Source organism: Glycine soja, chromosome 14 (assembly GCF_004193775.1).
Source record: "Glycine soja cultivar W05 chromosome 14, ASM419377v2, whole genome shotgun sequence".
Taxonomy (NCBI): Eukaryota; Viridiplantae; Streptophyta; class Magnoliopsida; order Fabales; family Fabaceae; genus Glycine; species Glycine soja.
This window is the reverse complement of record NC_041015.1, coordinates 46,916,350-47,035,315: the sequence shown is the minus strand read 5'-3', so window position 1 is coordinate 47,035,315 and position 118,966 is coordinate 46,916,350. Positions and strand designations below refer to the sequence as shown.

At 31.6% G+C, this 118,966-nt stretch overlaps 6 protein-coding genes and 1 long non-coding RNA gene across 16 annotated transcripts; 6 read left to right on the top strand and 1 right to left on the bottom strand.

The window, feature by feature from the left end:
• Window positions 1-51,502: 51,502 nt before the first annotated feature.
• On the top strand, window positions 51,503-58,709 carry LOC114385017 (serine/threonine-protein kinase CTR1-like). Of its 3 annotated transcripts, none has more exons than XM_028344944.1 (15): window positions 51,509-52,919; window positions 53,006-53,307; window positions 53,443-53,587; window positions 53,734-53,849; window positions 54,179-54,342; window positions 54,955-55,467; window positions 55,548-55,588; window positions 55,871-55,939; window positions 56,185-56,285; window positions 56,385-56,469; window positions 56,553-56,651; window positions 56,743-56,811; window positions 57,320-57,451; window positions 57,697-57,791; window positions 58,269-58,709. In XM_028344944.1, exons 1-15 carry the CDS (start codon window positions 52,110-52,112, stop codon window positions 58,369-58,371), a joined length of 2,844 nt encoding a protein of 947 aa, XP_028200745.1. In that variant the 5' UTR covers window positions 51,509-52,109; the 3' UTR covers window positions 58,372-58,709. The 3 variants fall into 3 exon arrangements, with proteins under 3 accessions (XP_028200746.1, XP_028200745.1, XP_028200744.1); XM_028344943.1 differs by having other exon boundaries at window positions 54,179-54,357; XM_028344945.1 differs by lacking the exons at window positions 57,697-57,791; window positions 58,269-58,709 and having other exon boundaries at window positions 51,503-52,919; window positions 54,179-54,357; window positions 57,254-57,388.
• Window positions 58,710-60,951: 2,242 nt separating this feature from the next.
• Window positions 60,952-61,927, top strand: LOC114383073 (putative adenylate cyclase 3). The gene has a single exon (XM_028342665.1). The coding sequence runs from the start codon at window positions 61,090-61,092 to the stop codon at window positions 61,753-61,755; it is 666 nt and encodes a 221-aa protein (XP_028198466.1). The 5' UTR covers window positions 60,952-61,089; the 3' UTR covers window positions 61,756-61,927.
• A 7,563-nt stretch (window positions 61,928-69,490) lies between these two features.
• Window positions 69,491-75,132, top strand: LOC114385180 (protein SICKLE-like). 7 transcript variants are annotated; one of them, XM_028345189.1, is made up of 6 exons: window positions 69,491-69,602; window positions 69,693-69,758; window positions 71,552-72,574; window positions 72,659-72,852; window positions 72,955-73,337; window positions 74,006-75,132. In XM_028345189.1, the coding sequence occupies exons 5-6, from the start codon at window positions 73,019-73,021 to the stop codon at window positions 74,725-74,727; spliced, it is 1,041 nt and encodes a 346-aa protein (XP_028200990.1). In that variant the 5' UTR covers window positions 69,491-69,602; window positions 69,693-69,758; window positions 71,552-72,574; window positions 72,659-72,852; window positions 72,955-73,018; the 3' UTR covers window positions 74,728-75,132. The 7 variants fall into 7 exon arrangements, with proteins under 7 accessions (XP_028200990.1, XP_028200992.1, XP_028200989.1 ...); XM_028345191.1 differs by having other exon boundaries at window positions 71,552-72,802; window positions 73,016-73,337; XM_028345188.1 differs by having other exon boundaries at window positions 71,552-72,852; window positions 73,016-73,337.
• Window positions 70,596-72,996, top strand: LOC114384153. The gene is made up of 6 exons (XM_028343815.1): window positions 70,596-70,611; window positions 71,334-71,451; window positions 71,552-72,491; window positions 72,695-72,731; window positions 72,842-72,852; window positions 72,955-72,996. Exons 1-6 carry the CDS (start codon window positions 70,596-70,598, stop codon window positions 72,994-72,996), a joined length of 1,164 nt encoding a protein of 387 aa, XP_028199616.1.
• Window positions 75,133-76,228: 1,096 nt separating the features above from the next.
• Window positions 76,229-81,354, bottom strand: LOC114383486 (VIN3-like protein 2). Its single transcript, XM_028343170.1, has 4 exons — window positions 81,086-81,354; window positions 79,028-79,679; window positions 78,479-78,798; window positions 76,229-77,349 (listed from the first exon to the last, which is right to left on the bottom strand). Exons 1-4 carry the CDS (start codon window positions 81,141-81,143, stop codon window positions 76,496-76,498), a joined length of 1,884 nt encoding a protein of 627 aa, XP_028198971.1. The 5' UTR covers window positions 81,144-81,354; the 3' UTR covers window positions 76,229-76,495.
• Window positions 81,355-88,674: 7,320 nt separating this feature from the next.
• LOC114383268 lies at window positions 88,675-89,209 on the top strand. The gene is made up of 2 exons (XR_003660446.1): window positions 88,675-88,812; window positions 88,991-89,209. It is a non-coding gene; the product is annotated as an uncharacterized LOC114383268 (long non-coding RNA).
• An 8,092-nt stretch (window positions 89,210-97,301) lies between these two features.
• Window positions 97,302-109,480, top strand: LOC114384507 (NADPH--cytochrome P450 reductase-like). 2 transcript variants are annotated; one of them, XM_028344176.1, is made up of 19 exons: window positions 97,724-97,865; window positions 98,086-98,285; window positions 99,430-99,489; window positions 99,699-99,775; window positions 99,891-99,948; window positions 100,061-100,147; window positions 100,225-100,261; window positions 100,931-101,000; window positions 101,123-101,317; window positions 101,404-101,496; window positions 101,997-102,222; window positions 102,379-102,462; window positions 102,562-102,713; window positions 102,803-102,899; window positions 103,057-103,206; window positions 104,906-104,983; window positions 105,058-105,180; window positions 105,258-105,371; window positions 109,020-109,406. In XM_028344176.1, exons 4-19 carry the CDS (start codon window positions 99,711-99,713, stop codon window positions 109,098-109,100), a joined length of 1,710 nt encoding a protein of 569 aa, XP_028199977.1. In that variant the 5' UTR covers window positions 97,724-97,865; window positions 98,086-98,285; window positions 99,430-99,489; window positions 99,699-99,710; the 3' UTR covers window positions 109,101-109,406. The 2 variants fall into 2 exon arrangements, with proteins under 2 accessions (XP_028199976.1, XP_028199977.1); XM_028344175.1 differs by lacking the exon at window positions 98,086-98,285 and having other exon boundaries at window positions 97,302-97,865; window positions 109,020-109,480.
• The last annotated feature ends 9,486 nt before the right edge of the window (window positions 109,481-118,966 follow it).

The window sequence follows — 118,966 nt, the reverse complement described above, 5'->3', positions numbered from 1 at the left end:
TTGAATTTCTGTAAACTAAAATCCATTGTTTGGATATTTTTTTTTTAAGAATTTAAAATTTTAGAATTTTAAAACAAAATTTTAAACAACTAAAAATTTGGAATTTCAATTTCCTTCTAAAAGGTGAGAAATTGAAATTTTCTTCTTACCATCTTCTTCAAGAAACACCATATGAGATTATGGAACATCGATCGAGTCTGAGTGTAGAGAAACACGTATAACTAGCACACCAATCATTTTTTTTTCATTCATTTTTTTCACCCTCGTAGTTTTAACTTTTTTTATCCAAACACAAAATTTTGAAAATAAAAGAATTTCAATTGTAGTATTTAAAATTCTTAGAATTTAAAATTTCTCCATCCAAACACACATATAAATCTATAATATTTACCTTACAACAACGATGGGTTTCGACAATTAGTAGTGTCTCTGATGAGGACAACAAACATAATGCCGAAGACATCTTGAGAATGGTGGCGGTGGAGGAAGTTCCATCAGAGGCAGTGAGGTCGTCGACATCAACAAGGGGTTCCTCCAACGATGGTGCACAACAAGAGAAGCACACACAAGGATTAGAGAAGATGAGATCTGTTGGAATATGGATCTGAAGGGGGCAAGTCTACGATAAAACTGTATACTCAGATTAATCTAATGGCTATAATTTCTTTTGCACAATGGACCACTTATGTTAGTTAGACATCGCCTTTTTAATATAATGTATCTATTAAAGTCTTAATGTAAGTTACCACATATACTAGATAAGAAACCAAATCTAAGTGAAAATGAGTTTAATTTTTTTTAAAAAATGAATTTTTATACTCGAATTTTGTTTATAAAAAATGTTGAAAAAAATTGTTATTATAAAGTTATGTTTGATTTTTTGTTTGAAGTGTTCCAAATTTAGTTTCAAGAGTAAACTAATTTCAAGATATGTTTAATTACCTTTATAAGTACATTTGCATATTAAATGGTTGTTTGGAAAACCATTGGAGTTGTGGCAAAATGTTTGGAATTTGTCCCCGCAAAATTTTTAGTAGTTTTTTTGTCCTCACAAAATTAAAATATGTTAAATTTGGTCTTGAGATCCAAACTACATGTTTGATGATTGTGCACATTCGTCAATTCATTAGCCAATTTGACATCGACATGTGTTAAAACTCTAACCCTCTATGGACGATTCAACCCTAAACACTGTTCCCCTTCCTCCCCATGATCCATCTCCACAAAACTTGCAACCTTCGTGATTATAAGCGACTCGCTAACAAGTTTGGTTGTGGAGGTCTAGTTGAGGAGCCTATGGCTGTCGTGGAGAGTACAACTGGCAACCAAGAAAGCGTTGAGGTCGATGGTGGATCCCATGAGAGTTGCTTGCACATGGAGCTCCATTTTAGAGTCTTGAGGTTTTTGGCTTGGAGCGAGTTTGGGTTGGAGTAAAATCGAGATTTGAAGAACGATTTTGGGGGTTTGTTCACCGGAATCAGTAAGTTGTTGTTTAGTTGTTTGTCAGAATTGTGAAGCCATCGAAGTCGTTGGTGGTGTCTTGTGTTGTTCTACCAATGAAGGTGGGGACCTTGCCATCAAAGGAGGATATCATCGAGGTTTCGATGGAGGGGAGAGGAACAAGCTTGTTGTTGTTGTTCAAATCCCTAATGTGTTTTTTATTTGGTGAAATTTCCTTCTTGCTTAACTTCTCTCTTAACTTGTAATATTTGAAATTTCCCCCAATACCACAACCTTTTTCTCCAAAGGGCTTTTCTAAGTTATTAACATTTGAAATTCTCATAATATCTCTTACGTGTGTTTGGATAAGGTAATTTAATTACGTAATGCATTTTTTACGGGGAATTAAATTTCTTCCTATTAAAATTAACTGTTTGGATATTTTACTAAAAGGAATTTAAAATTTAAGGATTTTAAGAAAGAATTTTAGTTAGCTAAAAAAATAGAATTTCAAATTCCATCTCAAGAGAAAGAATTTAGAAATTTTCACTCTTTATGAAGGGGAAGCTTCATGCTCTCGACGCGAGTCCTCACTCACTTGCTCTCGCACACAGAGCCTCACTCTTGATGCGATACCTCGCTCTCAAACTTCTCTCTCTGGTTCATCTTGCTCCATTTTTTGGTTGGTTTTTTTTATTGAGATTTGGTTCAAGGGTTTCATGGTTTTGATATTGTTCTTCTGTGATAATTGTTTTGTTTTATGCTCATCTTAATCTTAATCGCATTTTACTCCATTGAATTCCATGTAGGAAAAAAGGTGTTCACAAACACATATTGCGGAATAAAATGATCTATTTTGTATTTAAATTATATTATAAACAGATGACATATTAAAGAATGTACATGTTGATGAGCTCTTGAAGCATAAAAATTCTTCAATAGTGTAAAGACTCTATGTGTATCCACACCGAGACTGATCTCTATTCATCAACAACTTTGACAAGTGAAAAAATAAGAATAGAGAAGTGATATTGGGATTGTTTCAATGTGCAACCTAAGGCTCTGTTTATAGCACGCTAAGGATACCAATTTCTGATCAAATCAAAATCACTATTGATAGTATCCCTTTTTAAATTATATTATTTCTTGTTACCTTTTATTGCTAACCATTTAACAATTAAAATTGAAATAATAATTGACCAAGTCAAAATTGTATCTAGCCGCCTTTTCAACCCAAATTCCAAATACAAAATCATACATGTTTGTTTCTCTTCTTTCACCAAATCTCTTTCATATTAATTATATTTTCAGTGCTAGCAAAAATATAATAATATTCCACCTTTTTGAAATCAATTAATCATTTGATCATATTAAATTCTCTAATTTAATTAATCATCAAATATTAAAATAATTTCTTTAACAAAGATTAGAACACTTGTTTGTTTGTGACCCCGTATGTTCAATACTAAGCCGGTAATATATTAATCAAATTAATATACTAATCAAGGTAGGCGTTTAGCAACACTCGTTAACGTCGGGATAGCATGAAGTAGCATTTTGCTTTCAAGAACCATTAGAAGAGTAGTGTAATAATTTTTTCCTTCTTTACAACTCTGGGTTAACTCTAGAGTATGGTATTACTGTCAAACCCTTTTGAGTTAACTCATAATAACTTAAGAAACTTATTTCTTCTTTCTTTAATTTTCCTGGCCAGGATATAATTTTATTCATAGAGCTCAAACTCATTACCAAGAGTTGATGGATTCCTTCTTGATTAATCATTAATCCTATAGGTATTTAATCATATCCAATATCCGTTCAACAAATACTCTAAAGTATTAGGTGTTCGGAATCAAAATACACAAATAACCTGTTAATTACTATGACAATCTCAGGTCAAAGAAAACTATTATACCTCTTTTTGAGAATTTTCTATTGACAGTTTATGGTAAATTTTAACCATTAGAAAATTTCAATTGAGTCAGTTCAATGATCACATCAACATGTGACTCATTTATATATGAAAATTAATAAATGAGATCTATTAATATTTATCCAATAAATACTATCACATATATATTAATCTATCCAGATTATTGATATTCTATTTACAATAATCCTATGATCAAGAACGATTTAGATTTAAATTAGAACAAACTTGTTTCTCATTATCATAATATCCATTATAATAACAAGTCTTTAATTTTAATCAAGGACATTATCAAATGGACCATTTAATCAAATAGTGAAATATGAAAATGAAAATAAAATAATACTTTATTATTAAAATTAGAATTGATTACATGATGACTTGGATCGTGGGCATACAAATTTATTCCCAACATTCCAATCTAGGGTTCATGATAATTTTCCTCAATACTCCTTATTGCAGACCCGGTCCCCGGCCCTCAAACTTCTTTCTCCCTGGTTGGTCTTGCGCTATCATCTGCTAGGATTTTTTTTATTGAGATTTGGTTCTAGGGATTCATGATTTTGATGTTGTTATTCTTTGATGAATATTTCATCATTTTTTTTGTTTTACTCTCATCATAATCACATTTTACTCCATTGAATTTCAATCTTAGGGTTCATACACAAAACTAATCACCCGTTCCACTACTGTGGACAAAGCTAGCTGACTCCATTTTTTAAGCTTTTTCTTGTGCTATTACGACTACATCTCTTCCCCAGCAACTAATTAAGAAAAGTAAATGATATTTCATCAATAAAAAATCACAACTACATTTACTATAATAAAATCAAGCAATGAGGGAAAAGGGGACGGAAAATCATAAATCAAATTATGATATTAATATAAAGTATTGATAAGATTTTCTATCTAGTATTCTTGTTAGAGTAATGTTATGTCTTTTTAGATTATGAGAAAGCATTAAATAAAAACATAAATAAACTAATATCTATTGAAAGTTTAAAAGCATTTAATACTCTCTTTGTCTATACCCATAAGATATGGTCAACAATTTTTATTTTTTTTTTGCTTATTATAAGACTTTATTTTTTTATCTTTCTTGTACATTAATTATTTTTTGACTAAATATTTAGTTTATAAAATTAAAACTTATAATGAATATATAAATTATAAGTTAAAATAAATATGTTTTAGGTCCCTTATAAATTATCAAATTTTAATTCAAATCTGTGATAAAAAAATTATGTTAAATCCCTAATATATTAAAAAAATTATTCTAATTACCCATCATTAGTTAAATAATAATGTACAATTTCTGAAAGTCTGAAAACACTCACTATTTATTCCAAATTTTAAATTAGGAGAATAATGTTATGTCTTTTTACAAGTTATCTGCCAAATCTTTCTAATATTTTACGAAGAAAGCATTAAATAAAAAAATAGTTAATTAATACCCATGGAAAGTTTAAAAGCATTTAGAAAAGTAAATGATATTTCATCAAAGAAAAATCACAACTAATTTACTATAATAAAATCAAGCAATGACGGAATGGGGGTGGAAAATGTTTCTAACTTTTCTTTTGGGTAGAAAAATCTTTCTAATAACTATTATGCATTGCACATGATAAATATTTTTGTAAATATATAAATTATGGGTTAAAATATGTTTTAAATCCGTAATAAATTATCAAATTTTTATTTTTGATCCTTAATAAAAAAAATCATGTTAAATTATGATATATTCAAAATTTTATTTTAAGTTTCTAGTGTCAAGTGATAACATGATAATTAAAAATTTTGACATGCAATTTCTTATGATTTGAAAACCGCCACCAATATTTATTTCAAATTTTAAATTACGAGAGTAATGTTATGTCTTTTTACAAGTTCTCTACAAACTTTCTAATATTTGACAAAGAAAGCATTAAATAAAAAAATAAAAAATTAATATCTATGGAAAGTTTAAAAGTATTTAATACGCATTCATTTCTATTTATAACACATAGTCAATAATTTTTTTTGTCCCTTATTATAAGACTTCATTTTATATCTCTTATTATAAGATTAAATTATCCCAAATTATCTCTTTCTCTTAAGATTGTAGAATATGAATAAATTCTCAATAAATTAAGGATAAACTTAGAAAAAAATATTATAATTATAAACAAATTTAATGATAATAACTAAATTAATTAACATTATTAATAAGGGTAAATTAGTTAATTATGTCTTATAATTATGGATGAATGAAGTAGTTTTTTATATAATAAATTAATAAATTTTATTGTAAGATAATTTTGTATGATAATTTGAAATTATTCTTTCAATGTAGTGCTTATTCCATGTGATTCTTTGTTATCATTAATTAGGGAGGGATTTGCCTACATGAGACATTTGTATACGTTTTGTACAAATAAATGTGAGAACTTAAATGCACCAAACAAACACAAATTCTAACACCATCACAATTTAAAGCCAATAAAGCAAAATCAGAAAATGAACCAAAAAACAACTAATATTTTACCATTTTCGGTGATTCTAAGGAACACACTCCAAATAAAATTAATAATAAGAAACCAATCTTTCATACCATATCTCACGTCATCAAGGTGGCCAATGTCCCACATTTGAAGCTAATACCTCTTTTAACCTTTCATTCATCCCCATCAAAATACAAGTGAATCCTAAAAAGTTTCGGGGACATCAAAGGCACCAATTTCCACTTGAGGGCCTCCAAAGGAAGGGTCGCCAAGGGCACCAATTACAACTTCAAGGCCAAAGGAAGGGTCGCCAAGGGCACCAATTACAACTTCGAGGCCACCAAAGACACCAATTTCTGCATCAGGGCCACTAAAGACACAAATTACAACTTCAAGGACACCAAAGGTAGGGTTGCAAAGGGCACCAATTACAACTTCAAGACCACCAAAGGCATCAAGTTGGTGGTGATAGTAGCAATAGTTATGTTGGTAGCGACGACCATGGTCATGGCGACAATCATAGTAGTGGTAGTGGCGATGATGGTGATGCTTACGGTGGCAATCTTGATGCAAATTAAATCTTTAATATATTTTATTTTTTGTTTGATGAATCTTATAAAGACTTTATGATTAAATGTGATTTTAATTTGAATATAAAATATTTTAATCTCAGTCTTTCATTTTAACCTAACAATTGAGATTAGTCATTCTCATTCTCACATAACATGATCATTCACATAAAATGATGTAATGTAACTTGAACAATTATTACATCATTTTTATAACTTGGTATAAAATGTGATTTTTATTGATTTAACCGTTGAATTATATCTGTATATTATCAAGATTGCATATATTAAGTTTTGTTAAAATTAAACAACAATAAGAATGTAATCAAATGATTCATATTTTAGTATATTTTGAAGTGTTTATATTAAGTTGATTTTAATCTATATGAATGAGGTAGCAAATGATTTCTGATTAATGTAAAATTTTGCATATCTGATATATTTAAAAGAACTTTTAGTCCAACGGTGAGTTTTAAGAAAATATTATCTAATTAAAGGTTATAGAACGATATAATAGTTATCAAAGTTACATCGATGTAATTTTATATATATATATATATATATATATATATATATATATATATTTATATATATATTTGTTGATTTAAAATTTCTTAATTAAGAAAAAAAATGATAATTTAATTAGCTGTTAAATACAATGATAAAGAAAAAAAAATACAATGATAAAAACTTTGTAAATCTAACATGGATCCTAGTAGTATGTTGGGGTTGGAGAAACTATTTGCTGAAAATGCATGTGACAATTGTTAAAAAAATTCTTTGAATAGTTTTGATATATGTGTGTGTGTGAGAGAGACAAAACTTACCATAGATGTTGTTGGTGATCTCCAATTATAATTGTATTTTTATCTCAATATTTACGTAATAAAGGATTTCATTAAATGTTAATGTTGATGATTATCCAGGTGAAATTTTAATTTGATTAGAGGACTATATCAACTATATATGTAACACTGTATCTAAGTTTTGTCTAAATATATATAGTATATATATAGATTTGATTCCTTCCTCATCGTTCTCCTTAGTCCAAAAGAAATATACAATATTTCACAAATGGATCCATTAAAACACTGCAAGTAATCAATCCTTGGACATGAGTTTCACACATGAAAATGATTAGGTTGAAGAATTTGGTGATTTTTTTAATGAATGCCTAGACAAATCTTCAATTATTCTTTAATCATAACTGATCCAAAATGGCCCAACTAATTATGCCAAATAACAAACTTAGTTTGACTTGTAAATATAATTGAAGATAAGGAAGGGAAATAAGGATCTTACCTTAAGTGCGAGACAAATTTTCTAAGAAATGAGCTCTTATATATTCTTCACCAGCAAGTACTCCACTTTTTCATTTCTTTTCCTCCTTGTACGTATGAGTTGCAACTGTACGTCAAACCTCACATTTTCTTCCCCTTTCTGAATATTCCCCACGTTTTGAAGCTGCTGCCATGTAAAACTTATTATTGGATGAAATGAATTTCGTCAAAGTTTTGTTAAAGGGCTAGCTACAAAGTGTGGCTTAAATTATAATATATTATTTTTTGGTAACTTTGTAATATTTCCATCTTATATATCCATCTTTGTATGAGTGAAATTTCTCAAAATCTAAGCTATATATAAATTTAACAAAGGAAACAAACCTGATCGATCTGTTCTTCGAATTGGATGACCGTAAGTTTGATTTGTCTAAACTTGTCACTACTCCAAAACGTAAGCAATCAACTGAATGTGATGAATACATCAGCAAATGCTAATTAATTAAGGAAATATAGATGGTGGTGTACTAGTATATATTTCACTTTTCTTTTGAAAGAGTTGCACCAGGGTGGTGTGTGACCATTGGATCTGGATCGTCTTCAGCGGTATCTCTTCAGCTATATAGTATGAGCTGTGAGATTAATTTTAGGGTTTTGATAGAAGGAAAAAGAGTTAAAAAAAAAGGACATGCAAGGCAAGGCAATTTAATGAAAGTTTAGAGATTCCTTTGACATTCAGATTTTATCAATATCAATATCGAAAATGAAACTAATTAAGAGGCAGAGTAAAATTCTAAACCCAATAAAAAATAATTTAAGCAACTCTAAACTTAATGATAAAAGTATTTAAAATTAGAAATCTTCATCAAGTAATTATAGATAAAAATAATTGTGAACTGGTATAAATAAGAATAAATATCAAAAATTTAAAAATAAAACTTTAAAAAAATGAAAAACTGAAATTTTTAACTTCACTTATTTGAATTTTAAATATAATTTTCAAAATCAATTCAAACTAAATTATGTGTGCTTGTTATTACGGTAATTTATATTATTTTTTTAAAATATAAAAATCTTATTTCTCTTTTATTTTCCTCTAATTTATTTTAGAAACTGGAATGGAGGGAAAGCAGCGAGTTAAGGGAACTTGTAGTAGCAAGTTTTCGGTTAAGACCTATCATTTTTACAAGGTGATTATACTCTCAGCAATAATAATAGATCAAAGTCACCAAACATAGCCTTACAAGGTGATTATACATTTATACTCTCAGAATAAAGTCAACTTCTATAATTAAGACATTTATTAATTTCGCCTGACAGATCCAATATATATAACCAGACAGTATCAGCAATATTGAGATTTGTGTGTTGTACCTAATAATTGAATAAGAAATTAAATGATCTTTCATTACTGATCAATAAGCTTGCATTACTTATTAACTACAGTACATTTTAAACTCGTGTGTTCCCCGAATTTGGTTAAATTATATATTTTGATATTTTTATTTAATTTTTTAATATATATATATATATATATAAATAAATTTTAATTTATAATAGTATATTAAATACAAAAGTAGATCAAATAAATATGATTATTATGTTTGAGTGTTCATTTTTATATCAAGGATATTATTTATCATTTAATTAATTTTTGGTGTTTATAATTAATCAATTTAAATGTACTTATAGTAAAATTAAAATTTATTTTAAATATGTGAAAATTGTATGATTTTTTATCCTTTCAAACTTATTAATTTTAACTGTATTATTAAAATTTTGAGTTGTTTACTCATCGTGACATAAGTTATTATTATTATTATTGTTTCATTAATTGTTACTTTTTAAAGTTATGTATGTATAAGAATTATTGTATGTTTCAAATTTTATATCTCATAATTTATGATTATAATTCTTACTTATCTATAGAATTATTATTTATATGTGTTATTTCATGTTACTTTTTATGTTACTATTATTTTCTCATTCTTCTTTTGGTAGTAATGACTACAATTGTTTTATATTTATGATACTTTATGAGTATTTATTATACTTTCAAGTCTAAACTTAAACGAATTAAAAAAATCATATTGTCTTATAATTCACTATGATTTTTCTACCTTATTTGGACATTTGATTAATAATTCAAACATATATGAGCATCTTGAAGTTTAATACAATTAGGTAAACTAAATCTGATTAGTTTTAGTGAATAACTAATACAAAAATAAAATATTCAAATAGTAGCATATAAAGAATTAAGTAGTTGTTCTTAAAATATTAGTAAAATTTGAACATTTTTTTAGAAAAATATAAAGTCCAAAATAGAACCTTTGCACACCTTAAAGGAATGAAGAATGAAACTAATTATTCTGAAGGCTCAAATCATAGATGCAAACCACGAAAAGGAAGTCATTTCTCTTTTAAAACTAATAATATACTCATTTCCGACCTATGTTATCATAGAAGTAAAATAAAATACTCAAATTGTAGCATATGAGGAGGCAAGTGATATTGAACAAACCATGTTCATAGAAATTATGAGTACCATGAGCTTCGTGCCTCTCCAACATCACCCTAAACATCGCTTAGCCTTGCCTTTAACAAACTTGGTAAATTTCATACACAAATTAGAACAAAATTGATAAGGCACAATACTGAAGACTCAAATGAGGGCTAGAAATAAAAAGTCATTTTTATTTTAAAAAATATTCATTGATAAGGCACAATACATGTATGTTATGTTATCATAGAAGAAAACTAATAATTTATAGGAAAAATAGGGGGAAAGTAGTATTTAAAAATGACGTAATGTAGAAACAATGTTTACCATATACAAGAATACAGTTTTTGCTCACCTAAAAGTGACAGGAAACTCCAAACTTGCTTCAATTATATAGAAGATAGAAAGGTAGTAAAAAGATGCACCCAACAATTTTGCATCTCATAAAACTCGTCCAAAGACTCTTCAAATGAATTTTAAGTGGAACAATGTTATAAAAAACATTTTTATTAACATTAGAAAAATTTTACTTGCTCTTCCATAGCATTTGTTGAAATATCTACTTCTTTGCTCGAAGTAATCATTGTTTCTTGATCTTGATCACTCATGAGAGTATATATTGTTCACTTGTGATTAGAAGTAGTCATTGTTAGCATGTGTGAAAGAAGCTAATAGAAATAGTATGCAAAATGCAAGAAACTAATTTTCATGAATAACTTGTTCTTTGTATTTATAATGTTCATGTGAAATAAAAAAAAAATTATAAACATATGGCATAAAATAAACGTTACTGAAAAAATAATGGCCATGAAGCCACAAAATAGTAAAAGGAGAGTAAGCGTTCAGTTTTTTTTTTTTGTATTAAATTAGTTTTAAATCATTTAATGAGAGTAAAAACCTTGAAAGATATGTTAGTTTTAAATCTTTTTTAAAAACTTGGGCATTATTGGATGAATTGTCCTTTAATTACTATTAATGATAAATAATGATAATATTATGTAATTAGTTGATAAATTAACTAATAAATATTCAATTACGTAAAATAACATATTCAATATTTTTAATATTTGTCATCATGATTGTGTGAGACGTTTGCCTTTACCATATCATCAAACATTTTACTACATACCACCAAACCATAGAAAACGCTTTTTTTCATGGACCAAAGCAAATCCCGTGAACGGAAAAACAAAAAACGCACACATCGTATTGGAAAACGAAAAACACAATTGCGCAAAGTAGGCATCATCGATTTAATTGTGTGTAGGATTTAGTTAAAAAGGGTAATTCTTACTTCTACCGATTGAATCGATAAAATAAAAATTATGGAATGAAATAAATTAGTTCATATAATTTTAGGATAAACATGAATTAATAATTTAGCAAATAAATTAGTTCATATAATTTTAGGATAAACATGAATTAATAATTTAGCAAATAATTGTAAAGTTATATGATTCAAAAAATTTATAACCTTAAGAGACAATATAATGATGACAATTGATAAGTTAACTATTATGTAAGAATGTAAAATTATATACAAAAATTTTCTTCTGACATCAAACAAAAGAAGATAAGAGAATTTTTAATTTAAATAAAAAGATAAAATAAAATTTCAAATAAAATAATCAGAATAAAATTGAGAAAAAAAAAGAGCTAATAGCTTATCAGTTAGCTTATTTTTTTTCTCAAATTATTTTAAATAACTTATCAAAATAAACTATTTAAAAAAAATAAGCTACTCAAATAAACTTAACTTATGTATAAATCAAGTTTATTGGTCAAAGGAACTTATAAACTAATTAAAGAAGCCTATAAGCTTCTCAAAAGTCTCACCAAACATTTCATTTGTTATATAAAATTTTGTAAACTAATATTTTAGTATGGAATTTAAGTAAAATATTATTATATGTCTACCTATATTTGTATAATCAAATTTTAAAATTGATTATAAAATCAATGGGAGTAAAAAAATCTATTTGTTTTAAAATGTTTAATACTTTTTTAAGTTAAATTTCCGTTGAATGAAATGAATGGATTTGCATTGAATAAAATAAATGGTTGTTGTCAAAATAATCAAAACAAATCTAATGGTTATAAAATATATTTTAAAAAAAATTATAAACTGTCAAAACAATAGTGTGAAATTAGAATTTTGATCTATGATAATATTTAGTAGTAAAATTTATTTGTTATATTTTTTAAAATTAATATTTTAATATAAAAATTAAATAATAAATTATTATATATGTGTATATATATTTGTACAATCCATTTTTAAAATTGATTATAAAATCAACGGGAGTAAAAAAAATCTATTTATTCTAAAATATTTAATACTTTTAGGAAGTATATTCAATTAGAATTTTAAAAAAATTAAAATATTAAAAAAAAATCTTGAGGTATTCGATCAACACCCTCTAAATATTGAGAAAAAACTCTCATCTCTACATCATCTCATATTAATCAGACGCTATTCTTCTTCACTCACATGGATAATTCATTCTATCTCTTTCTTTATTGTTCCTTCAATCCTTCTCATTCACATCAATGTCGTGACCCATTCACAGTTTTTGCCCCCAACAACCATAACATGTACAATATTTTTCTTTTTGGCAATATTTTCAAATGCTATAATCTGAAGCAGCCCACATGTAAATCTGATGAAAAAATTATATCTTCCTCTGTTAGGTTTTCCTTAGTTGGTTCTTGAGGTTTGTGTTCATGGATTTTTTAAGGAAGTGAAGAAGGGTTTGTAGCATCTGTTGCACCAGGCATGCTCAGCTTTTTCATCCCTTGCCTTTGAGGTAGGGAACACCAAGCCACTCAATATTCTTGAACTCATATGATATATTTTCACATTTCCTTCTCCTTTGTCATATATCATCATAGTTGTAAAAATTTTTCGTAGTCCCCAATTGCCCACGATCCTATCCTTGTAAGGTAAAAAAAAATCATGTACTTCACATTTTCTGATAGAGTATATATAGTATTTTAAATCAAATGCAAATGGCAAGTCTAAATATGTCTCTATTCAAGGAACAAGAGAATGGTGAGAGTAGTGATGTAGGTTGAAATTTTAAAATTAAATAAAAAATGGACAGTTATAAATAGAAATAGTTTGGAATTTTAAAATTCAAAAAACTGACACTTTCTAAATAATAGTAGTTAATTTTAGAAAAATTTGACAGTTTTGAAATAACAGTAGTTTGGAATTTTAAAATTAAAAAAAAATCATTTTTTAAATAATATGTTTCACCTTATTTGTGTTTACATATGTGGAAAAAAAAACTACTTCTTTTCTAATCAAGTAATTAACAAGTATCAAGCAACTTGATATTTGTTATTGATACTTGTTAATTATTTGATTGGAAAAGAAGTAATTTTCTTTTTCACATATTTAAGGATAAATAACATTAAATATATTATTTATCTATAACTAATTTTTTGATTTTAAAAATTAAAAACAAAAAAACTTCGACTAAAAAAATCTGAAAAGAGTGCAGTGGGATGGAAAAATTGAAAATTTTGATCATTTTTAAAGAATAGGGTGAGTAGTGGTGTAATTTGAAATTTTAAGATTAAAAAATTCCAATTTTTTAAAATAATAATATTTTAGAATTTTTTAAAAAAATAGTCTCAAATATATTTTTAGTCCTTCAAATTGAGATAATTATTTTTTTCTCCTTCAAAAAACGAAAGTTAATTTTATTAGTCCCTCAAATTTGTGTATTGTGTTTTTAAAAAAATAATTTATGGTGATTCTAAATCACCAAAGTATTTGACTGGTGGATTGGTGGCCTTTTTTTTTTATAACTTTGGTGGTTTTAACGAAGAAAAATAAAAATATAAATGCTGAATTGTGATTTTTTTTTTTGCATACTGTGACGAATTTAAGTTGTCACAAATCATTTTAAAAAAAATTAAATTAAAAAAAATATGGTGGAATTAGTGCTAAGCAATAAAAATATTAAACGTAACTTTTCAAAAATTTAAAGGACTAATAAGAAAATCAAGGAATAAAATACTTAAATTTAAAGGACTAAAAACATCTCATAAAAATAAAATATACATTTTTTAAATAATACTGGTTTGTTTAAAAAAAAAGCAAGAGTCGAGTAATGAGTTTAAAATTACAAAAATGGCAATTTTTAAATAATAGTGATTTACGTCATTCATCCTTAAATTTTTTACAATATCAATTTTATAAAAAAAAATCGGTGGGTTCATTATTGTATGTTCTATTCTCCATGTATATTTAATAGATAAAAGCATAAAACATGGATAAATCATGAAAAAGAAATTATTATGAAACTAATTTCACGTCCATAAATAATAAAAGAAGAGTATATAAAATAAGACTTTAAAAATAAACAAAAAATATCATTACAAATTAAATATGATGAAATAAAGAAAAAACTAACAAGAGCGAAATGATATAAAAAAAAGTGACATAAAATATTTAATGTGATAAAAAATTTTGACAGAAAAATAATATATCGATAAACATGTATTTAGAAAAAAAAATATTAAACTAAAATTAATATACATTTCAATATATAATAAGATAAATTTATCATATATCAAATCATCAATATCTATATACTAAAACTGAAGTATGTGGAATATACTAAAATGCTCATGGCTGAGACTGTGACATGTGTCCCCCTCCAATTAACAGAATTGGAATTTTGGAAATTTTGTAGGATTGGCACGTGTAGTTTTATTTTTTTCCTATACGTTGTCCTTTCTCCTTCTTCAGTCCATCATTTTTTTTGTTGCCTTCGCCACATGTCGCTTCCTAATTGGCGGATTTAGGGGCTGATTTAATTGCGCTTAATACTCTTTCTTCTCTCTCCTGAGTTTTCTCCATACGTTCTCCTTCTTCACTCCATCATTTTTTTGTTGCCTTCGCCACATGTCGCTTGCTAATTGGCGGATTTAACGGCTGATTTGATTGCGCTTAATACTCGAAACTGTGCGTGTCTTTTCCATTACTCTTTCTTCTCTTTCCTGAGTTTTCTCCATTATTACGTTTTCGCTCTCTGTGTTTTCTCCCTGAATTTTCTCTTTCTCCATCTTTCTCTTCTGAATCTTCTTCTCTTTTCCTTTTATTCTTTTTGTTTCTTCCTTCATGCAAGCGATTCCGGCTCCATGCCCGCAAGTTGCTGAGGACGAGTGATAACTGCTAGATAATTGTGAATTAATAGAAGTTAAATAGTCAAATTTTGGCCTAAAAATTATTTATTTAGCAGTTATTTATAATTAAAAGTTGAAAAAGTAATTAAATTGAATTTCTGGTTGCAGATACGAAAAATGAGGTTACATTAAGCAAAAAGGGCAACAGAAATGAAGAGAAAGAAGGAATTCTGAAGCAGGCCCAGCCCAACAGTGGCGCTAAGCGAGCAACCAAATGCATGCACTAAGCGTGGCGTTAAGCACGAAGAAGCAGAAATCGTTACGCGCGCTAAGCCTGGCTAAGCGCCCAGCGCGCGATCCAATAGAAGCACAGGCTAAGCCTGCAGGGCGCGCGATCTGAACGCGCTAAGCGCGACTATGAAGGCCCAAAAGCCCACTTCAGCAACTATAAATAGAGAGCCGGTCCCAAGGAATCATCACCTCGTCTCAGAGCACTGTTCTCAACCCTTCAAGCCTGAGCTCTCCCTTCTTTCTTTATATTCTTTGTTTTTATTATTCCCATTATTTCTTTCACCCCCAGTTGTAAGCCCTCAATGGCCATGAGTGACTAATCCCCAAGCTAGGGCTTGGCAGGCCTAAAAAGCCAACGATGTACAGTGTGCTTCAAGAATTATCAATGCAAAGGGAATTTATTCCAGGTTTTTCTGTTCTAATTCTTTTCTTGTTATCTTGCATTTGTTCTTAAATTTCTTTTGAGTTTTATTCGCTCGGGAGAGGGTATTTCCTAATAAGGATTTAAGATTTAATGCATGCATTAGTTTTAGGGGTTATACACTTGGGAAAGGGTAACACCTAATAGAACATCTTAAGAAAAGAATTCTTGGGTTAGCATTGCTAGGCATAGAATGATAACTCACTGCCCATGCATTTAGCAACATCTAGAACTCAACCTTAATGCATTTTAATTATTGAATCTTCTCAGAGGCATTTGGGAGATAGGTAGTTAAAATAGGCTTGTCAACGTGAGGCATCAGGGACAAGTAAAGTTAACAGATGTGGGTAGAACTAATACCAGTGCATTGATAATGAATATCATATTTACATGCATCATAGGCCAATTGGGTTTGTTCGGTCTTGACATCCTTATTAATTGTCTTTCCTTTTAAACTATTTGATTTGGTAATAGCAACCTATTTCTGCACTTATTCCTGGTTTTATTATTTTACTCTTACTTACAAATTGAGAAGTATTCGATAAAGTGCAATAAAATTCCTGCGAAAACGATACTCGGACATCCGAGTTTTACTACTTAAGAGTGATTTGGTACACTTGCCAAAGTCTCAACAAGTTTTTGGTGCCGTTGCCGGGGACACCACGACAGAACCCCCTCTCCTAGGGGTTTCACTTACTCCCTTTCTTTCTTTCACCCCCTTCTCATTGTAAAGCCCTCAATGGCCATGAGTGGCTAAACCCTTAGTTAGGGTCTGACAGGCCTAGAAGACAATGTGATGTATGATGTACTCTTCACTATTTATCAATGCAATACCAGGTTTTTCTTTCCTATTTTCTTTTCTGTTTTTACCTTGTATACTCATCTTTATATTCTGTTAGGGGTTAGATGCTCGGGAGAGGGTAACTCCTAAATAAGATTTAAAGAAGATATGCATGCATTAGTTTTAGGGGTTAGACGCTCGGGAGAGGATAACTTCTTATAGAACAAGAAGAAAAGATATCATAATAAAATCATTGTTAGGCATAAAGTGATTGCATTATGCCCATGCATCAAAACAAACATCTAGAATTAGAACTTCATGCATTGTATCTATTGAGTCTTTGCAAAGGCATTTGGGGGATAGATAGGTAAAATAGGCTTGTCATCGTGAGGCAGCAGGGGCAAGTAAATGAATAGATGTGGGTGGGATAAAATCACCTGAATTGGTAAAGAAAAAATCATAAACTCATACATCCTAGGCAGGCTAGGCAAGTCAGTTCCCAACATTATCTTATCTTGAATTTATCTTCTTTTTTTTTTTTATCTAAATCTTTTATCTTTCTTATTTTTCACTTTTCTAATCTTCTACCTTTTTCTTTATCTTTTAATTTTATCTTATCTTTAATTCTTTTATCTTTTCCTTTATCTTCTAATTTTATCTTTTCTTATCTTCTATCTTTTTCTATTTTTTTATTTTAAATTTATTATCTCTTGCTTGTAAATTGAGTTTGCATTAGTCTAAGTACAAACAAAGTCCTTGTGGATTCAACACTCGGACTTCCGAGCACTTTACTACTTGTGACAATTTGGTACACTTGCCAACGAGTCAACAAGTTTTTGGCGCCGTTTTCGGAGATTTTATTTTCGCACTTAGTTACCATACTATATCAGTTTGTAAGCCCAACTCTTCTTTTCTTGGCTTATTTTATTAGTATTTTCTCTCTATACTTCTATTCTTTCTTTCTTCCATAATTGCACGGGTAGTGCCTTTTTGGTTTTATGCGACTTAGGACTGCATCTGGAGACGTTGTCCCTATCAACTTAGAAATTGAAGCTACTTGTCGGCGTAACAATGCTGCAAGAAGAAGAAGGGAACAAGACACAGACGGGAGCAGTTACACCTCACCTCCTCTTTCTCCACATCACGCTGAAATGGACGGGAACCGGCACGAAGAGTCACCCTAGAGGACTTCTCCAATACCGCCACTCCTCAGTTCTTCACGAGCATTGCAAGACCGGAGGTACAAGTCGCCAATATTTCCTACTCGCACTCCCTTATTCAGCTAATCCAAGGGAACCTCTTCCATGGTCTTCCAAGCGAAGATCCATATGCTCACCTCGCCTCGTACATAGAAATATGCAACACCGTAAAAATCGCTGGAGTCCCAGAAGATGCGGTACGCCTTAACCTCTTCTCCTTTTCTCTAGTAGGAGAGGCAAAACGATGGTTGCACTCTTTCAAAGGCAACAGCTTAACAACCTGGGAAGAAGTCGTGGAAAAGATCTTAAAGAAGTACTTCCCAGAGTCAAAGACCGCCGAAGAAGCGATGGAGCTCATCGAGAACATGGTGGCCAGTGATCAAGCAATCCTTCGTGATCGTAGCTATATGCCCACAAAAAGAAGCCTTTTGGAACTTGGCACGCAGGACGCGACATTGGCACAGAATAAGCTGTTGATGAGGCAGATAGAAGCCCTTACCGAAACCCTCAGCAAATTACCTCAACAAGTAAAAGCGGTAAGTTCTTCCCACTCATCTGTTTTGCAGGTAGAAGGATTCCCCACATGCGGAGGAACCCATGAGCCTGGACAATGTGTAAGCCAATAGGATACCTCTCGAGAAGTAAACTATATGGGCATACCAAATCGCGGATTCCAGGGTTACAACCAGGGGAACTCATCCGGATTCCTCCACCAAGGGGGAGCAGGATTCAATCATGGACCACCTGGATTCAATCAAGGAAGAAACTTCACGCAAGGTTCAGGGTGGAGGAATCAGGGAAACTAGTACAAGGAGCAAAGGAACCAAAAACCATACCAACCGCCATACCAGCATCCCAGCCAGGGTCCCAATCAGCAAGAAAAGCCCACCAATATAGAAGAACTGTTGCTGCAATTCATCCAGGAAACACGATCCCATCAAAAGAGCACGAATGCAGCCATTCGGAATTTGGAAGTTCAAATGGGCCAATTGGCACAAGACAAAGCCGAACGACCCACTAGAACTTTCGGGGCTAACACGGAGAAGAACCCAAAGGAAGAATGCAAGGCCGTGCTGACTCGAGGGCAGAAGAAAGCACAGGAGGAAGGTAAGGTTGAAGAAGAAGACCGGCCAGAGGAAGAAAGGACAGAGACACCAGAAGGAAGGATAGAAGAAGAAGAGAAGGTGGCATCACCACCTACCCTACCACACGAAGCCAGGAAAGAAGAACCACCAGCCCTACCACAAGATCTCCCATATCCTGTGGTACCCACCAAGAAGAACAAGGAACGCTACTTTAAACGTTTCTTGAAAATATTCAAAGGGCTGGAGATCACTATGCCATTCGGGGAAGCCTTACAGCAGATGCCCCTATACTCCAAATTTATGAAGGACATCCTCACCAAGAAGGGGAAGTACATTGACAATGAGAACATTCTCTTCAACCTTCTCTTCTTCTTCTATCCTTCTTTCTGGTGTCTCTGTCCTTTCTTCCTCTGGTCGATCTTCTTCTTCAACCTTACCTTCCTCCTGTGCTTTCTTCTGCCCTCGAGTCAGCACAGCCTTGCATTCTTCCTTTGGGTTCTTCTCCGTGTTAGCCCCGAAAGTTCTAGTGGGCCGTTCGGCTTTGTCTTGTGCCAATTGGCCCATTTGAACTTCCAAATTTCGAATGGCTGCATCTATGCTCTTTTGATGGGATCGTGTTTCCTGGATGAATTGCAGCAACAGTTCTTCTATATTGGTGGGCTTTTCTTGCTGATTGGGAACCTGGCTGGGATGCTGGTATGGCGGTTGGTATGGTTGTTGGTTCCTTTGCTTCTTGTACTGGTTTCCCTGATTCCTCCACCCTGAACCTTGCGTGAAGTTTCTTCCTTGATTGAATCCCAGTGGTCCGTGATTGAATCCTGCTCCCCTTAGTGGAATCCGGATGAGTTCCCCTGGTTGTACCCTGGAATCCGCGATTTGGTATGCCCATATAGTTTACTTCTCGAAAGGTATCCTGTTGGCTTACACATTGTCCAGGCTCATGGGTTCCTCCGCATGTGGGGCATCCTTCTACCTGCAAAACAGAAGAGTGGGAAGAACTTACCGCTTGTAATTGTTGAGGTAATTTGCTGAGGGTTTCGGTAAGGGCTTCTATCTGCCTCGTCAACAGCTTGTTTTGTGCCAATGTCGCGTCCTACGTGCCAAGTTCCAAAAGGCTTCTTTTTGTGGGCATATAGCTACGATCACGAAGGATTGCTTGATCATTGGCCGCCATGTTCTCGATGAGCTCCATCGCTTCTTCGGGAGTCTTCAGTTTTATTTTTCCCCCTGCGGATGTGTCTAGTAGCTGTTTCGATTGAGGCCGCAAGCCATCGATGGATATGTTCAGTTGTACCGGCTTGCTGTATCCGTGTGTCGGTGTCTTTCGTAACAGCCCGTGAAAACGGTCTAATGCTTCGCTAAGAGACTCATCCGGGAATTGATGGAAAGAAGAAATCTCCATTTTCCCTTCGGCGGTCTTTGACTCTGGGAAGTACTTCTTTAAGAACTTTTCCACTACTTCTTCCCAGGTTCTTAAGTTGTTGCCTTTGAAAGAGTGCAACCATCGTTTTGCCTCTCCTACTAGAGAAAAGGAGAAGAGGTTAAGGCATACCGCATCTTCTGGGACTCCAGCGATTTTTACGGTGTTGCATATTTCTATGTACGAGGCGAGGTGAGCATATGGATCTTCGCTTGGAAGACCATGGAAGAGGTTCCCTTGGATTAGCTGAATAAGGGAGTGCGGGTAGGAAATATTGGCAGCTTGTACCTCCGGTCTTGCAATGCTCGTGAAGAACTGAGGAGTGGCGGTATTGGAGAAGTCCTCTAGGGTGACTCTTCGTGCCGGTTCCCCGACCATTTCAGCGTGATGTGGAGAAAGAGGAGGTGAGGTGTAACTGCTCCCGTCTGTGTCTTGTTCCCTTCTTCTTCTTGCAGTGTTGTTACGTCGACAAGTAGCTTCAATTTCTAAGTTGATAGGAACAACGTCTCCAGATGCAGTCCTAAGTCGCAATAAACAAAAAGGCACTACCCGTGCAATTATGGAAGAAAGAAAGAATAGAAGTAAAGAGAGAAAATACTAATAGAATAAGCCAAGAAAAGAATACTTGGGCTTACAAACTGATATAGTATGGTAATTAAGTGCGAAAATAAAATCCCCGGCAACGGCGCCAAAAACTTGTTGACTCGTTCGCAAGTGTATCAAATTGTCACAAGTAGTAAAGTGCTGGGAAGTCCGAGTGTTGAATCCACAGGGACCTTGTTTGTACTTATACTAATGCAAACCCAATTTACAAGCAAGAGATAATAAATTTAAAATAGAAAAAGATAGAAGATAAGAAAAGATAAAATTAAAAGATAAAGGAAAAGATAAAAGAATTAAAGATAAGATAAAATTAAAAGATAAAGGAAAAGTGAAAGATAAGAAAGATAAAAGATTTAAATAAAAAAAAAGATAAATTCAAGATAAGATAATGTTGGGAACTGACTTGCCTAGCCTGCCTAGGATGTATGAGTTTATGATTTTATCTTTATCAATTCAGGTGATTTTATCTCACTCACATCTATTCATTTACTTACCCCTGATGCCTCACGATGACAAGTTTATTTTACCTATCTATCCCCAAATGTCTTTGCAAAGACTCAATAGATAAAATGCATGAAGTTCTAATTCTATATGTTTGCTTTTGATGCATGGGCATAATGCAATCACTCTATGCTTAGCAATGATTTTATTATGATATCTTTTCTTCTTGTTCTATTAGAAGTTATCCTCTCCCGAGCGTCTAACCCCTAAAACTAATGCATGCATATCTTCTTTAAATCTTATTTAGGAGTTACCCTCTCCTGAGCATCTAACCCCTAACAGAATATAAAGATGAGTATACAAGGTAAAAACAAAGAAAAAAATAGGAAAGAGAAACCTGGTATTGCATTGATAAATAGTGAAGAGTACATCATACATCACATTGGCTTTTAGGCCTGCCAGACCCTAACTAAGGGTTTAGCCACTCATGGCCATTGAGGGCTTTACAATGAGAAGGGGGTGAAAGAAAGAAAGGGAGTAAGTGAAACTCCTAGGAGAGGGGGTTCTGTCGTGGTGTCCCCGGCAACGACACCAAAAACTTGTTGAGACTTTGGCAAGTGTACCAAATCGCTCTTAAGTAGTAAAACTCGGAAGTCCGAGTATCGTTTCCGCAGGAATTTTATTGCACTTTATCGAATACTTCTCAATTTGTAAGTAAGAGTAAAATAATAAAACCAGGAATAAGTGCAGAAATAGGTTGCTATTACCAAATCAAATAGTTTAAGAGGAAAGACAATTAACAAGGATGCCAAGACCGGACAAACCCAATTGGCCTACGATGCATGTAAATATGATATTCATTATCAATGCACTGGTATTAGTTCTACCCACATCTGTTAATTTTACTTGTCCCTGATGCCTCACGTTGACAAGCCTATTTTAACTACCTATCTCCCAAATTCCTTTGAGAAGATTCAATAATTAAAATGCATTAAGGTTAAGTTCTAGATGTTGCTAAATGCATGGGCAGTGAGTTATCATTATATGCCTAGAAATGCTAACCCAAGAATTCTTTTCTTAAGATGTTCTATTAGGTGTTACCCTTTCCCAAGTGTATAACCCCTAAAATTAATGCATGCATTAAATCTTAAATCCTTATTAGGAAATGTCCTCTCCCGAGCGAATAAAACTCAAAAGAAATTTAAGAACAAATGCAAGATAACAAGAAAAGAATTAGAACAGAAAAACCTGGAATAAATTCCCTTTGCATTGATAATTCTTGAAGCACACCGTACATCGTTGGCTTTTTAGGCCTGCCAGGCCCTAGCTAGGGGATTAGTCACTCATGGCCATTGAGGGCTTACAACTGGGGGTGAAAGAAAGAATGGGGATAATAAAAACAAAGAATATAAAGAAAGAAGGGAGAGCTTAAGCTTGAAGTGCTGAGAACAGTGCTCTGAGACGAGGTGATGATTCCTTGGGACTGGCTCTCTATTTATAGTTGCTGAAGTGGGCTTTTGGGCCTTCATAGTCGCGCTCAGCGCGATAACGAGTTTTTACCACAACACATTGACCTCAGGTATTTCCTTCTTTTTTTCTTTTTTTCTTTCACAACAACTTGATATCTAATTTTTTCTAAGCTTCCTTTTCTCTACGAGTATTTTTTCGTTATGACCAAAGCATTTGTGAATGGCTTTGTTCATCAAAACGGCATCGCTGTCATAACCCACAATCTCCCCAAAGGTATTTTCTTCTTTCTTTTTCTTTTTCTTGCATTGCAACTTGGTATCTAATGTTTTTTTTTTGTGGTGTTGTTGATTTGTTGTTTAAATAAGAAAATCTTCCCATATTGCATATAGGAGGAGAATATCTGTTATTTTTTTTGTCTATACATGAATATGATGGGAAGGGAAACATCACTTCTCTCTCCTGAGTTTTCTCCATTATTGCGTTTTCTCCCTCAATTTTCTCTTTCTCCATCTTTCTCTTCTGAATCTTCTTCTCTTTTCCTTTTATTCATTTTGTTTCTTCCTTCATGCAGGGGATTCCGGCTCCATGCCCGCAAGTTGCTGAGGATGAGTTTTTACCGCAGCACATTGACCTCAGGTATTTCCTTTTTTTTCCTTTTTTTTCTTTCACGACAGCTTGATATCTAATTTTTTTTAAGCTTCCTTTTCTCTGCGAGTATTTTCCGCTATGGCCAAAGAATTTGTGAATGGCTTTGTTCATCAAAATGGCATCGATGTCATAACCCACAATCCCCCCAAAGGTAGTTTCTTCTTTCTTTTTCTTTTTCTTTCACTGCAGCTTGGTATCTAATGTTTTTTTTTGTGGTGTTGTTGATTTTTTGTTCAAATAAGAAAATCTTCCCATATTGCATATGGGAGGAGAATATATGTTATTTTGTTGTCTATGCATGAATATGATGGGAAGGGAAATATCACTTCTCTCCTGAGTTTTCTCCATTATTGTTTTTTCTCCCTTTGTGTTTTCTCCCTCAATTTTCTCTTTCTGCATCTTTCTCTTCTGAATATTCTTCTCTTTTCCTTTTATTCTCTTTGTTTCTTCCTTCATGCAGGCGATTCTGGCTCCATGCCCGCAAGTTGCTGAGGATGAGTTTTTACCGCAGCACATTGACCTCTGGTATTTCCTTTTGTTTCTTTCACGACAACTTGGTATCTAATTTTTTTTAACCTTCATTTTCTCTACGAGTATTTTCCGCGATGGCCAAAGAATTTGTAAATGGCTTTGTTCATCAAAACGACATCGTTGTTCAGATTCAAAATAGGAAGTAAATTAGGTGACTGATGAAATTTCCAAAATAGGTACTTGCATACACAGAAAATTGGTACTTCCATGAGGGTCACAGATGATTAAAGTTCAATTTCATTATTTAATCTCTTATTCTCTTTTAGGTATTATACTATACAATAGTGTTTTTTTTTTAAATAGGTTTTCTTTTGCATTATTCGACTGATTATTTGTAATAACCATGATCAATAATCAACAGGGAGATTCACCAGCATAGATACAGATTTAAATGTCTTAAAGAAGAGGATAGAGACACTGCATTTGTAATAACCTTGAGTTCTTTTGATAAAATTTATGTTCAAAAACCTTGGACGGGTTGCTTGGTGTTCTTTTTCCTATTACTTTATTCTTTGAAATTAATGTTACTATTATTCAATATTTGATGCTTGCCCTTATAATGCAAAATTTGTGTGTAACTGCAACACATCAGCCTATTAAAGAGATATTAGAAAAGAAAAAAAAGGTAAGCGAAACAATCCGTGTATATGCACGAGTAACTTTGATTAGTTTACAAATATGAACTTTAATACACAATATTTTTCTTAAGCGTAACAATCACTTAAATTTATATTTAATAAAAAAATATTAATCACTCTTAATTTGAAAAAACAAGAAAATCAATAAATGAGAAGATAAATGACATGATAATTTTATGAGTTAAAAAAAAAATAATTCCAAAATCCTCATAATTCTTTGGTCTCTTTTAATATCTCTTTTGGGATATAAAAAAAAATCAATGAGAACATAAATGGCCTGACAATTGTATTTTTTCCAAATTATGCGTGTGTACATGGGAAATATTTTGTTGAACAGCAGGAGAACATATTAAGGAAAAAGAAAGAGAGCAAATGTTAACCTTTGTAGTAGAAATGGAAAGAATTCAACTCCTTTTATTCATTAAAAAATAGTTTGAAAAAAAATACAAATAATTTTTAATACTTTTTTGAGTATTTTACTTTTTAATCTTAAAAAAAATAGTTGAACTAATCGAAACGATACGTTCTAAGTCCACTTATCTTGGTTTTTTATAAAATCATATCTTTGAAAAAAACAAACTTGGTTAGGCTATTATAGGGGTCTCATGCGCTGGGCTTAAAATCATATCAGAGTGTGGACAATATTCAATATTTAATCCATTTGATTTGATGTTACATTACATCAGTAGCTACTTTTGGTATCTTTAAAATTTCCTTTGTTATTTTGCTTTTCTTTTTTTTTATGCATATTTTGCATTGAGCAATTCTTACAGCAACACATTATTTATAAATGCAAACAATTAAGAGAGGGGTAAAATAATTATTTTAATATTATATAATTATATATTAAAAAAATATGCGTAGGTAAAAAAAATGTATTTCACAAATAAAAACTTCTATTTTGTAATATAATTTCATCAAATTTAATTCAGCCGAATAAAAATCATGAAATAAAATATTATATATAAATTCAATTAATAACATTAAAATCGTGAAAAATAACAATATATATATATATATATATATATTTATATAAATACTATACTAACACTAATAAAATTAACGAAGAAGAGGTGCGAGTGCAATAATAAGTCTTTTTTTTGTTAATAGTATCAATTACCTTTGGGGCAAGGGATACTAGGTGTTAGACATAGAAAACAATGGATTTTTTGTAAGATCGAATAACAGAAGAGTATCGGGTGCAATACTGTAATTTACTAAAAAAATATAGAGAATGTAAGTGTAATTTATTATTATTATTATTATTATTATTATTATTATTATTGGATTAGCTTGAATTAAAAAAAAAAAGGCCAACCATTAAATTAAAAAATCAAAACAAAGAAAACGATTTTGATCATTTTAAACTTAAAAAGTTCAATCATGTTTTGTTTGACATACATTTCTTTCCTCCACTAGACCAACAAACATGTGGCAAAGCAAGACATATATCCACAAATCATACTTGGACAGTTGAAATTTTCAAACAATGTTTTGTTAATTTAGTTGTTGAACAACTATTTAGTTATTAATATTTAGCTTTTTTGTTTTGTTAATTTTATGATTCTCACCATTATTTAGTTATTAATATTTAGCTTTTTATGTTTCAACACTTAATTGCATTTTATAGGTACATAGTTATTCGTATTTGCCCCATTCAAATTTGTACCTAAACCTTGATGATGATGTACCTAAATTGTACTTTGTTCATTAACGTTGTCGTGGTGGTAACTAAGGCTAAGTAATGTTTCTAACATTTATTATTGTGGTCCTTCGGTGCATAATTGATGTTTTCTATACCAACTTTAATGCTAAGATTCACACGGGAGACAAATCACGTGGGTAGTGCAATGAAAATTGAAAAGTTTCCCTACTTTCTCTTTTTGCATTTAATTAATTTATTTATTTATTTTGTTATTATTATTATTATTATTATTATTATTATTATTATTATTATTATTATTATTATTATTATTATTATTATTATGTGTTATTGATTTAACTTTAACAAGTGTGTTTATTTTTTATCTTATTAACTTTCCAACTTATTATATATCCGTTTTGTTTTTTAAATCAGACATACACAATGGTGAGTAATTATATAAAAAATTATCTATTTGTATGTAAATCCCATAATTGATGTTTCCTATATCAACTTTAATGCTGAGATTCACACGGGAGACAAATCATTGGTTGTGCAATGAAAATTGGAAAGTTTTCCTACTTTTTCTTTTTGTATTTAATTAATTAATTAATTAATTTTGTTTTTATTATTATTATTATTATGTGTTGTTGATTTAACTTTAGCAAGTGTATTTACTTTTTATCTTATTAACTCTCCAACTTATTATATATCCTTTTTGATGTTTTATTTTTTAAATCAGACATATACAATATGAGTATAATTGAACTAATCAAGCGACCCGTCACGTCGGTAGTGCAATGAAAATTAGAAATTTTCCTTACTTTCTCTTTTTGTATTTAATTAATTAATTAATTAATTTTGTTATTATTATTATTATGATTATTATTATTATTATTATGCGTTGTTGATTTAACTTTAGCAAATGTGTTTATTTTTTATCTTATTAACTTTTCAACTTATTATATATCCTTTTTTATGTTTTATTTTTTAAATCAGACATATACAATAACGAGTAATTATATAAAAAATTATTTATTTGACACTTTAAAAGAAAATAGTGTGGTCACTGTTGAGGTGCTTGAAATTCAAGTGTTTAAGTGTGAATTAACAATTGTTATGTGACCTGACAAATATAAATATGGAGTAATTTATATTATAATTAAGATGCTGTCATATATTTATAAAAAAAAAGTTTTTGACTTATTTGAAATTTCAATTCTCAATTTAATTACACTTTCTTTTTACTTTTTAACCCTTTTAGTTTTAAATATTTATTTTGTTTATTATGTTTGAGCCTTATGAGATTCATCTTAATATAATTTGTTAATTTTGTGATTTGAAACAATTATTTTGCATGAACATCAAATTTCCTTAATCAAGGTTTTAAGTTCGCATAAATATCAACCTTTGAAGTTCTTTAATCAAGTGACTCATACGTATGCACGGATTTCAAATTCACATGAACATCAACTTTTAAAATTTGGTTAATCAAGTGACTCGTGCGTATGCACAGATTACTGATTAATTTAACATAATAAAAATATAAAGATACAAGTGTAACAAGACCTATATTTCCACCCGTACTATATAGACATCATTTATATACTATCATGTGGAAAGTATAGAATATTACCCTAATTAAAATAGAGTCATGTAAATTAGTCTAACAAATTTGTGCACTCTATAGTTCTCATTCACTTCATCGTCTCTTACAAATAATAACTTTGCGTCAAAATCATTATAGATGATCACGATGAAAATTGAAATTTTTCTCAAGTATATCTTTCAAAGATTTCAAATTCCCAATTGAATATCCTATTAATTGAACTTTGCAATTGGGTCCTACTTGTGCACTTTTTCTCTGCACGGGTTCATATTATGGCCATGGCTTCAAGTAGGGGTGTGAAAAAAAAAATTGAATTAAATTAAATTGTGATTGAATTTAAATTAATTGATTTTTTTTAAATTACTTCAAGAAAAAAAGTATATATTATTTTATAAAATCAATTTGGATAATTGAATTATTTTTATAAAATTGATTCAGTTAATCGAATTAGTTTTTACGAATTTTTTTATTTGAAAAAAACAATTTGAAACAAGTTGGATACTTAGAGTCAAACTTAAAATTAATTAAAAATAATTTGATTCAAAACTAATTTTTTAAAACGAGTAACCAGTTAAAGTCAATGAGATTTGATTTTTTTTATCCAACTAATTTTTACACACTCTAGTTACAAGCCTATATGATCGATATCACAAGTACTTATGACTGACTCATGAAGCACCTATCAATTTTTTCTTCAGTACTTTTTTAATGTATATAAATCAATCAATCAACAAGTATTTAACATATTTTTAAGAACACATGTTAAAAAATATTAAAATATTATAATTTAATTTTAATTTGAGAAATCACTGAATTTTTATTTATTTATGTACAAATCCTTAATTAAGAGCAAAATGCAATTAAAATATGATTATATTTTTATAATTATTTGAAACTAAAAAGTGAAACTAGAAAATATTTTCTTAAACTAAATAGACCCTAAATTTTTTTTGTTAAAATAGATTCTTTCAATTATTTTTTTTTCCACAAAATTCAATTCAAACCTAATACCTTATTTAAAGATATTAAGTCCAATTTCATCGAATATGTTGATTTGATAGTTTAATTTTTATACATTATTAGAGAAAAAATATATCATTAATTAATAAAATCATGATTTATATAACTTGTAATTTTATAATTATTATAAAAATTCATAATCTTAATATACTTATAATTAGATGAGAATGTGTTAAAAACAACATTTTCCCCTATAACTCTATAAGTGCACACTCCATGGAACCTAATGTCAATGTAAGAAATCTTTACCATATCTTTAAAAAAACTAATAGTGGATGAATTGTTGAAGTCAGAATATTCAGCCAACAAATAGTGGTTAGACAACTGTACAATTAAATAATTAATTAAGCGAATGAAATAAACATTACTAAAGTTTATATGCTTTGGGCTTTGGGCTCCATAATGGGTCCTACAATGACAACATACGCCCGTGGTTGCAAAACCCCACAACTAGCGAGCGTAGCTATTACTGTCGTGGCCTTCGCTTATTTGCGTGGTTGGTGCTTTTAGGTTTCATAAACAAATGGAAAGTAACAAGAAAACCAAGTTAAAGGGTTTGATATTATGTGATTATATTCATATATACGTGAAGTTGAAGTTTGATCCCAAGATCATGTAGCTCCAAAACACTTAATGTGACTTGAGGCTTTTTGTTTGGATAGTTGAGACTCCCACCTCTCATCACGTGGAATCATATACTTTAAATGAAATCATCATTTTATACCCTCATTAATTTATTAACAAGAAAAGAAATTATCATTAGCTAAATAGAGTGCATATAAATTTAAAACATTCAACATGAGTTTATTCAACTGATGACAAGGACATTCACTTTCATAGTAATACATTTTATTTACGTTATCAATAATAATATACTCTTTTTAAAGTTCTTCCTCTATCTTATAAGATAACACATTTCTTTAAAAAAAATTGTTAGTTACGCAAATTATTATGATAAAATGGGACAATTTGATTTAAAATTATTATTTGTATTTTTAACTATAAAAATCTCATCTTATTTTTATTTTATTTCCTTTTTTCAAATTTTATATTAAAAATAGTGTAAAACAACTTTTTATTATTTTCTGTTTTTTTAATTCATTGTTTATAAAAAAATAGAAAATAGAAAACCATTTCTCAGACGAAATGGCTCTTAATTACCTTTCATAAAACTATCTTTATCAAAGAGTTAGAATGCAATTATAAAAGTCATTTAATTATATAAATTTTTAGATTACATCCTAATAAATGAAGATTTTATTGAAAAAGCTTACAACTTTCTTAATTATTCAATATAAATATTTTAAGACAAATTAAAATGCCTCTAAAAAAAGACAAATTAAAAGGTTCAGAAATATATATAACATGAGACTGAAGAAATTCTATGGAAACTTTGGAAACATATAATAAATAAGTAAATAAAAATTCCATTAAGATATTTGGTGTTTCAAACTAAAATAGAGACCATCATGCAAAAAAAAAAAAAAACCAAAATTAAGATCATATCACGAATCAAAATCTTTTAGCATATTAATTATGTCAACAAGTGTAGAATCTCATCTCTCTCTCTCTCTTTATATATATATATATAATTGCTCCTTTGAATTTTTAGTATCAGTGTTGATAGAAAATTTTAATTTTAATTAACTTAACCTTTTGATTTTGTATTGTATAAAAAAACCAGATTTCCAAACATAATTGCATGTGTCTTATTTAAAATCTATCTAAAAACTCATACAATATTTTATGAATCTGAATAAATACTTATACCAAAAATCTCATAATACGGCCATCGCATAATTAATTCTATCGAAAGTCTCTCCCTCCCTCTCTACTCTTATAGTTTTATTTTCTCTACTTATTCTAAATACATTTATTTCTATTAAAACATTAATATGGGCAAAAAAGAATCATAATATTTAGTTATATATGTATCCACGTTCGCATTCAAGAATAATCGAAATCGAATATATTTCGAACGAATTATATAGAAGAATTTATTGAATCAATCAATCAAATATCTGTGCAAATTGTTATTTTCTATTCACTTAAACTATTAGAGTATATTGTCACAATGATAATGCGGTTAATATATTTGTGAGCATGTTTGATTTTCAGTCAAATTTATTATGCATAAATTTTAAGACTAAATTCAATGCTCCACCGCAAAAAGAAAAGTGGAAATGCATTTGCAAATTTTATTTATCACCAACGTTCATTTGTAAGGAAGGGATGCCTAAACATGCATTGTATGGCTGAAAATGATATATTTTGATTATTGTCTATGCAGGTGATTCCCATAAATGAAAAAAGCAACATTATTGGTTTACATTTCCAAGAAAGTGGGTGCGATTAGAACAATTTTATATATACAAATATACTTGTCATTTGCTTTTGTTGAAAGAAAGGAACGGTGACGAAGATAGTTTACTCATTCATTCATTTTAAGTAATACATAAATATCCATAGATCATATTATATAATATATACGGCATTCTTTATATAGAAAATTATCTACCCATTGGGCATGTTCCTCCTGTCTCTAAAAGACAATCCCATCATGTGATAGTGGGAACTTTTCTATGAACTTAGGAACTCTCCACATTGGCCAGTTTATAAAGTCTATGGCCAAACAAAAACATACAATGCACTGATTAGAACAAATTAGAATTAGAATTTAATACAAATCCAAATATATCCCGTTGCCAATGAAGTCAATGCATTGTTGACGATTGACCAAACAAACCTACTATTTATGGTAATTGATTAAATTATCTAATTGTTAATTTGCATTAGCTTTATGCTGATTGGTGTTTGTTTCGGATTGGATGACCACTTTCCTCTTTAGATTAAATTATCTAATTGTTAATTTGTATTAGCTTTATGCTGATTGGTGTTTGTTTCGGATTGGATGACCACTTTCCTCTTTAGTTTAATGCCAAAAAGAAGAATACTCGGTTTGCAAAATTGCAAGTACATTGAATCAAGCACATTACATTAGACATGATTTCTCGTGAAGACCCCCTTATCTCTCAACGTACGCGTATATATTTTAGAATAAATCTTTGTATCAAAGATTACATCTACCACCATTTTAATTTCCAAGATTTGAAAAAAAAGTTATCAATATTTAATTTTATAAAGTATTTTTTATTTTAGTCTTTTTTTTAAAATATTAGTACAAAACTAGGATCTAACGGAAGACTTTAAGATTTTAAAGACTATAAAATGTCTAATTGATTGAGGGACGGGATCTAATTCAATTAGTTGAATAGGATCTATAAGTTATGGTAAAACTTTTAATACCTATTTTCAATTTTTAAGGATAAAAGTATCTTATTTATACAATTTTGATAATTATAGTTTACCGATGTATCATTTATAATATGTTCTAAGATAGTTATGCCAATTAGATTTGTGTATTTTGTATACGGTTAATTTTCAATTTATTAAAACATATATATTGTGGTGATTCATTCTACATACCACGCTATTAATCATATATTATTTTGGTGAAATACTAATCAAGTATATTATTTTAAAATACCCTTCATTTCTTATTATCTTTCACTTTAATAAACATGACTCGCTTACAAATATTTGACACTTTAAAAAGTTAAAAATATATTAATTTATCAACAATATTCTTATGTATTATATCTCACACATAAATGCTTAATTAATTTATAACTATACTTTTACTTTTAGAATAGATCACAAATATCATTTAATAAAAGTCATCTTACTTGAATAGAGTAGGATCATTGGTAATAGAGCTTTTTCATTTCAAATATTTAACATAATTATATATTCAAAATTTAAACTCAAAAGTATTGATTAACGTGCTAGATTGTATACTTTGATTCTTTTAATAAGGATATTTTAGTTAAAAAAATATATTTTATCATGATAATCGGTGTGTTAGCATTTTTCTTAAAATAATTATTTAACTAAATAAATGATTCCGGTAAGCATTTAATAAACCCAAATAATTTATAAATGGCCTAAGTTATTTACAATCCTGGTCCTCAACTCAAATATATAGAGGATAGGAAAAATTTGATTGACTCATATTGGGTCACATCAGCGATTTAGTTGGTTTTTAATTTGTTGCAAAATATTGTTCAATTGATTCATCATGGTCCACACCAACAATTTGGTTGAGATTTTGTTGCAAAATAATGGGCAATTTTCACTTTGTACGTAAAAGTATGTCACGGTTGCTTAGCATATTCCAAGCATTTGGACACAAGTCTTTGGTCACATGTTATCATATTTCTTTCATTAGGTTGGCATGGTCAGTATGACGTATTGACGTATAAATATAACATTCACAAACTTGTATGACTGTGTTTGACGTATTGACCTCCACAAACTTGTAAATATAAATCAAGAGGCTTTGCGATACTTTTGCTAATTAATGTTCACATCTCAGCATAATCCATTTGTTAATGTTCAAATTTGTAAAATTCGTAGGTCGATTAATTTGAAATAATATTATTACAGATTCGGATAATACCAAATCATATAATGACTCACCCAAACTCAAACATGAGATTGTTGCTAACATCAATAATAACAAAATTAATCTACACTAGAGAATAGGGGTGACAATGAATTGGACCAAGATAGATAAAAACTCAATTTGATAATTAGTTTCTTAAATTTGATTCATAAATCAAATGAGTTAAATTTGAGTTAAAGATTGAACTTGTTAAATAAATGAGCTGAATCTGAACTTGCATAGTTCAATTCGTTTGATTCATGAATCGACTCAATATATATATTAAATTTATACAATTACTTGAGTTTTCCATTATTTTATATATGCAGGGTGGGGTGAGATTGTTTTTATTTACACAAACTTTGGTTGTACTTATATTTTTTTCATACCTTGCGATCCTACAAAACTAATAGAATAAGTTTAGTTTTGCCTTTTAAAAAAATATTTAATCTAAAATCTACTAATAAATTGAAAAATTGAAATGTATAGGATTTAAAAACTTTGACTATTGGTTTATGTGATTCGAGTTAACGAGCTGAACTGAGCTATTCACGAGCTTAAACCAAGTCAAGTTTGAATTGAAAAAAAGTTCATGTTGAGTTCGAGTCGAACTTCGAGCTAAGCTAAATATTAACGAGCTGAATCGAGCTAAACCGAAATCGACTCAGGTCAACTCGTTTTCAATCCTACTTGTGAACAATCTAGTGTTATTTTACCATTTAGGGATATTTTTTTAAAAAATTACCAAATGGGAACACTTTTTGAATTAATTATCATTTAAGAGTAAGTCATAAAAATACTTATAACTTTGTAAATAGAACCCATAAGTCATTATATGACTCTAGCTACAAGGCCACATCTTCTAAAACTGAAGTTAGACAAAGATTTACAACTTTTATTACTTACCCCTAAATGGAAATTAATTCAAAAAATATCCCATTTGGTAATTTTGAAAAAAAATTACCCCCAAATGATAAAAAAAAACCAACAATATGAAACATATGTTGAAGAAAATTAAAATTACTCTACCCCTACATCAAAATAAGATATAATTGTCCATAAAAAGCCTTAGCCTTTGTATTAGGAAACCAATTCAAACGCCTATATATACCATGAATGTAATTGTAATAGGTAAATATTTAATGTATATTGTAATTTTGATAAAATTATTATTGACTTATATGATAAAATGTCTTTTGCATGTACTTACTCATTTTACCATAAAATCTCATTTATATTAAAATACTAGTTAACATTAAAAAAACTCTAAGAACTCTCGAGTTAACACTCATCAAGAATCTAGACTAACACCCGTTACCTATCTTGAGTAGGTCAATAGTTCATCTTAGACCTAGCCTCCACATCTCATAAAAATGAGATATATTCTTATAGTTCCTTCTTAGATGTATACCTAATGGAGATATCAAAACATAAATTTTCAATAAAAAATGGAAGAAACCAGTTCTAAAGGAAACTATCGATATCATTTTATATTCATGAAAACTTGCAAATATAATCAATATAAAATAACTGAGATATTGATTAATAATATTAATTATTCTTGTAACTAGATCACACCTAAGGTTTAACAGATTTAGCCCAAGAGCATTCAACTCTTCTTAGGGGTTCTTATTCATGCAGCCTCCCCTTTTGCCTAGTAACAGTTACCTTAGGCCTTAACTCTTCCACAAATCACTATTATGAACATCTTATAATAGCATTCTTCGGATAATCATTACCAGTTTAGGGGGATTATGAACGTGATTATCATTAATGGTATGGGATTAGTTGGTATTCGATCGTATAATTGGGGAGGTACACAGTTTCCTTTATCTTTTAACATATAGGTGTAAAGAGACTTGAAGTCATATCCCGGTTGACATACGATCGATGAGATATAAATACACTTTTGTAACAATTTGTGTATGCTTTATGTCGTAATAATAAATATTTTTTATAATAGAAATATGATTATTGAAGGAGATTATGAATTTTTTTTTACAAAACACACACATATATATATATATATATATATATATATATATATATATATGAAAGGGAAAATGAATAAATAAGTAGAAAAAAAACAAGATATATGTTAAAATACTTATAAACACCTTTATTTTACAAACATATCATTAACATTTATTATATTTCTTTTCTTATCAATTCATATTATATATTAGATTTTTATTTTTATTTTTATCTCCTTTTCTATTGGTGTATCAAATAATATGGAGTGGTCCATACAACATTTTTCTATACATGTTGGGATCAGGGTTTCTAATTTTAACAGTCAAACTTAACCCAAAGATACGACAACAATGCAAACTGTACAGATAGGGAAAGAAAATCTAAGCACGAGCAAGCACAGTTGTTTAACGAAAAAACAAGTAGAAAAGCTTTAGATTAGATTCAGAAGTGGATGGGTTCACGCAGACCAAGTGAACAATCAATAAAGGACTCGAAAGAAGAAAATCAATAAAAATTTAAAGTCAAAAATAGTAGCCGAAGTAGCCTTTACAGCTCATACACATACGATACATTGATCCAACCGTCAATATCATAGTCGTAGACTCATAGTCATAGCTCCCCTAAAGTGATCAGACTCGTCACATGCCGTTATTATACATGTGTACCCAAAAAAATGTTGAATAACAGTTAACGGAAAAAGGAAAAAAAAAAAACAACACTAAGAAAAAGCTAAAATATAATTATAGACTTTTATAATTCTTAATTGGCGTTTTTGACTCTCACTTTTTTTTTATAAATTTTATTTTTCTATTTTTTAAAATTCTCAATTTCGGTCCAATAGCAAGAAAGATCAAATCACAAAATTTTTAAAATAGAAAAACTAAAATCATGAGAAAAAAATAAAATAATCAAAATCCTATATTAAAAATTATTAATGGATCAAAATTAAAATTTAACTAAGAAAAAAGAAGAGGGATAAATGATGTGTTTAGTCTCCCTATGTATTCACCGATAATTTAATTCTTACATTTTTATGATCAAATTAATTTATAAATGTGTAAATGTTATAATAAATATTAGTTAAACCAGTAAATATACTAATAATTTAGTCCTTAGAGTATAATATTTAATGCTATTGGGAGAATTTTACCTAATATTTTGAGGGAACCAAAACAACAAGTAATATTCATTCATATACTATTATTATTAATATAAAAACGAGTATATAATACAATACAACTACTAGAATAGAAAAAGATTTAATTATTCATTTTATTTTTATAATTACAGAAAAAAAATTTAGTTCCTATACTTTAAAATATTCCTTTCAAACCTACACATACCTTTTTAATCCATTTTATTCCTCACCTTGGACTAAATGATATTAGAATGATATTTGTAGGAATTAAAAAAAATTAAAAGTGATATGAGTAAGATAAAATGAGATGTTTTTATGTATATGAATTAAATGATAATTTTTTTTGTCAAAAATAGATTTTTTTTTGTTTTTATTTTTTTTGTAATTATAAAATCAAAATAAGTAAAAAAAAAAATTATGTTGTACGTATATGTTGGCTTTTAGCTTTTCAAAAGAATTTAACCCATAAGGGGAACTTTGGTTTTCGGTCTTGGACACCATGCATATTAACACATATTAGCAAAACTATTTAGGAGTGTCTTTATCATATAAAGATTATATAGTTACATAATATCATAATATCATGTTAAAACATTATATAAAGATTATATAATTACATAATATCATGTTAGAACAGAAAAAAAGTTTAAGGGGAGAGGGACATACCTCCCCGCTCCTATATCCGCCGTCAGTCTATCATTGAATGTTAGAATAATCCTAAAATTATATTAATTACTAATTTAGTTCAGGATGAAGATTTTGATGATGCTAAAAGATTAAAACTATTCAACGTTGATTTAAGTCAAGATCAAGAAATCAAGAGAAATGATTTATAAATAATTCTTTATATGTTAAAAGAATCTCTTAAAAATATTACAAAGGTTTGACCTTAAAAGACTTAAGCTTTCAAATATTTTATAAAGTTTTTTAAGTAAATATTACATTTTGAAAAATATGTATTTCTCTCTACCAGAAGCAAAAATGGTTTTAACAGCTTTCATAAAAGTTTGAATTTGAAATTTAAAAAGTTGTAATCGATTACAGTAACGAAAAATTTTGAAATTAAAACTGAGAAGGCATAACTCTTCAAAATTAACTGTGTAATCAATTACCACATATCTGTAATCGATTACCAGTGAGAAAATTTTAAAGATAACTCTGAAAAATCACAACTCTTCACAAGTTTTTTGAAAGGCCACCAAAGACCTATAAATATGTGACTTGTATTCGAAATTCTTTAGAACATTCATTGTCCTATCTTCTCACAAGAAAACCTTTGGCCAATCACTTGCAAAATCATTAAGGATTATTACAAGTTCTTCAAGTTGTATCATTCATCTCTAAAAGAGAGAAAAACATTCTTCTGTACTTCAAAGCAAACTATTGTTAATCAAGAGACAATGAGTCTCTTGATTTATAAAGTTTTATGAACACAAGGGAAGGGTATTCCTGGGTGGTTCAGAAGTTGTAAAGGGATTTACAAGTTAGTGGAAATCTCAAGTGGATTACTTAAGGGTTGGACGTAGACACAGGACGTGGCCAAACCAATATAAAACTGAGTTTGCAATTCTCTCTTCCCTTAACTCTTTTACTTTATTGCAATTTAATTTTACTTTGCATATTTAAAGAAACATCAAGTAAATTGTTCATTACTTTTTTCTGCATATTCCTTTTAAAGAGAGAATTAAAATTTGTTAGGGAAATTTTTTTAAACTTAATTCACCCCCCCCCCCCCTCCTCTTAAGTCATTGAGGTCACTTGGTTAACAAGTGGTATCAGAGCTTAATTCTTGTACAAGGTTTAGAAACTTCAAGAATAGTCATGGCCTCATCAAACTTTTTATTTCCCGATAGGAACTATATAAATAGGCCTCTTATATTTAATGGTGTGAGTTATCATTACTGGAAAACTCGTATGCAAATTTTCATAGAGACTATAGATTTAAATATCGGAAAAGCCATAGAAATTGGTCCTTACATCCCTACTATGGTAGTAGGAAATAAGACCATAGAAAAACCTAGGGAACAATGGAATGAAGAGGAAAAGAAATGGTACAATATAATTTAAAAGCCAACAATATAATTACATCTGCATTAGGAATGAATGAATATTTTAAAGTATCAAATTGCAAGAATGCAAAAGAAATGTGAGATACCTTACAAGTAACCCATGAAGGAACAACAAATGTAAAAAGGTCTAAAATAAATACTCTAACCCATGAATATGAATTGTTTAGAATGAATCAAAATGAAACTATACAGGATATGCAAAAGAGATTCACACACATAGTAAACCATCTTGCATAATTAGGAAAGATATTTCTCAATGAGGATCTTATTAATAAAGTTCTAAGATGTTTAAGCAGGGAATGACAACTAAAGATAACAACTATTACAAAATCAAGAGATCTTACTAATATGTCTCTTGCAACTTTGTTTGGAAAGCTTCAGGAACCCAAAATGGAACTAATGAGACTGAATCAATATAAGGAGAATGATAAGAAAAAGAAAGGAATCACATTGAAAGCTTCATCTTCAATTCAAGAAGGAAGTGATAAAGAAGATTTGAATGAAATAGAGGAAGACGGTGATTTCAGTTTCTTCGTAAAGAGGTTCAATAAATTTCTAAGAAACAAAGGAAATCAAAGAAGATCAAATTTTAAACCAAAGAAAAGAGGAGAAGATTCATCCTCTCTTCCAAAATGTTATGAATGTAATCAACCAGGACATCTGAGAATTGATTGCCAGAGTTTCAAGAAAAGAATAGAAAGATCTGAAAAGAAAACCTTCAATGATAAGAAAGCAAAGAAGGCTTACATCACTTGGGAAGACAACAATATGGATTCATCCGAAGACTCAAAAAATGAAGTTGTGAATATGAGTCTGATGGTAAAAAATTATGAAAAACGATGAAGAGGTAACATCTTCTGACAATAACTTATCTATTTCCTTTGATGAATTGCAAGATGCATTCACTGATTTACATAAAGAATCAGTCAAACTTGCAAAATTAGTTTCATTTTCTAAAAAAACTATTTCAAACTTAGAAAGTGAAGTTTTAAATTTAAATGAAGAATTAGAAAATCTTAGAACTGAAGTCAAAACTTTAAAACGAATTGACACAAATCAATCTTCCACCATAAAAGTAATAAATGATAGTAAAGAAGCATCTAATTCATGTAATTGTTGTAGCAAGTTTATAGAAGAAATCAAGGATCTAAAAAATTCTCTTTCCAAATTTACTGTTGGCAAAAATAATCTAGATATTATATTAGGAAAACAAAGATGTGTGTTTGATAAGGCTGGATTAGGATATAGACCTGATAAACAACAAAAAATTATATAAAAATCTTTTTGCATACACTCAAAAGAATAATTCTCCTTTCTTAACTTGTTTTTACCGTGGAAAGAAATGACATGGTGCATCTACATGCTATTTTAGGAAAAATAGTAATAATATTAAAATGATATGGGTTCCAAAAGGTTCTTTTATCAAAACTGATACTCAAGGACCCAAGAAAGTTTGGGTACCTAAGTCATAAACATGATCATATAGGTTTCTTTGAAGAAGAGTTGGTACATAGATAGCAGATGCTCTAAACACATGATGAGAGATGCATCAAAGTTCACTCATATTTCTCCCAAGAATAATGGACATGTGACTTATGGCGACAACTGTTCGTGTATCGACAAGTGTATCGATTTGCAAAAGTAGTATATTAAAACGGTAAGACCGAGTATCGTATCCACAGGAAATTTTTTTCACTAAGAAATGTACATTCAGTGAGCAAACATTTGTATAAACTGAAAGCAAATAAATATCAAGTTGGGATTTTGTTCTAAAATCTAGTTAACTATAAACTAAATATCTAAAGATTGAGAAGTAAAACAGTCAAGTAAAAAGCATTGGGTTGTTCTATTGAATTTTTCTTGATGTTGTTATGTATTTTTCTCTATTTAATGTTATCCTAGTGTTCTTATGCTGAGAAATTACCCAAATCAAGATCCCTCGAGTGAATGGGCCTAACTCTCTTTAAACCTCATCCTTAATCCCTCAACAAACTCAGTCTAAAAGAGTTGCATTAAGTTTACAACATAATATGGACTAGATCGCTGCACTCCATTCCTAGACATACAATTTTCTAACTTGCTCTATCAAGTTCTAAGGCTTTAAAGCACTTCCCAATGCTAAAAATCCTAACTATACATACAAATGGGTGATCAAGCCATAAGCATGTAAAAATAAGCATAGATAAAAGCAATGAACACATAAAAATAACATTAAATAGATAGTGAAAGAATGTTACATCAAGAGTTCAGCAGAACTTCACAACCAAGAGATTTAGTCTTCCATTACAAGAAATAAGCTTACAATACAAGGAAGAACAGAGTTTGAGTGAAAGAAAATGGCAAATAAGGGTTGAGGATGTCTCCTTCAACCTCTAAAACCCAAATCTCACTCCTCTAACCTAAACTCTCTTGGTGGCTCTGTTTCTGTCACTCTAACTTCTCTCTTGACTTTGTTTTTCGACTCCTCCTTTTTTTAGTTTCCGCCAACTTCAGTGTTTTAAAGGCTAGTTAGACGTTTCAACTTCTGAAGGCTCGCTTAGCGAGAGTAAATGAATTTTGGCTTAATGAGCTGGGCGCGCTGAGGGCGAGAAGAAACAAACGACTCGTTGGGCAAGCTGGTGGCGCGCTGGGTGATCACATCTCTGACTGATCCTCTTCTAGGATTTCCCAGCATGCTAAGCGAGCTGCATGCCTCACTTAGCGGATGTCACTCACTAAGCGCATATGCCTCGCTTAGCGAGACATCAGCTACTTGAACCTTCTTTTTTTAAGTCTGAAATTGAAGTGGTTTCAACATTAATTCACAAAATGAGAGTATCTACTATATAAAATAAAACTAAACATGAAAATATGTATAATTCCTACAAAAAGAACCATAAATTGGAGGAAAGATGCTAATTTTATGTAACTATTCAATACAAAAGTTAGTCGTAAATAACGACTAATAACAACAATAAAGGTAGAATCCTTGGAGTCGAAAAAATAGGTACGAATTCATCTATCTCCATTGAAAATGTTCTACTTGTTGATGGTCTTAAGCACAGTTTACTAAATGTTAGTCAATTATGTGATAAAGACTATCTAGTATCATTTGACTCTTATAATTGTGTTATTGAAAACAAACATGATAGAAATATAAAACATATAGGCTATAGATCAAATAATGTTTACATGATAAATTTGGATAAAACTCCAAATCATGATCAATGTTTTCGTAGTAAAGATGATGATCTTTGGTTATGGCATAGAAGAATTGCCCATATAAACATGGAACATTTAAATAAACTAATTTCTAAAGATTTAGTTATTGGTTTACCAAAACTTAAATTTGAAAAAGATAGATTATGTGATGCTTGTCAAAAAGGAAAACAAGTAAGGGTTTCTTTCAAACCAAAGAATATTGTGTCTACAACTCAACCCTTACGACTTTTGCATATGGATCTTTTTGGCCCTTCTAGAACTATGAGTTTTGGAGGAAATTACTATGCTCTTGTTATAGTTGATGATTACTCCAAATTTACATGAACATTATTTCTCACTCATAAAAGAGATGCTTTTCATGCTTTCAAGAAACTTGCTAAAATTATTGAAAATAAGAAAAATCTCAAAATTGCATCTATTAGGAGTGATCATGGAGGAGAATTTGAAAATAAGGATTTTGAATCATTTTGTGATGAAAATGACATTGAACACAATTTTTCTACACCTAAAACCCCTCAATAAAATGGAGTTGTTGAGAGAAAAAATAGATCTTTAGAAGAGATAGTTAGAACTTTGCTTAATGATACAATTCTTCCTAAATATTTCTAGGCTGAAGCTGTAAATATTGCATGCTATATATTGAATAGAGCTTTAAATTAGACCAATCTTGAAGAAAACTCCATATGAATTGTATGACGGAAGAAAATCGAACATTTCTCATCTTCATGTGTTTGGATGTAAATGTTTTGTGCTAAACAACAACAAAGACAACTTAGGTAAGTTTAATGCAAAATCAGATGAAGGTATATTCCTTGGCTATTCCTTGTACAGTAAAGAATTTAGAATTTATAACAAAAGAACTATGATTATTGAAGAATCTATCCATGTTGCTTTTGATGAAACTAACCCAATTTTGCCAAGAAAGGATACTTTAGATGATATTTCAGATTCTTTAGAAGGTATGCATATTCATGGTGAAGAGCATAAAGGAAAAGGAAAGGGAAATGATGAAGACTTTCAAATTGATGAAACAAAAACAAGTGCAGATCTTCCAAGAGAGTGGAGAATTTCTAGATATCATCCTCTCGACAACATCATCGGTGATATATCTAAAGGGGTAACAACTAGACACTCTTTCAAAGATGTTTGCAACAACATGGATTTTGTTTCTTTGATTGAACCTAAAAATTTAAAAGAAGCCATAATTGATGAACACTGGATTATAGCTATGCAAGAAGAGTTAAATCAGTTTGAAAGAAATATAGTTTGGGAATTAGTTGAGAAGCCTAATAATCATCTAGTTATAGGAACAAAAGGGGTATTTAGAAACAAATTAGATGTGTAGAAGCAAAGCTTCATGGTGAATCAAAGGTGATTCAAAGGTATTTTGATGATAACAATGATGATGATAAAAGATGATGACAAAGGTGATGACAAAAAGCTCAAAGATCAATCAAAGAACAACTCAAGAGAATCCAAGATCAATCAAGAACAATTCAAGAGTTCAAGATAAGAATCAAGAAGAATTCAAGACTCAAGATTCAAGAATGAAGAGAAGACTCAATCAATATAAGTATTAAAAAGTTTTTCAAAACTTTGAATAGCACATGAGTTTTTGACAAAACCTTTTACCAAAGAGTTTTTACTCTCTGGTAATCGATTACCAAATTGTTGTAATCGATTACCAGTAGAAAAATTGTTTTGAAAAAGTTTTCAAATTGAATTTACAATGTTTCAATTATTTTCAAAAAGTTGTAATCGATTACAATGTTTTGGTAATCGATTACCAGTGCCTTTGAACGTTGAAATTCAAATTCAAATGTGAAGAGTCACATCCTTTCACACAAAATCTTTGTGTAATCGATTACACTAATTTGGTAATCGATTTCCAGTAACTGTTTCTGAATAAATCAAAAGATGTAACTCTTCAAAAGGTTTTTGACTTTTTCAAATTGGTTTTAAGTTTTTCTAAAAGTTATAAATCTTCTAAATGGTCTTCTTGACTAGACACGAAGAGTCTATAAAAGTAAGGCTTTGTTGTGCATTTTTCAATCAATTCATTCTTTCATACTTTACTTTTCCAATCAATCCTTTACAAGCCTTGAATCTATTTGAAACTTCTTCTTCTTCTTTGTACCAAAAGCTTTCTGAAGTTTTATGGTTTTCTAAACCTTGAAAACTTGTGCTATTCATCTTTTCATTCTCTTCTCCCTTTGCCAAAAAGAATTCCCCAAGGACTAACCGCCTGAATTCTTTTTGTGTCTCTCTTCTCCCTTTTCCAAAAGAACAAAGGACTAACCGCCTGAATTCTTTTGTGTCTCCCTTCTCCCTTGTCAAAGAATTCAAAACGACACAGTCTGAGAATTCTTTTGATTCTTCCCATTCCCTAATACAAAAGTGTTCAAAGGACTAACCGCCTGAGAATTCTTTTGTATCCCCATTCACAAAGTATCAAAGGTTTAACAGCCTGAGATCTTTGTCTCAACACATTGGAGGGTACATACTTTGTGGTACAAGTAGAGGGTACATCTACTTGGGTTTGACTGAGAATAAGAGAGGGTACATCTCTTGTGGATAAGTTCTAATGGAGGGTACATCCACTAGGTTCAAAGAGAACAAGGGAGGGTACATCCCTTGTGGATCTTTGCTTGTAAATGGATTTTTACAAGGTTGAAAGAAATCTCAAGGACCGCAGGTTGCTTGGGGACTAGATGTAGGCATGGGTTGTTGCCGAACCAGTATAAAAACTCTTGTGTGTTTGTTTTCTTCTTCCCTACTCTTTTACTTTCCGCTGTGCATTTAATTTCCGCTTTTACTTTCTGTTAAGTTTCTCTTCTACTCCTTATTCTCTTAACAATTTAGTAAAAGTCTTAAAAGAGTAATTTTTTAATTAGTAAAGGTTTAGGAATAATTAATTCAACCCCCCTTCTTAATTATTCTGAGGCCACTCGATCCAACAAGATGAACATGGAATAGTAATTAGAAATAAGGCTAGGCTAGTAGCCAAAGGATATAATCAGGAAGAAGGAATAGATTATGAGGAAACATATGCTCTAGTAGCCAGATTAGAAGCCATTAGAATGTTATTAGCCTTTGCATCCATAATGGACTTTAAACTCTATCAAATGGAAGTGAAAAATGCCTTTTTTAAATGGTTTTATCCAAGAAGAAGTATATGTGGATCAACCTCCTTGCTTTGAAAACTCAGAAAAGCCTAATCATGTCTTTAAACTGAAAAAAGCTTTATACGGTTTAAAACAAGCCCTTAGGACTTGGTATGAACGTCTGAGTAAATTCCTCTTAGACAAGGATTTTTCAAGAGGTAAGGTTGATACTACCCTTTTTATTAAAAGAAAATTAAATGATATACTCTTAGTACATATATATGTTGATGATATCATTTTTTGGTCAACTAATGATTCTTTTTGAAAAGATTTCTCTCAAGATATGCAAAATGAATTTGAAATGTCAATGATGGGTGAGTTAAACTTTTTTCTTGGACTACAAATCAAGCAAAAAAAGAAAGGAATATTTATCAGTCAATCAAAATATTGTAAAGGCCTGATTCACAGATTTGGGATGGAAAAAGCTAAACATATGGCTACTCCAATGAGTACTGCTTGCTATCTAGATAAAGATGAAATCGGTCAGTCAATAGACATAAAGAAATATAGAGGTATGATCAGATCTCTTCTTTATTTATCTGCAAGTAGACCTGATATAATGTTTAGTGTTTGTATGTGTGTACGATTTCAAGCAAATCCCAAAGAATCTCACCTTAGTGCAGTTAAGAAAATCATGAGATATCTATTAGGAACTATTAATCTAGGATTATGGTATCCTAAAAATTCCACTTGTAATCTAATAGGATACTCTGATTCTGATTTTGCCAGTTGCAAAACTGATAGAAAGAGCACTAGTGAAACCTATCATTTCATTGGCTCTACTCTAGTTTCATGGCATAGTAAGAAACATAATAATGTTGCTTTATCCACTGTTGAGGCGGAATATATTTCTGCTGGCAGTTGTTGTGCACAGATACCTTGGATGAAACAATAACTTTCTGACTATAGATTAATTCTTGATCATATTCCCATTCAATGTGATAACACGAGTGCAATAAACCTATCCAAAAATCATGTTCTGCACTCAAGAGCCAAGCATATTGAGATTAGACATCATTTCTTGAGAGATCATGTTCAAAAAGAGGATTATGTACTAGAATTCGTTGACACAAAGAATCAGTTAGCTGATATCTTTACAAAACCTCTCTCCAAAGAAACCTTCTTTGCTATTAGAAGAGAATTAGGACTCCTAGATATCAATGACTTATATAAATAGTTAATTTGTTTGTTTATTATGTTTTATGATGATTGTTAACTTTTGATTGTCCTCGATGATTGTGTTTGCTTTTGATAATTATTGATTAAGGTTTAATGATTATTTTTGCTTGAGTTTTTTATTGTCTTTTATGACTATGTTTTGATAGTTATGATGATTGTTGATTGTTGTTGATGATTGTTCTTGAAATTTTGTTGTCTTTGATATATGTGTTTGAGAGTTTTGATGCTTGTTTTGATTGTATATTTTGATTATTGATTGTTGTTGATGATTGTTATGTGTATGTTTTGAGAGTTTTGCTTTTGACAATCTTGAATACGTATGTTTTTAAGAGAAAAATAGTTAGACTTTATGAAAACTCTATGTTTTTAGGCTCTAGTAATCAATTACTACTCTCTGTAATCGATTACCACAGAGCAGGCCCTACAATCGATTACTAGAAGGCTTGGTCAGCTGCAGGATACTCCTGTAATCAATTACCATGAGCTGTAATCGATTATAGCTTGTCCCTGTCTATAAATACTGCATTTTTCTTACTCCTTGTGCAACCCTCTTCTCCCTCACTTTCCTTGACGGTGCCCTTCCCCTCAAAACTTCAAATCACCATAACTTTCTCGTTTTTTGTCCAAATCACTTTAAAAAAAGCTCAAATTTCTTCTTTTTCAATTCTATACAAAGCCCACTGATCAAAATTTGTAGAAACAAACTCAAATGGCAAAACCCTCAAAGAAAAGAAAGGGCTCCTCTTCCACCACCACCGCTGCAGGCCAACGCCGCCACAACACATCCGGTGACCCACCAACACCAAATCCTCCTTCTTTTTCATCTCCTAGGTCATTAACTCTATTTTCTTCCGATGACTAGCATCAAAGGTATTATTCCCAATTCTCCAATTGTGTCATTCTCGATCCTAAGTATTTAGATGTTGAATTCTTTGATGGTGAAACCTTTGATTGCTCTCAAGTGTTTCAAAATTCTGAATTAGTTGAGTTTATGTCTCTAAAATTGTCATATTATCCTGAATTAGTTCGAGTCTTTTATAATAATCTGAAAATTCAAGATGAAGTCATTTTTTTAGGTGCATCAAATACCTTTTGTTGTTGATCAATCTCTATTTTATTCTCTTTCTAAATTGAGCAGTCAGGGTGTTCCTTTTGAGGGAACTCTAGTTGATGACTGGAAGCATGTCTATTCTAGTCATGATACTCGTAAAATGGTCTACAATGACCATGTTGATATGACCGGCAGATTGCTTGCTGGGTCATTCACCTTTGAGTGTTGCATCATGCATTATGTCCTTTGTCGAGTTTTGCTTCCCAGGTCCACCAATCTTGCTCAGGCCTCTGAGGAGGATTTAATCTTGTTATGGGCTCTTCAAACCGGTTGTCAAATTGACTAGGCCCATCTTGTTAGGTATCAAATGCATAAGGCATTACGGGCCAATACACCTCTTTCGTATCCTCATCTTGTTACTTTGTTTCTTCAACATTTCAATGTTTCTTTAGAGGATGAACCTTTTGTTAAGGTTAAAAGATCTTTTACTATTGGTGCTGGTGTTGTTACTTCTTTCGGATACCGGAAGGATATGGATGGCCAATGGGTGCGTAAGCAAGACCTGCCACCTCCCATTCTCAATGAACGCACACCCTCTCCACCACCGCAACACGATACCTCATCTTCCTTATTGAATGACGTCCTCACTGAGCTATGGGATCTTCGAGCTTTTGTCAACGATCGCTTTGATGCAATGGACTCCCATATCACGCATCTTGAAGATGACATGAGCTTTATCCAACGTTGCTTTGATCCTCCTGCAGATTCTTAGACGTTTCTAGTATTATAAGTCCTTAATTTTCTAGACATTTTTAGTTATTTAGCATTTTGGTTAATTTTGTTTTTGCTTTGGATCTTTAGCATTTGGTTGGTTTATGCTTTGCTTTGGATATTTAGCATTTGGTTGGATTATGCTTTGCTTTGGATATTAAGTCTTTGTTTTGCAATGGATGATTAGTTTTTGTAATTGGTTGTGATGCTTGCTCTAGATATTTTGTGGCTTTGATATTTTCCCTGGTCTTTTCGGCTTTTTAATGTTGCCAAAGGGGGAGAGAAACTAAGGGTAGATCTTATCTAAAACTAGGCAATAAATTGCAAATTTAAGAGTGAGTAAGGGTGAGTGTGCATATTGGAAATCATATATCGTTTATCTTGTTTTCATATTGTTGTCATCATCAAAAAGGGAGAGATTGTAATTACATATGTTGTATGAAGATTTTGATGATGCCAAAAGGTTAAAGCTATTCAACGTTGATTCAAGTCAAGATCAAGAGAAACGATTTACAAATAGTTCTTTATATGTTAAAAGAATCTTTTAAAAAGGTTGCAAAGGTTTGGCCTTAAAAGACTTAAGCTTTCAAATATCTTATAAAGTTTTTTAAGTAAATATTACATTTTGAAAAATATGTATTTCTCTCTGATAATCGATTACCAGAAGCAAAAATGGTTTTAACAGCTTTCAGAAAAATTTGAATTTGAAATTTAAAAAACTGTAATCGATTACCAGTAACGGAAAATTTTGAAATTAAAACTGAAAAGGCATAACTCCTCAAAATTAACTGTGTAATTGATTAACACATATCTGTAATCGATTACCAGTGAGAAAATTTTAAAAATAACTCTGAAAAGTCACAACTCTTCACAAGCTTTTTGAAAGGTCACCAAAGGTCTATAAATATGTGGCTTGTATTCGAAATTCTTTGGAGTTTTTTAGAACATTCATTGTCTTATCCTCTCACAAGAAAACCTTTGGCCAATCACTTGCAAAATCATTAAGGATTCTTATAAGTTCTTCAAGTTGTATCATTCATCTCTAAAAGAGAGAAAAACATTATCCTGTACTTCAAAGTAAACTATTGTTAATCAAGAGACAGTGAGTCTCTTGATTTGTAAAGTTTTCTGAACACAAGAGAAGGGTATTCCTGGGTGTTTCAGAAGTTATAAAGGGATTTACAAATTAGTGGAAATCTCAAGTGAATTACTTGAGGGCTGAACGTAGACACAGGGCGTGGCCGAACCAGTATAAAACCGAGTTTACAATTCTCTCTTTCCTTAACTCTTTTACTTTATTGCAGTTTAATTTTACTTTGCATATTTAAAAAGTATCAAGTAAATTATTCATTATTTTTTTTTCTGCATATTCCTTTTAAAGAGAGAATTAAAATTGTTAGGAGAAATTTTTTAAACTTAATTCACCCTCCTCTTAAGTTATTAAAGTCACTTGGTTAATACATATATGATTTATAATATATAAATATATTAATTGTAAATTGAAGATTTTGAAAATATATAAATTAAATTGACAATAAATTCATAATTCAGGGATTAAATAAATTATTTATTTAAAGAAAGAAAGGAAGAGCCTAATTCCGTCATTTTAAATAGCCGTAAAGGCATTATCGTCATTGCACGCTACAAATGAGTATATCCCTTGTTTTTTTTTTTTAGTACAGAATGTATCCCTTGACTCGAGCAGCGCGACTATTTTTTTTTGTTTAATTTTATTATTAATATAATATTTTTTACATGCTTTTAATAACCCTATTTTTTATTTTACTTTTTGTGACATCAACTATTTTCTGCTTTTTATTTCTTTTTTACTTGCTACAGAAGAAAAACATTAAAAATTAAGACCATTTTATGGAAATTTTTAGTTTATCAATAATTATGAAAATGTTATTTTCATTTTTAAATATGTATGCAAAAAAGCATGATAAAAGTAGTAAAAAATATTATATTTGTAATTCTCATGTTACAGTTTTTTTTTATAACTATTAATTTAAACCAAACAAAACTTTATTTCACATGTTTATATCATCTAATTAAATATATCAATACAAAGCAAAGTTTTGAGTATAAATGAGAAAAATAACTAAAACAAACCTCCAATTAAATAGTGTGTGAAAGGTAATGTTGATAAGTAAGAGTGTAATGAAATCAAGTGAAACACTTGAAATATAGGTTTAATTTGTGAAAATGTTGATCATTTAAGTATGATTCATTTAATTAAATAAAATAAATTTAAATGTCTTGATTATTTTTTATATTAAATTTCTCTTTAAAACACTTTTAAAAATTATGAATATAGTATTTAACATACATTTTTATTAATCATATTATTAAACATGATCTAAGAATAAACATTAAAATTAATTTTGATTGTGGAAAATGGTGGAATATTTTTCAAGGTTTAAAGATTACTTATTTAAAATATAAATCTTAAAAATTAAAGCTCAGTAAATAATAGATATAAGAAAAAATAACTAAAACCATAATAACCTTAACAATTTATGTAGTATACACGTATAAAAAATATTCACAAATTATTAGTTTGACTCAATATATTTTTTAATAAGTATGATTAAATTAATTTTAAATTGAAATTTTTATTTAATTAAATAAAATTTGAATTGTACATTTAATGAATTAAACTAGAATGATTTAGGATAAAATATGTTTTGGACTTTGTACTTTTGATGAAACTTAGTTAGCTCATAAACTAAACTTTAACTTTTAGACTCTGTATTTTATAAAATATTGTAATTTTCGTCCTCCTTTCAGTGAAAAAAATTCTATAACAAGGAATGAAAATCATTTTTTTAAAAAAAAAAAATTAGTGACTAAATTTATCCAAATCAAAGTAACAGGACTAATACTAATTAATTCTGATCAAATTACAAAAGATTGAAAATATATTTATGCAGTACTCAATTTATTATGGGTCCATATATAAATAAGTGTGTATAAGTTGTACACAAGCTTTCAAAATAATTACCATTTTTATATATTTATAATTTTAAAAATAAAAATATAATAATTTAGATTAATACTACATAATAGTAATAATACAATTCTAACAAATATTTTCTTGTATATAAAATCCTAAGGATAATTATTTGGGAAGCAAAGTCACTATTCTTTGTCCTTAAAAAACCCGCGGCTCCTGACTGCTAAACCTTGCGCGCAGGTGCGCACTGTGTGCTCTCATGTTAACGTGTCGCGAACCCATTGGCCACTAATTTACGTGTCACCACATGACGAAGGGTGCGCACTATATCTTCAAGCGCACGTTAGTACTGCCTTCATCATCCATTGCAGCATTCCATGATCCCTCCTTCAACTAGCATGGCAACCCTTTCTTCTGCATAAAATACATTACAACGTCGTCACAACAGAACCAACCATACAATCACATACCTTTAACCTAATCTTACGCTTTCTCTCTCTTCAATCTCTCTCTCTCTAACACTTTCCACAGCCTCGGAAACTAAATTCCGGTGGGCTAGCTAGCTTCTCTTCTCTTTAAGCTTATATAAGTTCAACTAACTCACGTCGTGAGGGCTCAATCATTCGTCATCGAGTTTGGACGCACGTGCCAGATTTGAACGCAACTCTCGGTAGTACTACAGTAGTAGAGTGCAATATAGAAGAAGAAACGAAACGAAAAGAAACTCTATGGCGGTTAATAGTATTATTTGAGTTTTAGGTTGAGGAAGAAGAAAGACACGGCACGGCACGGCGACGGAGTCGGAGAATAGTGGTGGTTCTTCTTCGCACGTGCGAGCGTGCATCACCATCGTCTGTGGCTGCTGCAGGTGTAGATTCGTGTGAGTTGGTGGTTAAAAAAAAAAAGTAAGTGGTTGATATCACGGTTTTTGAGTGAGGAACAGTGAGATTTTTTTTTGAAAAATGCCTCACAGAGCGACTTACTTTTTCCCGAGGCAGTTTCCGGAAAGAGGCTTGGATGAATCTTCGAAGCAGAGATTAGATCAGGAAAAGAGAAAAATAGTCAACTCCATCAAATCACCGGATACGAATTTTGCAGCCTTCGAAAGCGATGCGCCGAAAAAGCAAACAACAACGCCACAGAGTCCCACACCTGATGTGAAAAACGACGTCGTTTTCTCGTCCACTAAGCAGAATGCGGTCTCCGATATATTCACCGGCGGCGACAAGTTCCGAACCAAGCAGAAGCAAATCGCCGCCTTCTGCGACTGGTTGATCGATAAAAAGAAGGATCGCAACCGACCTAGTCACCATTTCAAACCTTATCCTAACGAGGAGGAGGAAGAAGAGGAGGATGAACGTGAGCTTCTGCTTCGGCCGCCGCCACCGGATGCGGCGGCGCAGGTTGTGAAGGATGCCGTCGACCGGAGCTTCGACCGGCAGGTTTCGCTGCCGCGGCTGTCCAGCGGGAGCAGCTACGCCGGAAGCTTGTTCACGCTGGACGGCACCGCCACATTCTCCAGCGACGTCACCAAAGACGAAACGTCGTCGTTTCGTCAAGTCTTCACCGAAGAAGACGCAACACAAAAACAGCAAGAAGAGGAAGAGAAAGAGAAGCGCAACACAGCGCAGAAGTACAGAGAAAGCTACTACCTGCAACTCGCGTTTACGAAGAGGCTATCTTGCTTGGCAAGCCTCGGCTCCGAACCGGTTCTCACTCTTGACGCTGGCACTGAAACCTGGGATGCTGAATCCGTTTCGTATCGTCTATGGGTAATAACAACTAAGCAAACCAAAACGACACTTGCTATATCTGTAGTTTACCGATTAGTAATATTTTGTTTGGTTTTTTTTTTCAGGTGAGTGGGTGTTTGTCATACACGGATAAGATATCGGACGGTTTTTACAACATATTGGGGATGAATCCTTACCTGTGGGTGATGTGCAACGATGTGGAGGAAGAAGGGAAGCGTTTACCGACTCTGATGGCGCTTAAGGCGGCTGAACCTAGCGACACTTCCATAGAGGTGGTTCTTTTCGATCGGCACGAGGATTCTCGGCTTAAGGAGCTTCAGGATAAAGCTCAAGAGTTGTATTCTGCTTCGGAGAACGCGTTGGTGCTGGTGGAGAAGCTCGGGAAACTCGTTGCCATATGCATGGGGTAAGATAATAAGAATAAGATACTTCATACTTGTCCCTTTTTTTTACGTCCTTTGGATATTATTGTTTGTTTGTTTGTTTGTTTGTTTATTTATCTGGTCATTTGGTGTTGAATTTTGTGCGTTTGTGTGTGAAGGGGATCATTCCCGGTGGAGCAAGGAGATCTACACAAGAGGTGGAAGTTGGTGAGTAAGAGGTTGAGAAACTTTCACCAATGTGTTGTGCTTCCTGTAGGTAGCTTATCTAGTGGACTCTGTAGGCATCGCGCAATTCTCTTCAAGGTGAAGAATATGTTTCTTTGTTATTGTATCATTTGGATGCGTTTAGACGTTAGTGTTGCTGTTTTGCCCAGTTGGTTTTTGTAATCTCAGATTAGTTATTTACTTATTTGAAGTAATTTGATTTTATTTTGGTTTTGCGGATGCAGAGATTGGCGGATTACATAGGTTTGCCATGTCGAATTGCTCGAGGTTGTAGGTACTGTGTTTCAGATCATAGATCGTCTTGCCTTGTCAAGATTAAAGATGATAGACAGCTCTCAAGGTTAGCTCAATGGTCTTTTTTGCTTTATCCTTTCGAGTTTTGATAGAAATGTTAAACAAAATATGTCTCTGCCCACTTGCTTATACTTTGACGATAATCACAGTGGATTGGCTCAAAATCAATTTATGGATTGTTAAGTTGTATGAATTGTATCGTTGCACCTTTTGATTTAGATTGCTCATGTCAGAATTTTGGCATGCCACTGATGATTTATTGAGATTGTAGAGCATTCAGTTAATTGTTATAGTCTTCTGTTCAGCTTATCAAGAACCTGAGACTTGTTTCATATTTCCTCAGATTCCTTGATATATGCTTTTATATTTTAACAGGGAATATGTAGTTGATCTGGTTGGGGAACCAGGAAATATCCATGGGCCGGATTCCTCTATTAATGGAGCATATGTGTCTTCAATACCTTCCCCATTTCAAATTTCTCATTTGAAAGAATCCCAATCACCATATGTGGATGTTGCAGCATGTTCTCAATCTCTTGGTAACACTTCTTTAGGTGTGTTGTGCTTTATATATACCTGTAAATTTAGACTTCCTATTGTATTGAACTATTCCTATTTCAAGTTCCGAATCTATATAGCATTGAATCTTGACATATTCTTGGTCACCCAGTTGCATATCATTCAAATCTTATTTATAATGGGGCTAAAATAATTTTACCAGGTGGGTTCCTTTGGTGTGAGTACTCCTTAAAATTTGTTCATTAATTTTGCAAATGATGTAGATGCACACATACATCATGTATGCTTGTATTAATTTAACTATGAGCTATTTACATCATCAATCAAGTTTGAACCTCATCTTTCATTTTTCATTCCCTAAAAAAATTCAGTATGCCTAGTTCAAGGACTTTGATCTTTACTACATACTTTTCCTCTAGTCCAAGTCCTAATTTTTTTATAACAGATGCATTAAAAGATGCCTTGGAAATTTTCTTCCCTATTTTGTGGAACAAGGTTGGCTCTGAAAATTAAGATTGACACCCACTGAGGACATAAAATCCCCTGCATGCATAGTGCTGTTTTAACAAATCTTAATTTGCAGATCATTCCTATTCTGAAGTTTGACTTAGTTGTTACTCAATCTGTTGCAGGCTGTGTACAGGAAGATCAACAAGCTGAAGAAACTGATCTGCAGAAAAATAATAATGGCTCTATTTATCCTGCAATAGATCAAACTCGTGGAGGTGCAGAACCACCTCTAATTCCTTTTGGCTTGAAAGGGAATCACAAGGAATGTGCAATCCTTGGTTTATTAAATTTTCCTCCAGTATATGAAGGTGTTTCTGAGGATCTTCACCCAGCCACTGAACCATCGTTACATGAATACCCCAGGCTCAGTAAAGATTCAGTTGTAGTACTAGAAGCTTCCAACAAAGAGATAGAGATCATTGTAAAAGGAAGTTCTGGGGTAAAAAGTAACTATAAGCAATCTACAGTGAGCTTATCCAGCGAATCAAAACAGGAACAAGAACATGTAAAAAATAAAGTTGAAAATCAGGGTGCTGGTAATATTCCAAGATACTTGAATCTTGAACCATCACTTGCAATGGATTGGCTTGAGATACCATGGGATGATTTGCGAATCAAAGAGCGTGTTGGTGCCGGTAAATTTTCTGCTTCTTCTGTTTCCTTTTTAAAGAACATGACTGATATGCCAAATCTTAATACTCTTCGCTATGTGTAGGATCATTTGGGACTGTGTATCGTGCTGAATGGCATGGATCAGTAAGTTTTGAATTAGTTCTTCTTTGCTGAATTCTATGCATATACAAGTTCATGAATATTGCTTTGTATTGTCTTCATTGTCCCCAGTTTCTTAAGTCTGAATCTGCTTGACTGTGATTGGTTGAATGAATGACATTTAGCTGCCAAGATGACTTTACTATATTGAACCATGGACATATCTTGTATTGTCTCCTTGAATAAATATTTTTAATACAGACTATTATTTTTCTATTCTAATTTTCACTCATTATGGTGCATTTTACTGTTGTTTTAAACGTGCAGGATGTTGCTGTCAAAGTTTTAACAGTTCAGGATTTCCAAGATGATCAATTGAAAGAGTTTCTAAGAGAGGTTGGTCTTCTGAAAATGGATTAAGCAAATGTACTATGATGCCTATTTATTGCAATTCTTTAGGATCTGCATTGTTTTGATTTATTGGTGTCTGTGGTTCAGAGCTTAAAATTATATCCTTGTATGCATCCTTAGTTTGAGTATAATAATGTTGGGAATTCATTTTACAGAACTTGCTTCTTTCCCTCCTCTAAAGGGGCAAATGAAGCATGTTAAAATTCAAGTTGTTATTTTCATTGCTGTAGGTTGCAATAATGAAACGAGTACGTCATCCAAATGTGGTGTTGTTCATGGGTGCAGTTACTAAACGTCCCCATCTATCTATAGTAACAGAATATTTGCCTAGGTAAGCCATCCAGCTATTTTGGTTGTTAACTGTATTATTGAATTTTCTTTCATAAAGGCTTGAGTGTCTCACTGTTGTTTCCTGTTGCATTTATGACAGGGGCAGTTTATTTCGCCTAATACATAAGCCAGCATCTGGTGAGATTCTAGATCCAAGGAGAAGATTACGGATGGCTTTAGATGTGGTTTGTACCAGATATTATTACTTTTGTCTAATCAATAAATTAATTTGTAGATTATATATGATATATGATTCGTGTGATTGTAGGCTAAAGGGATCAATTATCTCCACTGTCTAAAGCCTCCAATTGTGCACTGGGATCTCAAAACCCCAAATCTGTTAGTGGACAGAAATTGGACCGTGAAGGTATAATGTACTGAAAGAGCACTAGAGTTTCTTGAAATTTTTTAAAATATTGTGCTCAATAAATGATTTATTTTTTTCATTTCTTGCTCAGGTCTGTGATTTTGGATTGTCCAGATTTAAGGCAAATACTTTCTTATCATCAAAATCCGTTGCTGGAACAGTAAGTTTCTCGTTCTCAGATTATGTGCATAAGCATGATGATAAGAAAATAATTATGCACGTTAGGATTGAAAATTATTTGAGTAGCAATTTCAGGTTTGAAGTAAAGAAGAGAGTTCAACTAATGTTGCTCTACATGAGTGCTCTTTGATTCAAATAGACAACAGTGCTGTTACTTCTTATTAACATTCCCTTTTTAAGTTGGTGCTAAGATCAATGATATAAGAATGATTTAGATAGATGATTGATACCAGTAAGGTTGGATGTATGGCTGTCAATTCTTTGATGACAGTTTGGGGTGGGGAGAATGTGCCTTTTCAGGAGTGTTTTAAGGGAGCAATTTTGTGTCCAGTAAATTATCTGGTTTAGTATGTTCTGCATGTTGTTGTACATAAAGGCAAATTTCTTTCAACAAGAGTGGTCATTCTATTAATATTTTGCAGGTTGAACTTTCACTTCATGGTGCCACATCTTCAATAAGTGTGTAACTCTCTTAATTTTATTTTCAGCCTGAGTGGATGGCTCCAGAATTTCTTCGAGGAGAACCTTCAAATGAGAAGTCTGATGTTTACAGTTTTGGGGTTATCCTGTGGGAACTTGTGACTCTGCAACAACCATGGAATGGACTTAGTCATGCCCAGGTAAATTTATTGAGCATCTAGGGTCTGAACTACTGATGCTTGAAGTTGATCATTTTTGCTTAATCTTTTCATTTATATGGTAACAAGGAGGATCACTACAAGAAATTACAAATTTAAAACTCAAAAGGAACTATAACGGAAAGAGCCATAAATGCAAACTTGCATATTTCAACCAGCAGTGTGGCAAAATGAAACCTGCAAAGTTAATTGGTGAAATTTGTACTCATCTTTATGTGTACGTTCAGGTGGTTGGAGCTGTCGCTTTCCAGAATAGGAGACTAGCTATCCCTCCAAACATCTCCCCAGCATTGGCCTCCCTCATGGAATCTTGTTGGGCCGAGTAAGTGTTATTTATGTTGTATTTTCTGGTAATGCACAATATGTAACAATAGTACTGGTCCTGGCGAAAAGGCAATAATTTAGGCCTCCATATATATCTTGATATTTCTAGTGGCTAAAGGTGGCCGGATCTATTGGAATTTCTGAACAACACATGCCTTGTTTACATGACGATTGTTAGGCTTTCATGTATATTTTCTAAGTAGTTGATTGGCCGAATTCCATTTTGGAATTGTTGATTATTGGATAGTAGTATAATTGAAGCCAAAAATTAAAAGTGGGCTAACTTCTAGTTTGTTATGCTTTGTTGCAACTCATTAAGAGTTAAGACCTTCTGATGTGTCTTTACTCTTAACAAATTCCACCTTCTATATAAAGAACTTCTAAATGATCATAATTGATGTTTTATTGCCTTGTTAACTGCATCCATTTTGTACCATTTTATTTCTTTCTGACACTTGCTAACATTTTTCTGCAGTAACCCTGCTGATCGTCCATCTTTTGGTAGCATAGTTGAGTCGCTAAAGAAGCTACTGAAGTCACCAGCGGATGCAATAAAAATGGGTGGGGCAATAACATAAGGAGTACTCTGCCCATGACTGGGGTTTTTGGTTGCTGAAATTTATTAATTAACCTAATTGATGGCATGAAGCCCTTTGGTTGTTGCAATTTGTATATCGATCGGTTGATTCATGCAAACCCATTTCGTAAGGGCACTTAAAGCAATCTTTGGATTCTTCTGCTAAAATGATGACCTCAAGCTCTTTTATCTATAGCTTTGAGATCAATAAAAATAGTGACTTGCTCCCTCCAAGCTATAATTATTTGGAGCTTGCTATTGTTTTTCAGATTGTATATATGTAATAAATTATTTGACAATATATATCTGATATCTCGTCTATAACCGTGTTCTTACGTCTCTGATTGTGGTGCAAGTTAGCCACTTCATTCTAAGAAGGCAATTGTGTGTCATGGAAATTTTGTTACTATTTTTTACGTACGCCAGCGCTTGAAATGACTTTGAGTTTATAAAATTAATTTTAGTTAGGAAAATTGAAACAAAGTGATGTATATGCTTAATTTTTGGTATCTTGCAATGTATTTTTTTTTATTTTTTTTTTATAGTTTGAAATGAAGCAAGGGTTTTTCAATTGGTGTGTGACCGATTATTTTCCTTCAAATTCTTCCAGATGCCTGTGGGGTTTTTGATCAAGAACTTTCTTATCTGACCTTACGGATAAACTTTGCGAGAAGTTAATATTAAAGTTTCTTTACTTCACATATAGTTAGATATAACTTAAATTAGTTATTATAAAGACGATAATATGAAAAAAAATTTGTACCGATAATGTAAATTTTTATAGCCAATCATGGATATATGGTATTATTGATCATCGAAATAATAATTTTTGGAAAATTATATTTGAAGTAACTATTAATTGATTATAGTATGTAAAATTTATGTTGACAATAAATTAAAATTAAACTTGGATTTTTATTATTATTACTATTTTTTAAATTGATTAATAGTGTGAACGATTCTACATAATATTCTAAAAAAACGAATTGTTATATAACCATATTAAAAACTATATTTATGATGATTTTTAATTGATTAATAATAGATTATTATTTTAATTTAATTTACATTAGAATATTTATGGTCTATTCAAAATAAAATTAAAATTTTTTATTCATGAAATAACACATAACTTATCATAACATTTTATGAGAAAATGTAGATGATATTATAACACTTTTCTATTGAGTAAAATAACAGGAAATGTATCTCAAAAGAAAAATGTTAATACATCAGAAAAAAAATTAAAAATACAGTACTGTATTTTTATTATAGCACATTTTTTTATGACTTCTGTTGTTAAAAATTACATTAATTGGCATTCCTTCATATTTTTTCTTCCAACTGTAAATACATTCTCATAGAAAGTTATAAATGCATATCATGGACTTTCAAGTTATTTTTTATTGTCTCCTCGAATTCAATTAACTGTTATTGACTTCTTGTTAATTCTACGTTAAATTAATTAAAATGTTACACAGACTAAACTATAAATGAATTTATAGTTTTCAATTGATCTTAAAAAAGGTAAACTCAATTCTTAATTATGCACTACCAAGTTATTGGTTTAGGTGATATTAAATTTGAGTTGTGTGAATGAAAATATAATTAGGAGGAAGGAATTTTAAAGGTGATTAGAGTCAATTTTTAATCATGGACAAAACATGATCAACAATCCGATCCAATAAGATACTTATAAAAATAATTGAGTAAATAGTCATTTTTATCCTTAAATATATAATACGCTAATAGATTTGTTTCAAGAAGATGAAAATTCAAATTTTAGTCTCCGAAAGGTGAAAATTTAAATTTTAGTCTTCGAAAATGAAAAAAGTACAATAAATTCATTCATTCATTAACTTTCGTTTGTTACCGTTAATCAGGAACAAAGATGTCACAAAGATGATAGTCAACATATAGATTGGACCAAAATGTCACTAAATTTTCAATGTACGAATTTGTCAATCCCAAAATTCATTTCATTTAAGGGAAATATAATTTAATCTCATTTTTTATGTCACAAGCATATCATTACAATAAACATAAGTTAGAATAAACATAATAATAAACATAGTATTGATTAATAAGCATAATTTGTTTGTTGTTCTGAAATTTCTAATATCACACTACCTTTTTCAAAATATGAGACTCAAAAATAAAAATGCATTGTCATTAAGTTAATCCCTATAAAAAATGAGATCCAACTTGATTTTGTGACTATTGTCACAATAAACATTTTTCAACACAAACATTCTACCATTGTACCAAAATAAACATTATAACAAAATATCAATTGCTACAATTTTTTCAATAAAGGGAAGAAACAAAGATTAAACTATATTTTATCCTTAAATAAAACGAAATTTAGGATCTAACACGTTAATCTAATGAAAACTTACTAACATTTTGATACAATAGAAACTTAGTAGTATTTTTGTCCAACCAAAACTTCTTGCTATTTTGGTCATATTTATTTAAGAAAAGGGGGAATTTTTTCATTTTTGTTTACTTCAACACATTTAAAAACAAAAATAATTATTTGTTGAAAAAAAAAAAACTATGTATTATCACTCTTAAAACAAAACTGGCAAACCAATCGAACACGGCCGCTACTGTGTTTGAAGTAAGAGACCTTACAATTGCAATCTCAAATTCTCAGTTTCATCTCGATCACCTTCCAGATCCATCGCAGAGCCCGATTCCAGATTGCGAAATTCCGATGGATAAAACGGTGAAAGACAACTCAGCGTGGAACGACATCGTTTTGCAGGGGGTCATGGTTCTGGTGATGGTCCTCTCCTACTTCTTCATGCACGACGTGCCCAAGAAGCTGTGGGCCAAGCTCCGTCTAAGCAACCGCGCCGACATCCAAGCCAAGCGCCACTTCGTCCAAGGGGCCCAGCTCCTGGCCCGGGCCCGCGCCTCCAAGTCCAAGGCCCTCGCCAAGGAGGCCCAGGCCCAGGCTCAGCGCGCCATCGCCCTCGACCCGAGCGACGCCGCGCCGCACCTCCTCAAGGCCCTCGCCTTAGACTTCCTGGGCCTCCGCTCCGCTGCGCTGGACTCGCTCGACGAGGCGCTCTCCCCCGCCGCCGCGAAGTCCCTCTCGGACTCGGAGCGCGGCGACGCGCTCCTCAAGCGCGCCGAGTTGAGACTCGGCACGAGCCAGCGCGGCCGAGTCGACTCGGCACTCGCGGACTTGACCGAGTCGGTGAGGCTCAGCCCGAATAACGCTAAGGCATTTTTCGCGCTGGGGGATTGCTACGAGCGGAAGAAGATGAACGATGATGCTATTAGGGCGTACGGGACGGCTCTTGAATTGGAACCCCAATTCCATGCTGCGGAACAAGCCCTAAACAGGTTGGATTCTTCGCCCATGAACAATTGAGATCTTAAAAAAGTGTTCTTGGTCTCAATTTGAAGCTGTTTTGATGTTAGTGTGTGTTGTACGTGTTTGGGTCACGGTTTCATCTATAAAAATAACACGTTTGGATCGAACTGGGGTTTACAAATTATAATCCACACATGCTAATTCATTGCTAGTTACTTGTTTGTGTGCATAAATTGTTGTCTTCGGAATTGAAAGAGTGCAATTAGGTTTAAGATTTGGTGATAAAAAAAATTCTCTGTTTCGGCTATGGTGATGTGGTTGAGTCTGAATTTGATGGTGGTGTGATTTATTGTTGCCATTTACGGATCCAATTAAAAAGGTAATGTGGAGTGGCTCTGCAGCCTCATGAGTTCTGACAAATCATAAATGGAAGATGGGGTTTAAGTTAACATTCATGGGATCGAGAGTTTAATTCGCTGTTCATATCGTATCACACTTAGGGGCGTTTGGAAGGAGAAATTTTTATTTTACCCGAGAAACATGATGATGCCAAAGTCGTTTTCTGAAAGAGTTTTGATTTTTTTTACACCCTTTCTATACCTAGTTGACAACTTTATTTTTTTCCTTGTCTCTTTTTATCAAATTATATCACCTGTTATATTTCTTTTTTTCTTCTTCTCTCTCAAGGTGTCACCTAGTATTTGTGTCAAAAAATCGTTTTTCTTTTGGAAACCTACATTGAAAAACCTGGGACTAGGAGTGTTTCGGAATAACAATTTTGAAAAAAAAAATAATGATGGTGAAGTTAGTAATAAGAAAAATGTCAATAAGCAACTACCTTAGAACAACTCCAACAAAATTAAAATTAAGGGTATTTCTAAGAAGTGCTCTTAGAACATTTGACTAAGAAATTAAAAAAAGGATAAAGTTTTTATATTGAAAAAAATATAAAGTTTTTATTAGAAATCAGTATATTAGAACATACTTAAAAATTATAGAGAAACGTATGTTTATGCATCTTAATAAAACTCTTTCTATTTTCATTTTCTCAACTAATTGTAGATACCCGATTTTGTCCACTTTTTTATTGTTATTTTCTTTGTTCCATGCTTGAACCTGTTGCTTTCCTTTTTTATGTTAATCTTTTTTTAGCCCCCTTCTTTTCTATTAGTTTTGCTGTTTAGGTTAGTTTAAACCCAATTGTCCAGAAAATTTTCTTTTGTTCAAGTTTGCATTGAGAATGCACAAATACAAAAAATGGAAAATAAGAAGAAGAAAAAAAAATAAGGTAAAGCTACACGACAAATCGAAGTTCCATGATGTGCTGTGTTGTTGCTCCTCGAGCTTTGGGTGCACCAGAAAACTAAAGCCTAAATTACACTCTTTGACCTTTGTTGTCCTGTCTGTGCACTGCCTCAACACAAAAAAAGAAGAACAGATCATGACAGCACAAGGTATAGTCGTGGGAGTCTCGGGCAACTCTGATCTTCATGCATACCCTCCCTGACCAAATTAAATAAACCAAGGAAATGAGACAAAACAAACCAAAGAAAGTAAACCTGGTTTCTGATTCTGAGTACTAGAAAATTTTGAATTTCATTAACAATAGAGGAGGTTCACAAGAGTTTTCTTTGAGAGCCTGTGAGGACTTTTGTGATTATAAATTTGGAGGATACATGCTAGAAGAGGGGGAACACAGTATCTACTACTTTAGGACACACCGTTTGGAGTGAGGCACAAAGGGTGAGCAATAGAGATTTGAGAGAGAGAGAGAAAGCTGGGTGAAGTGGAGGTTTCTTTTCCATTATTTCAGACCAACATCTTTGGACTTTTGTCTTTGTGTTTTGTTAACCGAGTCAGATATAACTCACACTGTCTTGTATGTTTAAGCTTCCTTGATTTTGTGGTGTTTTGATGTAGTTGTTTCTCAAGCATTCTCTTTTCTTCCATTTTGTTCATTCTGTCCTGTTTTTGTCAAATAGCAGAATACTAGTTAGAATGTTTAGTTGAGCAAATATGAAAACGGAGAAGAAAAGAAAACTTAATAAGCACACATTCAGACTTACCAAATGTCTCAAACCCTTTCCATGACTCATTGGTCTTGAGCCTTTCAACAAGCCAGCATCACATACCAGAACCAACAAAAAACTGAAGCAAGATACCTCAAACAGAACACCCTAAAACCCAAATCACCATCAGCCACGGCCAGCCATAACCACCCCCAAACACCGCGCGCATTGCCATACTCTTCGCCGAACAACTACCAATGATCTCTCTCTCTCTCTTTATTTTTTTCCCTCGGCTGTGTGTTGTTACAGTTTAGGGCTTTCAGTTCTTTTTTTTTTCTTTCTTCTTTTGTCTTTTTTTTTTGTGGGCTTGATATGGATTAGGCTAAGCAGGTGTTCTGGAGTCTTTGTGAATATGTGGCTGATTCTAAGTTTTTTTTATATATTTTATTTTATTATTATTTTGTATGTTTTTAAACTTAATTTCTGTTTATGTTTCCATATTACCTTTCCTTAATTAAATGGGTTTTCTTTTATAATTCTTCAATTGTGTTTTCATCCCTTTATCATTAATTTTGTTTTGATTTGGTAATGTAAATCACAAGTTGAGATTTAGATTTGTTTAGGATTAAAATATTTGGTTAGGCTTTTCTCTTCAAGTTGTAGACGTGTTTGAAATAATAATAATAATAATAAAGTTTCTCAATAGTCACTTTGAATGCACTTCTAATTTGATTATTGTGAAAGCTATTTAAAAGTTAATAGTAATCACTTTGAATGTATTTTAACTTGATTATCATTAAAACTTTTAAAATAAATTAAAAGGATAAGAAGTTTTTTGCAATAGCCACTTTGGATGCACTTCTAACTTGTTATTTGAAAGCTATTTAAAAATTAATGATAATCATTAATGGTAATCACTTTGTATGTATTTCTAATTTGATTATCATCAAAACTTAAAATAAAATAAATTAAAAAGATAAAAATTAACACACAAATATATTTTACAAAAGAATTACATAGAAGGAGAAAATCACTCTTGTCAAGCCAGAAAAAAAATTAATTGAAAAGATAAAAAAAATTAAGATAAGAATTTCTCTTTTACATGATGTCAAACTTCTTTTTTAATAAATAAATTTTCTCTTGTTAAAAATAACAATAAATAAAACTTCTAAAAATATACTTTTTTTCATTTTGAGGGGTAAAATAAATTATTTTATAAGTTATTTGAATTTGGACATTTAATTAGAGGTAACAATAAATAACAGTGTTAGTACAGACATTGACAGGTGCTAATACCTATTTTACGCATAATTGATTCTCGAATTCAAAATCTAGTTTCGAGACCATTTTATTTTAAAGGTTTTTTTTCCCGTAGTTTTCATTGATAAATTATGGTGGTGACTCTTCTAATTTTAATGTATTTTCACCGTCCTGTCGCAATCCCCACATTGGTATTGTTATGATATTGTTTAGCATTCGCCTAAAATTGATGATAGAAAAAAAAAAGATTGATATATTAAACGATTGACTTAGCGCAACTTTCCTTAGAGTTGGTTATGAAGTTAAAATTAGTAAGTAATAGAACAAAAGAAAAATGCAATAAGCAATAAGCTCAGAGCAACTCTAATTATTTTATGAAGTTTTTAACCATAAAAACCGAACCCAAGTCAAGTTCTCTATTGGAAATATGGAATCAAGTAAATCAACGGAAATTAGAAACAAAATTTAAGAGTAAAATGAACAAAATTGGCAAATTTAAAATCTACACTTGGAGTGGATCAAGTGCTTCAAGAATGAAAAGTTATAAACAAATTTTAACTGTTATTTTACATGGGCAAAATGAAAATCATTAGAAGTGTTCATTTCATTGAACCACAAGTCACAACAATTTATTTTGGTTTTAGAGATTGACTAAATCTAATAATTGTGAGTTGTAAAACTATTTTAATGATTTTACTAAATACAAATTATGAGTTTTGAAACAATGAAGTAATGAATACTTATTATTGGCATATAATAATTAAGAAACAACGAAGCAATACTGAATTGTTGATTTTGAGTATTTTTTTGTTGAGTTAAAGAAGTGATAATGTTTTTTTTTTAATTTATCAACCCAATGGCCTAATTGCAGAAAAACACAAGTAGTTTTGAATTGGGTTTCTTAGAAGAATTTGCAAACTTTTGTTCAAAAACCTTGTATTGTCTTATGAAAACAAGGTTAACTTTAGCAATTATGTGCATGACATGCTATATGAATAGAAACTTCATTTTTATCAAAACCTTTTTCAAAAAGTAACATGAGAGAGAAACATAACTCGGGGTTAGATAAAATAGTAGAAACAAAGAGAAAAATAAAAGATTTTATATTGATTTATTTGTCACTAAGACTATAACTAATCAAAGCTACAACTTACAAGTATTCTTTTTCAAAATCACTTTTAGCTCAACCTTAGTTTTACTCTAGGAGGAATGTTTTTATGCAACACTAAGTATCTAATAACTATCTTTGTAGCTTTAGAATGTTTCAATTTATGTTCTTATCTACTATTTGGATATACCTAGAAAGATGTACAGTCTAATTAGGCGCTCCTATAAAGTATTTACTCATGGGTGGGACAAGCTTTTCTATTTTGGTTCATGGTTTCTCTTGTCTATATGGTTCTTCTGGGGAGAGATCAAGCTTCAAGAAATAGTGAGCGGTTATAAGTGCCTCTTCAAGCCAACACCTAAGTATTCTTTGAATCAAAGTCTTTTTAAGCTTCAACAAATCGTACATATTTGTTTAAGGTCAAGGTGTACACTAACTCTATCATCTTATAGACGGATACAAGGTTTAAACTCAAATCTTTCACTCTCATGATATACAAATGATTTTGATAGCTTAGGAACTCAAAATATATTACAAAGTTTTGAATGCACAAATAATTTGTTTGCACAAAAGTTTCTCTAACTTGAGAACTTCAAATCTTTAGTTATTTACAGATTTCTCCTTCAAATAATCGTTGTGATTGTGAGACATTCACCTTTGTTTGTCAATGAGAAGTGTTCATTGAAACATTTAATGCATGTCATCAATGTGTCAAACTAATCTAATAAATCAACTTGCTTATCTCACTATTTTTGCACTTTTGTTAGTGGACATATATATACTTTTTCATATAGAAATACTTTTCATCTAGCTTTGATGCCTTTTGATTTAGTAGTTTTTTTATTTTGTTCTTTTCGATAGATCCTATGAAGAATATAACATTTTATTTTATGTGAGCATGATCAAAACATCAAAGTATTAAGTGTTCATTTTTTATTAGCAAATGTTAACGGTTAGTAGTGTTAGTTTTTATTAGTGGTGGGATTTAAGCTTACAACCTCTCTTTCCTTTCATTCTCCCTTCACCACTAGACCAATCTTATATCTCATGTGCAAACTTAACATTCATGGTTTATCACCAATCAAAATAGGCACAAACACCAAAAGGCTTTTGTCTTATAATTCTTCATACGCAAATTTCAAAACTTATCATTTGTTTGCATAAATCAAAACATTAGAGGATCTTGAGTTGTCTTATGACTTAATATTAACCCAACCAACCCAATTAAGGTTAGGTTGTGATGAGTTGAAAATTAGATTAAATTCAATCTAACTCAATCCACTTACACTTGTAGAAGAAAGAAGGTTAAAAAAATCTTCAATTGAGAGAATGAAGAGATTAAGAACTTTACTCTTCTAAGTCAGGTATTTTAATTTGTAATATGAGAGTAAATATGTTTAGATGATGAATTTCAAGAAATTTAATTTGTAAGAAATTTTAAATTTAAATTATTACATCTTAAAATAAGTTATTTGGATAAATAAATTAGATTACATCATTTATAAAGTGAGATAGTCTCTCCAAATTTTCTTAGTTTTTTCTCTTTCTAGATACATTTCATACTTTACCTCATAACTAGTAAAAAATATTAAACATCCTCTTATCTTTATTAAGTATCTATCACTTTTAATCTATTCTATCTTATCTTTATTTACAAATTAATTTTTAATATATCTTGTAAAGAATACAAATAATTAAAAATAATCTTATGACTTGCATCATAATTTAAATGCTTCATTATAAATCTTTAGAGAAATGCTATTTCATCCGAGAAAAGTAAAGGTCGAATGAGATTCCGAACCATAAAGAAGGGATACGTGTTTACTCATTTGACTTTAAAATATCCATTCATTTTAAAATTTTAAGATGTATCTCTTTCCACATTTATCCCCTCTCTCTCTCTTTCCACGTCTAAGCATGACCTTGCGGAGAATGTGACTACTCTTGCTTGTCGAAATACGGTTGAAGGCTATGAAAGGAAATTCTCCCAACCTGCATCTCGAACATCTGCAACTTGACCAGATTCCTCGTGAAAATTGCAAGGATATAAACAGTGTGCATTCTTTTAATCCCAATACAACATTCAATTTTCCCTTGTAGCTTTCAAATTTAGCACCTCCATACAACAAAATAAGCTCCACCATTTTAAGACTAACTCCCCAAATAATAACCATATAACCTGAAAAAACTGTTTGCTGCTGTTGTATTCTTTTAAGATAACCGTCACTGACCACCTATTCGATATTATGCCACTTTCCTTTTGAGCAAAATACATTGTATTCAACTTTTCATTCAAACCTCTCTTCCTCCAGCATAAGAACCTGAAAAAACTATTTTTTCTATTGTCCCTTTTCATATTCTTCTTATACTATTCTATCAAAATAACATGCAGTTTTAATAATTAACGGTGACATTTAATTTAAAAAATCATGAAAACTGTATGATATGATTTTAAAGGACAATATAAGTATAAAGACAACATAAGAATCCTTCCTTTAGATATCTCAAATCAATGTAAAGACTCTAATGCAACTTCCCAGTTCTTAACAATGTGATAAAATAGTGTTCCTACTTTTCTAACAATTTTTCAATTTACAATTGTAACATTAATATACTAATTGCTACTTTTCTAACAATTTTTCAATTTACAATTGTAACATTAATATACTAATTGCTAAATCAATTGGACTGATTGTAGAATATGCCAAATTGAATCACCGCAAGCCCCACTAAATTAAATGCAAGATGAAAGCCACTCACAAACTTTTCACATGACAATTCACCAACAAATGTCTCATATCGATAATAAAAATCAAATTTACATCTTTTTTAAGATATAAATTCATTCTTTAGCAACTACAGCAACCTTTGCACCAATCTTTGTCGGCATCTTATAGCCAAGTATGTGCGTGTGTCACAATAGAGGTATGATGGACTGGACCTTCTGAGAAATGAAAATTTTGGAAAGAAATTAAAATTATAGTGTTTAATTAAATAAATATTTCATTGGCAAGTATCATAATTTGAATGACTGGGAGGATATTTGGGAGTGGTCGGTTCGGATGATATAAGTATAACACTTCTCAAATGTATATATTGTATAAAAAAAAAATATATTTATTATAAATTTTAAATTAAATTATTCATTTGATTCTTATAATTTGATAATTTTTATTTTTTTAGTTATAGTCGGAAGGTGATATTTTTTTTTCTTATAATTTAATGATTTTTACTTTTTTTTAGTTTCATGTAATTTTTTAAATTAAAATATAAATTCTAAAAACTAAAAAAAATACTATAAAAATTATATAAAAATTAAAAAAAATTAGATTAAAAACTATGAAATTATACTGAAAAAATGAGTAGTTTAACCTAAATTTTGATTAATAATATACTAATTTGTTAATTAAAAAGCGTGGGTAACAAAGAAGCAATTCTGAAAATTCTCTCATCCCCGCTTCTGAACCTAGCCTTCCTCTGTCTCGAGCTCTATAATCCTCGACGGCCCCGTGTTAATGCTTTAATCTGTAACACTCTCTCCATTCAGAGGGTTACTCTTTCTCACACTCTTTTATTTTTTCTTTAACCTAACTTCATTCTTTTCCCGGTTTCTTCAGAACTCCATTCTCGGCTTTCTTCGAAGCGTTGAGCTAAAGGATTTGAGGACTCAAGACAGAATCACTGTGAGTTTCATTTTTAACGTTTGTTTATTACATCAAATTTTTCGCCGCGCAGCGGTATTTCTTGGAGTTTGTGTGTTACTTTAGGTTAGGAAGGAAAAAAAAAAGGGATGGGAAACTTAACCTTGAAAATTGCAATGTTACTTAATATTTGTCCTGTTCAACAGTTTTGCATCGTTTTATGTACTTAAAATTTGTTAGAATTTCAAGCATTTTAGTTTGAAAAGATTGTTTCTTATAGAATGGAGTCGAATGATTTGCCCTAAGTTAATTTGAATTCAGTTGGGGATTTTAGTCGCTAAATTGTGTTGTAGGAGATATTGTCAGTGGCCTGAACTTCTGTTAATGGCTTTTTTGAAAACCTATTCAGTTCACATTGTTTCTATTGGTCTAAATTTCCCATAGACTACACTGTGTATGATTGAATTAATTATTATTTTTAGGGAATCCCACTTTGTACTCTGTTAGGTCTGTATGAAGTATATTGGGGTTCAGCTTTGTACATAGCTGTTATTAGTTTATTATTATGTCAAAGTTAGATTACATGATTGTTTTGTTAGCATATAACCGTTATTAGGCTCATAAACAGAATTGAAGTAGCTGTTACAAGGTTTTTATTTTGTATTATTGGCTTTTGATGGAGGAGCCAAATAATAAAGCAACAATTACATTTTAGGTTTTAAGAAGGGGTCCCTTGCCTTGCCTATATAAAGCCTGTGATGCTCCATTGATTCACACACCTTAAAAAAGGCTAAGGCTAGAAGATCCCTCTATTCTCTTTCTCTGTTTTGTGAGTGTATTGAGAGTCTTAAGTTCTTGTTCCCTTTGCTTGTAATAACAATGGCTGGAAACGGGGGTATGCTTCCACTTTATACTCTTTAATTTTACGTCTAAGAGTTTACTTTATTCTTACTCTATATCGAGGACCAATGACAAAGTAATGAATATATTTTGATATTCATCATAAGAGGTCTAACATGTTTATATATGGTTAACTTAAGGTGAGAATGAAGTCCATGTACTTCTAGCATATTTGTACTACCTTAAAAAAAAAAAATATGAAACCACCTCGGAACACCAACACAAATAATTAATTTGTACTTCTAGCATATTTGTGAGTATTTCCAGGAGCCACGAGTGTGCGTCAACTTGAAGCTAGTCCTTGTTGCTTCTGCATTAATTACCTACTATGACATGAATTTTTCCAATTACTCACGTTCTGGACGCTGATCCAGACATGCACTCCATCTATCTGACTGTTGTGCAACACTTGGATGTTTGTCCAGTCTAACCCTCTCTCTTTCTCTCTGTCCATCAACTCCATGACTCATCCAATCGTCAACTTCATCACTTTTTGTAAAAGCTATCTTGCACCTGTTTCTTTCTCACATCAACACCTCTTCCATATTCTTCTACATCTAACTTCGTTAGGTCTGTTCTGTTTCTGTGGGTTTGTGAATCCTTGTGTCATTATGTTTGATGAAATGCCACAATCATCACATACTTTAGAATTTCTCTGAACTGTAATGTAGAAAGCTGTTTTGATTTTTAGAATTTCAAAGATTGAGCTTTCCACAGCTAGTTCTTCACTAACATGGAATGAAACCATATACATGTTCAGTGTTCATAGAAAACTCACCATTGCCATGATTACCTACACCGTTGTTCTTTTAAATGCCATTTTCCTATTCAGTTGGTGCCTAGCTTATATATACAGTTCAAGTGACAATTTATCTCTTCTTTAACAATGGTGAAATTGCTTCTTCATTCTCTCTTGTTTGGCTACAATGTTTCAGGCACCAAAGTAGCTGTTATGTGGATGCACTTGTTGCATGTCTAAGTAATAAGAGAAACTTTAGTAGTAATGCTTCTGAGCTGGTTATTAGAGAACCTAAGACCAATAGCTGTGGTTCAAATAACCCCTCTAGAAAATTGGGCTCACTTGGTGGTATGTTAAAATACACATCTGTTGAAACTTATTCAGTCCTTCAAGCAAGCTGCCTTCAACATTGGTTCAAAAACTGGCAAGCACTAAGGAGAAACAAATTGACAGCTAGCACTTTTGCTGCTGCTATAGGGTTTTGGCGTCGGCAAAGGGTCCAGCTGTGGTTAGAGAAGATTGGTGCTATCGAACCTTTCTCTGGAAACCTTGCCACCTGTTGGAGCAATATCAAAGAGGAGGATGCACTTGAAAGATACAAACTTATAACTGGAAATACCGTGTTGTTTCCTGAATTTCAGGTCTATGATGCACACCCAGAAGACAGCTGGCTAGCTGCTTCACCTGATGGTGTAATTGACAGTATGGTGCATGAGTTGCCTTCTTGTGGAGTACTGGAGATAAAGTGTCCATATTTTGATGGGGACATAAGTAAAGCTTTTCCTTGGTTTCGAATTCCAATTCACTATATTCCTCAAGCTCAGGGTTTAATGGAGATTCTAGAAAGGGATTGGATGGATTTTTATGTTTGGACTCCTAATGGTAGTAGTCTATTCAGGATATATCGCGATGCCGAGTATTGGGATTTAATGAAAATAGCACTATCTGATTTCTGGTGGAAGCATGTCCATCCAGCGAGAGAGTTATATAGTAGTAATGTTATAACACATCCCCTATTTCAATTAAGATCAATGAGGCCAGCTCCTAGACATGAATTATGCAGAGATATTGTTTATAAAAGCAAACACATTGCTGCTAATTCTAAGTTGTTGATGCGGGAGATACATGGAAAGCTGGTAAATTGATGCCTCCAGCTGTTAGAGAAGATTCATTAGAGTAGTAACAAACTCTATATCATAGATTACATGATATTTGAGTGGTGAGTGTGAATCAATATAGTTCATGAATAAAGTGATTTTGCCGAAGAAGAATGACATTATGAATTTGTTGTGTTGATTTGCAGATTTAAGTAGTTGATTGTTAGATGTGATTATTGCAGTTGGGGAGTGGAGACTGGAGTGAGACAGGCTTAAAAGGTTATAGAACTATACAAAATTGAGAAATCTGATATTGAGTAAGAGGAGAGAGTTTGACAACAAGTATACCTGTAATTCTCTTCAACCATTTTTTTTGTTTGATCTTACAGGCTATCTTCAGGTATTCATCAGTATATTAGATCTGTTGGATCTCTTTTCTATTAACAATAAATCATCTGAGAGCTAAATGTTCATAAGGGGATTTTTCATGCTTCTGTGACAGATTTGTGGTGACTGTTATCCATATTGTGACTTGTGGCTGTAATTGCTCTTTGGATTCTCAGGTTATGGAGGATTCAGAGCAAAGGAAGAAAAGGCTGAAAGAAATGCGCGTGCAAGCTGATCAAGCTGAAGTTTCTGGTGGTGTGGAAGGTTCTGTGGTGCCTGGTTTTCTCTCAAATCCCCTGATGGAAGCTCCTTCAACTATGCCATCACAGGATAAATCATATGCTGCTCCAAGGTTTGACTATTATACTGATCCAATGAGTGCCTTCTCTTCTAACAGAAGGAACATTGCCAGTATACAGGCTGCACCGGATAATTTCCCTCCTTCAAAATTTGGTGGTTCTCCTATGGCACAATATTCATCACCACATCCAGGTACTGGTATGTCTATCCATTATTGTTTATAACTGATGTTGGTCTTTAATTTGAGATTCGTAAGTAACTATACAATCAGAGTCTTGTAGATTCATGTAACGTAAAGATAGTAAACCTGAACCTGATTTACGCTGAATATTTCCTTATACCACATCCATGCATGTGGAATTAGGACTTCACAATCCCTCAACACCCCTTTCTCTCTGACACCTTTTTAGCAAGTAGACTGATATATTTTCCATTCAAATATTGAGTTTACATTGAATAAGTTCTCAGAAGATTATTTACATCAATTGACCACAATCTACTCTTTTAAAATTTGACTAAATTAAGAAGGAAGTCTAGTCTTCCAAAGATTATGTAAACCATATCAATTTATCCTGTCGAGTCCAATTTAGAAATTTATATAATTTTTGGATGATTTAAATGATGCAATCCCAATCTTTCAAGGACAAAAACTTCATGTTACTCCTTCATGTATGAGAAGTTTCTCTGGTTTATTTTTATTAAATAATTTTTTAATAAAGGTATGCAGCATTGCTTTTATGAGTAATTTTACTTTATGTCTTTAGTATTAACTACCTGGAATTTCTCTCGTGTGCTTGGATCACTATCTAGATTTACCTTTACCTTTTTGTCTCTGACAATTCTCATTGATTGATTGAAAATAACAGAATCAACAAATCCACAGAGGACTCCGCATCCCATTCAAGCTTCGCCAGCAGCATATAGGAAGCCAGTTTGGAGTGGACCTGGTGGCCCTGCTCACTATAACTTCCCAATACATCCATCAAGTGGTGGTACTTATCCAAGCCCTAGATTTGAACCATCGGGTGGTCCATTATATAACTCCGGACAGGGCATAGCTCACCCGCCCAGTTACAGTCCTAATCCTCCTTATCCAGGATATGGTGACAGTCCTAGGCCCAGTTACAATCCTAATCCCTCTCCAGGATATGGGAACAGTCCTAGGCCCAGTTACAGGCCCAATCCTTCTCCAGGATACAGGAACAGTCCTAGCCCTGGTCAAGGGCGAGGCAGGGGTTTCTGGCGCAACACTGGAAGCCCTGTTTCAGGACGGGGTAGTGGACAAGGACCGAATTTTCATGGTCATCGGTCCAACGAAAACACAGCTCGTGGTCCAGATCGATTTTACAATAGGTCCATGGTTGAAGATCCATGGGAGCATTTAGAACCTATAATATGGAAGGCAAATGATGGTTATTTAAACACTTCACGTATACCTCTGAATTCACAACCCTGGATTTCAAAAGCAACAAGTACAAAAGGGGAGGGATCATCTGCTGCTTCTGTCAAGTCCAGCTCTGAACCAAGCCTTGCTGAGTACTTGGCTTCTGCATTCAATGAAGCTGCCAATGATGCAGAAAATGTATGATGACAGCTGGTCGTTTCATGAAGGGCCCATCATGATGTTACAAAGGGAAAAGAATTTCCAACCAGTGAAAAAACTAATTTCAAGTCATTGGCATTGATGAATACCAAGGGGGTCAGTTGTTTCGTGTTACTGTTTGTACTAATACATCAAACATCATGAGAAAATTTTAGGGATGTGTTCAGGTTACTTGGCACGGTTTGATCAGTTGACCTCTAATTAATTTTGTACTATCTAAAATGCACTGTAAATGTACTAGTGCAGATAAAAAGTCCATTCATAATTTGGCTAAAGGAGAAACTGCAAAACTATAATCACATAGAGCGCAGCCGCGCAGGTATGTGGTGAAATCAGTCAGCATTTAATTGGCCGCTGGGTATAACATCGCATTTGCACGTTTGACATTTAGACCGTTAATCTTTTGTTTGTATCACTATTATAAAGAATTACTCCTTTTGACTCGTGTGTGTGTGTGTATATATATATATATATATATATATATATATATATATATAAAAGTAAAAATCATTTAATTTTATTATTCTCAAGTAAAATATAAGGTTATTTTTAAAATGTCCTTTATTGAAACTTGATATCATGAATAAAATAAAATCTTTTTGAAAATAGAGTTACAATTAAATGAAAAGTGTTTTTAGAATGATAATATTAAATATGAGAGAAATTAGTTAGATTTATTTATATTTTTAAGTAAAAAGAAATAACTTTTTTGCTTTATGAGTCAGAGAAAGTATTATTTGGGCAAAGCCAGAGATATATGACGAATAGAATCATAGAAGTTATTTAGCCAAGCCCAGGCTGCCATTGGATTAAATAGCAGAGCGGTTTTCAATAATTAAAATAGAGACTTTTCACGTGATAGCGTTTATATAGGCTTCAAAAACTCATTTTTCCATGTGTAACACCATTGTTTGGGAGGTTTTATAGGGGTAAATAATTCTACAATATGTTGTCTCCGTTTTGCTTCTAAATTGGCGTTCATTGTGTAGGTAGCTTGACTTATTATTTTGGAAAAAAGTGTTTTAGTATTTATATTCGAGAAAATGGATTATGCAATAATGTAAAAAAAATTACAGTCATCTAATTATAATTTATCACGTAGATAAATTTATTAGTTTTTAAAATAGTTATCTTAAAATAATTCAAATGATAATTTATGATAATTTATCATTCGTTCTTTCCTAATAATTTTTTTAAATGAGAACCTAATTGATCAATATAAAATACCCAGACCTGGACTACGTTTGATAATTTAGATTAAAAATAAGATTTTCCCTATTATTTACCATGAATTTCCTTAATTCTAAGTTTTTTCTAAGTATTTGTGCAACACAAATGATTTAATTTGTATTATAATATTTGAAATAACAGTCATCTCACTTTTTGCCATCCCAGGTAGTGTTTTTACATTTTAGAATTAGTTATACACCACTATCCAAATTGATAACTAAGAATAGAATATGAAAAGAAATTTAAGCTAGAGTGCTTTGGTAAGGGATATGTAATAACTAAGAATTAGTCATTATGCACCACTATCCAACAATCAGTCCACTGCACAATAAGTAATCGAAACTTAAATGGTATAGAGACCTTAAACTACTTCCCCCGTTAAAGAACAAATGAACACTTGAAAACCCTGGAATATACCTATAACTCCCACAAAGCGTTACAAATTTTCTATCCAAGCTTCCAGTGCCATATAGACTTGGTGGACTCAGACCAAAACAAATATTTAATGTAGAACATATTCTCACTAAGATTTTTGCTCGCAACATATCTCGTCGCTGAAAGTGTGTATGAGCTGGTCTGCTAAGCTTGCTGGGTCATCAATCAATGCATCAACAAAAGCACTAACCACCCTTCTCTCCTGCTGATTAGCCTTCAGGCTGAACCAAGTGAGAAATCTTACTCTGAAGATTTCATCTATGTGCCCTTGATGCTCTAACCATTTGACTACCCTGACGGAATACTCGTAATCGTTCTCCTTCGAGCGCTTCCTAGAATTCAAACCAGGAATTTGCCTCATTTCATAGGACTTGGAAGGCGTGGAAGGTGAAACTGCAGCAAGATTTTTATATGAAAAAGGCTCTACTGGTTGAGGCTTGGAGAGGAACTCTTCAAACCTGCTCCTGATGTTCAGAATGATGTGTTTCTTCCCAGGATGTTCTCCAGTTGATAACTTCATGTCGGAGTTGGCAGATTCTGTGGGATGAATTTCAGCAGTTATTCGGTCCTGTGTACACATGTCCACTCCTGTACCTGAGGGTCTTTGAGGGGACCATCTAAAGCGATTCCCACCGCCACTGATAACTTTTAAAGGGTTGGAGGGTTCACAAGGTGTCACCCATTTAGCTTCTGCAGCACCCAAGATCCCTGTGCTGCTGAACAGAGAAGCCTTGCAAAAGTATTCAGTTGAAGGATGGAGGTTTTCTAACTTGAATCTTTTCTCGGGCCTCAAGACAATGAAGGTGGGTTGTTCAGGGTAGTCTATTGTTGATATTCGGTGCCAAAGTCTGCAGCCTAGAAAATTCTTTAAAAGTTTGTCTTTGTACTCGAGCACAATAACAACTGAAGTAGGAAGACACTCTTCAAAATGAATGGAACATGCTGCCAAAATAAGTTACAAGAAAAGCCAAATCAAAGCGTGAGTAAATAGAAAAGCATAATTAAGTATAACAGTTCAGGAAAATATAATAAAATCAGTGTTTTTGGCTGATGATACTCCCCCCACCCCCTAATGAAATTCAAGCAGAGGAATGATTGTGGGACACATGAAAATAAGGACTATAACTGTTTATAATATTGTCAGAATAGTACTTTTCGTTATATCCCTTTTTTTTCCTACTGAAAAATAAGGTGAGAGGGAAATAAATATCAGCCAAAACACATTGTTTAATGTTTTGGTTAATTTACTTTAATGTCTTCTCTCATGTTGTCATATACATACAAACATATAATACAAATAAAACTATAGAAAGATTGCAATCTCATTCTCATTCATCTCAATAATAATGCTTAACGCAGGATGAGACGCAAAGTGTAAACCATTTAATCTCCATATCTTCTATAAGCACAAGTTGAAGAAAAAGTAAAATTATTTAGTTCCCCACTATATTCCTCCAAATTTCATTTATCCCATTTTTGAAGTAGCTTTATTAAGCCTTTGCTAAGTCACGTACTACTAAAAATGCTATTCTAGAACCAAAATTTCGAGACGAACCTAGTACTCCATCTAGACTCAAATATAAGAAAAGATTTCATGTATAGTGGTCCAAAATATAAGCAGTTCTAAACTAATTGTACCCTATTTACTGAAACTATTCCCAAAATACCCTTTATTTAATTCAGGTTCTATTTTCCATGGCCCTTTTGATTCTCGTGATATCAACTGCATGGCCTCCAAAATGGAGACAGAACATACCCATTTGAAACAAGTTTCCGTACAATTTAAGTTCCATCAGTGTGAAGAGTGGGTCAGGGATTGTAGTTTGTTGCTTAAAAGAGATTCAGAAAATTAAATTACCATTCTTGATCAAGATAAATTAGTTTTTTTTTCTTATATTTGAGTTCAGAGGGAGTATTTATTAGCTATAAAATTGGATACAAGATATCAGGGCTGTTTGCACTTAGACTACTGTATGTGTATTTAGCAGGAAAATCCAGATAATTTCTGGTTCTGCTTTTCATTTTGAAAGTTCAAGCAGCTGACCTTTAAAATAAATAATAGAAAGCTTACTTGGTGCATCTTTGTTTTCCACACAAATAGAGAAAAGACCAGAAAACTTTGAATCAAAACATTCAAGAGCAGAAGAGCACAATCTCTGAACCTCAGCACCACATGAAAGCCTGCTCACAATTCCACGAGTCATACTAGCATATACATGATCAAGTGATCCCACTTCATTCTCCAGTAATTTGAGAGCAGTTTCTACAATTTTCTGCACTTCCTTGTAGACTTCTGTTCCTACAAGAATTCTGTGGGCCAGGGATATTCGCAAAGAGAGTATATCCGTTCTTCTTGCTTCTTTGGCAACTAATAATTGCTTCCACCATGTCCTGTAAAAATCCAAACATCCATTCAAATAGTCAAAACACGAGGCACCTTAAACTGCAGTAGAAAACCATCAATCTCTTGGAATAACACTTCTTTGTGCATAACTTTTCCCAATAACATGTGAACAGATGACAAGTAATTAATGGGGGTTATGAGTGAGAGTTATACGTAATTATCTATGCATATTTTACTTTTGCAAGCATGCACAAAAAGTATATATAGCCTACTTACTTCATCAGTTCATTAATTTTTCCACAAGAAACACAACAGAAGGCTCCATCCAACTTAATACCACAACTACCCTTCAAAATGCTAGACATTTGATTACTCAAAGCACATTGCAAATGACAGGACATTCCACATGACTCCTCATTGGGAAGATCAGAACTGCAGGTCAACCACAAACTAGGATCCTTGTTATCATCATAATGATGACATATACAACAAGAACATCTCTTGCAAAAAGAATCTTCAGGATTCAATGTAGCTTTGCATGCAACATTTTGACACAAAAAGGTTTTCACTGTTTTTTCTTTACTATTCCCTAGAGGAGCGTGATGTAAATCCTGAGATGCAGGTTTTTTTTTCCTTTTAGTTCCAATGCAACTTTTGGCAGGAGATTGAGAGGGCATATTTCCATTGATGTGCGAGTTGGAGTTCTTAGAAATTATCTTCAGAAGATGTTCTATCATTTGACTCTTGGTATATCCTGTGTACTTCCTCTCTTTGCCTAATTCAGCACAGATTATTTCTAGAAGTTCCCTACGTGTAAATGACTGAAGCATACTTGAGGCATCTTTTGACTGCCGAGCAATCTCATGGACTAGTCTTTGTTTGTCTGGCAAACTCAGCATACCACATTTTTCAGGGTCAAGAAGAAAACCTGTAAATGAACAGCATTCTTAGGTTGAACTTCATTATCTCAAATGTGCAAATAAATGAAATTCAATGCAACTATATGGAAATATTTTATCAAATTTACAACATTCATGAATGTTCTCTTGCAAATTAAACACTGTATTTATCACCTGCCAAAAATATCTAACACATTTACAAAAAGAAAAGATGACAATGAAATTTGTGAGTGTTTATCAGTATATGCAGAAGGTGCAATCAAGAAAAGAAATAAACTATTATACTTTTATTAACGTATTGTTTGTCAAGCCAAGCATTAATTCAAAATAATGTAACAATAACAACAACCTGTTAAAATTTTGAGGCCTCACATCCTGAATATTAAAAAACTGAATTCTCATTCGCACTAACCTCTAATACAATTTCATCCACTTCAATTCCAGTGCACATTGCATTATTATTATGAATTACAGTACATCCAGCCAAACACACTTTATTTATCTTACCTAATTCCTAATTTTTCATGTAATGAGCAGGGCACCAACACAGGTGGCAGGCATAAAAACCCACAACATTTCCCCTTTAGAAGTGAAGGAGGTGCCATAAGAATCTAATCCTCACAGAAAGGGACAAAAGATTAACAGTCACAGATCAATAACCATATTTCTATTTTCTACTTTTTCCAAACAAAAAAAAGCACATTGAAGAGCAAAGATTGAAATTACTCTGGACAACCCTACATCAACTGCATTAACAATTTCACGATTAAAATTACAAGTTCCAAACCTGTAGTTAGCAACAAAACTATTCAGTGGAGAAATTTGTGATTCATGCATCAAAGGGATTCACTAGAGGCACAATATGGGGCATGCATACATACATAATGAATTACAAGTATCTCATTCTCAAAACCTAATGAGAAAATTTGGATGATGCTCACGGTAATGCTTGCACAACCACCTAGCTGGTTTCAGGGTTTTATTCACATATGCTAATGTTGGGGTAGTAAATATCCAAACCACATAACCCAGAATCACCATTAGGGGTTAGCAAAATAATTTTTAATTTTATTTTTGGAAAACAAAATGAGGAAAGTAGAAATTTTTAATTTTTATATGACTGGTCAAGTGTACATGAAATAAAAAGCATCTTTGTTATAAATTTCCTATTTTTCCAACGGATATGTGTTTGTGTGATGGAAACAGGTAGGTGAAAAGCACAAAGCACCAAAGCAATGCCATAACAATAATGCAAATGACAAAAATATAAACTTTAATAACCTACATTGTGAACAGAACAACACCCACGATTTAATAAAGGGGGATAAGAGAGAAAACAAAGCCAAAAACGTTCAAGTTCATGCTTTTTTCTTTTACATGCTAAAAAAACGTAAAACCCCAGATAGTGAAACACCAAGAGAGAGAGAATAGTGACCTGAATAGGTGGAGTTGGTTCCCAGAAAAGCACAACCCTTGTTCTCTTCTTCGCTCATGATTCTCACACACACAAAAATTCTCAGTTTTATCTCAGACTCTGTAGCAGCATTGCTGATCTATTGCTATTGCCATTGCAGAGAGAGAGAGGGAGGGAGAGAGAGAAGGAGTGGCATGTAATTTTGAGCATTGAATTCCAGGATACAAAATTTAGGCTGTGACGAGTGATTTGGTATAAGTACCTCCCGAAAAGGGATACTCTCAACAAGAGTGCCAAAAAACCAAAATAGTAAAGGGTTTTGGGTAACAATACCTGGTATGATTTTTAAGGTAATTTTCTATAGTTACAATGAAGATACTTGATTTTGGATTAGAAAATAACCTGAGTTCACGGGAAAAAAAATTGGTTTTGTAAGATTGGATGTTTATGCTTATTATCGTTTTTTAAACTCGATATTATTTATAGTGGTTTTTAATGAAATTAGATTCAATATATCTTTAAAATATTTTTAGGATATATTTTAAGTCATCTTAACCTAATTCAGTGTCATATATTTTATTAAAATATTTTTTAAAATAATTATGTTTTTACAAGGTCCAATATAGTTGGCTTCATAAAAGAAAAAAGTTCAACATAAATTGATAGGCAATTGATTTTTTTAAACATGGTAGCATAAATTTAATTCACTGATCATGTGTATCAAATAGAATTTGTATTTTTTTTACATCAAAATAAATTTTATCAGAAGAGGTAAAAACCTTCTGTGGTGAACTCTAGTGATCATAGAAACATAGTATTCTAATGTTTGTTTGGAGGAGTTTTAAAAGCGATATTCTAAATATACTCATTCCTAGAAAAGTTTCTACTATATGATTTGGTTCATTTTTATTTCTATGGTGAGGGATGAATAAGTTGTATTCCGTGGGAATGTGAGAAGTTTTTTTTAACCCACTTATAAGTTATAACTTCTAGTTTAACTTTTATTTTCCATTTCAATTATTTTAAACTTCAAAAATATTTTTAGGTATGTTAAAATCTAACCAAACAAAATTTCAAATAGTTACTGCAATAACATTCACACTAATAGTTTCTTGGAAATATCTAAAAACATGATTCTTAGATGTGTTTAAATTTAAATTCATCAAAAATAAAAATCGAACCAAATCAAAAGTTTTTGGATTTGTTTGGACGATGATTTTGTGCTCAAATCGATTGGTTTGGTTTCGGTTCAGGTTTCCATCCACGGGACACACTCGGGAACATCGCCGCCATCTTACTCGTCCAAGTCGATCACAAAGTCGAACTATGAGTTCTGATACCAATTGTTGTGCAACCAAGGGGGTAAACCGAAGAAATTTACACCAATGAGATATGACCAATCACATAAGTGAACTTGACACTACACTTTAACCCAAAACCTTAAGATTTAGGTGTATGGGTCTTGTTTTCACTTATATAATACTCAACTTTTTCATTCCTACACAATATAAGACTTTATCTCACACTTCTATTCTAACATAAACTTATACTTATAGAGTTGTATAAGTGTATAACACTTCCCTTTTAAGATAACTTTTTCATAATATATTTGATTTAAAATGAACGAAAATTTGACAGATTTTTATTATGAAATGTTTAGCTTATTACAAATTTTTTATATTGTTATTAGAATTTTTTTAAACATAGTTTGACTTAAAAGATGAAAAAAAAAAGTATAAAATTTTAATGAAATAATATGTTAATGAAAACTATAAAATTAATTCAAATCAAACCGAAAAAATTAATTTGATTTGATTTGAATTTAATATTAAATTTAAATTCAACTAAATCAAACCACATGTAATTTTTATATTTAGTTGGAATGATTTTTTTAATAGAAAAACCTAACCAAATCTCAACTTAAACACCCCTAGAATATAGTGTTATACCTTGAAACAAACATTCCCATTACATCAGGTCATTAGTCTCATGGGTCCCGACTATGCCAATATCACCTTGCCTTCAATAATTTATTATACTTAATATTTATATTGATATTGACATTGTTTATTTTAATATATATATATATATATATATATATATATATTTTAAAGTATATTTAAATTGTAGTTGTGTACCTTCTAAAACATATTTTAACTATATATAATGTTAAAATTTATATATTATTATGTCAAGTTGGTCTCCTCCCATAAGCTGGACCATTCCAAAATCAAGCATAGAAGTAAACTTAGCAAACTTATCTGCAGGCCATTGCATGGCCTCTCTCATAACATGCACGAAAAAACAAGATTTAAAGCATTTACTAAGCCTATGAATTTCCTCCACCAAAGCAAAACACTGGTCATCCTCCATGCAACCTTCTGTGGCATATTTTATCCCAGGAAGACAATCTCCCTCAAGGCCTCAACAATAAGCCTTTCTATCTTTAACTCTTCAGCCATGCGAAGACCATAAATCATAGACCACAATTCTGCTGCAACAACGGAACATATATAAACCAATGCGGCCAGAACAAGCTTTATCATCAGTTTGCAGCAGCATGAATTCACCTTCTTTGGAGGACACTACAATTCTGCCATCTATTATGCAACTGCCAAGGGATAACACTCGGATTCTCAAAAGCTAACTTAACAAGGATGGAATCACACTCCAACTATAAATACTTCCATCCATGCTCATGAGCAATTTCAATTGCTGGCATAGAGAGATTCCCAGAGAGAGAAACAGCCGCTACAATCTCTGAATTGATGTAGTTTAAAGAAAAGTGACCCTTTCGAAATCTAGAATTGTTACTGCTGATCCAAATGAACTAGATAGTGTTAATCACCCCAGCCAAAAATATGTCTTTCATCTGAGAGCTGCCAGCCACGACAAATTTATCAAGCAATTCTAGAGGCTCAAATTGCAAAAGATTTACACCCATAACAATACTCAACCATGTCCAAATATTAACAGGGAAGGGGCATTGGAATAACAAGTGAGTTGTTGTTTCGTAGTTGCTGCCACAGTGAGAACACTTGGAAACAACTACACATCCATGCTTTTGAAGAGCATCATCCATTGGCTACTTGTTAGCCAAAAGACACCACAAAAAAAAAAAGGACCTCGAGGGTGGAATGGAAAGGGCACCATCTTTTCTTATGCCATGAAACCCTATCAGCATCAGGTTGCAAGAAGCTCACGGTAAGAAAAAAGGTGTTGAAAAACACACATTGTGGAATAAATGATTTATTTTGTATTTAAATTATATTATAAATAGATGACATATTAAAAATTATTTGTTAATGAGTTCTTGAAGCATAATTTTTTTTTTAATAATATGAAAATTCTACATGTATCCACACCAAGAGACTGACATCTATTCGTCATTCGTCAAGAACTATGACAAGTGAAAAAATAAGAATAGAGAAATGATATTTGGATTTGCAACCCAAGGTTCTATTTATAGCACGCTAATGATACCAAATTTCTAATGAAATTAAAATCATGATTGATAGTATCTCTTTTTAAGTTATATTATTTTTTGTTACCTTTTATTGCTTACCATTTAACAATTAAAATTGAAATAATAATTGATCAAGCCAAACTTGTATCCAGCTGTCTTTTTAACCCAAATTCCAAATACAAAATCATACATTTTTGTTTCTCTTCTTTCATCAAATCTTTCACATTATTATATTTTCAGTGCTAGCAAAAATATAATAATATTCCACCTTTTTGAAATCAATTAATCATTTGATCATATTAAATTCTTTAATTTAATTAATCATCAAATATTAAAATAATTTCTTTAACAGAGATCAAAACACTTGTTTGTGTGTGATCCCGTATGTTCAACACTAAGTCGATAATATATTAATTAAATTAATATATTAATCAAAGTAGGCGTTTAGCAACACTCCTTAACATCCGGATAGCATGTAGTAACATTTTTACTTTCAAGAATCATTAGAAGAGTAGTGTAATAATTTATTTTCATCTTTCTGGGTTAACTTTAGAGTATAGTATTCCTGTCAAACCCTTTTGAGTTAACTCATAATGACTTAAGAAACTCATTTATTCTTTCATTTAATTTTCCTGGGCAGGATATAATTTTATTCATAGAGCTCAAACTCATTACCAAGAGTTGATGGATTCCTTCTTGATTAATCATTAATTCTATAGGTATTTAATCATATTTGATATCCATTCAACAAGTGCTCTAAAGCATTAGGTGTCCGAAATCAAAATACAACAAATAACCTGTTAATTACTATGACAATCTCAGGTCAAAGAAAATTATTATACCTCTTCTTAAAAAATTTCTATTGACAATTTATGATAAATTTTAACCATTAAAAAATTTCAATTGAGTCAATTCAATAATCACATCAACACGTGACTCATCCATATATGCAAATTAATAAATGAGATCTATTAATATTTATCCAATAAATATTATCACATATATATTAATCTATCTGAATTATTGATATCCTATTTACAATAATCCTATGATCAAGAATGATTTAGATTAAAATTAGAACAACCTTGTTTCTCATTATCATAATGTCTATTATAATAACAAGTTTTTAATTTTAATCAAAGATATTATCAAATGGACCATTTAATCAAATAGTAAAATATGACAACAAAAATAAAATAATACTTAATTATTAAAATTAGAATTGATTACATGATAACTTGGATCATGTGCATACAAATTTATTCTCAACCCCCACGGCATCTCAAAAAGATAGCTTACACGAGGAAGAAGGACACTAGATCAGAGAATCGATCTGAATCTGAGCACTAGGAATAACAAATTGTGGCGAGAACAAGCAATAGCACTATCAAACCCCGCTCCATCACAGTTAAGCTTAAAGACTGTTGATGGAGGACACTACTCTTCCCTCTTCCTATATCATCAATTTGCAGCATCATGAATTTACCTTCTTTGGCTTTTTGTAGATCACGAATCAAAGCATTTATGTTAATTATTATAGATCTTACTTTGAAATTATTTCAGCATTGGTGTGGAAACACATTGCTTGCATAAGGGGAGACAATGAGTCAAAGGCAGTGACAATTTGCACACGTGGCATAGGTAGTAACGAATTTTCCGCTAATGACTTGGTGTTAAGCATTGTTGAAGCAAACGTGCTGGTTGGAAAATCTAACATGTCGAATTTGGCAAAGCCGATTGGTGAGGAAAAGAGAGTTGAGAATGTTGTTGTGAAGAAGTTGGTGGAAGAGAGTCAAGGGAAAGAGGATTGTGTGGATTTGGAAGAAGGTGACATGTACGAGGTTGTGGTGAATGGACACTAACCAATTGTGGCGAATTATAGCATCCATGGGGTTGGTGATCAAGGTGTTGTTTTGGTGCTTCTGGGATTAGAAGAAGATGGAGAAAATGGGAGGAATGAAAGAATGGTGATGATTTCTTTGCCTGAAAAAGAAGTTGACCAACTCAAAGAGAAGCTAATTAAGAGGAGAAGCCTTTGGATCTTTTCCCTTACGGAAAGCAATGATATTCTTGCTATGAATTTCACATATGTAAAATGAAAATGTTTACTCTAAATAATAAAAGGAAATTATACTTGTTTATTAGAAAATTAAAAGTTAAATTTTCATTAAATAAATGTATGTATAATAAAATCTAAACTATAATTTTGATCCCTATAATTTTAAAAATATGTGATTTTGATTCTCTTACTTTTAAATTAAGATATTTAGTCTTTTAATTTTTTAAAATAAATAATTTTGATCCTCCCGTCAATTGATCATCTAAGGTCAAGCGTGACTTTGACGTGATATATTGGAGTTGATGTAGTGCTTACGTAGGCCGTTGACATGACACTTAAGTAGTAAAAAGTTAAATAAAGTGAAAATAAAAATAGTCTTGATAAAAGATAAATTCATAATCTTTTATTCAAAGATAAGATAATGCACCATTCAAACATTTGTTTTGTTTAGTTAACTTTGTAAACATTATTTTATATATATCATTAATCAAGAGTTATTAATTTTTTTTAATTATAAAAAGTTTAATATATAAATCTTTTTTTTTAAATGCCATGTGTTTTTGTGATCTATTTTTCTTATGGGAAACAAATTTCCATTTATATTGAATAAACAAAGATTTAATTTACTCCAGAAATTTCAACTAATATAAGAAAGAACTCTTGAGAAATTGGAGTGTTACAATGTGGGCTCAACTTTTGTTTTTCAATTGGGCCCATATGATGCCCAATTATGTTAGGATTATGATTTTTAGGGTCAGAGTTTATGTTTGTTTAGTGCCTCAAGGCCACTATCAAGCACTTAAACTAATTTCATATTTTGTTCTAAGAAATTTGATGGAAATAATTTTATGAAAGGTTAATTAAAATAAATTATTAGTTAAAAAATTAAATTAAATTATGTCATTGAAAATAATTGTTGAGATTAACTTTGGATATCCATAAGATGTTTGCTTAAATATGTGTGCATTCAACCTTACATAAATCTTTTGATTTGTATATAGCCAAAAGGGGTTTGGTAGAAAAAATATACTTGGGGTTCTAGTTTGGAGAAGCTATTGTAAAACTACTTGAATCAAACTAAAAGTAATAGTAATCAATACTTATATCATTGTTGGTGAGTTATTAAGAATTTGACATAGTTTCAGTGATAAATTAAAAATTTGTTTTTTGCTCTTTCTCTCTATCTATCTCTTTATCTATTTGCTGACCTTTGAGGTGTGATTTTTGTTTTTACAAAAGAAAGCTTTATTGCTTGTATAAACCTTTTGTATAATTTTTTTTTTGTCTTAAAATCTATTTTTAAAAACCAGACTTGAGTGTGTTTACAAAATATCTTGCAAAAAATTTTAAAATCACAATTTGATCCCTTTCTTGTAATTTTTTTCCTTTTAACATGGACTATAAAATTGATTATAAAAATAGTTGTAAGCAAGTTTATTTCATATTAATAGCAATACAACAATAATGAAAAATAGAAATAAACAAATTTGATGTTCTATATTTTAAATACAAAGTATTTAACATCAATTCATCAATTTTCATTTCACAATAAATGCAATTAATGAAAAATGTGGAAAACCATAAAAAATTAAGGAATACAAATTTATGAGTCATTTCTAATTAATGATAAGTGTCAAGTGAAGATATATATGTAGTCAAAACATCCTAAGGGACCTATAGACTTAACCTAGTGTGCAACTTCTAAAAAAACAAGACGAAATCAATAATATTTTTTTATTAGAAATATTTAAGATATTAATGATTTACATATTCAAATACATATAATGTATTTAATACCAAAAACCGACAATCATATTAAATGATATTCTTTAATACTTTAACAAATTCATTAAAGTCTCATTAAATAAATGACATTATTAACCATTAAAATGAATTTAATTAATGTATTGACCGGAAGAAAAATGACTTGTTTCTTGAGTCTCGATTTTGACCAACCTGATTTTTTTTTCAATTTATTTATTTTTGTCCAATAATGCATAGACACGTTGTTTCATAATATTAATGTACTTTTGTTTTTACAAATACACAATAATTCAAAGCATATAATATATATACTTGGGTATATAATGAGTTTGATATAGTATGTCCATCTCACAAGAAAGAAGGACCAAAATTAAAAACTAAATCCTCATCAAATGGGTTTTCGCTTCCATCAACATATCCTCTTGGGAATTTTATTTGTTGCTTTGATTCTAACTTCAGGTAATTCTAAGAAACAAGTTAGTTTCATACCTCTAAATTGTTTTCCAACATTTACTTTGCATGGAAATACATTTTTTATATTATTTCTTGGTTTATTTACTTTCAACTTAATTTCATATTTAAATTTTACAAACATGAATTTTTTATCTATAATATTTTCAATTTTTTCTAATTGCAGGCGGACTAACGACTGGACAATTTATTCCAGGCTATACTTGTGTGGCAAAATGCATAAATTCGCCAGACTGCAAGCAATCTTGTATTAGTCGTGATTTTAAGATTGACAGTAAATGTTTAAATTTTTTTAATATTAATCTTTGTTGTTGTAAGTAATTGATTAATATTGTACCCATGGTTATTTTATAAAACTACAATAAAATGGATACTTGAAAAATGATTTTATTGCAATTCGAGCTAGGACCTTAATTACTATACATGTTTTTTATTATCCTCGATCGAATTCATTCCTAGATGCATGTACCAAAGAATGAGAATTTTCATGTTTGGTTTGGTTTAAGAGAAAAGTGGATAAGTTATAATATATAAACAATTTTGAAAAAAATGGTGGAGCTTCTCATATTTTTAATCGGCAATTCAACCTTCCTTGCCTAGAAAAGTGGGTGTTTAGGCTATCTGCAATCTAGCATTTTTTTTAGTTTTTATATATTTTTAAAAGATTTTGTGGTAATACTTAATTTATTCTTACTTTTATAATTTACGGTACTTTTTTTTTCAAACCATTATTTTTTTTCCTAACAAGAGATATACCTGACCTTTTATTTAACACTTAACTAATTTTTTGTACCAAATCTATTTATTTTAAGATAAAATGATACCTTTAATTATAACTCCATGACCAAACCAAGGATTAAACCCTATATATTAATTAAAGTATGTCAAATCACTTGTATTAATAGCATTTGTTAATCAATCCAATATTTCTCCTTTTTAATTTTTACACAACTTAAAATGAGTTTCAATATTACATTTCACTTGTTTTTTTAATCCCACTAATGCATCTTAATTTTACTTTTTATTATATAAATATTATTTATTGTTAAAAGTGGTTTGCTAATCAAGCAATGTGGTACATGATAAGCGGCATTTCTAAAAATCGCGGGCTTTGCTATTAGCACCCTTACATTGCTATTCAAACCCCCTAAACTTAATTTTCTTAACCAAAATTAAGTTTGACATCTTTGAATAATTTATAAGTGTTTTATGTCAAATATTAACACTTTATATATCCAAAAACTCTTTGAATGTAGGCCAATGTGACCACCAAACATACCATACTAGTGTGCAAGTTAGAGATTTATATTAAAATATTCTTTTACAAATTTAAGACAAAGATAAAGAAAGTTTTTTAAATTGCAACTTGCAAGGTTAACAAATTTTAACTCAAAAAAATTCATACTCAATCTTTAGTCATTCATAATTCGCTTGAATTAATATGTGAGATATAGACTAAAATTATACGATTTTAATTTCTTGCAGTGTATTGTGTCGTTTCTTCAATTGTCGAATCTCATCACCTCTTTCTCTCTCTCTCTCTAAAAGCCTACTTTTTTCCTAGGATTAAAAAAAAAGAGGAAAGATAGGGCTCACGCTTAAAAAAGAAAAAGAAAAAATAGGCTTCACAAAAATAAGTAAAGATGCGTAGAAAGCTCAGTTCTATGTCTTCTTCTAGTCGTTGTAAAAAAAAAAAAATGTCTTCTTCTAATCATGCCATCATGGTACTCCAGAGTCCACAGTAGAACTTGATTAATGCATCACTAAAAATTGTAGCTTTCTTGCTCACCCAAACATAGACAGTGTTTGGGAATCAAAAGAAAAAAAATAAAAAAAGATCTGAAAGTGTCTAAAAAATCGAAAAATGCCATGATCCATGTGGTTAATTAGTATATTTTGGAAAAAAATAAAAAAAGACTGGTTTTTGAGTTTAAAAAAAATAATTCTATTTAGAAATCAAATTTCTCCGTTTCTATAGTTAAATATAAATGAATTTGAATGTATAATAAACATAAATTAATAACAAAAATATTTAAGATATTAAATAATATATGCTGAAAGTTAAGTCATATATGTTTTTAGTAATTACACACTTAAAAAGAAATTTGAAAATAATTTTGTAAACAACGTTTGTTCGGTCAGAATTATTTTAAAAATAAGTATTATCAAATAAAAAATATTTTTTTACCAAATTTTAGTTTATTTTTTGAAATATATTTATAGATTTTCATAAAAAAATATGATTAAATGTCATTTAAAACTATTTTCATTAGAGCAAATTACACTCGGCTCCTAGGATTAGTGTTTATTACACTCGCACTCCCTCCCTAAAATCTCATTTCTTTTGTCTTCTTTGAACAATTATTGTTACTAACCGTGTTAAATTTTTTTGTTAAATGTTCTAACAACTCCTTTCACTCTCATGTAGTCACAAAACCCTCTCCCAATTTGAAAACACATCGAACTCGTCCTAGGGCTAGCGATTTTTGAATCTCTCTAAATCTCTCCCAGTTTCCAAATGTCTCCACTCAAAAATGCTCACAATCACCTGCAAACGCATCACAACGCTATCAATTTGTCCCAAACACATTCCCAATCTCTTGCTTTTGGTTCAAAAATCAATTGACGAGAGGTGTCAATGTTTGATGAGAATGAAAATTGTCGTTACAAACATTTATGTGACAAGAAACAGAGATGAGTTTTGGCATAAACCTCGATTGGCTACACTTGTTGAACCTATTGTCAATGAACCTATCAATGAGGGTATAAATGAACAGGATCCTATAGTTGAGGATGATGTGGGTAGTAATGGAAATTGCCCAATGCACGTTGATAAAGTGTATGTAAGTGATGAAATGTGACTTATGAGAGGTTGAGTGAAGGATCTTCATCTAACAGTGAGTGTAGTCCCTTTGATGAGCATGCAAAAGTCATATGAAGGTAGGCACACATGCATTAGAACAACAAATAACTCTAATGGAAACTCCACTTATTAGCTACCCCGTAATGAGGTAAGTCTTACTTGAAAAATATGGAATTATGCTTTCAAATGATATGCAATTGTATTGGGCTAAGAGAAAGGTGTTTGAAACAAATAATGGTATACATGTTTTATCATACAATGATTTGCCACCATGGGAAGTTGTTGTTAGACATAACAATAAAGGAAGTATGGTGAAACTGTGTGTGAAGCCTGGGGTGTCTAAGAACCCCCAGTTTAAGAGATTTTTGTCTGGATGGATGCAATGAAAAAAGGCTTTGTAAGAGGGTGTAGGCCATGGTTTGGTATTGATGGATGCTACCTAAAATGTCCTTTTGGAAGTACCTTACTTTTTATTGTTTCACTAGATGCAAACAAAGGGATGTTCCTTATTGATGTTGCAGTGGTTGAGATAGAGAATAAATACTTATGGAGATATTTTTTGACATTACTAAAAGAAGCATTGGAATTCGTGCCCGAGTGGAAGGATGACTCCTTTACTATTATGTCTGATATGCAAAAGGTTACTTTTAATCCTTCTTCAATGATATTCATTTTAATTTGTATTTACTTCATTTAATTTTGTAATTGTTACTTTATTATTTTTTGCTATTGGCAGAGTCTTCATGAAATAGTGATTGATGAGTTTCCCAATGTGAGGCATAGATGAGTTGTCAATTTATTTAATTTTTACTATTCTGGACTGTTGTGATTTGACAAGTACATCGTTATTTAAACTTTGCTAATTGTTTTGTTCTGTTGTGATATGAGAAGTGTATGTTATTTAAATATTGTTCATTATTTTGGACCATGTGTTCTAGGATGTTTCTATTTTAGCCTGCTCATTTATTGTGATTGGTTATTTTATTGATATCGTTTCATGTTAATTGAGGACAATTTCAGACTTTACTGTTCCAACATTTTTATTTTTCATTCTAGTTTTCTTAATTAAATTGAATGTGTTTAGTTACTTTACTGTTTCTATTTCTGGGGCTACGTTTTGTGCCAATCATATGCTTAACCATTTCAAAAAAAAATTCAAATCTTTATTGCTGACAATTCACTTTTGGAAATGTGTCAGCTCACAATGAAGTATTGTTTAATAAAGCAATTAAGAAATTGAAGAAGGTGAATTTTGAAGTTACAGATTGGTTATTGTTTGATGATAGACCCAAACACACATGGGTCAGGCATACTTTTGATCCATTAAGCAAGAGTATCCATGTGACAAATAATGTGTGTGAAATATTCAACTCTTGGGTGGGTGCTGATAAGAGCAAGACAATGTTAGCTATGCTTGAATCCGTTATTAAAAGAGTGATGGTTATCTTTCAGAAAATGTATGCAAAAGTAGTTGTAACTCATTTTAAGATGACTTCTAGGACTAGGATTATTTTAGACAAAACAACCTAACATGGAAGATCGTGTCTATTAACATATGTAGACCAATAAGAATTTCAGGTTAAGAATGGTTACGATAACTTTGTTGTTAAGTTGAGATAAAAAAAATATGTTGTTGTAATTATTGGCATACAACTGGTTTGACATGCAAACATGCATGTTCTTGTATTACTTATTTAAGAGGCGATGTGGTGGAGAATTATTGTGAAAAGTCGTTTACAACTGGAATGTAGATGGTCTCTTACTTTGAAGTTATTCAACTAATGCCTGATATAGATGCTAACAACAAAGATGATTATCTATTAATTGATTGTCCTCCTCTGAAAAGGATGCCTAGTAGGCCTAGGAAGTTTCAAAGAAAAAGTAATGTTGAGAAGTCGGCAGGAACCCAAAAAGCGAGGTGATCAAACATCGTTTAGTGTTCTACTTGCAATGTATTTGGTCATAGTAGCAGGACTTGCCAAAAGGCTCCTATAGGCAAACAAAACAACAAAAAATAGGTTATAAAGATGATCACATTAAATAATTTTTAGTCATTATTATTATAAATGTCTTACTAATGACATGTTTTCTTATTGGTTTTGCAGAAAACAAATTTTGATTCTACTACTAATGTCCTAAGTTGAATTGGTAATGTTGCCCAAACACATTTAGTTAGACCTGTCCATGCTAAAAACACTGAACCAAGTAACATAGGAGCAATTTGCATCTCTCCATGCTCAAAACACTAAACCAAGTAGCACAATAAAAGTTGGATTTGTGCAGCTCCAAAACTCCAACACAAACCAATCTAAAGTTCCTCAAACCCAACAATTTGGAATCACTTTTCAAGTATTCCTTAAACCAATATGTTTTCAAGATAAAATTCTCAATAAAGTATTTGTCACTTATCTTGTTATTTCACTGTCAGGTATCACACACCAATTTTGAGGTTGCAGACCAATCTTCGAATCAAGATGGAAATACTAACACAACTAGAGGTGCAAAGAAGAAGAGACCAAAAATCCGAGCCAAAAGAAGAATTAGGAATTAAGATATGTAATTGACATATTGTGATGCGTTTTTTTTGGGACAAACTCATTTAAGTATAAGCCTATGTTTTGCCAAAACAACTTTATATTTTATGTTATGTAGGGGTTGTTTTATGAAAAGAAAGCCTAGTGTTGCTACAAACTATACAAGGCTTTATTTTTAGTTTTTTTTTTTGGAATACTGTTTTATTGAATGTAAACATGACTAGACCAATTTGATGTAAGGATTCTATTTTATTTGGGAATCACTATTTTATGCTATCAATGATCAACTTCATATTCCAACATTACATTCCAATATTTTATGTTTTCAGGTGACTTAAGTGCTATAGAAGTGGTGCAATATAAATATAAAATAAACATGAACAACTTACTTCCAAATAAGACGATTAAGCTTAACATGATAATTCAATCACAAATACATAACACTCCTACACTATTTTAATAATTTAACATTAATATCTCACCTAACATCAAGATAAAATACACATAGTCAATCATAGTAATGCATAACTAGTATCACAACAACTTAAATAAACAACTATCTAGCCTGGTTACTTAAAGATATTAATAGCACTTAAAATAACAACAATCACAATTAACATAGTAAATGTTTTTTTTTTCTAAAATAATCAACTTTGCCTTCATTATCGCAAATTCGTACTTCATGTCTTCTATCTCTGTCTTCAATGTATAATACTCATCATCACCTTGTTTCTCCACCCACGCAAACTTATTACAACTCGTGTTCCTACGGTATAGAATACCCGTTTTAGATTTGCAATGGTCTCGTTACATTTAATTTTCATCACTATTTTGCAACCCCAACAAACTTTATTTGGTATTTTACTCATATTGCACTTGCACTACCACTACTAGAAGAAGTAGTATTTGACTCAAACATTTTGTCTAACATCCTACATGCAAACAAAAAAACATCAAAAAATTCTTCACAAAAGTGCAACATTTTTCATCTGCAAAAGAAAATACAACATGAACACCTAACAACAACCCGGCTGAGATATTTTATTGAACACCTTACATGTAAAAAAAAAACATGAATCGCACATGAGATTTTTTTTTTAACGAATTCAATTCTATCATAACGTAGGAAATACAAGTGTAATGAATTTTCAAAAAAAATTAGAAGATGTTTATCTATGATGAAAATATGGAAGGAATGGTAGTGTAACAAATCCTTGTGAACGAGTTTAATTTGTTGTTTTTATTCTATTTAGAGTGTTTTTTTTATTTAATATTACAAATTAGATTTGTTAAAGATAAATTGAAATTATAATTTAGTCTTTATTTAAACTAACAATTTATTCTGTCTGTTCATCTATAATTCTATTTAGTGATTTGCAACCTTCTAGACAATTCTTAAACAACCTATTTCAAACAAGACTTGTCTTTTGTCAAGACTCTAACCATTAATTATTATTTAAGTACTCCATGTAGTACTATTAAACATGTGAACACAGACTTTGTATTTGTCACTCCAAACATGCCCTTTCGATTTCCCCTCGGGTTACTATTCAAGATTGTCCCGGCTGTCCCTTGATTTTCTTGACAATGATACTGAAAGCAATAATAAAAAAATCAACACCAAAAGAAATAATAAAGACCAAAAGCTACCTGAAAGCAATAATAAAAAAATCAACACCAAAAGAAATAAAGACCAAAAGCTACGAATGAATGAATACCAGCAAAAGCTTGAATTTTAATTATGACGGAGACATGTTTTTCTTGTTTTCCATGGTCACTTCAAGGGAAAATAAGGACAAAAATTATATTAAATCCTTTTATTTTTTATATTTAAAATTTTAAATTAAATGGTAAAATAACTGAAATTATTTTTAATTACTTAATAATATAACAACTTTATGACAACAAGTCTCGAATAAATAGTCTATTTAATCTTTATAATTTAGTTTTTATATTTTTTTATTTGATATTATTCTCTGTCATTTTTTCGTTAAATGATGACATAATTAACAAAATACTAATATTACACCATTAGTGTCACCTCACTCTCGTACCATCCCGTGTGTTTCACGTCACTAATTCCTTATATTAATTATTTAAAACAAAACATGTTGTTTGGCTTCCGGTCAAAATGAGTGAAGAAGTATGCATTTTAATCGTCCAGGAAAGAGAAACAAAATCGCTATATTAATTTCATAAAATTAGCTCAAATCACTTTAGTATTATGAGAAAATAAAGAAAAAAAACTGCACTGGTTCAAAAATACATTTAAGTATTTTTCTAATAATCAATTTAATCCATAAATTTGTTGTAAATAAATTAATTCAACAATTTTATTATAAATATGTCATTGATGTAATTTATCAATAAGTCACATAATTTTAGGAACACTATCATTAAGTGTCATAATTTAAAGATGAAATTATGAATATGTTTAACTCTTACATTAATTTATTACAATATTTAGATAGTTATTGATACTAAGTTATCAATAAATAAATTAATCTTTGATTCCAATACATTTTGATGAAATAAAGACAAACTTTAACATGACATATTTGTATTGAGTAATAATACATAAACACATTTTTAATATGATTTTTTTTACAACTACATTATAAATATTATCATATTTATGACTTCATTTGTTTATAGAAAAAGAGATAAAAAATAAATAAATAATAAAATAAGTTACACACTTTAATTTAAAACTTTCATTCTCTTTTTGTTTTTTCCCCATACGAAATGATATTTATATATTTTTTTTCCTCCTCTTAGATGCCAAACAACATATTGTATATTAGATGTTCACGTAACATTTTTTGGTTTGGCATTTACGCAAAGTGTTGTTGAGAAAATAAAGCACCAATATTTAGCACGTCACATGTCATCGATGTCAATGCTTGCCTTGGAACTGCAAAAAGCAACCAAACCAAACAAGGAGGCCACGCCATCATCACCTCTCCCTTAGAAAACGAGCCCAATTAATTTTTTATTTATAAAAATACATTAAAAAATGGAAAGCGTCCCAATTTTGCACCCTCGTGCGTGGGTCCACTCAAGACAAAACGCACCCGTTTCGCTCCACAGTCCACACCATTACCTCCCTCTCTCTCACTCTGTGCCGCGCTCAACCACCTCCACCATCACTCGCTTTCTCTTCTCTCTCGGGTTCTCTCTCTCTCTCTCTCTCGCACACCGAAACCGAAAGCGATAATATATATAGAGAGAGAGAGTAAGAGGAGTGCACTGCACACGAGGTAGAGAGAAGGAACTAACTCACCGAACAGTGAAACCAAGACATTCTGAATTTGAGCTTCGGTTAGTAATTCGGAGTGTTTGTTTGTTTGACTTCGATGGCTTCGAATTCCGAGCTGGTGCGAACCGTTGTGGAGTCAGTGCTGGGCGTTTCGGTCTCCGATTCGGTGATGGTGATCGCGGCCACTTCCGTCGCCTTGGTGATCGGGCTTCTCGTTTTCGTGTGGAGGAAATCTTCGGATCGGAGCAAGGAGCAGAAGCCGCTCGCGGTGCCGAAGTTGCTGGTGAAGGAAGATGAAGAAGACGAAGTCGATGCTGGTTCGGGGAAGACCCGAGTTGCCATTTTCTTCGGAACTCAAACTGGTACCGCTGAGGGCTTTGCCAAGGTGCGTGCGTGTGGATATTTATTACTTTTTTGCCACTTTTTTTAGGTGATTTTTGGTTGCTGCTTTTCAATTTCGTTGAATTGATTATAGATATAAAGTGTTAGTTGTTCCTGGAAATGTTCTTGAGGGAATATTTCTTTATTTGCTTTTAAAGTGTAAAATTAAAGTGATTCGGATAGTGGACTGGGGCCACTTTTTAACTTCAAAATTAATGGTTCAGTGGGAGATTGCCAGTATCATCAATGCTTATGCACCGCAAGTAGAACTGTGAGACACTTTTGAAAGAAAAGTTTTTGGAAGATTTGAAGGGGTTGGTTCAAGGTTTTGCGCAAGAAAAGACTCTTACAGGACGAGATTTAAAGTAAGGCAATTTACAAGAACTCAGGGTGGTTTTGGCTTTAGAGAGCTAGATGAAAAAGGGTAATCTGTTCTTAATTTCTCAATGGTATATGATTTCAATATTATAAACACTTGTTTTAAGAAGTGAGAGAAACATCTAATCGCTTATAAGAGTCAAACCTCAAGGTCACAAATTAATTTCTTTTTTATAAGGAGTTCTGATAAAAGAGTTTGCTATAATTGCAAGGTAATTCCACGAGAAAGTTTTATTACACAACAGAGTCTTGATCTTTAATGTTTTTTTAAGAGTTGTAAACAATAAATCTGAAAAGTTACAAATCCAAGAATCAAGTGGTGACAACTCAAGCATTTTCAATCCCGGATCCTGGTGCGGAACAGCTGACCTCAAAACCCCTATAGAAGAATAACGGATAGTGGGGTGAGACAGAAATGAAAGTTAGAAATAAGAGAAAGAAAATTTTGCATGAAGGGACAATCCAAAGCTTTTAAGGATTTTTACTGAGATCTTGGGGGCTAAGAATGGAGAATGGAAGATATATATAAGCTTGCCAAAAATACAAAAAGGAAATCAAGAGATTTTGGACTAAGTAATATATATCAAGGATGAAGAAGGAAAAGTTTTGGTTATACACCAAGATATCAAAGATAGGTGGAGAGCTTTTTCTATAAGCCTTTTAATGATGGGTAAGGATCATCCTGTAATATAGAAGGATTAGAAATCCAAGAGGACGAACACAATTTGACCTACCATCAGAAAATTCGAGTTGGAGGTAAAAGAAGCTCTTAAGAGGATGAATAATGGTAAAATCGTTAGTCCTAATGGTATTTCTATTAAAGTTTGGAAAATGTCATAAGACTTTGTACTCCTCACGTTACAAGCTGATCTTGTGGGTTAGAGTTAGGCCCTAATTTCAAATTCTAAGAGCACCACAAGAAAAAGGATGCTGGTGGTGTCAATTTGGAAATGACTCCCTGCAATTACATCTTCATAGTGGACTAATTATGGCATTTTCTAATTTTAGCTAGAAAACCATTATGAAATAATACCTTTTTGTAATGATGAAGCTAATGCCACTATTTCCAAAAAGCTTGAATTAAAGGGGTATTTTGTTGTTTTCCTAAGAGCACTTTGTATTTATACCTGCAGTCAAGCATGTATATGATATAACACTACTTTTATTTGCTCTTTATATTTTTATTATAGGCTTTGGCAGAGGAGATCAAGGCTAGGTATGAAAAAGCAGCTGTCAAAGTTGCTGACCTGGTAAGTTGGCCTGGGATGAAATTTTGGCAATCCCTTTGTTATGGTTGTAGTAGGGAAAATGTGGTACTTTTTAAAATGTTTTTGTTAAGGGGACTTTCAGAGAGTCTTCGGAACTAGTGACCTGTGGAATTATTCTATAGAAACTCCAAATGGTAAAATGTAGCTTACTGGATGTGGCTTAAGTATTTGATGTATATAAATTGAACTAGGATGACTATGCAATGGATGATGATCAATATGAAGAGAAGCTGAAGAAAGAGTCACTTGCATTTTTCATGTTGGCAACGTAAGAATTATGCACATGAAAAGTGGTTGAAAACTTGAAGTTCATTATTATTATTATGTTATTGTTGTTATTTTGAAATCTGTTGTATTTGATGCATTTGGACCTGACATGGCAGATATGGAGATGGAGAGCCAACTGACAATGCTGCAAGATTCTACAAATGGTTTACTGAGGTTTGTAGTATTACATCACTCTTCTAAGAAATTCAAGATTTGGTCTCTCTCTCTCTCTCTCTCTCATGGCTCTGCATAAAAAGGATTCTAAGTTTTGGAGACATAATTTTAGGGTAAAGACGAGAGGGGTATCTGGCTTCAACAGCTCACGTATGGTGTTTTTGGCTTAGGTAACCGGCAATATGAACATTTTAATAAGGTAAAATTCAGATGATTCTAATTTTGTTTATTTGACAAAAGCAGTTCATCATCTGATCTTGTTTTCTTCTGAAACAGATAGGTAAAATAGTTGATGAAGAACTTAGTGAGCAAGGTCTGTTATCTCATCATCTGTATTTTCTTGTGAGCTCATAAAATTAAATTGTTATATAGGCTCCTTTTTTATTGCATGATTCTGCTGGCATTATTACCTGGGAACAGCTGAGGGGCTTGATATGTTTATTCATCATTGTCATTTGTGGTGAAGATGTTTGTTTTCCTCCCCAAAATCCATTTATTTTCTTGTGTGATTTTGTTTTGTTAGCTTAGCATGGGCTGGTGCTTTAGTATGTTAGATCCAAAGCTTTTAGTATGGCAGTATGGCATACTTGATACTAGAAATCTATTGGATGGAAAAATGTTCTGATACTTGCAGAAAATACTATAAAATATTTGTTGGAAAATTTTGTTATATATATTGATTGACTTCCAGATATACCTAGCCCACTTACTAGACTTCACTTATGTCTTATTGATGGAATTTAATTATATACAATTACAAGTATAGTTTATCTTTTAACAATATAGGAAGAACTTGTATTGCTAAAGTGTAGATTTAAAATTTTTGCGAATTTATGTTTAAAATTTAAATACATAGAAGTTATATTTATGGGAAGTGAAAACATGAATCTATGTTTTTAGGTTTACACGAGTCTTAAATGGTGTTAAAGTAGTTTTCAACTTTGCATAGATATCTTATATGCAGGCTTTTTGTTTTGCACAGGTGCAAAGCGTCTTGTTCCATTGGGACTAGGTGATGACGATCAATCCATTGAGGATGATTTTGTTGCTTGGTAAGTGTCATCCTGTTATGCATAAGATTCACTGGGGAATATATAAAAATTGTATGAAATTTGGTGTGTGGCTATTGCTTTTCTCCATTTAGAATGTTTCTGAATTTGCTTTTCCTTTGCAGGAAGGAATCTCTATGGTCTGAGTTGGATCAGTTGCTCCGGGATGAGGATGATGTAAATACTGTATCTACTCCTTATAAGGCTGCTATTCCTGAATATCGAGTGGTTATTCATGATTCCACCGTCACATCTTGCAATGATAATCACTTAAATGTGGCAAATGGTAATGCTGTGTTTGATATTCACCATCCTTGCAGGTATTTGAAGTTGTGCATGTTGATTTATGGCTGTTGTTATTGTTTACTAAACTTGATACAATGAAACTGTTGTATCTTTCTTGAAGGGTTAATATTGCCGCTCAAAGAGAACTTCACAAACCTGAGTCTGATCGTTCTTGCATACATTTGGAGTTTGACATATCCGGGACTGGCATAATGTAAGTTGGACTATCTGTTTCTTGGCAAAGAATAAACTTATTTTATTGGTAAGCAAGAAAACAATAACAGGGCCAAGCCCCAAGAAAAAAAGAAAGAAAATAGCCATGGGCAATTACTATTATGTTTTATCTTTTATGATCTTTAAATAAAATTTTGCAAAAAAAAAAATATTTTGAGAATTTATGTATTTATTTTAAAGATATGATAGGATTATTGTGACAATTTTCTGATTTAGTTCTATTTGGATATGATGTGGTTGGAAGTATTCTAATTGCTATGGGTTTTAAAATGTTATTCTGATTTAGGGTGATATTTCCTTGATTTTTTGTATAGTTTCCTTAGATAGCTTGATGCTAATTCCTAATTTTTAGAGATTGATTCAAACACATTGTATATAAATATGTTGTACAAATCATTCATAAGGCATATAAGAAAGTATTCTCTTTCAGTTGTTAGCCATTAAGTAATCATGTGGATGGTTTTGTTTGATCTTTCTCAGATATGAAACTGGTGACCATGTGGGTGTTTTTGCTGAAAACGGCGATGAAACTGTTGAAGAAGCTGGAAAGTTGCTGGGTCAGGATTTAGATTTGGTATTTTCCATTCACACTAATAATGAGGATGGTACTCCTCTAGGAAGTTCTCTGCCACCTCCTTTTCCTGGCCCTTGCACACTGCGCTTTGCTTTGGCACATTATGCAGATCTCTTGAATCCCCCACGCAAGGTTTTTATATGACCTTCACTGACTGTTTTCCATATTTTTTTCTTTCTTATTATGTAGTATATAATTGGTTTTACTTGTTATAAGTATAACAGTATGTTTCGATAGATTTTTCTTTTAAGAAAAATAAAGAAATAGTTAGCTGTGCTTCTCTTTCAGGCTTCTTTAGTGGCTCTGGCTGCACATACTTCGGAACCCAGTGAAGCAGATAGATTAACATTCCTCTCATCTCCTCAGGGGAAGGTTGAAAATTTTGCTAAGAGTTATACTGTTTCTGTTTTCAAGTTGGGACTTTTCTATCTTTTCCTCTGTTAATAATAGTTTTGAAAAATTGTTTTCCAGGATGAGTACTCCAAATGGCTGGTGGGAAGTCAGAGAAGTCTCCTTGAGGTAATGGCTGAGTTTCCGTCAGCAAAACCACCGCTTGGTGTGTTTTTTGCTGCAGTAGCCCCTCACTTACAACCTCGTTATTATTCTATTTCATCCTCGCCTAGGTGATTATCTTATACTATCTAAAATATATGAACTAAGTTTTATGATTGAAGTGGCCAACAAATAACGTTGCTTAGTTATTATATTCTAGGTTTTCCCCGCAAAAGGTGCATGTAACTTGTGCCTTGGTATGTGGTCCAACTCCTACTGGAAGAATTCACAAAGGAGTATGTTCAACCTGGATGAAGGTATCAACTTTTGATGGATTCATTTTGTTCTATCAAATTCTTGTTTCAACGTCTTGGACTCTTTTTTCATAATCTTTGTGTGAATTTCCCCCTTCTGAGTGCTCGCAATTGCTAATCAAGCTTTATTATATGTAACCTGAATCTCTCAAATTATCAGAATGCCATTCCCTTAGAGAAAAGCCGTGACTGTAGTTGGGCTCCTATTTTTATCAGAACATCAAACTTCAAGTTACCAGCTGATCATTCCATTCCTATTATTATGGTTGGTCCTGGTACAGGCCTGGCACCTTTCAGGGGATTTTTACAGGTACGTTAACATTTTACAGATGTTTTGGAGTTTTTAAATATTTATGGAAATCAGGTTGCTAGCTTTTGCATAATATTAAATGAAGAGGGGAAGTTTTGGGGTGGAGGTGTAGAATAGAAACTAAAGGATGGGAAGGAAACATAGGAACCAAAAAGATAAGTACGTAAAATCAAGCACAATATTGAGCTAAGGCCTTGTTCGGGGTGGTTGCGAGTTTTTGTTTTCGGTTTTCAAATGCAATTTTCAAAACAAAAGGTGTTCAGAAAAAATGGAATTGAATTGGTTTTTAACTTAATTTGAAAACAGTTTTACATTCATTATCATAACCAAGAAAAACTTTTGTGAATTTGGTTTTTAGTTTTAAAAAACACATTATCGCCCTGCCCCCGCCGTTGCTGCCGCCACCACGCCTTGCCGTTGCCACCTCCACCACCACACCTCCGCCACCACCATTCCACCACCACCACCACCATTGTTGCCGCCTTCAATGTTGTTGATGCCATTGCTATCACTATTCCATGCCACCACCGTTGCCGCTGCCACCACCACCACCCCCATCACCACCATTCAACAATTGATATCACCACTATCGCTGTTAGTGTCGCTGCCACCACCATCATTCAACTGCTACTATTGTCACCACCACTATTGTGCTACCTTCATTGTCGTTGCCACTGCTGTTGCCACTATTACACTCCACCATCACCCATAATTTAAAAAATCGAACCATTGATTCACCCGGTCAAGGCATTGGCTCACTAGGTCAATGGTCAAACCAATGGGTCACTAATTGACCCGCATGACCTGGGCTTTATTAAAAAAAATTAAAACTTTATATCCAACCTTAATTGACCCACATGACCTAGCGCGTTTCCTTTCTTGGGCATGACCTAGCCCGAGTTAATGGGTCACTAGTCTAACCGCAAACCTGATCAAGTCGTACTGGGTTGTACCAAATTCAATGCATGGTTGATTCAATAGGCAACTCGAACCGACCAGAAATTCAGGTCGTGGTCTGACCAGTTGTGTCGGTCCGGGTTTTAAAACACAGTCATTACCATTCCATTGCTATTACCATCACCATTCCACCACCAGTGCCACCATTGTCGACACCATTATTCCACCCCCACCACCGCCACCGACACCACCACTATCGCCACTCCCACCCCCGCTACCTCTGCCAACACCATTATTTCATTGTAGAGTAAGATAAGATAAAACGCTTGTCTCATTTTATTTATCTTTAATTTGTAACATCTTTTTGAAAACTAAAAAAAAATTAAAGCGAAACTCAAAACTCAAACCTAAAACTGATATTGATTTTTAAAAATTTCAAAAGGAAAAACAGGAAACCACACTGAACGGGGCCTTAAGATATGAAATATCTAGTTCTAATTCTATGAGAATTAGAAGCTCCAATTCAACTCCTAGTTTGTTGGAAAAATCTAGTTTACCTAAAGGATTAAATGCTTGTTTGGGAATATAGTTTGTTTTGTAGGAAGTAATCACTTATTTTTCAAAAAAATTTTAAAAAATTGGCAAAAATAAGAGATTATTTCTTTAAAATAAATTGAATCAATACACACTAATTTCTAGATTTCCAAAATGTTCCTGAATAACATGATACCATTGAATCCAGGAACTTAATTTATGGTAAGACTTTGCTTTTTAATTGTTGCATTATCTTTGATTTACCCAGGAAAGATTGGCCCTCAAAGAGGATGCCGTTCAACTTGGTCCTGCATTACTCTTCTTTGGATGTAGGAATCGACAAATGGTAAAATAATTGCTTGGTGGGCTTTTTTAATCCTGATGGAGTTTTAGAATGATCCGGGATTTTCCTGTGTATAGGATTTTATTTATGAGGATGAGCTAAAGAATTTTATGGAACAAGGTGCTCTGTCAGAGTTGATAGTCACATTCTCGAGAGAGGGACCTGAAAAGGAGTATGTTCAACACAAGATGATGGATAAAGTAAGTGTCATTATCAACCTAGTAGGCAACAGATGCACTATGGATAAATTTTTTGATTGCATTAATTCTGTGTGCAGGCTGCAAATCTGTGGAATTTGATTTCTCAGGGAGGTTATCTTTATGTTTGTGGTGATGCTAAGGGCATGGCCCGAGATGTTCATCGGACTCTTCATACCATTGTCCAGCAGCAGGTGCTGATGCCTAATTGTCTTTTTTCATCCCTCCCTTTCCTCAACCCTAAGGCTTGGAAGTGTCCACTTCGGTTATAGAAAATATATATTTATATATATATATATATAAAGAGAGAGAGAAGAGAAATCAAGGTACTCTAAGAGTAACTTTAAAAGAATTACCTTTCATCCTCACCATTGATTTTCTTTTAATCTAATGGTTCTAATGAGTAACTCACCTTTAACCATTAGATTAAAAAAAAAAAAATAAAGGGTGGAGATGATGAATCTTGGAGTAACTTGATCTCTTCACATATAGATATAGGGATTTGCGAACATACTCCAATCAAAAATCAAGTGTATGTTAGCAAATCCCATATCGTTTTGAAAATAAATAATGACTCTATCACCTTATGTTGGCAAAATCACAAGATTGGGTTAATTTTTTTTTAAAAATTACAATAATGGTTAGATTTTGAAAATATTACAGCCTATGGGTAAGTTGTGTTTTAAAACACGACTTTAAAACACAAATTATCTTCTTATTAAAAAAATATTAAATGCCTTAAGTCGGGATCCAGGACACGATTTCATTTTTTTCAACAACAACAACAACAACAACGCCTTATCCCACTAGGTGGGGTCGGCTACATGGATCAACTTCCGCCATAATGTTCTATCAAGTACCATACTTCTATCCAAATCATTAAGTTCGAGATCCTTTTTGATAACCTCTCTTATAGTCTTTTTGGGTCTTCCTCTGCCTCGAATTGTTTGCCTTTTCTCCATCTGGTCTACTCTCCTCACTACAGAGTCTACCGATCTTCTCTCTACATGCCCAAACCACCTAAGTCTATTTTCCACCATCTTCTCTACAATAGGCGCTACTCCAACCCTCTCTCTAATAGCTTCGTTTCTAATTTTATCCTGTCGAGTCTTACCACACATCCATCGCAACATCCTCATCTCCGCTACACCTACTTTATTCTCATGTTGGCTCTTGACCGCTCAACATTCTGTTCCGTACAAAATCGCCGGTCTTACCGCAGTCCGATAAAACTTTTCCTTTAGCTTGATCGGTACCTTTGCATCACATAACACCCCCGATGCTTTTCTCCATTTCATCCATCCTGCTTGAATGCGATGATTCACATCCCCTTCAATTTCTCCATCATCCTGTATTACAGACCCAAGATATTTAAACCGTGTGACTTGAGGGATAATATGGTCTCCTATTTTCACCTCTGAGTTAGAAACCCTCCTTCTTTTGTTGAACTTACATTCCATATACTCCAATTTGCTTCTGCTTAGGCGAAAACCATGTGTTTCTAGAGCTCGTCTCCAAGTTTCCAACCTCTCATTCAACTCCTCCCTCGACTCTCCAAGGAGGATTATGTCATCTGCAAAAAGCATGCATCTCGGCGCTATCTCTTGGATTTGTTCCGTGAGGACATCCAGAATTAAGGTAAAAAGGTAGGGGCTAAGGGTTGACCCTTGATGCAAACCAATTGTGATGGGAAAATCGTCTGACTCTCCACCCTGTGTCCTAACACTAGTCGATACCCTATCATACATATCTTGGATAGCTCGAATATATGCAACCCTAACCCCTTTCTTCTCTAGAGCTTTCCACAAAATCTCTCTAGGCACTCTATCATACGCTTTCTCCAAGTCAATAAAAATCAAGTGCAAGTCTTGTTGGTCCATGCGATATTGCTCCATCACCCGTCGTAATAGATAAATCGCTTCCATGGTCGACCTTCCTGGCATGAAATCAAATTGATTCTCAGTAACTTGAGTCTTCTTTCTTAATCTCCGTTCGATCACTCTTTCCCATAATTTCATGGTATGACTCATGAGCTTGATTCCCCTATAATTTGCACAATTTTGTATATCCCCCTTGTTCTTATAGATTGGCACTAACGTGCTTCTCCTCCATTCCTCCGGCATGCGTTTTGACCTCATAATTTCATTAAAGAGTTTGGTGAGCCACTCAAGACCTCTATCTCCAAGAGTTTTCCATACTTCAATAGGTATGTTGTCTGGCCCCACCGCCTTACCGTTACTCATTCTTTTCAACGCTTCCTTTACTTCCTGTTTCTGAATCCGACGATAGTACTTATAGTTCCGGTCCTCTTCTCTTGTGTCTAGACTGCTAGAGTCATATCCATATCCATCATTAAATAAGTTGTGGAAATACGCCTTCCACCTTTCCTTGATATCTTTTTCATGCACTAAGACTTTGCCTTCTTCATCCTTAACACACTTTACTTGATCCAAATCTCTAGTCTTCCTCTCTCTACCCTTAGCAAGCCTATATATAGATCTTTCTCCGTCCCTGGTTCCTAGAGCTTGGTATAGTCCGTCAAAAGCTTGGGCTCTTGCCTCACTCACCGCCTTTTTGGTTTCATTTCTAGCTATCTTATACTTATCCCAAGTTTCAGAATTTTTACACCTAGACCACTCCTTGAAACACTCATTTTTAACTCTAACTTTGCTCTGAACACTTTCATTCCACCACCACGATTCTTTACCCCTAGGTCCAAAACCTCTAGATTCACCCAACGTCTCTTTAGCCACTTTAACAATCTCTTGGAACATCTTGTTCCACATATCATTTGCACTTCCTTGTGATTGTCCACACCATCCCTCTCATATCTTTTGTTGGAAGATTCCTTGTTTCTCACCCTTCAAGTGCCATCATTTGATCCTTGGTGCTACCATAGGACTTCTTCTCTTTGCCCTATCTCTAATTCTTAAAAAAGAAAAAAAATACTAAAGTCGTTTCTACTAACACTACTTCTATAAAAAAAAATATAAAATGCTTGAATTCGTGATCCAAAGCACGACTTCATTATTTTTTTTTTTTTTAAAATGCAACGTTCTAAAGTCATGTTTTAAAACAGGACTTACCCATATGCTGTAATATTTTCAAAATCTACCCATTCTTGTAATTTTTTTTTTAAAAAATTAACCCATTCCTTTGATTTTGCCCCTTATGTCCATTTTTCTTTGCAGTGTCTTTTTTATAGACCTAGGGGGCTTTAAAAATTATCTGGAAAAGATGTCTATTTTTTCTAACTTTATTTAACCTTTTTAATAATTAATAATTGCCATGATGCACATGCATGTGTGTTGATTGTGGAACATTTTTCCCTATCTCCCACTTCATTCTGATTTAGCCTTAACTTTAGTTTTCAGAAGCTGAGTAGGTTAGGGGGTGACCTGGACCACCTCCGTAGTTACTGACCCTGTTTTGTAATTCATCTGCTGATTTTACTGTACTTGCTCATGCTCTCGGTATACATTTATCTTTTATTTAGGGTACTCAATTGACTTCTTTGAATCATGTATAACTTCAAAACTTTTGCAAAGCATTGAATTTATGATACTGTCCTTTCTTCTGACTCTTCAGTCCAACTTATTTTTGGTTGAGAAGTCATTCACAGTTAATACACTATATGGGGATGTTAGGAAGAGCTTATAGGGAACTTATTTGATGAAGTTTATCAAAATAAGTTTTTATTTTTTATTTTTTTTATTCCTATAAGTTTCATGGTTAAAGTTATGACATAAGCTTTTTATTGAATAAACACTTAATTTTTGCCTAATTGCATCTTATGTTAATCAGAACTATGTCTACAACCATGTTTCTGGGTTTAATTTCAGGAAAATGTGGACTCTTCAAAGGCAGAGGCTATAGTTAAAAAACTCCAGATGGATGGACGTTATCTTAGAGATGTCTGGTAAATTTTCTGATTATTCATCTTTCTGGGTTGTGCCTTCCTTGCTATTTGGTCTGTTAAGTTCAAGATTGGTTGAAGGATATTTGATACTCTTCTATCACGGAGTTTTGGGACACCAATGATGGAGGCTGAAATTTCCTTGAGAAAGCAAATCGTTTTCGTGGACATTTGTGTGGTTTTCTTATATTTTTCGCCGCCTTGATATTCTCTCTTGTCATGATATTTGAACTAGGATTATTTTTAGGGGGACTGATAGATAGCTTCATAGATGATTTAATACGTATAGGTCGCACTAGTTTATTTCCAATGGCCATGTATCAAATTGTAGGAATTGGCAATGAATAAGCACTCGATTAATGAAATAATTCTTCTAGTTGATGAAAATTTTGTATAGTGCTATCATAGCTTCATTATTCATTTTATAATTTGATTAGGCTTACTCTTTCAGTAATTGTTGAACACAAAATTCTTCACGTAAAATGTAAAGTCTCAACAACATTGATCTTACAATTGGGAATGATGGTTGTGCTAAGAAGGGCTAAGAAAAGATGGTATGAATCCTCTTAAGTGAATTTTCAGTCAAATGTTGTATCTATCTCTATTTTTGTAAATATTAAATAGGGTTTTTTTTTTTATCAAAATTTGTTATTGTTGACTACGAGAGAGACCATTTTTTTTCTCAAGTCACTTGAGAGAATCCATTTATTAGCAAATGGATTAATCTATTTTAGATAAAGCACATCGACCCGTGCTTTCTATCACATCTATTTTAGAAAAAATGTTTTTAATAGAAAATTATTCAATTTAAGTACAAGATACTTATATAAAATATTTTATTCAATCATATTGAACTTCGTAGCTCATTATATGTCAGAAATAAAAAAGAATCTATAAACAAGATATCCTTAAACAGGAAAAAGGATTGAGTAAGGAAACCCTTGAAGGGGGTAGATAACAACCCCACTAAGAGCATATGCAGCACAAGTTTTTTATGTGTTTTTTAATCATTTTTTATGGTTTCACGGTATTTTTTTGTGGTTCTCACAATGTTATGTCACTCATAAGAAACTCATACAGAATTTTACTCAAATTCAAGAAACTGAAAGAAATTCAAACATTTAAATTATTTTATTATAACTTAATTATTATTCCAATAAAATAATTAATTAATTTTTGCAGTTTTTATGTATACAAATAATAAATACGAATAAATAAAGAAAATATTGAATATAAATTAAAAATAAAAAAATTACATAACATTAAAAGGAAATGTGTAACAATAAAAAATACATTTTTACATAATAATAGATAATTAAATACAATGACATTGAAATTAAAAACATAATGATAAAAAATAAAAAATATTACATAAAATTAATTGTTATTTTTATTTTCGAAACGTTCCCAAATATGTTCAACTAAATATGCTTGATGTTGACGGTGTTTTTGTTTGTCATGAAGTTGTGCTCTCCTTTGGAGGTATGTTGATATGGTGAGCACCTAAAGATACTTCGAATGTTGAAGTGTTATTACCTACACACTATCGTAATCAATATTATTTTGATATGTGTCACATTCGTCATCAACAATCATGTTATGCAATATGATGCATGCATAGATAATATTCTTCATTTTACCAACATCCCAAAAACCTGTCGGACCACGTATAATTATGAATCGAGATTGGAGCACTCCAAACACCCATTCTACATCCTTTCTTGTCGATTCTTGTCGTTGTGCAAATAATTTTTGCTTTTCTACTTGTGGCATTGAGATGGTCTTCACAAACGTGGCAAAGTCTGGATAAATGTCATCCGCTCCGCTAAATAGTATCTCATATTATATTGGGTTTTATTCATTGTGAATTGCACTGCGGGCGCACGTCCTGACAAAACTTCATCAAACACATTAGATCCATTTAACATAGTAATGTCATTATTTGAACCAGCGATTCCAAAAACTGCATGTCAAATCCACAAGTCTTGTGATGCCACGGCTTTAAGAATGATTGTTGGGTTGCGATGATCACCTCGACAAAATTGACCTTTCCAAGCAACTGGACAATTTTTCCATTCTCAGTACTTACAATCAATGGAACCAAACATACCTGAAAATTCGCGTGCCGCTCCCATTTGTAGTAGTCGTTCGATGTCCTCGTTATTTGGTCTCCTCAAGTACTCATTCCCAAATATGGTGAAGAGGCCTGATACAATTGGCCGAGACATTGGCGATGACATATCATATTCTTCGACTTCAACGGGTGTCTCTGGATTAGAAGACGATGAGTAATTTCTAAAAGCAGAAACCTTTGTTCTTTTTGAACACTTAGACATAAATTCTACATCGAATTTTGGTTGATCTTTCAACAACAACCAAGCATGCTCAACCTCAAATTTTTTACTTGTATCTTGTGAGTAAATCATATGAGCATAAACCAAAACATCATTTTCTGAACTTCCACTTCTCCTATGTTTATCTGCTTGTTTGTAGCACTCGTTAAACTTTTGAACTGGAGGATGGATCTTGTTCCACCGAGATTTTAATTGAGTCTAGTTTCTTTCACAAAATTGCCTGCTTTGACACACATTGTCATTGCGGTACACATTTTTTATCCTTGCCTAATATTGCTTTGATGTTAGGTCAACTCTTATAATTGAATCCATTGACGCATTGAGCCATGATCGGACGAGAATCACATCTTCTGTCAATGAGAATGCGATACGACTTTTTTTCCACCTAAATTTTGATCTCCTTCGTCTAGTTGAATACTGTCTACACCAATGGAGATTCAATTTCATTGCTAGGGGAGCAATATTGGATAAAGAAGGCCTATAACATGTGTTTGAGTTGGTGGGAGTTGATGGTTGACTATAAATTTGTGGATTTTGAGAACTACCACTGGTAGGTGCCTCTATATTGGATGAAGGATGCATATACCACATGTGTGGGGGTGGTGGATACATAACATACTTTGATGAATTTTGAGAATTTTCACTAGTAGGGAGTGATTGGTTTTGCAAATAACTATAGTAACATTGATAATTATACTGATTGTGATCTATTTCAGAGAGGATAAAAAAATAAGCAGTACAAATGAACTGTGCAAAACATGCTCAACGATGTACAAATTTATACTGAACAATGCAACACAGTGAAAAAAATGCTACACAACGGTCGTTTGTACATTCAACGGTAGCATTCAATGGTGCAAATGTACAAATTTCACAATCAACGGTAATATCCACAATTTTTTTTTTAAATTGTGATAAAGGTTTCATATCCTTTCCCACTATTGTTCTTTTTTTCTTCCCTCAAAAAGTACTTTTTTCGGAACCTTCCCCACCTACCTGCATTGACCTTTTTCTCTAGTTTTTTTTTCTCCAAAACCTTCCCCTCCTACTCCTTTGAGTAATTTCCAATGCCACCCCATCATCTCTTCACTTTCCTTAATCGCACCACCACCCAACCTAAACCCCAACGCCAGTTACATGCAACACCACCCGCGTCCCCTCATCGCACCACCACCCAACCCAGACCCCAACACCAGTCACGCGCATCACCACACGTGTCCCCTCTACGCCTCATCACGTCCAATACCAGCATGTGCAATCCACGATGTTCGAAGTTGGTCGGAACGATATCCTTGAAGTCACAATCACTATTCATATTCCATTTACGGTCACTATTGATACTCTTTAATTTGGTTTGTATTTTATTCTGATGTGAGATTGCATTAGGTGATTTGATTTGTTTGGAAAAAATGCAAATTTTTTTGTGAAATTTCATCTCTGCGTTTGTTAGAACTGTTCATCTTCTTCCTTTTTGTTGTTCTTGTGGTTAGGAAGTACAAATTTTATGAAAATAATAATCTTTTATTAGTAAAAAACAATTCTTTATATAAGAAATGTACCGTTCACGGAAGAAATTGAATCTGTCATGTCACTTTGCTCCAACCTCAAAGGACTCAAAAGAAATAATTCTTTAGACTAAAAAACAATGAAGCACCTCCGATTGGAGATGGTGTGAAAAGAACATCAATGCCAAACAACAATAGATGGTAGAGGAGAGAGAAATATCTTTTTATTTTAATTATTAGAGAAATATCTTTTTATTTTAATTATTTATTACAAAATTTAAAAATTATTAATGATGGTTGTTATTTTGTCGAGAAGAAGGATTTGGAGTTGTTGAATGTTACGTTGGTCGTGTCGTGGAGTTGAGGGATGAACATCAGTTTACGTTGACAGAGAGGAAAGATGCATATTCTCTCCTTAGAAGCAACATTTTTATTTTTATTTTCAAAAATAAATGTAAAAGTATTATAATGCCCCAAAACTGAATTAATTAAAACTAGAGCGTAAGTTATTAACATACTCTAACTAAAAAGATGTGTGAATATATTAATAATTTTTATTCGAAATATATGTCATTTTGAAATAGTTAAAAAAAATCCCACTGACAGGTTTTGTACATTATCCTTTCTCATAACATTTTTTAGACTGAATTCCTTTTTCTTTTTCTTTTCTTATTTCTTGTACCTCCTCTCATGCTGTATTTTTGCTAATAGTTAAATTGAAAATACTTTTTTTTTTTGTCTTTGTGTGTAAAAGTCTTTGAGACACTCCTATAAGACAATATGGATAGAATTAAATCAACACTTTTCTTTTTATTGACAAAAAATCAAATTTATGCTACTGGTCTATGCAATAGATATGCATGATCGGTTACTAGTTAACTATCACTTTAAAATTCTGTATCCAAAAGTTTTGTGAGAGATTTTAATATTAATGAAAAGTTATCTTTTATGAAATTGTATCTATTGATGAAAAAGTGTAAATATGATAAATTTATTCCAGGATAATGATAACTTTTACACATATTGTTAAGACAATATATTTTAAAAAAATAATATGGTACTTTATTTTCTTAACTCGAAAACTAGTTTGTGGATTATTAGCTGCAAAAGGTGATGCGTGGTCTTCAAATTTATCAATTTTTTAATCTAATTAAAAAAATATTTTAAAAGTATTATATTGAGTACTTGTTACTAAATCAAAATTATATGTAGTTAATGATTAAAATATAACTTTGGTATAAAAGGAAATATAATATTTTTAATTGAATTAATCATGGATTTCTTACCCTATAAAATATTGTTAGCAAAATATATCCGAATATCCAATATCTGACCTTGTTGTTTTTGGTGTGTTTAGTAGGAAAATAATTAATTGTTTATTATACAAGTACTTTATGTATACGTTATTTTTATAATTGAAGAATAAATAAAGTTATTTTCATTATAAATATATGTTGTTTGCACAAAACTATCTAGAAAAACTTATTAAACTAATATAAAAATAACTTATAAATATATAATAATTTATTTTATAAATTATGCTAAATACTTTATCTAAATATAGCATAGTTATTTATTAAAGGCACCAGTGCAATAATTGAAAAATGGTAGAATGGCGTATTTTCTTAAGTTGTGATAAAAAATTATTGATTAATTATGAACAATATATGAATATCTTAATATTATAAACACTCATTTGACATTTTTTTTCTTCATCTTTTTCTTATGGTTTTGTCATATCAGTTGTCATATATATATATATATATAGATGTAATGGAGTCAATAATATTACTCATTACAAGGTAAAAAGTATAAAGTTGTAATCATTGAATTTTAATAACATATTTTATTACATATTTGTAAGTATTTTATTAATAATTTTAATAGTTTTCTATTATTCTAATTAAATAAATTGATTAATAAATATTTTATACCTAATTAAATACTTTTACTTTATAAAAAAATTGTTAAATGATTTGTATATTTCTTATATTAGAAAAAGAATTCGAATATTCTTTATATAATAATTTATATTTTTATAATCTTTATCAATATCTCGAAGATAATAGTTAACAAAATCAAATTTTCAATAAATAATCATAAATTCACAAATTCTATTAAATAAAAATTATTTTCTATTTATCTATTATTATTTTAAAATTTTAAGGTGACATTAATTACTATTTGATTAATTATATCCTTTTTAAAAGAGAAAGAAAGAACATTATATGCATATCAATATAATCAGGTTATGCAATATATTTTTAATTCCTTTAAAAAAATTGATTTGATTTTAATTAGTGTTCTAAATTTTTTCTTATTTTCTCTAATTTAATATCATATGAAGTAATTTAAAAATACCTCACTTTTGATCTTCAAAATGGTTATAATTAACATTTAATGACAATTATAAACTGCAAAAAAATTAGAATCAAAAGTAGAATATTTTTAAATTAGAGACGAAAGAAAGACAAAAAAAATAGAATAATCAAAATTAATATTGTGAAAACCTATTCGAACGTCGGATTAAGAATCAACAATAATGTTGATTCAAGTTGGTCCGTTAACAAATAAAATCCCAATACACAATAAGATTAAGAAGAATATTAAAATTATATGATATTTTATCAAAAAATTAATATCATAAGTACCAATTAAACGAATAATAGATTAAGAAATAAATAAATATTAACGGTAAGAATAAGACAACAAAATACAGAATGATATAAAGCATGTAGTTTTCACTTTCTTCTGACTCTCTTGAAGGGTAAATTGGTAATCTTGTAGTTTCCCCTCCCCAAGCAACGCATCTGTACGTTCCCGTACAATGTGTTTTGTTTTTTCATAGATTGGATTTGGATTTCTCATCAAATTTCTTACTGCTCTGCGTTGTTCTTAAAATCTGTTTTGAATTTATGTTTTAAACGTTACAGTTTTTCTTTAATGTTCAGATTAGTAGAATTTAACTGAGTTTTTCAAATGCCTATCCTTTTGTTACTAGTACTTTTTGGGGATAGAACCTGTTTATGCGTCAGTCCTTTGTATATGTAAAATATTTTACTTTGTCACTTCTTTATCAATGTGCATTTTATGAAATTTATGTAAATTTACTGTAGTGATTTCATCAAGAAATAATTTGTTGCTAGGGTTCCTCTTATATGATAAGATAGAGTATCAGGTTAACTATATTTTGTGTATTCACTCCTTTATGCTACCGTGTGATCGTAGTACGAGACAGTCTAATAATTAAATAATTTTTAGAGGTTAAATTTATGAGTTGCTATATATAAATATATACTGCCATTTTCATTTTCATCTCATTTTTTTTTCATCACAGCATCCATCACTTACACTTATTCTCTTCTTTTACCTTTTCTTTTTCCTTTAACCTCTCTTCTTTCACTTTTTATCTTTTTTTTTTTATCTCTCTTTACCTTTATTCTTTTCCCAAAGAAAAAATATATTTGGACACCTTCTAAGTAAGAAATAGGGAGAGAGAAGAGATAAGTATAATTGATAATATGATATGATGTGTTAGAAAGAAAAAGATATAGAAAAATAAAAGGTGTTGATGGAATATTTGCAAATTTTGGTTGTCTAAATATTATTACTCTTTTTTAAAATTATGAAAAATAATCTTTAAATATCCAGTATGCTGAAAAATACAAGTATTATAGATGATGTGATATAATAGAAAAAAAATAAATAAAAAGAATGGTAGATGTTAAATAAGTGTTTAAAAAAAAAGTGGGTGTGTAAATATCATCTAAATTTATATGTATATGTTACATACATTGCTTTGCCCATTTGTATTCATGTCACTACGCTTTTGTGCACACTTGTCTTTGCATTGAAAAGTTGGGAGTCCTTTTTATGAACAGAAAGTGAGTGTCTACCTTTCCTGTGTTAGCAAGTCAATTGATGAGATTCAAAGGCATGCAATGGTGGTGGCAGAGTTTTATTTTCATAAATATTTTAATTATATCTGAATTTTCTTTTCTTATTCTTCAACCTTGGGCCCGAGGGGACTACCTAATTAAGAGCCCTACACTAGACCCAGGCTTATTAAAAAGTGAGTGTCTCTCCACAATGCAAATACCTACAATGCTTTAATAGACCTAAAAACATTTTATACCAGATATTGAATAATGAATGAAGTACAGAGTGTGGATGTGTTGTAGCCTTTTATTCAATTTTTGGTGCTTTTGAAATCTTAAATAAATTTATTAGTTATACTGCCAGTTAAAATCCATAAATTCAGGCCATTATACTGACTGAAATTGCAATTCATAAAAGCTACTTTGATTTCTTTTGAAAGTATATTCCATGTTAATAAAAGTTTTGAATGTTCTTGTAATAAAGATAACGGTGTTCGGTTTTTATTGTATCAAGTACCTAACTGGTGAATATAATTGAGTTCCTCATGAACATGAATATTAATCACATGCAAATTAATGAAAATTGTAAGCAACCATCTACACCAGCATTTTAATCTTCAATATGCTCCTCTCAAATCAGTTTTGCGCTATTTGTCTTACTGTTTTTATTTTATTTTATTTGTTACTCTTAATTAAGTTATTAAATTTGTATAGCACTTTCTTACATTCATACATATTTGAAATCTTATTCACAGAATGATGATAGTGACTTAGAATGTGAACGAGAAGCATTGCCCCTCCCAAACAAGGAAATTACATCAGAAGCTTCAGCATATGTGTGCAGGTGGATAATAATTTACATAATTATTAAATTTATCCATATATGCTAAGCCTTAATTTGGTTACTGTCTTACTAAATTACATATAACACTTTCTTAAAGATGATAATTTAACTTGAAAGAGTAATCTAGGGTATTTAGTTGCCCAGTCATTCCATATTTTTTGCAATAAATTTCTTCCTCCATAACTTATGAAGAGGAACCAATTGGGCTTTTGAGTTCGAGTTTACACTAGAATTTGATTCTCAAACACATTATTGTAGCTTATGAGAAAAGACTTGTGGTCTTAGCCTGGATTCATGCTTATCTGAATGTGCATTTTAAGGTTGTTTCCCAATTGGACTTGGAAAAGATTTAACTATTTAAATTAATAATAATTATTATAAGATATTAAAAAAATTAAATTAATGAGTTGAGCCATTGAATTTAACTGCAGGAGAGGAAGTACATAACATTATTATTATTATTATTATTATTATTATTATTATTATTATTATTATTATTTCCTTGTAGCTTTTTTCTTCTTAATTTGTATCACCTATCATTCCCTTGAAAAGTTATAAATTATAAACTTGCTGATGACTGCTAATTCTTGGTCTTCAGTTCTGACAAGTGTGTTTCCCTAAACAAAATCTTCATTAGGTAATGATGACATCTTTTAAGCTGAATGAGTCCACCCCTACAAGCTCAGTGATTCAGGGACAATTATTTTTCTTTCTACACCCTTCTAATATACTTTTTTTATTGATTAAAATTTATTAAAAATTAAAAAATCACAAGTGAAATTCATTTAAGAGCGAGAAATTTTTTAATTTATATTTTCAATAAATTTCAATTAATAATAAAGAGTATTGAAAAGAATATGTTAAAAAATAATATATCTTTTAACACCCTACTTCCTCCTAATATACTTTTTCTTTTGAAAATTAAAAAATCACAGGTGAAATTCATTTAAGAGCGAGAAACTCTCTAATTTTGTATTTTCAACAAATTTCAATTAATACCTAGACTGCCTAATAATTTTTTGTTAGATAGCGTTGATAGGATTTGTCACACAATTGGAAATATGTTGTTATATAGTGGTAATTAAAAGGGAGTAAAGGACATTCTATTCTAGGTGGATAAATTTAAACCAATAAATAATTAATAAATATAGAATATCGAAATCTATTCCTGGAGTGGACCTGTCCGTTTTGTTTGCCTTTATTATTGGAAGCTGCATTGGTCTGGCTTGACTTTGGCATCTGTAGGCATATTGATCAATTGACTTGGATTGTGTTGTGTTGTTGAGAGGCAC

Bases quoted from the DNA above. Each gene is read 5' to 3' on its own strand.
- LOC114384153 (XM_028343815.1), top strand. The intron at 71,452-71,551 runs GTGCCTAGCTTA...ACAATGTTTCAG, and splicing joins GCCATTTTCCTATTCAGTTG to GCACCAAAGTAGCTGTTATG. The intron at 72,492-72,694 runs GTAAATTGATGC...TGATTATTGCAG, and splicing joins GGGAGATACATGGAAAGCTG to TTGGGGAGTGGAGACTGGAG.
- LOC114385180 (XM_028345186.1), top strand. From the start codon at position 73,019: ATGGAGGATTCAGAGCAAAGGAAGAAAAGGCTGAAAGAAATGCGCGTG. The intron at 73,338-74,005 runs GTATGTCTATCC...TGAAAATAACAG, and splicing joins ATCACCACATCCAGGTACTG to AATCAACAAATCCACAGAGG.
- LOC114385017 (XM_028344943.1), top strand. From the start codon at position 52,110: ATGCCTCACAGAGCGACTTACTTTTTCCCGAGGCAGTTTCCGGAAAGA. The intron at 53,308-53,442 runs GTAAGATAATAA...TTGTGTGTGAAG, and splicing joins CTCGTTGCCATATGCATGGG to GGGATCATTCCCGGTGGAGC. The intron at 55,589-55,870 runs GTAAGTTTTGAA...TTAAACGTGCAG, and splicing joins GTGCTGAATGGCATGGATCA to GATGTTGCTGTCAAAGTTTT.
- LOC114383486 (XM_028343170.1), bottom strand. From the start codon at position 81,143: ATGAGCGAAGAAGAGAACAAGGGTTGTGCTTTTCTGGGAACCAACTCC. The intron at 79,680-81,085 runs GTCACTATTCTC...GTTCATTTACAG, and splicing joins AACCAACTCCACCTATTCAG to GTTTTCTTCTTGACCCTGAA. The intron at 78,799-79,027 runs GTAAGTAGGCTA...GGATTTTTACAG, and splicing joins AAAATTAATGAACTGATGAA to GACATGGTGGAAGCAATTAT.
- LOC114384507 (XM_028344175.1), top strand. From the start codon at position 97,578: ATGGCTTCGAATTCCGAGCTGGTGCGAACCGTTGTGGAGTCAGTGCTG. The intron at 102,223-102,378 runs GTTTTTATATGA...CTTCTCTTTCAG, and splicing joins TCTTGAATCCCCCACGCAAG to GCTTCTTTAGTGGCTCTGGC. The intron at 104,984-105,057 runs GTAAAATAATTG...TCCTGTGTATAG, and splicing joins GATGTAGGAATCGACAAATG to GATTTTATTTATGAGGATGA.
- LOC114383073 (XM_028342665.1), top strand. From the start codon at position 61,090: ATGGATAAAACGGTGAAAGACAACTCAGCGTGGAACGACATCGTTTTG.